We start from the raw sequence: 144,179 nt of genomic DNA, 5'->3' as shown, positions 1-144,179 counted from the left end.
ATTATACATTATGGAGCACTGTGTGGCCATTATACAGTATTGAGCATTATGTGGGGCCATTATACAGTATTGAGCACTGTGTGGCCATTATACAGTATGGAGCATCATGTGTCAGTGGCCATTATACTGTACGCAGCATCATGTGGGGTCATTATACAGTATGGAGCATCATGTGTGGCCATTATACAGTATGGAGCATTGTGTGGCCATTATACAGTATTGAGCATTATGTGGGGCCATTATACAGTATGGAGTGCTGTGTGGCCATTATACAGTATGGAGCACTGTGTGGCCGTTATACAGTATGGAGCATCATGTGTGGCCATTATACAGTATGGAGCACTGTGTGGCCATTATACAGTATTGAGCATTATGTGGGGCCATTATACAGTATGGAGCACTGTGTGGCCGTTATACAGTATTGAGCATTATGTGTGGCCATTATACAGTATGGAGCACTGTGTGGCAATTATATAGTATTGAGTATCATGTGGGGCCATTATACAGTATTTGGACCATGGCACCCTATCCTGAATATGTTATATGTCCCTCATCCTGACGCCATCTTGGTATATATCTCCTCCATTCTGGTATATGTCCCTTACTCTGGGCCCCATCCTGGTATTTATATCCCCTATCCTGGTATATATCCGACATCCCGGTTTATATGTTCCCCATTCTGCCGCTGTTTTTTAATGTATAGAAAAAATAATAATTATACTCATCAGGGGCATACATAGAAGTCATGTGGCCCCATAGAAGTATAATGTACGCCCCATAGTCCTCCATATAGTATAACGCACAGTTATAGTATAATGCACCCCCATAGTCCTCCGCATAGCATAATGCATACCATAGTCCTTCATATAGTATAATGCAGTCTATATTCCTGCATAAAGTATAATGCACAGCCCATAGTTCTTCAGAAAGTATTCTGCACAGGCCATAGTTATCTATAAAATGTATTTAACAGCCCATAGACATCCATAAAGTATAATGCACAGTCCCTAGCCATCCATAAAGTATAATGCACAGCCCATCGTAATCCATAAAGCATAATGCACAGCCCATAGTCATGCATGTAGTATAATGCACAACCAATAGACATCCATAAAGTATAATGCACAGCCAATAGTCATCCATAAAGTATAACGCAGAGCCCATAATCCTCCATAAAGTATAATGCACAGCCTATAGTCCTCCATAAAGTATAATGCACAGCCCATCGTCATCCATAAAGCATAATGCACAGCCCATAGTCATGCATTTAGTATAATGCACAACCAATAGTCATCCATAAAGTATAATGCACAGCCAATAGTTATCCATAAGTATAATGCACAGCACATACTCATCTACTAAGTATAATGCACAGCGCATAGTCCTACCTAAAGTATAATGCACAGCCCATAGTCCTTCATAAAGTATAATGCACAGCCCATAGTCCTCCATAAAGTATAATGCACAGCCCATAGTCCTCCATAAAGTATAATGCACAGCACATACTCATCTACAAAGTATAATGCACAGCCCATAGTCCTACATAAAGTATAATGCACAGCCCATAGTCATCTATAAAGTATAATGCACCTCCATAGTCATCCAAAAAGTAAAATGCACAGCCCATAGCCATACATGTAGTATAATGCACAGCCAGTAGTCATCCATAAGGTATAATACACAGCCCATAGTCATCCATGAAGTGTAACGCACAGCACATAGTCATTCTTAAAGTATAATGCACAACCCTTAGTCCTCCAAAAAGTATAATGCACAGCCCCTAGTCATCCACGTAGTAGTATGGCCATTGATTTAAATAAACAATTATACTCACCTTCCCTCCACTCTCTTCCACCACGTGCGTGGTGTCCTCTTCTGAAGCCAGCAGTGGACTTCAGCGTGTGAAGGGAGAGCATGACGTCACTGCCATGCATCCCCAGTTATGTGCACCCCGACGTCAGCTGGCCTCTGACTGGCAGTGTGTATTGCCACACATGGCTCTGTGCGGTGCAATACACTTTAGCTGGATGTATGTTCAAGGAAGCACATCCAGTTTGTCACTATTCCACCCCTCAGCGTGTCTTGGATGCAGTTACATAAGAAGTGTATCCAGCAAGCATAGAAAAAACTTGAAAAGGGCATCTGGCAAAACACGTAGTTTTAGGTGGGGGTGAGGGGTTAAATTTTTGCCTATACATGTAACATTATTGGATTCATTAAATATTGAGAAGTTCTTTGCAAAAACTATGTCTATCATCTGTTCCTTCTACACTTGATGGAAACACTTCTTTTTTTGCTTGGATACAGCTTTGCTTAGTCTGGACTGAACTACTTCCGTGCTGGAGCGTCTGAAACGACCGTCATAGTGGTGAGCTGAAATTATTTATAATTTTTCCTTTATTTAGTAGTCCAATCTGGTGCAGGGGCGTGCTGAAGCTGTCAGTACTTTAATTAACAGCTCATTGTTCAGTCTTTCAGTCTGGTACGGGACATGCTGAGCTGTTGGTGTTTTGATTGACAGCTCAGCAACAGAATCTGAGACTGTGAGGTGCTGGCTGTCTCCAAGTGTTCAGTGTCCCAGGTGATTGCCCAGCTACTTAGCTGGGCTGTTAGGGTACCGTCACACTATACGATTTACCTACGATCACGACCAGCGATATGACCTGGCCGTGATCGTAGGTAAATCGTAGTGTGGTCGCTGGGGAGCTGTCACACAGACAGCTCTCCAGCGACCAACGATGCCGAGGTCCCTGGGTAACCAGGGTAAACATCGGGTTACTAAGCGCAGGACCGCGCTTAGTAACCCGATGTTTACCCTGGTTACAAGCGTAAAACTAAAAAAAAAAAAACAGCACATACTTACATTCTGGTGTCCGTCAGGTCCCTTGCCGTCTCTGCTTCCCGCACTGTGACTGCCGGCCGTAAAGTGAAAGTGAAAGCACAGCCGCTGTGCTCTGCTTTCACTTTACGGCCGGCAGTCACAGTGCGGGAAGCAGACGGCAAGGGACCTGACGGACACCAGAATGTAAGTATGTGCTGTTTTTTTTTTTTTAGTTTTACGCTTGTAACCAGGGTAAACATCGGGTTACTAAGCGCGGTCCTGCGCTTAGTTACCCGATGTTTACCCTGGTTACAAGCGAACGCATCGCTGGATCGCATCGCTAGATCGCTAGATCGGTGTCACACACACCGATCTAGCGATGACAGCGGGAGATCCAGCGATGAAATAAAATGTTCTAAACGATCTGCTACGACGTACGATTCTCAGCAGGATCCCTGATCGCTGCTGCGTGTCAGACACAGCGATATCGTAACGATATCGCTGGAACGTCACGAATCGTACCGTCGTAGCGATCGAAATGGTATAGTGTGACGATACCCTTAGTCCCAGACCTTTGCCAGATGTAGCTTCAGCTAAGTTTTGTGCATATACCCTTAATGACGAATTGAGGCATCACAATTTTCCCATCTCTATGACAGGAACAGGAGGAAGCACTATTACCACTTACTGAATACTTTATACAACTCTCATTGATTAACACTACCAGGATGCCGAAGGAAGAGATCCAGTAAATAAAATATCAATACTTTATTAATAATTTTAAAAGAACAAAAAGAAGAAGCGGAAGCGAAACGTGCGTCAGGGTGAGGAGGGACGCCTGTGATTTCTCTGGGTCTGCATTCCACTCCATTGCTCTGGTAATATGCATTATTTTCATCCTTTAAAATGGTGTGCTATTATAGCCTTCATATAATAAATAATATATATATATACCGTGGAGGTATATCAGCATTTGCAATATGTCACTAGACTCAGGGGTGGATTATAATAGGGTCAATCTGGGCGGTAGCCCAGGGCCCAGTGGTGTGGGGCGGCCCTGGGTAACCGCTCAGATTGCCCACCGTGATTGACTGGCGTATGGGCCCGAAGGGCAGAGGGGGCCCGCATCGGGCCCCGTCTCATCTGCTCACCGGGCCCCCCCTACAGGCGCTGCGACAGTTAAACGCTATTGATGTGCTGGCGCGCGCCCGCATGTCAATAGTTAACAGCCGCCAGCCTATCGGAGGCTGGCAGCTGACATCAGCCACAGCGCGCACGTCGCCAGCGTCTGATGTCATTGTCAGTCATCGGCGAGTGCGCACTTCAGCTGCGAGGAGAGAGCTTCGCCACAGGAGCGCGGACAGGTGAGAATTTTTTTTTTATTGCGAACTGCAAGTATGCTGGACACTGGGGGCAGAGATGCTGGACACGCTGGGGGAAATTTGCTGGACACTCTGGGGGCAATATGCTGGACACACTGGGGCAATATGCTGGACACATTGGGGGCAGAGATGCTGGACATTGGGGGCAGAGATGCTGGACATTGGGGGCAGAGATGCTGGACACTGGGGGCAGAGATGCTGGACACTGGGGGCAGAGATGCTGGACACACTGGGGGAAGGACTGCAGACATGGGCAGAATGTAGATACGGGGCATGATTGGAGACACGGGGCAGAATGAAAGACATGGGGGCATGATTGGATCATGGGGCAGGATGGATACGATGGAGACAGATGGGGCAGGATGGGGAGATCATATGGGGCAGAATGGATACTCATGAGGGCAGGATGGGAGAACATATGGCTGGAGCCAGGAATGAGATACACGGGGCCAGGATGGGGGATATTATTATTACCATATGGGGCTAATTAAGGGATATTTTTACTGCAGTGAATTTATTTTATTTTTTGAGGACACTGTTTTAAATGGGGGGCGGTCCTGTTACTGTGTAGAGTGACACTATGTCGCCTCTTTTTTCTCCATGTGGCGTAATGTAGAAGTTGGCAAGAAATCCCACTTATTAAACCTGACAGGGCACGCCTGTGAAGTGAATACCATTTCCGGTGACTACCTCTTGAAGCTCATCAAGAGAATGCCAAGAGTGTGCAAAGCAGTCATCAAAGCAACAGGGGGCTACTTTGAAGAACCTAGAATATAAGAGATAATTTCAGTTATTTCACACTTTTTTGTTAAAGGGCTACTGTCACCCCCCTCCAGCCGTTATAAACTAAAAGAGCCACCTTGTGCAGCAGTAATGCTGCAGTCTAACAAGGTGGCTCTTTTAGTTTTTGTTTCTGTTATTCCCACAATAAATGTATTTATAATTCTGCTGAAATACCTGTCTTTGTCCATGGAGGCGGGACTGAAGCCTCCTCTTAGAAGCGCCCAACTGCCGTCAGTCATCTGTTGGGTTGATTTTCGCCGCCCCCTCAGCGCTATTATTGTGTGAAATCTGGCGCCTGCGCTCTGCTCTTCTGCCTTGCGCAGGCGCATAGAGCATTATCCGTCCGAGCGCTGGTGCCGGGTTCCTTTCTGCGCCTGTGCGGTCAGTGCGGCCAGCCTGTTACTGAATCCCCGCCCCGCACTGTGTTATGCAGTATGCACAGTGCGGGGCTGGGATTCCTGGGCATGCGCACTGCACTTGTCAGACGCTCCACAGGTCCCCCGCCTTCCAGCGTTGTTCTGTGCGGCTGTTCCAAACGCCGGCAAGGATACCTGTATATTCCGGCAACGCTGAAAGGCGGGGGACCTGGTGAGCGTCCGAGAAGCGCAATGCGCATGCCCAGGAATCCCAGCCCCGCACTGTGCATAATGCATAACACAGTGCGGGGCGGGGATTCAGTAACAGGGTGGCCGCACTGCCCGCACAGGCGCAGAACGGAACCCGGCACCAGCGCTAGTACGGCAAATGTTCTATGCGCCTGCGCAAGGCAGAAGAGCAGAGCGCAGGCACCGGAATTCACACAATAACAGCGCTGAGGAGGCGGCGAAAATCTACACAAGTGATGACTGAGGGCAGTTGGGCGCTTCTAAGAGGAGGCTTCAGTCCCGCCTCCATGAACAAAGACAGGTATTTCAGCAGAATTATAAATACATTTATTGTGGGAATAACAGAAACAAAAACTAAAAGAGCCACCTTGTTAGAATGCAGCATTACTGCTGCACAGAGGCGTAGCTAGAGCTTTTGCCGCCCGGGGCTGTTCCCGAGCTTGGCGCCCCCCCCCCCCCAGCCGGAATAAGACCTCAGATGTAGAACTTTAATTGTTTCGCCGGTGAATGCTACCATCACATGATCGGGACTGCAAAAAAAAAACAAGTTCTGCTTACCTGACCGCGCTCCTGCTCTCTCCACGCAGCTGAAACGTGCACTCGCCGGCGACTGACAATGATGTCAGACGCCGGCGACATGCACACTGGGACTGACGTCAGCTGCCAGCCTCAGATTGGCTGGCGGCTGTTAACTATTGACGTGCGGGTGCGGGCCCGCACGTCAATAGCGTTAAACAGCTGCAGCGCCGGCCGCGGCCCGGTGACCCACCCCCAAGGCTGGCTCCAGGTTTTTGAGGGCCCCGGGCAAAAGAGTCTCAGTGGGTCCCCCCTTTAACACATACCACGATTCATGATGCCCAGATACGGCAGAGAAATCTAGGCATAGTACAATGCCAGATTTCACTTCTAACATGAGTGACAGCTATTGCAAATTCTACAGTGTATATATACAGGATAGGAGGAGTGGTACTGTGCAGTGTATATATACAGGGGAGAGGTACTGTGCGGAGTACATATAGAGGGGAGTGGTACTGTGCAGTGTATATATACAGGGGAGTGATGGTACTGTGCAGTGTATATATACAGGATAGGAGGAGTGGTACTGTGCAGTGTATATATACAGGACAGGAGAAGTGGTACTGTGCAGTGTATATATACAGGACAGGAGAAGTGGTACTGTGCAGTGTATATATACAGGACAGGAGGGGTGGTACTGTGCAGTGTATATATACAGGACAGGAGGAGTGGTACTGTGCAGTGTATATATACAGGACAGGAGAAGTGGTACTGTGCAGTGTATATATACAGGACAGGAGGGGTGGTACTGTGCAGTGTATATATACAGGACAGGAGGAGTGGTGCTGTGCAGTGTATATATACAGGACAGGAGGAGTGGTACTGTGCAGTGTATATATACAGGGCAGTGGTACTGTGCAGTGTATATATACAGGGCAGTGGTACTGTGCAGTGTATATATACAGGATAGGAGAGGTACTGTGCAGTGTATATATACAGGATAGGAGGAGAGGTACTGTGCAATGTATATATACAGGGGAGTGATGGTACTGTACAGTGTATATATACAGGGCAGTGGTACTGTGCAGTGTATATATACAGGGCAGTGGTACTGTGCAGTGTATATATACAGGAGGAGTGGTACTGTGCAGTGTATATATACAGGGCAGTGGTACTGTGCAGTGTATATATACAGGGCAGTGGTACTGTGCAGTGTATACATAGAGGGCAGTGGTACTGTGCAGTGTATATATACAGGGCAGTGGTACTGTGCAGTTTATATATACAGGATAGGAGAGGTACTGTGCAGTGTATATATACAGGGCAGTGGTACAGTGCAGTGTATATATACAGGGCAGTGGTACTGTGCAGTGTATATATACAGGGCAGTGGTGCTGTGCAGTGTATATATACAGGGCAGTGGTACTGTGCAGTGTATATATACAGGGCAGTGGTACTGTGCAGTGTATATATACAGGATAGGAGGAGATTTACTGTGCAATGTATATATACAGGGCAGTGGTACTGTGCAGTGTATATATACAGGGCAGTGGTACTGTGCAGTGTATATATACAGGGCAGTGGTACTGTGCAGTGTATATATACAGGATAGGAGGAGATTTACTGTGCAATGTATATATACAGGGCAGTGGTACTGTGCAGTGTATATATACAGGGCAGTGGTACTGTGCAGTGTATATATACAGGGCAGTGGTACTGTAAAGTATACATATAGGGCAGTGGTACTGTGCAGTGTATATATTTCAGCAGCCGCCCAGGCCCCCAGCACCTGTCCTGTATATATATTACATATACTGTCATACAGGCTGTACAGATACAGTATATACATATACAGGACAGGTGCTGGGGGCCTGGGCGGCTGCTGAAGTATATAATATACAGTATATCAGCTGTGGCCGCCCCAGGTCACCCAGACTGTCAGAATACAAAGATACATCGCACTCACTCAGGGCGGCAAGGAGCTCCTCCAGAATCTGCCTGTCCTGATAAGTTCAGCAGCCGGCGAGGGGCGGGCGGGAGAGCAGAGCAGGAGAATGTGCTCTCTCCGCCCACAAACAATGTCACGCTGGCTGCGTTCTTAACCCCTATGTGCCTGCACTGCCTGGCTCTGCACTGACTGAAAAGATGCTTGTGCCAGCACGGCTAGATGTCCGCCCCCCGCATTGTGCCGCCCGGGGCGGCCCGCCCCCCCCTTCCTACGCCACTGCTGCTGCACAAGGTGGCTCTTTTAGTTTATAACGGCTGGAGGGGGTGACAGTGGCCCTTTAAGTATATAATTCCACATGTGTTAGGCTGGGTTCACATTATGTTTTGGAAGTCCATTAGACGGACTACGTTACACCGCAGCATATTGTGGTGCAGGGCCGCCATCAGGGCATTACAGCGGTGACTGGCGTATGGGGCCCGGTGAGCAGAGGGGGCCCGCATCGGGCCCCGTCTTATCTGCTCACCGGGCCCCTACCGGCAGCTGCAGGCTGAACTGGGCCCTTAGCGGCGGCCGGTGCTGCAGCTGTTTAACGCTATTGACGTGCGGGCCAGCCAATCTGAGGCGACATGCAGGTCGCCAGCGTCTGACGTCATTGTCAGTCGCCGGCGAGTGCACGCTTCAGCTGCGTGGAGAGAGCAGGAGCGCGGCAGGTAAGCAGAACTTGTTTTTTATTTTTTTTTATTGAGAGCGGCGATCCGGTGGGGGCCCAGGTCAGTAAAGCTGGACACAGGGAGGGCAGAAAGCTGGACACGGGGGGCAGAAAGCTGGACACGGGGACAGAAAGCTGGACAGGGGGGCAGAAAGCTGGATGGGAGGGCAGAAAGCTGGACAGGGGGGGCAGAAAGCTGGACACGGGGGTGCAGAAAGCTGGACACAGGGGGGCAGAAAGCTGGACACAGGGGGGGGCAGAAAGCTGGACACAGGGGGGGCAGAAAGCTGGACACAGGGGGGGGCAGAAAGCTGGACACAGGGGCAGAAAGCTGGACACAGGGGGGGGCAGAAAGCTGGGCACAGGGGCAGATTGCTGGACACAGGGGCAGATTGCTGGACACAGGGGCAGAAAGCTGGACACAGGAGGCAGAACGCTGGACACGGGCAGAAAGCTGCACACCGGGGCAGAAAGCTGGGCACAGGGGCAGAAAGCTGGACACAGGGGCAGATTGCTGGACACAGGGCAGATTGCTGGACACAGGGGCAGATTGCTGGACACAGGGGCAGAAAGCTGGACACGGGGGGCAGAAAGCTGGACACGGGGGGCAGAAAGCTGGACACGGGGGGCAGAAAGCTGGACACGGGGGGCAGAACGCTGGACACAGGGGCAGAACGCTGGACACAGGGGCAGAAAGCTGGACACAGGGGCAGAAAGCTGGGCACAGGGGCAGAAAGCTGGACAAGGGGGCAGATTGCTGGGCACAGGGGGGGGCAGAAAGCTGGGCACAGGGGGGGCAGAAATCTGGGCACAGGGGCAGAATGCTGGACACGGGCAGAGCGCTGGACATGGGCAGAAAGCTGCACACAGGGGCAGAAAGCTGGACATGGGCAGAAAGCTGGACTAGGGCAGAAAGCTGGACAAGGGCAGAAACCTGGGCACAGGGGCAGAAATCTGGGCACAGGGGCAGAAAGCTGGGCACAGGGGCAGATTGCTGGGCACAGGGGCAGATTGCTGGGCACAGGGGCAGATTGCTGGAAACAGGGGCAGATTGCTGGACATGGGCAGATTGCTGGACAAGGGCAGAAAGCTGAACACGGGCAGAAACCTGGGCACAGGGGCAGAAATCTAGGCACAGGGGCAGAAAGCTGGGCACAGGGGCAGATTGCTGGGCACAGGGGCAGATTGCTGGGCACAGGGGCAGATTGCTGGACACAGGGGCAGATTGCTGGACACAGGGGCAGAAAGCTGGACACGGGGGGCAGAAAGCTGGACACGGGGGGCAGAAAGCTGGACACGGGGGGCAGAAAGCTGGACACGGGGGGCAGAACGCTGGACACAGGGGCAGAACGCTGGACACAGGGGCAGAAAGCTGGACACAGGGGCAGAAAGCTGGGCACAGGGGCAGAAAGCTGGACAAGGGGGCAGATTGCTGGGCACAGGGGGGGGCAGAAAGCTGGGCACAGGGGGGGCAGAAAGCTGGGCACAGGGGCAGAATGCTGGACACGGGCAGAGCGCTGGACATGGGCAGAAAGCTGCACACAGGGGCAGAAAGCTGGACATGGGCAGAAAGCTGGACTAGGGCAGAAAGCTGGACAAGGGCAGAAACCTGGGCACAGGGGCAGAAATCTGGGCACAGGGGCAGAAAGCTGGGCACAGGGGCAGATTGCTGGGCACAGGGGCAGATTGCTGGGCACAGGGGCAGATTGCTGGAAACAGGGGCAGATTGCTGGACATGGGCAGATTGCTGGACAAGGGCAGAAAGCTGAACACGGGCAGAAACCTGGGCACAGGGGCAGAAATCTAGGCACAGGGGCAGAAAGCTGGGCACAGGGGCAGATTGCTGGGCACAGGGGCAGATTGCTGGGCACAGGGGCAGATTGCTGGATACAGGGGCAGATTTTTGGACACAGGGGCATGATTGGAGACACAGGGCAGGATGACAGACATGGCGGCATGACTGGAGACACTGGGGCATGACTGGAGACAGATGGGGCAGGATTGGAAACAGTTGGGGCAGAATTGAGACACAGGGGGCATGATTGGAGACGGGGCAGAATGGTGATACGGGCATGATTGTAGACACTGGAGGCAGGATTGGAGACAGATGGGGCAGGATCATGGGGCAGGATGGATACGATGGAGACAGATGGGGCAGGATGGGGAGATCATATGGGGCAGGATGGATACTCATTAGGGCAGGATGGGAGAACATATGGCTGACGCCAGGAATGAGACACACGGGGGCTAGGATGGCGAATATTATTACCATAGGGGCTAATTAAGGAATATTATTACTGCAGTGATGTATTTATTTTATTTTTTGAGTATACTGTTCTAAATGGGGGGGCGGTCCTATTACTGTGTAGAGTGATACTATGTCGCCTTCTTCATGTGGTGTAATGTAGAAGTTGGGAAAATTAAGTAATGTGTTCTGCAAGTGAAACTCGAGATAACGGTGTTATTTCCTGCAGAGACGAGTCCTGGCTGGATGAAGTGATGGCGGTCTGTGCTGGATGAAAGATGAAGGACTTCACCTAGAGACGTCACTGGTGAGTCAGTGTGTTACCTATACACTGACACTATACACTGTATACTATATACAGAGGTCCTGTGTATAATGTCACCCAGTGATCACTGGATTACCTATACACTATATACAGAACTCCTGTGTATAATGTCACTGGTGATCACTGTATTACCTGTACACAGACACTGCATGCTAAGTACAGATCTCCTGTGTATAATGGCACTGATGGTGATACTATTGTGTTTTTTTTATTATTGATCAGTATTGTAGTATTCAGTCACTATGTGGTGGTAATATGTGGTCTGGTCATGATGTTGTGGTATTTGTTCCTTGTATTTGAGATTATTCGATCACTGTGGTGGTAATATGTCATCTGTTCATGGTGTGGCAGTATTTGTGCCTTGTAGATAGTATTATAGGTCACTGGTGATATGTTGTCTGGTCATGGTGCTGTGGTATTTGTTCCTTGTATGTGGTATTATAGGTCATTTTAAAAATTGAAAAATAAATAAAAATATACCTAAATTGTATTGCATATTTTAACAAATATTTAATAGGTTACAGTAGAGTAGGGCCTGGCCAAAAGTTTCTACCTTGTCATTTTGGTGGCTTAAGAAATCTTTTGGCCAAAACAAAAGCTGCCGGCTATATGTGTGATCTGGTGATGGGAACTGTTAATGTGTGATAGGTGAGAAGTGGAGTTTTTCCAAGAAAGAGTGGTGGGACTGTGGACAGTTTGAGGGGTGGAGCATGGAGGCGGGGCTGGGGTGGAGCCTGGGCGGAGTCTCAAGGGGGCCCCGGAAATTTTGCCAGTATGGGGCCCTGAAATTTCTAGTGGCAGCCCTGTTGTGGTGTAACGCAGTCCGTTAACGCTGCCATTAAGCCCTATGTCGGATGCATCATTACAGCATGCCCACAATGGGCGTGCGATAGTGATGTGCCGTCGTTGAGTGACGGACCCTGGGACGCGGGCTGCAGAGTTTCCGGGTCTGTCACCGCTAGCGCAGATAGAGCATCTGCTAGCTCTATCTGCGCTAGCGCAATCACATTTCGGCACTTGCGGTAATGCAGCACGTTTAACGCATGTGTTGAACGGGCTGCTTTAACGCAATGTGAACCCAGCCTTAATTCATAGTTTTGATGCCTTCGGTGTGAATGTACAATTTTCATAGTCATGAAAATACAGAAAAATCTTTAAATGAGAAGGTGTGTCCAAACTTTTGGTCTGTACTGTATACAATTTTTTGTTCTTTTAAAATTATTAATAAAGTATGATAGTTTATTTTCTGGATCTCTTCCTTCGGCATCCTTGTAGTGTTAGTCCGAATTTACCGTATATACTAGTGTATAAGCCGAGATTTTCAGCACATTTTTTTGTGCTGAAAACCCCCCTCGGCTTATACACGAGTCATTGTCCAAAAAGCCGGCGGGGGAGGGGCAGGAGCCAGCTAACAGAAGACATCATACTCACCCTCCTGGCGCCATCGCTGCATCTCCGTTCCAGCGCCGGCGGGTCTTCCTGTGCTGAGCGGTCACGTGGTAACGCTCATTAAGGTAATGAATATGCACGCATCTCCACTCCCATAGGCGTGGAGCGCATATTCATTATCTTAATGAGCGGTACCACGTGACCGCTCAGCAGGAGAGCTGCTGCGCTGGTACAACGGAGATGCAGCGATGGCGCCTGGAGGGTGAGTAGGACGGGGGGCGTGTGCGCCATGCATACAACGATGGGATGGGCCTGAGACATGCGGGACCAGGGGAGCCATGCATACAACAGGGGGAGCCACACATAGCAGGACACAACGGGGGAGCCACACATAGCAGGACAGGATGAGGGAGTCACAAATACCAGGACCAAACGGGGGAGCCACATACCAGAACAGGATGGGGGGGAGCCACACATAGCAAGACCGCGACAGGGGGGAGCCACGCATGGCAGGACAGGGATGAGGGGACAATGCATACCAGGCTTATACTCGAGTCAATAAGCTTACCCCGTTTTCTGTGGCAAAATTAGGTGCCTCGGCTGATACTCGAGTATATACGGTATGTGATTCTCTGATATGAAGTGCCAGCCATGGTTTTATTATTGGACACATTTAGACTTAACTCTCATTGATTGCTGTGTATATAGCGATCAGGAAAGCATGTATGAAGAAAACAATTTCCAAGCTTCTCCCACGCACTAAATAGTAACATAGGACAGCACGCAGATCACATCTGTGCTATCTCGATTTTTTGTTACAGGCTCATTGATCTGCAACAAGGATCAAAGTAGGACGTGGCTCCGTCAATCAGTCCGAAAAAATAAGACACCTGAAAAGGCAGAACCATTGCAATAGGTCCGTATTTTATCTAGAAAAATAACAGATATCACAAGTACCAAAAAACTGATGTGTGAAATTCTCGCCCAAATCTGGTAAAACTTCTTTATACTGTCAATCAATTAAAATGTATGCAATAATAAACACCGTGAAGTAATAAGGGGGCACAATGATTGTAGCTGAACCCAGAAGAAAACAGCTATCACTAGGGGGAAAAAAGACGACTGGGGATAAAATGTGACAGTTGTGACCTCAAGGGCGAGGTGTTTACAGCTGCGACCTGGATTAAAATATGCAGGTTGTTTTTTTTTGGAGGGATCTGTCTGCTGTTTTTCTGATACCAATAAGGCTACTTTCACACTAGCGCCGGTACGGGGCAGTTTTACAACGCATCCGCTGCCCCATTGTAAGGTCCGGGGAGGAGGGGGACTCGACACACCAAAATACGTTACATGGAACTTTTTTGTGGCGACGGTCTGCCAAAACACAACGGATCCGTCACACGACGGATGCGACGTGTGGCGATACGTCACAATGCGTCGCTAATGAAAGTCTAAGGAGAAAAAAAGCATCCTGCGGGCAACTTTGTAGGATGCGTTTTTACTCCAAAATGACGCATTGCGACGTACGTCAAAAAACGCTTGTGTGAAAGTAGCCTAAGCCAAAAACAGGAGTGGATGATGCAGAAGTGGTGCATATGTTTCTATTATACTTTTCCACCGATTGTTCCACTTCTGGTTTTGACTTACTCAGATCAATCTTGGACATGTCTCCTAGATTTTGTACGGATAATAATAATCTTTATTTATATAGCGCAAACATATTCCGCAGCGCTTTACAGTTTAACAGCTTCAAACACAACAGTCATAAGTAACAATGTTAACAATACAATAATTAAAGAAACACAAGACAACCCTGCTCGTGAGAGCTTACAATCTACAATGAGGTGGGGAAATACAAGGTACAGGTGTGTATTTACAATGATGTATTTACAATGATGGTCCAGCCATCTTCATGGGGTGGGGGATAGATGGAAGTAGTGAATGGACTACACACAAACAAAATAACTGATTAGGGAACATGATAGGCCGCTCTGAACAAATGTGTTTTGAGGGAGCGCCTAAAACTATGCAAATTGTGGATGGTCCTAATTTCTTGGGGTAGAGCATTCCAGAGGATTGGTGCAGCACTGGAGAAGTCTTGTAGTCGGGAGTGGGAGGTACGGATTAGTGCAGAGGTTAGTCGAAAGTAATTTGCAGAGCGCAGAGGTTGGTTAGGCTGATAGACAGAAATGAGGGAGGAGATGTAAGGGGGTGCTGCACTGTGAAGAGCTTTGTGCGTGAGAACAAGTACTTTGAATTGTAACCTGTGATGAATGGGCAGCCAGTGTAATCACTGGCGAAGAGTGGACGCGTTTGAGTAACGATTAGCTAGATAGACAACCCTGGCTGCTGCATTAAGGATAGACTGGAGAGGGGAAAGTCGAGTGAGAGGGAGGCCAATTAATAGAGCGTTGCAGTAGTCCAGGCGGGAGTGGCTCAGGGTGACAGTGAGGGTTTTTGTTGTTTCTATAGTGAGAAAAGGGCGGATTCTAGAGATGTTTTTTAGGTATAAGCGGCATGAGCGGGCAAGAGATTGTATATGGGATGTGAAGGAGAGATCGGAGTCAAACATAACACCCAGACAGCGCGCCTGCTGCCGGGGTGTTATTATGGTGCCACCCACAGAGAGGGAAACGTCAGGTTTAGGGAGGTTAGTAGATGGTGGGAGCAGAAGAAGTTCAGTTTTGGAGAGGTTGAGTTTCAGATAGAGAGCGGACATGTCAGAGACTGCGGACAGACAGTCAGTGGTGTTCTGTAGTACAGCAAGAGTAAGGCCAAGGGATGACATATATAGTTGTGTGTCGTCGGCATAAAGATGGTACTGAAAGCCAAATCTGCTAATTGTTTGTCCAATTGGGGCCGTGTAGAGGCAGAAGAGAAGGGGGCCAAGGACTGAGCCCTGGGGTACCCCGACAGTGAGAGGAAGAGGAGATGAAGTGGAGCCAGAGAACAGAACACTGAAGGAGCGGTCAGAAAGATAGGAGGAGAACCAGGAAAGAGCAGTGTCCTTAATGCCAAGTGACTGGAGCCTAGAGAGTAAGAGAGGGTGGTCAACAGTGTCGAAAGCTGCAGAAAGGTCGAGAAGAATGAGCAGAGAGTGGTCACCGTTACATTTTGCTGTCAGAAGGTCATTGGTCACTTTGATGAGTGCAGTTTCTGTCGAGTGTAGAGGGCGGAAGCCGGACTGTGAAGGGTCTAGGAGGGAGTGAATGGAGAGGTAACGGGTAAGGCGGGAGTAGACTAGGTGCTCCAAGAGTTTAGAGATGAGACCGGTTTGGAGACCGGTATGTAGTTGTTTGTGCAGGATCGGTCGAGGGTGGGTTTCTTTAGTAACGGAGTAATGATAGTGTTTGAAGGAGGACGGGAAAATGCCTGAGGAGAATGAGAGATTAAAGATTGTAGTTAGGTGAATAGTGACGACTGGAGAGAGTGACTGGAGGAGATGAGAGGGAATGGGGTCGGTAGAGCATGTAGTCGGACGAGAAGAAGAGAGGAGCCTGGAGACTTCTTCTCCTGTGATGGGATCAAATGCGGAGAGTGAGCCAGGGGAGAAGCAGGGCTGTTTTACTCTGTGTTTGGAGGTTCTGAGGGTGAGGGGAGCTACTTGGTCTAGGGTGCTTCTAAGAGTGTCATTGTAGTGATGTACTGCCAGATCAGGACAGGAAAAAGAGGAGATTGGGGACAGTGATGAGTGTAAGGAGTCTGAAAGTGTATGAGGGTTAATGGCTTGTAGATTTCTGACTGAATGGTAGGTAGGAGGGTGCTGGGGTGAGCGAGGATTTGTGAGCATGAAGGAGAGAATGTTGTGGTCAGAGAGGGGAAGCGGTGAGTTATTTAGGTAGGAGATTGAACACAGCCAGACAAAGACCAGGTCAAGGGTGTTACTGTCCTTGTGTATCTCAGAAGTTGAGAGCTGAGAGGCCGAGCGAAGTGGTTAGTGATAGAAGCTGGAATGCAGATGTAGAAGTGGGGCTGTTTATGGGGATGTTGAAGTCTCCCAGGATAAGGGTTGGGAGTTCTGAGGACATGAAGTGTGGCAGCCAGGCAGAGAAATGGTCCAGGAAGTGGGTGGGTGAGCCTGGGGGCCGGTATATGACCGCTACTCTAAGGGAGAGGGGATGGAAGAGCCTGATGGTGTGGACCTCAAAAGAAGGGAATGAGAGTGATGCAGATGGTGGGATGAACTGGAAGGTGCATTGTGGGGAGAGGAGTATGCCGACTCCAAAACCAGGTCTGTTTGTGGGTCTCGGGGAATGGGAGAATTGTCAGCCTCCATGGGAAATGGAAGCAGGGGAGACAGTGTCAGAATCCTGGTTCCACGGATCATTTGGTCCGTGGTAATAAATCAGATATGTGAACTACCCCATAGACTATCATAAGTAAAAGACATATATAGCACTCACATGAAAAAAAATGAAGTCTGAATAAGGTGTAAGAATATGTTGAAAAAAAAAAGCCCAGTCAGCAGAGGCTGGAGCCCTGGCCTTGCAAAGTCGGCATAGGCCAGAATGATTAGGGTGTGGAGGGAGGTGGGGAAAGGGTTAGTAAGGGGGCATTTATAAAGTGGTTGGGGTAGGAGTTTATCACTTTTCCGCTACCTGGGTCACATAGCAAGTCACCCGTCACCTCCGTAATGGCATCCGTTGACCAACTCCTAGACTAAGTGGCGAGGCTCTTCAGGAGTGGTGGAGCAAGGGAGGCAGTGACAGTATCTGAGCAGCACCCTTGCAGCTCTCGACCCCTGATCCGACTGTCCCCTGATCAGGCTCAATGGGAATCGGCACCCGCGTAGGAGCCCCTCTAGTCCGAGCACCACTCTCCAAATGCTCTGCCAGGTGTTGGGCTGGGAGGAATCCAGGCACGCGGCCTAACTCTGTAGTGGTTTGCAGGCCTCCGCTCATGATGGAGAAGGGCCTGCTACTGTTGAGGCACCAGGAAGTACATCATCCACGGTAGGCAATAGTGGCGATGTGCCTGTAGGATGGTATGCTTCTGCCACCAATGATGAGTTGCTAGAGAACCAGGTCTTGGCAGTATCGGATGATGGGTTTGCTGTCAGAAGATCCCTCCCTCCTGGAATCTCAGCCTGTTAGTTCACCTTCTTCATCAGCGTAATTCCCCCTAAGCGCTCCATGTTTTCCAGGATCCCAGGGATTTGGCCCCCCTCCCTCATCCTCACCTGCTGAGGATCCGTCTGTCAGGAGTTCTGGCACTGATGAACACAACAGTCGTCTAGATGATGGATTTTCGGCCAGTGGGATTACAGCACCCGTGTGACGTGGTGAGTATTATTCTATGTCTTGTCCGTTCCTCCTATTCTTATGTCACAGGGTGTAGTCAGTAGTCAAAGTGCGTCACAGGGTGGATTTAGCAATCAAAGTGCATTGCAGGATATAGTCGGTAGACAAAATGTGGGCATGTCGGGCGCATTAGTGGGTATGGAGAGTTTAAGTGGGGGCGGTAATTTGGCGGGGGATTAGAGATATATTAGCTAATGTTAAGGAGCTTTTGGCAAGGCTAGAAGATGGTGGACGATTTCTGTCACAATTGTCCACATGGGTCACGTCGGGGGTGGGCACAGCCAGTGATGTTAATAACAGTCTGGGTGGGGCGTCACAGGTGGTGGCTCCAATGTCAATAGTGGTGCAGACAGAAAGTGATAAAAGCAATCAGATTCATTGGATGATAAGGCACGGGGGGATGGGGGTAAGTTGAAGGCCCTTTAGGTGCCCAGCTTAAAAAAGAGGTGAGGGAAAAGATTTGGAAAGACAAGTACGTCAAAATCTTTTTCCTTTTGCCTCTTGAGAAATTTAAATTGGAGAAAGAGAAAAAGATGATAGTAAAAAAGATGAAGAGAAGCGCAGATGGCGATTAGACATTCATTAATTGGATGCAAGCATTTGCATTTTGTAGTGTCATAAATGAGAAAGTCCCGAGAATTGCTGCCCCCTTTTTTGTTACTTTGATTACATAGGTAACGCGCATAGGGTTTATGGGGGTCAGGCATGGTTGAAGTATGACGAACAGTTTTGTCAGCGAAAGGCTATCAGGCCGGCCATTAGGTGGGATCAAAAATATCAACATAAAAGCAATGGCCCCATCTAGGTATGGGCATCCTTTTCAAAGTTGGGCCGGTTCAGCCGGCCAATCAGTCGGGCAACGGGTAGCCAATTTGGACAGTTGAGTGGGAAGAAGCTGAGTTTGTGTTGGCAATTTAATGAGGGCCAATGTCAATTTGGATCTAGCTACAAGTTTAAGTACCTCCTTCTGTAGCAGGTCTTCCCACGGGCCCAGTAAATCCCAAGGGAGTGACACCAGTGAAGTTAAACGCGCTGCTGCCCTATCTAAATAGGTTCCCTGACAGGGAGAAGGCTGAGTTATTGATGTCAGGTTTTGCTGTTGGGTTTTGGATTCTGTCGCCTTCATTTGCGATTCCTGGTAATTTACTGTAAATAATTTGTGCTTACCAGCATTCGTCAATGGTTTAACCTTCGTCCGGCTGAGTAGGTACAATTGTAACTATTCCGTTTTAAAATTGCAATAACTTTTTTTTTCGAAAAGCCGTAGAGGGCTGAAATTTCGTGTTAGGGTTGAGCGACTTTTACTTTTTTAGGGTCGAGTCGGGTTTCGCGAAACCCGACTATCTCTAAAGTCGAGTCGAGTGAAATCGGCCGATTATGGGGAAAAGTCGGGGATCGACCGAAACACAAAACCCAATGCAAAGTCAATGGGAATTTTTGTTTTATTTTATTTTTATTTTTTCTCTCTCTCTCTCTCTCCCCCCTCCGTCCCTGAACAGAAAAGCTGGTGTTACACATTGCAAATCGCTACAGCGCACAAGCGACAAGATGACGATAGGCGTCCGTGCCCCTAAGACCTATGTCATCACTCTGCCCACGCTCCTTCATTGGCTGAAAAAATGGCGCCAAGTGCGTCATACGAAACGCGACTTTGGAGCGAAAGTCGCGTACCGCATGGCCGACCCCACACAGGGATCGGGTCGGGTTTCATGAAACCCAACTTTGCCAAAAGACGGCGACTTTTGAAAATGAACAATCCGTTTCGCTCAACCCTATCCGTGACATCTCTGCAGTTTTGGTCCAGAATATAGTGGCCAAATTTCAATAAAATATATATGAAGGTACAATTGTACCTCTGCAGCCTGTTAACGTTGTAAAATTATGCAGCCTGACAAAGGTTAAGAAAAATTGATGAAGGAGGTCGCCCTTGACCGGATGCAGAGCCATTTGATATTTCACCAATGCCTAATTTGATAGTTTCCCCATTAGGGATTGTAACTAAAAAGGAGCATTAGTTTCTATCTAATTCAGCACCTTTCTTACCATCAGGGGTATGTCGGTTAATGACGGTATTGCCCCTGAGCTTTGTTTGGTAGTTTATATACCTTTTGATGAGGCGGCCCGTGGATGAGAAAATTTGGTAAAAGGGCGATGATGGCAAAAACAGACATAGAATCTGCCTTTAGTTGTTGCTAGTTCATCCTGACAGTGTTCAGTTACTTGGTTGTTATTAGAACGGTGCCTTCTTTGTTGACCGGTGTTTACCCATGAGTTGTTCACATATTGTTTTGTGCTTGAGGCGTTTAGTACTTTTTTGGAGTGGGTAGTCTGTAATGTGTTCGGTGGGGTGCCTATCATTCATTATTTTTTGTGATTTGGTCCCAAGGATCCCCGTTGTGTGGGTCCATGCTTTATACTATGTAATGGGTTGCTAAGCTTTTTGGAGCTCTTTAGCCCCAGGTAAAAATGAAGGGCCAGCTATGAGTATTTGTTTTTTTGAGCATAGTCATTTCAATGATTCTGAAAAATGGGAATTTCGACTCCCAGAAGAAAACATTTTGTCTCTTAGGTTGGAAGTGGCTAGACTGTGTGCCTAAAAAAAGCTTACTTTGAGAGAGATCCAATCTCTCTTGGGAAAGCTTAACTTACATGTAGAGTGATGAACAAGGGTGAGTTTTTTCTTATAGATTAGCTAGTTCAATGGTGGGGGTTAAGGCCCAACATGATTATGTTCAGTTAACAAGTGAGCACAAGGAGGATTTAGCGGTTGTGGAGTTTTTTTTTAATGTTACAATGGTCACTCATTGTTGGTGGATGAAGTGCTCAATAATTTTGACCTTGATTTGTTTACAGACGCAGCCAGCAGTTCTGACTTCGGGGATTATTTTCAAGGGCACTGGTGCGCTGGTGGGCAGCTGGAAGCATGGCGATTGTCCAGTCTAGTCAAAAGCATGGCTCTCCATGAGCGTTTTCAATACTGGTGGTGGTGAAATTGTATGGGGAGTATTTTCGGAATAAACATATTCACTTTGTGATAATATGGGCGTATTGTTCAATTAACAGTGTTATGGCATCTTCCCCTCCAGTGGTTTGGGTTCTTCGGCGACTTGTGTTAGATTGCTTATTGTTAAATGTTTGTGTTACAGTGTCACATGTGCCAGGTATTCAGAATTCGATTGTCGATTCCCCCATTCATTGTCAGTGGGATCGTTTCCATTAGCAAACTCCAGACGAGGAGGCGGAAGAGTTGGACTGCACCACTCAGTTATGGATCTTGGCTTTTGAGCAACCAAACCTTTGATTTTTTATTATTATTATTTTATTATTTATTAGGTTCTGTAGAAGGACGTAGATCTGGGGATTTATTATGATGGAATATAGGCTGAACTGGATGGACAAATGTCTTTTTTCGGCCTTACTATGTTACTATGTTATGTTACTATGTCCCTTTCTGCCAGCACATGGGCAGTGGGTTGGTCACTCCCACCAAAAAGAAAGGTGTCACACTTGCGCCCAGACTGGTTGGCGCGGGCGTGTGGCCCCATTGGACCACAGACCAGACTTCCCTGGAAGGGGCGTAACTAAGTAACTTCCTAGGTGTTCGCTGGAGCCTCTGATGGTGCGGTCAGCCTTGTGCGGCAGGAAGCTACCAGGTGCTACTCTAGGGTGGTGTCTGGCTGTGGCTGCTGAACCCACCGGGGAACGGAACATAGACAGGCAAGCGAGCACGGTTAGCACTCTGGCAGACAGGCGGGCACGGCTGGGACACAGGCAGGCAGACGGGTACAACAGAAACACTGGCAGGCAGGCACGGCTGGCTCTCTGGCAGGCAGGTACGGGTACTACAGAGACACTGGCAGGCGGGCACAGTTGGCTCTCTGGCAGGCAGGTACGGGTGGCTCTCTGGCAGGACAGGCGGACAAGGCTGGTACACTGGAAGAACCGGTAGAGACTGGTCTGCAGGCAGGTATGTAAAACAGGTAAGAACCTGTTCAGACTGGAGGACTAATGAATAGGTAGAGAAAGACCACAAGAGCAGATGCAAAGCGGAAGCACAAGAGCTAGAGCCAAGAACAGAAATGCAGGAGGCGGATCCAAGAGCAGGAGCCAAGCACATAAACGCAGGAGGCGGAGCCAAGTACAGAAACGCAGGAGGCGGAGCCAATAGCAGGAGGCGGAGCCAAGTGCAGAAACACAGGAGGCGGAGCCAAGAGCTGGAGCCAAGTGCAGAAACGCAGGAGGCGGAGCCAGGTGCAGAAATGCAGGAGGCGGAGCCAAGAGCGGGAGAAGTAAAACCACAAGGAGCAGAGCCAGGTAAAACCGCAAGGAGCGGAGCAAGGAAGAACCACAAGAAGCAGAGCCACAGAGCGAGAGCTCAGCGGAGCCGTAGAGCAGGGCCACAGAGTGCAAAGCTGAGAGCAGAGCAAAGTCAGAGTACAGAGCAAAGTGCAGAACAAAGCTACAGAGAGCAGAGCTGAGAGCAAAACCACAGAATGCAGAGCAAGGAGTAAAGAAAGGTTGCAGAGAGCGGAGCCGAAAGCAGAGCAAAGCAAGACACAGAGTACGCACAGCAGAGAAAGCAAACCAAGACAGGGATATAAGCAGGACTAGGCTAAGACAAAGTCAGGAACAGGACAAGGCACAGAGACATGGACACAAGCCAGGGTACGACGCCCCTCTGTGTGACGGACATAGGCCAGGGTACGAAGCCCCGCTGGGTGGCTACACAAGGACATAGACCAGGGTACTAAGCCCCACTGGGTCGCTACACAGGACACAGACCAGAGTACAACACCCCCCTGGGTGGCAGACATGAGAGTAAAAGAGACAGGGCCTGGCACCTCAGCAGCTAAGATCTGACTGAGGGAGTAAGGCTATTTTCACACTAGCGTCGGCGTACCGACGCATCCTGTGACATTGCAGCACAACGGGGGCAGCGGATGCATTATTACAACGCATCCGCTGCCCCATTGTGAGTTGCAGGGAGGAGGGGGTGGAGTTCCAGCCGCGCATGTGCAGTCGGAAATGGCGGACACGACGCACAAAAAAACGTTGCAAGCAACGTTTTTTTGTTCCGACGGTCCGCCACAACACGACGCAACCGTCGCACGACGGTTGCAACGTGTGGCAATGTGTCGCACATGCTAGTCTATGGGGAAAAACGACGCATTGCGACATGCGTCGTACGACGCAAGTGTAAAAGTAGCCTAAGTTGCACAGGCCCCCACCAATGGGTGGGGATGTCTTAAATACAGGAAGCCTCATGGCAATTGGCCGGGGACACCTTAGCAAGGTGCACACAGTCTTAATAAGACACAGGAGTTGCTGGCGCCGCCCGCCTATGCACACAGACAGAGCATGCACAGAGCAAGCGGCAGACATGAGGCACACATCATGGAGCTGGCAGCAGAGAGAAGTCACAACATGGCCCAGAGAAGTGAGCTTGAGTGTAATGCAGGTGGGGGATGTGAGGCCATGCAGTGATGCCAGCAGAGTTGTTACAGGAGGACTTAATGCAAAAGACATGGTGGATACAGTTAGAGCGTTGGAATTTTGGATTCAAAAGTCAAAAACGGATCAGACTGGAAGAGGGAAGGGGGTGTGTTTAGGATTCGTTCATGAATCAGTTGTGTGCCCTTTACGTTCCTTCATGTGTTTTAGGAGACTGTAATAAATTGGACAACCTTTTGTTATGTCATGACGACGGTGCTTTTTTGTCAGGGTATCATTTTATGGAAATATTTAGCAAGTATTTAAGTGGATTTGGTTTGGACCCTTGCAGTTTTGCCCCTCATTGCTTCCGTATCGGTGCTGCTACTGAAGCTGCAATTTGAAACCTGAAATTGTTCAGCGGATAGGCAGACGGGAATCTAAAAGCTTTTTAATGTATGTTAGACCTCATGCCTTGGTTGAGGTTTAATCGATATTTCAAAATCAGTTTAAGAATGTTACAGCTCCTAATGCCATTGGTTTTGTACAGGTTCCCCCCCTTCTGACATGGATTATGGGCCATTACTAGCTGTATTGGGACGCTGCCGGGGCGGACGTGAGAAGAGACGGAGTGGGCTTGGTAGAAACGGCGGTAATCAGGTGGTTTGGTTTCAAAGGGATGTGGTGTAACAGGGTTTTGAAAGAAGTTCATCGGTTTGTTCATTTAGATCGGCGCCCAGATGTTTTGGTTTTTCATGTGGGGGGGTATAGATTTGGGGGTTTCACCCATGCAGGGATTTGGCCAGAGATGTGAATGATGATTTTTTACGTCTGTGAACGTGTTTTCCTGGAGAGTCGACAATAACAGCGTCAATGTCTCCAAATTGCACAGCAGATGGGTGCAAGAGTTGCCTGCTATTTACATGCACTAGTCTGGCCCATAAATCATACCAGACCTGTTCATACTGCAATTTTTTTCCCATGGACCTGAGGGAGGTTGGTGTGAAAAATGTCATGTGAACTAGCACAAAGGCTGTCTGTTCTCCACATGGACAGGACAAGGACCAAAAATAAGTAAATCTAAATGTACCCTAACAAAACCACAGCTGGTCAAGCCATGTGTGGTTTGTTCACGCTGCATACGTCTGCTTTGTCTACAGGTATCCCTTAGGCAACGTTCACACTAGCGTTTCCCGACGCTGCTTCGGGAAACGCTGCGGCAACGCATGCGTCATGCTCCCCTATATTTAACATGGGGGGCGCATGGACATGCGTTGTGCTGCGTTGTGCGACGCATGCGTTTTTTTTGCCGCAAGCGTTGGGCGCAGAAAATGCAACAAGTTGCATTTTTCCTGCGTCCAAATTTCGGCAAAAAAGGATGCATGCGTCGCAAAACGCAGCGTTTTTGCGTGCGTTTTGGTGCGTTTTTATTTGCGTTGTGCGTTGCCGACGCAGCGGCGCACAACGCAAATCTGAACGTAGCCTAAGATATTGTCACACAATGTATGTTTTACCTCAATTTTGCCTGCTTTCAAAAATATGAGCAGAGATACTAAGATTTTACCGTGATTTTGGAAAGCTGCAGCAAAAATCGCAGCACAATTGCTATTGTGTGGGCACATACACTTAGGTGAATGTACACACCATGAACTGGTGCACATTTTTGGTACAAATTTTTGCATGGAAGAATTGCAGCAATTTACAACCCCAAAAAAGTCAGTAGCATTTTAAAAAAAATAAAAAAAACTCGTAAGTTGCAGTGGAAAAAAATGCACCCAGGATGTTGTGGACTTTCTAATCAACAGATTTCCAATTGTGTCACGGATTTTCACAGTGGAGTTCACCCTCAGCAAGATGTATGGGGAAATACACACTACAATCTGCTTATCATGTATGAGGATCTGCTATGAAATCGATGGTGGAAAAATTCTGAGTACATGGACTCCAAAATCCATCATAAACATTTTTGTATTCGACTACGTAAAAACATGGAAGCAGATTTACTGAGACAGGAGGTTATAGTTGTTAATAATGTTGGGGACATACCCAGCCGAACCCTGCATCTCCTGGAAAAATCCCCGGCCCAACCCTGCCCCTCCTGGAAACATCCCCAGCCCAAGACTGCTTCTCCTGGGGCCATCCCTGGCTTAACCCTTCCCTTCCTTGGGACCTCCCGGCCCAACCCTGCTCCTCCTGGAGAGGTGCTGACCCAACCCTGCCCCTCCTGGGGAAGTCCACGGCCCAAGAATGCCATTCCTGGGGACGTCCCTGACATAACCCTGCCCCTCCTGGGGATGTCCCAACCCAGCCCTTCCTTGGGATGTCATGGCCCAACCTTGCCCTTCCTGGGGACATCATCGCCACTCCTAGGAATGTCCCTAGCCCAAGACTACCCCTTCTGGGGACATACCCAGCCCAGCTCAGCCCCTTTAGGGAACGTGCTCAGACTGCCCCAGCTCAGAACACCCACATTTATGTAAACCTTGTGTCTTTCAGTCCAGAGGTCCTGGGTTCTCTGGAACAAGCAACATGTATGTTTCATACACCAGTCTAATAAGAGAGCTAATTGCTTCACGTTAGAAAAATTAAAGCTAGACAATTAATATGCGCATGAATCTGTAACAACCCTGCCGGCATCACTGCACGGCCTTCCATCCCCCACCTGCCTTACACATTTACTTACTGTCTGCTCCGGGCCATGCTGTGTGCTTCCTTGCTGTGTGCATAGGGGAGCAGTGCCGGCAAATCTTGATTCTTATTGAGACTGTGTGCACCTTCCTAAGGTGTCCCCTGCCAATTGCCATGAGGCCTCATGTACTTCAGGTGTCCCCACCCATTGGAAGAGGCCTGTACAACTTACTTCCTCAGTCAGTGTCTCGCTGCTGAGGTGCCAGGTCCCATCTCTATTACTCCTGTGTCTGCCACCCAGTGGGGTGTCGTGCCCTGGCCTGTACCTGTGTTCTATTACTCCTGTGTCTGACACCCACTGGGGCATTCTACCCTGGCCTGTACCTGTCTTTGGTTACTCCTGTGTCTGTCACCCAGTGGGGCATCGTACCCTGGCCTGTACATGTCTTCAGTTCCTTTGTCTGCAGCCCAGTGGGGCATCGTAACCTGGCCTTTACCTGTGTTCTATTACTCCTGTGTCTGCCACCCAGTGGGGCATCGTACCCTGGCCTGTACCTGTCTTTGGTTACTCCTGTGTTGGCCACCCAGTGGGGCATTGTACCCTGACCTGTACCTGTCTTCAGTTACTCCTTTGTCTGCAGCCCAGTGGGGCATTGTACCTGTGTTGTATTACTCCTGTATCTGCCACCCAGTGGGGCATTCTACCCTGGCCTGTACCTGTCTTTGGTTACTCCTGTGTCTGCCACCCAGTGGTGCATCGTACCCTGGCCTGTACATGTCTTTGGTTACTCCTGTGTCTGCCACCCAGTGGGGCATCGTACCCTGGCCTGTACCTGTCTTCAGTTACTCCTTTGTCTGCAGCCCAGTTGGGCATCGTAACCTGGTCTGTACCTGTGTTCTATTACTCCTGTGTCTGCCACCCAGTGGGGCATCGTACCCTGGCCTGTACCTGTCTTCGGTTACTCCTGTGTTGGCACCCAGTGGGGCATCGTACCCTGGCCTGTACCTATCTTCGGTTACTCCTGTGTCTGCCACCCAGTGGGGCGTCGTACCCTGGCCTGTACCTGTGTTCTCTGTTACTCCTGTGTCTGCCACCCAGTGAGGCATCGTACCCTGGCCAGTATCCTTGTTTCTGAGCCTTGGCCCGTTCCTGACCGTTTTTGCCTAGACCTATTTCTGTGTCCGTTCGTATCCCTGTCTTGGCTTCCTTTCTCTGCTGTTCGTACCTCTGTGTTCTCTTTCTCTGCTCTCCACAACCTGTGGCTCTGCGCCTCTTTGCTCTGTTTGCCACAACCTGTGGCTCTATGATTTTACTCTGCTCTTTTCTCTGTACCCTCTACCTTTGCTCTGCTCTTGGCTCTGCACTCTGTGGCTTTGCTCTGCTCTTGGCTCTGCACTCTGTGGCTTTTCTCTGCTCTTGGCTCTGCACTCTCTGTCTTTGCTCTGCTCTTGGCTCTGCACTCTCTGGCTTTTCTCTGCTCTTGGCTCTGCACTCTCTGGCTTTTCTCTGCTCTTGGCTCTGCACTCTGTGGCTCTGCGGCTCAGCTCTGCTCTCACTCTGCGGTTCCGCTCCTTGCGGTTCTACCTTGTTTCGCTCCTTGCGGTTCTACTTTGCTTTGCTCCTTGCGGTTCTACCTTGCTTCGCCCCTTGCGGTTCTACTTTTCTTCGCTCCTTGCGGTTCTACCTTGCTTCGCTCCTTGCGGTTCTACCTTGCTTCGCTCCTTGCGGTTCTACCTTGCTTCGCTCCTTGTGGTTCTACCTTGCTTCGCTCCTTGCGGTTCTACCTTGCTTCGCTTCAAGCAGTTCTACCTTGCTCCGCTCCTTGCAGTTCTGCCTGCTCCGCTCCTTACGTCTCTGCTCTTGGCACCGCCTCCTACGTTACTGCTCTTAGCCCCGTCTCCTGTGGTTCTGCTTTGCATCCGCTCTTGCTCTACCTCCGTTCTGCAACTGTCTGAACAGATCCTTGCCTGTTCTCTAATACCCTCCTGTCTGAACAGGTTCCTACCTGTTTCCACATACCTGCCCGTATACCGGTTCCTACCGGCCCTGCCAGTGTCCCAGCCGTGCCCACCTGTCCTGCCAGAGTGTCAGCTGTGCCTGTCTGCCTGCCAGTGTCCCAGCCATGCTCGCCTGTCTGCCAGAGTGCCAGCCGTGCCCGCCTGCCATGTCTCTGCCGTACCCATCCGCCTGCCAGTGTCACAGCTGTGCCTGCCTGCCTTCCATCCCCCGGTAGGATCAGCAGCCAAAGCCAGACATCACCCTGGAGTGGTACCTGGTGGCTTCCTGCCGCACAAGCCTGACCTTACCATCAGAGGCTCCAGCGAGCACCTAGGAAGCTACTTAGTCACACCCCTTCCAGGGTAGTCTGGTTTGGGGCACGCCCCCGCGCCAACCAGTCTGAGCACGAGCGTAACAGAACCATGTCCAGCCACTGGTGAGAGATCTCGAAGAGGTTACTGGCAGGAGCAGGCTGGGGGTGGGCAATAAGGAGAGAGGCAGGGCTGAGCACTGCCCACCTCGCTGCACTTGCAACTCATTTGCATCAAATTTAAATGCTGGTTTTCTCCAAGGTCACATTCCTATGAGGAGTATTTAATGAGTTTTGGATGTTCCAGATTTTCTGTAGCTTTTCTGAACCTATTACATAAATTTGGCTCCTTTTGTTTTTTTCAGTTTTTTGTCTATTTTTGGTGTGTCACGTTTTAAATAAAGCTGCTTTGCTTTTATACTTCCTGGTATTTGGCTTTGACACAACTTTATTTATACAGTCATGTGTGCTTAACATGAGTTTTCTTTACCTGCGGATTTTCTGCATCTAATGCAAGTCTATGGGAAAAATCAGCATATAAAACTCAGTGTACCCACAAGAGAAATCGACATGCTGCCGATTTGAAATCTCCGGGTCCGGATGGCATACACCCACGAGTACTAAGAGAACTAAGTAATGTAATAGATAAACCATTATTTCTTATTTTTAGGGACTCTATAGCGACAGGGTCTGTTCCGCAGGATTGGCGCATAGCAAATGTGGTGCCAATATTCAAAAAGGGCTCTAAAAGTGAACCTGGAAATTATAGGCCAGTAAGTCTAACCTCTATTGTTGGTAAAATATTTGAAGGGTTTCTGAGGGATGTTATTCTGGATTATCTCAATGAGAATAACTGTTTAACTCCATATCAGCATGGGTTTATGAGAAATCGCTCCTGTCAAACCAATCTAATCAGTTTTTATGAAGAGGTAAGCTATAGGCTGGACCACGGTGAGTCATTGGACGTGGTATATCTCGATTTTTCCAAAGCGTTTGATACCGTGCCGCACAAGAGGTTGGTACACAAAATGAGAATGCTTGGTCTGGGGGAAAATGTGTGTAAATGGGTTAGTAACTGGCTTAGTGATAGAAAGCAGAGGGTGGTTATAAATGGTATAGTCTCTAACTGGGTCGCTGTGACCAGTGGGGTACCGCAGGGGTCAGTATTGGGACCTGTTCTCTTCAACATATTTATTAATGATCTGGTAGAAGGTTTACACAGTAAAATATCGATATTTGCAGATGATACAAAACTATGTAAAGCAGTTAATACAAGAGAAGATAGTATTCTGCTACAGATGGATCTGGATAAGTTGGAAACTTGGGCTGAAAGGTGGCAGATGAGGTTTAACAATGATAAATGTAAGGTTATACACATGGGAAGAAGGAATCAATATCACCATTACACACTGAATGGGAAACCACTGGGTAAATCTGACAGGGAGAAGGACTTGGGGATCCTAGTTAATGATAAACCTACCTGGAGCAGCCAGTGCCAGGCAACAGCTGCCAAGGCAAACAGGATCATGGGGTGCATTAAGAGAGGTCTGGATACACATGATGAGAGCATTATACTGCCTCTGTACAAATCCCTAGTTAGACCGCACATGGAGTACTGTGTCCAGTTTTGGGCACCGGTGCTCAGGAAGGATATAATGGAACTAGAGAGAGTACAAAGGAGGGCAACAAAATTAATAAAGGGGATGGGAGAACTACAATACCCAGATAGATTAGCGAAATTAGGATTATTTAGTCTAGAAAAAAGACGACTGAGGGGCGATCTAATAACCATGTATAAGTATATAAGGGGACAATACAAATATCTCGCTGAGGATCTGTTTATACCAAGGAAGGTGACGGGCACAAGGGGGCATTCTTTGCGTCTGGAGGAGAGAAGGTTTTTCCACCAACATAGAAGAGGATTCTTTACTGTTAGGGCAGTGAGAATCTGGAATTGCTTGCCTGAGGAGGTGGTGATGGTGAACTCAGTCGAGGGGTTCAAGAGAGGCCTGGATGTCTTCCTGGAGCAGAACAATATTGTATCATACAATTAGGTTCTGTAGAAGGACGTAGATCTGGGGATTTATTATGATGGAATATAGGCTGAACTAAATGGACAAATGTCTTTTTTCGGCCTTACTAACTATGTTACTATGTTACTATGTTACCACAGGTCAGTTTACATGGAGTAAATAGAAGCACAGTGGGCATGAGATTTCTACAGTATACATCCCATCCACTTTGCTGGAACTCCTTCGGCCTCGCTTAATGGTCTTCTGCAGCCACTCACAAAGATGGCCACACACTGGACCTCCTCTTCATCCGCCTCTGCGACCTATCTAACCTAACTCACCTCTACCTCTTTCTGACCACAACCTACTCTCACTCGCTTCCTTCCTCTCCAGATCCACAATCCCCACCCCACAAACTTGCACACCCCTGCAGAAATCTCAAACACCTCAATCTACACTCACTCTCTGAATCCCTTCTCCCTCTTACAGACATAAGTTCCCTACACAATTTGGATGCTGATGCTGCTTTATATAACGCGACAAATGCTGCAGCTCTGGAATCGGTCACCCCTCTCACACATACCAAAGCTCGCAAAATCAGCAGACAACCCTGGCACACCAGCCTGACCAAAGATCTCAGGTGGGCTTCCCTGTTATGATACGGTGGTCTAGGAGCAACATAGAACGAGCTCTGAAGGAAGTGGTAACTGTACTGACTGCAGTCCCTAAACTCAACACAACACTAGAAATAGCCGTGGAATGCTCCTAACTCTCCCTAGGCATCTCGTCACAGCCTAAGAGCTAACTACCCCTAAAGAAAGAAGCAGGAAAACTATCTTGCCTCAGAGAAAATCCCCAAAGGATAGATTAGCCCCCCACAAATAATGACTGTGAGTGGAGAGGGAAAAGACATACACAGAATGAAACCAGGATGAGCACAGGAGGCCAGTCTAGCTAAATAGATAGGACAGGATGGAATACTGTGCGGTCAGTATAAAACACTACAAAAATCCACGCAGAGTTTACAAAAAATCTCCACAACTGACTAAAGGTGTGGAGGGCAAATCTGCCTCCCAGAGCTTCCAGCAAGACAGAATAATTCACACTGATAAGCTGGACAAACATAGAAAGCACAGAATGGATAAGTCCACAATCTATGGACAGAAAAGAGCAAGCAAAAGCTTAGCTGAACTGGTCAGGATAACAGGGAACTCCAAAGAGATGTGAATCCAACCAGGAACCATTTACAAGTGGCACTGGCTGAAGAAAGAGCCAGACCTAAATAGCCGAGCAGAAGAGACGATAAGTGGAGGCAGCTGATGACAGGTAACTCCAAGGAGCAGCCATACCACTAGAAACCACAAGAGGGAGCCCAAGAGCAGAACTCACAAAAGTGCCACTTACAACCACCGGAGGGAGCCCAAGAGCGGAATTCACAACACTTCCCGGGTTGCTGAGTGGAGATGGAAAAGATCACATTCGAACGAGGACTTCATCGCATTCAAACAGTCCCTCATTACTTTCAGGGCCACACTCGCCACAGCAAAACAAGCCTACTTCTCATCTCTCATATTCTCCCTGTCTCACAGCCCTAAACGGCTATTTAACACCTTCAATTCTCTCCTCCGTCCCCCATACCTCCTCCCTCTCCACTTATCTCAGTTGAAGACTTTGCCTCTTTCTTCAAACAGAAGATTGATAACATCAGAGAAAGCTTTGGACTAAAACCCCCAGAGTACCTCCTCCTAACTATTCAGTCCTCCTCCTCCCAAACTAGCTTCTCCACCATTACAGAAGACCAACTTTCCGCCCTACTCTCAAGATCACATCTCACCACCTGTGCACTTGACCCGATCTCATCCCACTTCATCCCAAATCTCACCACAGTCTTCATCCCAACCCTAACCCATATCTTCAGCCTATCACTAACAACTGGTGTTTTCCCCTCATGCTTAAAACATGCCTCAATCACACCCATCCTTAAAAAGCACTCGCTTGACCCATCCTCCGTATCTAGCTATTGCCTTATATCACTTCTCCCCTATGCCTCAAAACTACTGGAACAACACGTCCATTTCGAAAAGTCATCCCATCTCTCTTCTTGCTCCCTCTTCGACTGCTTACAATCTGGCTTCTGACTGCGTCACTCCACTGAAACTGCCCTAACAAAAGTCACCAATGACCTACTGACTGCCAAAGTCAGGCGACACTACTCTGCCCTCCTCTTCCTGGACCTGTCCTCTGCTTTTGACACAGTAGACCACTCCCTATTACTACCGACCTCTCATGTCTTGGCATCACAGACTCGGCCCTATCTTGGATTGCGTCATACCTAACAGACCAGACATTCAGTGTCTCCCACTCACACACCATCTCCTCACCTCGCCTCCTATCTGTTGGAGTTCCGCAAGGTTCAGTCCTAGGGCCCCTGCTCTTCTCCATTTACACCTTCAGCCTGGGACAGATCATAGAATCTCACAGCTTTCAGTATCACCTCTATGCTGATGACACATAGATCTACATCTCTGGACTAGATATCACTTCCCGATTAACCAGAATCCCACAATGTCTGTCTGCTATTTCATCCTTCTTCTCCGCTAGATTTCTAAAACCTAACATGGACAACACAGAATTCATCATCTTTCCCCCATCTCACTAGAATCCCCCAATAAACCTATCCATTAAAGTAAACGGCTGCTCACTCTCCCCAGTCCCACAAGCTCGCTGCCTTGGGGTAGTCCTTGACTCTGATCTCTCCTTCAAACCACATATCCAAGCCCTTTCCACTTCCTGCCGACTTCAACTCAAAAATATTTCCAGGATCCGTAAATTCCTAAACCAAGAATCTGCAAAAACTCTAGTCCATGCCCTCATCATTTCCCGCCTTGACTACTGCAACCTCCTGCTCTGTGGCCTCCCCTCTAACACTCTCGCACCTCTCCAATCTTTCCTAAACTCTGCTGCCAAACTAATCCACTTGCCCCCCACTATTTCCCAGCCTCTCCTCTCTGTCAAGCCCTTCACTGGCTCCCTATTACCCAGAGACTCCAGTTCAAAACCCTAACCATGACGTACAAAGCCATCTTGACATTGTGGGTTGGATGCTGTAGACATACGCAGCATCCAACCTGCAGCGTCTACTGACCATGGGAACATACCCTTACAGTCCGATTTGCAGGATTTTGTTGCCAATGTTGGGTCTGTTGGCACATATGGCGCTATCCTGATGCCAGTTCCTGCCTCGGCCGATACATATGGTGGTAATGAGCAGTGGGCACACTGGATGAGTCAGGGGTGCGATAATGGCAGCCACAGCCCCCACTGATGAGCCTGATACCATAGCAGGGGGCATCCCATGTTATGAGCAGGGCCTCAGATGGCACACTTTGGCCAGTATACACAGGCATGTCACATCTGTAGATCATGTTTATGGCTGAACACCCTTATAAGACCCCAATCTGATCATAAACAAGTGCCCGAAGCTCAGGTCGCCATCATCGTCCACAGACAACATCACCTCCAACATAAACATTCGCCATCACGTAATCCCGCCTACAACATGGCCGCCGCCCCCCGCAGCAGTCGTCACTGTGGTCCAGCAGCTGCCGTCTCTCAGCGTCATTAGTTGCCGGGTCTCACGCTAATTCTGCCTGCGTCAGCCAATCACAGCGTTCCACGTCACCAGCCAGGAGATGCCCGCACAGAGTGCGCAGTAAGAATCAGGAGCTGACTCCGCCCCCGGCGTGTGAAGGGGCGGGGCACAACGTCTGCTATATAAACGGAGACAGTGGGCGGCGCCTGGCAGTCCAGGGGGTGTTTCTCAGGTGGAAAGGTGCGAACCAGCAGGGAGTTGCAGAAAAGCCGGCACCATGAGCTCAGGCACCCCGTACATCGGCAGCAAAATCAGCCTGATCTCCAAGGCTCAGATCCGCTATGAGGGCATCCTGTACACCATCGACACCGAGAACTCCACTGTGGCTCTAGCCAAAGGTATTCGCAGGGAAAGCCCGGGCCTGGTGGTCGTGAGCAGTGCGGGGGCAGCGCATCACAGCCCTGTGACTCCCCGAGAACGGCTGACGTAATGCGGGGCAGAAACTGTGCTCGCCAGGGGGCGGTGAGGAGCGGGGACCACCCCTGGGGGGCGAGGGCAGTGGGCGGGGCCATGGCGGGGTCACTTCTGGAGCTGGTGCACGTGGCTGAGGGTGGTGGTTGCGCTGTGGGGGTTGGAGGAGGAAAGATGGGGAGCAGTGCTGGTAGTGGGGGTCTCTTGTAGTGCACAGTCTGGTCACCCCCATAACTGATGTAGAACTAGCCACCAGTCACCTTGCTGGGGTTTTGCATGTGAAGCAATTGGGGAAGGTCCAGTTAAAGGGATTCTCCCCTATCCACAGGCTTAATGATACCTTATTGTTGGGGGTCTGACTACTGGGACCCCAACAATCAGCAGAATGGGGATCTCTCATCCCTGTTAGAATAGTGACAGTGCACTTGCTCCATCCGTCACTTCATACAAATTTCCCATTCTGCCAATCAGCGCTGTTCCCAGTGCTCGGACCCCCACCGACCAGTGAGTTATCACCTGTCCTGCTGAAGGTGGTGGTTTATTCACTTGACAGACCCTTTAATGACTAGCTTATATCCCATAGTATGCCTTTTTTTTGGAGGGGAGCAAATCTCCAGGGACCCCGTTATTTGTCCATATGGGGACATGCCGTACACTGCTGCTGACCCTTGTGACTGTACTGTGTTATCAACCTACTGGAGGGAGATTTTTCTAGCTTTTTCCATGGGGACGACCCCTGTTTCCGGTCATGTAGATATATTGGGGGTTTGTCACATAAGCGGGTCTCGTGCACTTTATTAGGGCATAGACATGGAGACCCTGGTTTGTGATGCTAGAACAGTAATACAATTGTTTTCTGGGGGTCCAAGGCACTGCGCCCACAAGTAGCTTCTCTTCAATGGCTCTCAAATTAAAGGCGGTCTGTTAACTGTAGGTTTGACTGAATTTAAAGGGTTACTCCATTAAGGGTTGGTGGTCTCGTGTTTTCATGTGACCATGGGGGTCACAGTAGTAATTGGCTCTCCAGTGTCTGTGCTAGCTGTACAATGGCAGAAACTGCTCCTAGGGCGTAGCAGCTGTCTGCAGGTTGGTGGTGAGGGCGCTTAAGCACTAGGCACCGCCTTCTGGACACTTGCAGGAGCAGCAACCTCAGGATGGAAACCTTTGATCTCTGATGGTGCGGAAACATTATAATCAGCTCTCCGATGTAGTGCTGTGTAATTCTGCAGGGTGAACACTGCTGGCAGATGTCCTGTAAAGGGATCCTGACAGCAGACACTATGTATTGGGCATTTGCCAGGTGTTTGACTCCAGGAACTGAGCCATTCAGGGTTCTCTGCCTGATGCCAATGATTGACTGGTCTCTCCCTACATTTGCATGCTGGGAGACCTGTCACCCAAGGGGAGCTGGTGGGAAGAAGCTGCGGACAGTTTAGTTTGCTGTGTTTGAGTCAAACATACTTGTCTGAGATCATACAGCCAGTCTATTTCATGCTGCCCGTGGATCGGACATGTCAGGTTCCCTTTAAATGTGTATCTGAAGCAATGGATTATAGAACGTGATTGACTCCTTACAGGGTGACTCCAGTGGATGGTCCCCTTGGATTAAAGCTGGCCTGCAGAAGTTGCTGTACTTTATTCCCAATGTCAGAGGTTATGTGCAGGTCATTTAAGTGGGTAACGATCAGATCTGGTGCAGGAGGATGGGGGTCCTGAGAATTGAATCCACCTGACCTTGGCTCATATGGATGAGGATTTTTTTGTCTATTTAAAGGGGTAGTACCATAAATTGCATGTTCTCTTGTCTTCATAGGTTAGATAACTCACTGATGGTATATTCCCAAGAATGCAAAAAGACAAAGCTCACCCAGGCTCCGGGGGTCCTGAAGCACGGAAATCAAGGGACCACTTATAGTAGTGTGAATAAAGAAAAGGGGTTCCAGCTTCTTCAAATTGCAAAAGATTTACTAGAACAGTTAAAAGATTCCATAGGATGAGGATGTGACTTTTCTTACACACATCCTGTGTTCTTTATCAGATAAAGCTGGGACCCCTTTTCTTTTTTTTTCCCCCCCAAGAACAAGGCTATGAAATAATGGTCCACCAATGCTCTCTTCATTGTCAATGAGGCTGAAATATCACAATAGAGCTCTAAATACATGGAGCAGTGATGTGTGGTTAGGACCACCAATATGGTGCCCCCAGACCCCTGTTCTTGGGATTCATGGGACCCTCAGCAACAAGCAACTTCTCAACCATTGTGCATATATGGTTTAGTTCCTTAAATGGAGCACACTGTATGATTCTTGGCTCTTTTAAGGTGGACAGTGATGTCCAGTTGGGGTCTCACCCCTCCATACATGAGAACATTGGGTTTTATTCCTGGCTATATAGTTGGCTTCTCTTGTATATGCAAATAATTTTGCATTTTCCAATCCTTGACAAAACGCCTTGAGCAACCTCAAGGTGCAATCAGTGAGCTGGATTTTATTTTATCATCTTGAATATAACTTTCTTTTTCCCGATGATTATAGTGCGATCCTTTGGGACAGAAGACCGTCCAACAGACCGCCCTACGCCTCCCCGAGAAGAGGTGTATGAGTATATAATATTCCGGGGTAGTGACATCAAAGACATTACGGTGTGTGAGCCCCCCAAAGCCCAGCATGCCTTACCCCAGGATCCAGCCATTGTCCAGGTATGACACCATAGGATCACTTCATCTGGATGATGCTTAATTCTGGAGAGATCAATATAGGACTGACATGCTGCTCCAAGTGTGAGCCTTCCCCGTTCTGGTGGCCACAGCCGTGCTGAGATTTGGATGAAATTGGCCATATGGTTTTGCGGTAATATCGTAGTGAAAACGTGAATCTGTCGCCAGTAATATTTGCTCAGTTCTGTGGTTTAAAATACTGCATTACTAGCAAAACTTGATAGCAGGCATTGTAATGGTTAATTTCTCTTTTCGCTGCTGGATAGTGTTATAAAACGTGCAGCGGGTGCGAGAAGCTCTTTAAAATGTCGAGGCCAGATTTAGTCCTTGTTTACGCAATTCTGCCCAGGATCCTGGCGGTGGCCAATTATCAGAGCAATTAAATGGATGAAAGCTGCTAACAAAGCAGACAGTCATTGTCTGCTCCAAATTACACCTGCAGCAGATTTGGGGTGAGGACTCTGGATGGCTGTCAGGGTGGGGGGTGAAGGATCTGGATGGCTGTCAGGGTGGGGGGGTGAAGGATCTGGATGGCTGTCAGGGTGGGGGGGTGAAGGATCTGGATGGCTGTCAGGGTGGGGGGGGGGTGAGGGATCTGGATGGCTGTCAGGGTGGGAGGGTGAGGGATCTGGATGGCTGTCAGGGTGGGGGGTGAGGGATCTGGATGGCTGTCAGGGTGGGGGGGGTGAAGGATCTGGATGGCTGTAAGGGTGGGGGGGTGAGGGATCTGGATGGCTGTCAGGGTGGGAGGGTGAGGGATCTGGATGGCTGTCAGGGTGGGAGGGTGAAGGATCTGGATGGCTGTCAGGGTGGGGGGGTGAGGGATCTGGATGGCTGTCAGGGTGGGAGGGTGAGGGATCTGGATGGCTGTCAGGGTGGGGGGTGAGGGATCTGGATGGCTGTCAGGGTGGGGGGGGTGAAGGATCTGGATGGCTGTCAGGGTGGGGGGTGAAGGATCTGGATGGCTGTCAGGGTGGGGGGGGTGAGGGATCTGGATGGCTGTCAGGGTGGGAGGGTGAGGGATCTGGATGGCTGTCAGGGTGGGGGGTGAGGGATCTGGATGGCTGTCAGGGTGGGGGGGGTGAAGGATCTGGATGGCTGTCAGGGTGGGAGGTGAAGGATCTGGATGGCTGTCAGGGTGGGGGGGTGAAGGATCTGGATGGCTGTCAGGGTGGGGGGTTGAGGGATCTGGATGGCTGTCAGGGTGGGGGTGAAGGATCTGGATGGCTGTCGGGGTGGGGGCGAGGGATCTGGATGGCTGTCGGGGTGGGGGGTGAGGGATCTGGATGGCTGTCGGGGTGGGGGGTGAGGGATCTGGATGGCTGTCGGGGTGGGGGGTGAGGGATCTGGATGGCTGTCAGGGTGGGGGGGGGTGAAGGATCTGGATGGCTGTCAGGGTGGGGGGTGAAGGATCTGGATGGCTGTCAGGGTGGGGGGGGTGAGGGATCTGGATGGCTGTCAGGGTGGGAGGGTGAGGGATCTGGATGGCTGTCAGGGTGGGGGGTGAGGGATCTGGATGGCTGTCGGGGAGGGGGGGGGGTTGGCATGGGGTTTGAGGGCTCCGGATGGCTGTCGGAGGGGTGAGGGATCTGGATGGCTGTCGGGAGGGGGGTTGAGGGCTCAGGATGGCTGTCAGGGGTGAAGCTTTTCCCCCATTTCAGTTGTGATGAGTGGAAACCTGTATAACAGGTGGAGAAATCTGGCGCCCGTGTAATACAAGGGAGTGTGATGCCAAGTGGCAGCACAAAGTCAGATTTAATATTTGTATGCTCAACAACTTAATTTAGTTTATAATGTTCAAGACCTCTGCGTGCTGATAATGGACCAATATGTTCTTTACATCCAGAGACTGATATCTATAGTCCTGCTAACTGTTGGCTACAACTGGGTCCATTGGTGCAGTGCCATCTGGGACACTTAGTAACATAGTAACATAGTTAGTAAGGCCGAAAAAAGACATTTGTCCATCCAGTTCAGCCTATATTCCATCATAATAAATACCCAGATCTACGTCCTTCTACAGAACCTAATAATTGTATGATACAATATTGTTCTGCTCCAGGAAGACATCCAGGCCTCTCTTGAACCCCTCGACTGAGTTCGCCATCACCACCTCCTCAGGCAAGCAATTCCAGATTCTCACTGCCCTAACAGTAAAGAATCCTCTTCTATGTTGGTGGAAAAACCTTCTCTCCTCCAGACGCAAAGAATGCCCCCTTGTGCCCGTCACCTTCCTTGGTATAAACAGATCCTCAGCGAGATATTTGTATTGTCCCCTTATATACTTATACATGGTTATTAGATCGCCCCTCATTCGTCTTTTTTCTAGACTAAATAATCCTAATTTCGCTAACCTAATTTCGCTAAACTTGTGGCAGATTATCTGGATATGTCATGAGTGTTCGGTAGATAAGTCCCAGCAGTGGTGCCTGTATCTCAGTAATTGGATCTTTCAGGAGTTGGTGTGGTGCCTAGACGCAGAAGAGCAGAACTAGCTGGTATGCAAGTGTCAGTTGTCGGCATGTGGAGCCGTTTGTACTGTCTGGTTATGCATCAAACTGTGGTTTTGGGTACTGTACCATTCTATGATATTCATAAAATAAAGAGTTACTCCCGCTACAACAGGGTGACTACATACAGGTTTGATATACCAGCACTTTTTTTCTGGTTGTCCAACCACGAACGATAAAAAGCGGAGATGTAGCATCTAGGCAAGGCACTGTAGTCCTGTGCCATGGCAGACACCGACAGAAAAGGACCGCTGTGCAAGAACAGTAGAAGTGGGGCCCTTACAGTCCAGTAGTTCTATCAATGACAGAAGCGGTTTTGGAGGTTGAAGTGGGCCCCTCATGCCCCAGTATGTCCACCCATGTCAGTCTCCATAATATCCATGCATTATGCAATCGTACAATAGTCGGCGTGTGGATATTTCTGTGCATTGTTTTCCTTTTGTTTTGAATTCATGTCTTGCTGTGATCTTGTCTGCAGTCATCCCTGGGTTCTGCCTCCACCAGTTCGTACCAGCCTTCTGTGCCTTACAGCCCGTTTCGAGGCATGCCGTCATATGGCCAGCTGGCTGCCTCCTCTCTTCTTAACCAGCAGTATGCAGCCTCCCTGGGTCTAGGTACGTAATGTGCAATTACCATTCCATTGTCTACCATGTACGTGAAGAGGCTGCTGGTTGGACGACCAGAAGTCCCAGCGTAGTCTCTGCTGATCTGCTAGGTCGCTGTAAGAAGGAGCATTAGACTAAAACTGACCATATACACATGGGCTATCTATGGTCAGATTGCGATCTAATCAGTCTCCCCCTCATTTAAAGGATCACTGTCATACATTTCTTGTCACCCCTGCAAAAAGGGTGTAGAAATTCCAACTGCCCAATCCATCTCTTCCCTGCATCTGAGGCCCCATATACCTCAGATTGTTGGCCAGGTCATCTAGTATCTGCTGGGCTGGCAAACTTTCATCTAATGAGCATGAGAGCCTTAAGGGTGGGATCACAGATACTGTATTGGCGGTAGACTATTTCTACAGCCACACCTCTAACTAAACCATTCAGATCCCAGGAAGATTTGAGGTTTGCTGCAGATTACCCACAGATTCCCTGCAAAATCTACGTCCAGAACAAAACACTCCTGAGCTGCTGGCATTTCAGGGCATCACTCTTCTGTGTACACCCCCTTTCCCTTTGCCACTGAATGCCCAGCTTATAGTATTCTTCATATTAACCTTCTAGTAAATGTTCTGGATTATTTTTTTTTTCTTTCCCGCTGGACTTGGGGAGTCTGCAGCTAATCTCCATCAGATTCTGGGATTTAAAAATCTGCCTGAACTCGTGAGCATAAAGTGAGACAAAATAAAATAAAAACTGCAGCAACTGTGATACTTGTGAACGTACCTCTCTGAAATGTCATGTAGCATGTTCTAAAATAGTTTAGTAAAAGCGAAGCATGATTGGTATATATGGAATAATGAATTGCATGTACAGCAAATTGCTGTAATATTGGGGTAAGGGGTCTGCAGGGGTCCCAGTAAGCTAACCTGTAGTTGTATGGTTGGGGTTGCATGTGGCATCGGGGAGTGACGTATGCTCGCAGTAATGGTGACCTGTTAATGACTTGTTGCACTGTCCATGCAGAGAAGCTGGTAAGCCCTTCGGCGTCAGCCGCAGCATCCAGCTCCTCCTCTTCCCCATCACCACAGCCTGTGGCATCGGATCCAGACTTGCTGGCAGAGGCTCCGCACCTCTCTAAGGGTAACATTGCTGGCATGGGTTTTCTTCGCATGCTTTTGTCCTTAGTTGTGTTCATGGGTAGAATAGTCATTGTTCTCTTGTCCCGCGTCTACTAACATTGTGCTTGTGGTGTTGTCCAGTGTCAGACCAGTGTGCTTATACCAGATCAGTGTGCGGAGCTACTGCAGCGGCCGCACAGGAGAATGTGGTGACTATCAAGGAGGCATTCCAGAAAAGAATGGCCAGTAAGACACTAGCCCATGAGTATGCGGAGTGTTGGCTAGAGCAGGTCTTGTATCACAAAGGGTTTTCTCTTTTGTATAGCATCCACCTGTGATCAGCTTATGCTGTAACTGTAGGACACTCTGGTAAGTGTTCAGAATCCCCACAGTGCCCCCACAGGTTATATTGGACATTACAACGTGGCCATTTATATAAATAACTGGTCTGTGAAACAGTAGGGGTCTCCCAGGGAGAGACTGTTGCCCCCCAACCCCATTAACCCAGGATTCACCAATAGGTTAAGTGAAGTTTCTAAACTATCCATCCTTTCTAAGTCAAGTATTGAAGTACAAATCTCAGGTGCAGCAATAAAGTCCCAGAAGCTTCTGATGACCGGACATGCTACTTCTCTACACTAACCCTGTAAGGTGTTGGCATGGCATAAGAATGTAATGGGCCATTTCCCAGATTTGGATTCTGGTATTGGCCCATAAAGATGCTGAAAGGAAGCCTGAGCAATTTGGCTTTCTTTCAAAGATCTGATTGTGGATCTCACAGAAATCAATGGGTGAGACGGTGGAGACCACTCCAGTACTGGCTACACTCCTGCTGGCACAAGTCTGCAATTTCCATTAATGTAGACCCTCCGATATGCAGACTACAGCCTCATCCTAGTTTCCAATTTTTCTCCTGTGGACATCTCTGGTGGTACATGTTGGATGGGTGCATGGATTCACTAGCTCTCATGTATCAGCCTTTGTTCCTGGAGGGATCACATAATCATCTTCTGATCCCAGTCAGTAGGCTGTTGTCATAGACCTTCATATCCTTTCCTCCTCTCTCCTGCTGCTATCTCTAACACTGAGCAGAGGGCAGAGCAGTCAGTTCAATGAGACTTTGCAGCTAACTAGGTGAATGACTCTGAAAGTAATGACTTTTTACTGAAAACCAGGGAACTGCTTTATAGCTTTTAGAAAGTAAATGGACAAGAATAACTGTACATAAACCATAGAAAGGAGATGAATGTTTTGTACATGATGTACTAGTAACCAGTGCACAATATAACATGCACTATAAAGGATTTAATTAAGAGGGATGGGTCGCTGAATTGTCAGCAAAGCACAAGGGAAAAAAATCAATATCCCAATAATTGAACGATCATGGAGTATATGGGAACAGTGGACAAAACAAATACATATCGTAAAAGGGTCACATGACCAAGGAATCACTTCTCAGAATATCGAAAATTAATACATCACACTGTGACTATCATACAGGATCTACTAGGTAACTATTAAAAATCAAAACATCGTGTGGCCTAGGAGATTACACATCACCTACTCTAAAGTATAGATACAGGCTGTACTATAAAGCATTAATCAAATAGGATCATAATGTATGTAGTGTTAATATATGCCCATTGTTATTGCATCATCCCATGTGGCCTAAGGAGTCCCAAGATCCCTGCTGAATACAAATACGCAGATAATAATGCACATAAGTAAAGATGTAGTGTAAATACCTGACTAGACCGGTAGAGCAGTGCAAACCCTAAATGGACACGCGTCCACCCCGACGCGCGTTTCAGTGGAGCCTTTGTCAGGGGGGCCTCTATGGGTTCAGTCTATAGTAGTCAGTCCAGTACACTGGCTCACCTGTAAAACAAGGTTATACCCAATTCTAGCATTTGGAACATGGGTATCTACACTAAAAAAAGCTATGGATGAATTCAGAGTAACTGGGCAGCTGCCCCTTTAATTCACCTTAGTTGGGTTCAACTATACTACAGCACCCATCAGGACAGTTCTTGTATTTCTGGAGGGTATGAAGCTCTGCTTCACTGTTAAAGCTCCCAATCCTCTGATAAATGTGCCATATTATATGGCAGCTTTCTAACTCTGCAGACGGCTCCCCCTAGTGGTCACCACAGAGGTGGCCAGAATTCTCATTTGATAGCACTGTATAAGAGATTTGAGGCTCTTAATGAAGGTGGGATATTAATAAATTTAAACCCTTAAGTTGTAAGTGCAACATTTTGGATTAAATTAAAATGAAGTGTAACAATGGGTTTATTTTAAGATGAACATTCCCTGCTGCAAAGTTGGTGTTTCACTTGATTTTGCTGTTTAGTTTCATGCATGTAGCAGTCTGTTGTCCATTGTAGTTTGTGGTGTTTGCATGTGTTTGTAGCTGTCGTGTTATAATGAAGGCACACTGTGTATGCCATCTTACAAGATACAATCCCTTACGGAAACCTGTTATTCCACTGGATATTCTTGCTGTAACAAGTTATCCTGGGACCCTCACCAGTTTGGGTCTTGACCCTCATTGTAATGAAGCAATGGTTAATCGCTCGCTCCTCTGCTCCATTGAGTCCACAGGGCTAAGTACAGCTCTTGGCCGTCTGTCAGAGCCATAGACTTATTGATGCTTCAGTACAACTGCCCCTCTAGACTGAACACATGGCGGGGGAGAACGACAGTACTCCTTATTTTGCCGATTGATGGAGATACTAGTGGTTGTATCCCCACCTATATAGCAGTTATTGCTATCCTGTGGATGGATAATTTGCTTGAACCAGTTTACACCTTTAACTGACTGGGATTATTAGGTACTACCCAGCTTATTTGTTCAGGATTGGAAAAATGTGGCTGCTTTCTTCTGTAAACAGCGCCACTCTGGTCCACAGGTTGTGTGGTATTGCAGCTGTCATTTCAATGGAATTTGAGCTGCAGTAGAATCCATGACCTGTGGACAGATGTGATTTCTGTAGGAAAGCAGTCATGTCTTTCTAAGGCTAGAAAACCCCTTTAACTACTAAACTGGGGTCTGACAAGACAGTTCAGCTTTGGTGGCTTCATACCTGCTTGGCTTTTATTGCTGGCAGTTCTACTTTTTTGGTGCCTTCATTATCATACCTTTGTGTGAAGGCCTCCCTGTAGACAATGAGCATTACTGGGGGCTCCCATGCCAGTTCTACCGGGATGCGCCAACTAATATGCTCCACTCTTCTGCCTGCAGCTGGTTTCCCATCCATCCCAGTAAAGAAAAGTCCGATGGTGGAACAAGCTGTCCAGACTGGCCCAATGGAGAATATGACTCAGAAGAAGCTGCAGCCAGCAAAGGGACCACCTGTGAGCCAGCGGGGGAACAGACAGGGCCAGACAGTGGGGCAGCCTGCACCTGTAAATGGTAAATGGTGTTTGTTTTGGTATAGGCTTTCACTGGCATCCATGGGCTAGTCCTGAATGCATTTAGCGTTAATGATCACTTCCATGGTTGGTGCGTTATAAAGTTCCTGCAATGATTATGGGGTAGCATTCTCAGTTACCATTGCCCAACAGGGAGTGTACCAGTGTCCATACTAGGCAGCACCACCTGCACTATATAACCTGGTATGTCATTTATGTAGAACCCCTTTTGATTTTTTTCAGTACCACCTCAGACTGCACCGACACAGAATATGATCAATGATGAGAATAGACGACCCCAAAGACGGAGGTCAGGTAAAATAATGGGCGTGGTGGTCACATTATTGTGGGTGATCATTGGGTGCAGTGAAAGCAATCACCCGGCTAATATCCCCAATGGAAGGTGAGGAGAGCCACATATAGGGCAAACATGGTCTATGGCGCCCAATCAACCAGGGGACAACCATATAGTACATGGCAAGACCGAGTTTGTCATAATGGGGCACACTTGATGGCTCTGGAGCATAGATCTTATTGGGGGACCCTTTCAATGGCCTGAAGCCCTTTGGAAAATTTCCGCTCGGCTATTTTTCAGTCTTGTAGGGTTATCCAGTTCAGTGTGTGAAATATTATTTTTTTTTTTCATTAACTTCTTGCTTTCATTAAATGGAAATGCTTATTAGTATGATTGTAAAGCAAAATTTCTCCATTCACTGACCGCAAGTGGATCATAAAAACCAAGTGTTGCCGAAAGTTTGTGCCCAAAACTGGGCAAGAATGAAGCACATAGGTTTGGTAGTCACTTACGTGCCCCCACTGATGCCAGGAGTGTAAACCTTTCCACGTCTGACTTGTGGTAACCATTGCTCTCCCTCCAAATGTCATCGTCAGTACAAGCTCAGCATTAATTATGGTCACCATGTGATTCTTCAGGTAACAGACGGGCCAGGAATCGCTCTCGGGGGCAGAACCGGCAAACTACCGTCAAAGAGAACGCCATTAAATTTGACGGGGACTTTGATTTTGAAAGTGCAAATGCTCAGTTTAATCGGGAAGAACTGGATAAAGAATTCAAAGATAAACTGAACTTCAAAGGTAGGTTTGTCAGTAAGATCTGATTGATGAACTAACCATTGATCTTGCTCCAAAGGAGTGACTTCTAGGTGAGTGGGGTCTGAGTTCTGGTCCATGGAGAAGCATGCACGCTTTGCTCCATTCAGCAAGTCCGATGCCCCCTCATGGCAGTTGGTGGTCTCCATGGTTGGACGCTCCATCCCTTCCCTTAATTTAGATATTCTCACATTTCCTGTAAATCTGTGAATACTTACTGGAATACCCAATATTGTCAGCACATCACCAGTTGTGGCCGGAGAGCTCCAGTGTCTGAAGTACGTTGGCTTGTGAATGAGAATGTTGCTTATTCAGCTGGCCAGTGGCATGTCTACACGTGGTGGTGAGCAGGAATGGGCACTCGTTTGACCACTTGTCTGGCAGGTTATGGGCCTGTATAAAACCTGTTTTACATGCCATGCTGGATTAAACTTTTCCCTTGCAGATGACAAGACTGATAAGGAGGGTGACGAGAAAGGAGACTCTGGAGTGGAAACCCAGAATAGTGATGGGAATCCAGAGGAAGATCCCCTGGGACCCAATATATACTATGACCGTACCAAGTCTTTCTTCGATAATATTTCTTCAGAGATGAAATCCAGGTGGACAGTTACCCATGTTTCTGTAAAATCTGTTGTAATTTTTTTTTTTTTAAATGAGTTCTCAGCTTGATGTACTAGTAGTAAATGCTGCAAAATTTCAGTTGAGGCTGCAGTATGAAAGGCAGCTTTGCAGTGTATTGCAGGATAAGTAATGCTTCTACACAAGTTCTCCACCATCAGTGAGTGCAGCACTGGAGTATAAAGTTGTACTAAATGTGAGTTGTACCCTGTATTATTCTCTGGATCTGCACTCACTATTGTGCTGGTGGAGTCACTGTGTACATACATTACATTACTTATCCTGTACTGATCCTGAGTTACATCCTGTATTATGCTCCAGAGCTGCACTCAATATTCTGATGGAGTCAATGTACTTACAATACTTATCCCATACTATTCCTGAGTTATATCCTGTATTAAACTTCCAGAGCTGCACTCACTATTCTACTGGTGGACAAGGTATACATACTTTATCTTGTACTGGTCCTGACTTACATCCTGGTATAAGTAATGTATGTACACAGTGACTGCACAAGCAGAATAGTGAGTGCAGCTCTGGAGTATAATGCAGGATGTAACTCAGGATCAGCACAGGATAAGTAATGTATGTAGACAATGACTGCACCAGCAGAATGAGTGCAGCTCTGGGGTATAATACTGGATGTAACTCAGGATCAGTACAGGATAAGTAATGTATGTATATAGTGAGTGCAGCTTTGGAGCATAATACTGGATGTAACTCAGGATCAGTACAGGAAAAGTAATGGAATGTATGTACACAGTGACTGCACCAGCAGAATAGTGAGTGCAGCTCTGGGGTATAATACAGGATATAACTCAGGATCAGTACAGGATAAGTAATGTAATATATGTACACAGTGACTGCACCAGCAGAATAGTGAGTGCAGCTCTGGAGTATAATACAGGATGTAACTCGGGATCAGTACAGGATAAGTAATGTAATGTATTTCTTTATCGCCTCTCATTGGGGGACACAGGAACCATGGGTGTATGCTGCTGCCACTAGGAGGCTGACACTATGCAAATAAAAAAGTTAGCTCCTCCTCTGCAGTGTACACCCCACCGACTGGCATTATACTCTTCAGTTTAGCTTAGTGTCAGTAGGAGGTGGGCACGGGTCTTTCATTAGACCCTTATCTACCTCAATGTGCGTCGTTCCTTTTCATGTTTTTCCGGAGGGATACATGGTGAGCAGTCACACCTGTAGTTCCACAATACGGACTGAGTATGGCGTGTACTGCCACCCCGTATCCTCATAGATCCCACAGCAGGACCAAGACCCTAGCACACAAGCGTGCTTAGAAGTTCGGTCCTGGCTCCGTCCCCCACCCACTCGCCCACCAGAGCCTGTCGGTTGAGGAGACGAGGACGCCCATCAGCTCCCTGGACGTCTCACCCCCTTTTTAAGGTTAGTACCGGCGTGGGATGTTAGGTGAGTATTTCTCCCTTCCCATCCCAGTTCTTTGATAGGGGGGGGGGGTTGCTTGTTAGGGGTTCCCAGACGGTGACCCTCTCATACCGGTCATCGCCTGTATCTTTCATCGGCGCGGCCGGTGGTTTATTGGTGTCATCACATTTCTTCCAGGTGCGGGGCCCCCCTTTTAGGCCGCCGCGCTCTTTCCCCCCAGCACCTTCTTCCAGGGAGGAGCTAACTTTCACCTCTGTCTGCCGTTAGCTCTTTCCGCGGCGCACTACCGGCGCTGCGGTTTTTACCCTGGCACATTCTCAGCGCGGCAGCCCTGCTGGCTGTCGCGCTGCTTCTCGCTGCGGCGCATTGCTCTGGCGCCGCAGGAGGTGTTTATCTGCAGCGCCCTTATGTGGCGCAGCCTGGCAGGCTGCGGTGCCGGCGCCGCCAGCCTCTCGTTGCGGTGCGTTGATCCGGCTATACCGGCGCCGCGGCTCGTTTGCCGGCCGCCGGTTCCTAATTTAGGCCCTGGCTTCGGCCGGGGCCTACTTCCGGTTTTTCGGATCCCCACTTCCGCTTCTGCGGGTGGGCTTTTTTTCCCGCCCGACTTGCTATGTCCTGCCCACCGGCGTCTGTGTCTGGCTCCGCCCCTTCCTCGTGAGGACACTCTTCTGGTGTTCGCTCCTCTTCACACCACAGCAGCAGCAGCCTGTGCAGCGCGCCACGCTCCTTCGCCCGCACCTTCTTTGGCCTCAGCATAGCGACATACAGCACCTCAGGGGAGTTCTCCACAGAGGACCAGTGGGACATCTTCCAGGACCAGTCCGTGAGTAGCTGCACTGCAGACTGACACCCCCCTCTGCCCTCTGTCCCCTAACCCACTGGCATCTTCAGGGTTCTCTAAAAATGTCTACCTCTAAAGGGGGCCGCTCTCGCCCCCCTACTTCTTCATCTACTGCCTTAGTCACGTACTTTGCATGTTCGTCCTGTAACAGCAAACTTCCCTCAGGTCAGTCCTCCCCGCTGTCAGTCCTGCAGCAACCAGATTGTTCCCACCGGCCAGGATCCCCCGGCTGTTCCGCCCGAGAGTGATCCCCCCCCCCCCCCCCCATCCCAGTCTGGGCCGCCTCTGTCACAATCTGTGGCCGATTTAACGCGGGTGTCTCAAACCCTGGTGTCCGCGCTGGATCGGTTACCCCTGCAGCCCCCTGCCGTGGCCAGCGGGTCGCAGGAACCGCCGCCCGAGCCCTCCTCGATATGCCACAAAAGGTCCAGACAGGAACGTCGGTCTGAGTCCTCTTCTCTCTCCATCTCGCCACACGGCCCTCCCCTGCGGTCGGCGTCCCCTCGACCCTCCTCCCCTGAGTCAGGCGAGGCATTCTCTGATGCGTCCTCGGAGGATATTTCGGAGCTGGATTCTAACCAAATCGCCACCATGAGGGAGATGGTCCAGAATCTCATTGGGGCAGTAAACCAATCCTGTGGCATAAAAGATCCCTCTACGGAACCCGCAGATCAGGCGGTTTCGTTTAGACGGGCCAAAACACCTTCCAAGTTTTTTGCTCCTCATCCTGAATTCGAGGAAATCATGTCCAGAGAGAGAGAACCCCACTAGACGTTTTCAGAGGGGAAAACGCCTGGGTGTGTTATATCCCTTTTCTCCAGAACTTACCGCCAACTGGACGGTCTCTCCCTCGGTGGATCCACCTGTGTCCAGGCTGTCCACCAACACGGTGCTTCCTCTGTCCGGCGGAGCATCTCTGAAGGACTCTAACGATAGGGCTATAGAATCCTTTGCGAAGTCAGCCTTTGAAGCAGCTGCAGCGGCTATATGCCCAGCTTTTGCTTCCACTTGGGTTTCTAAATCCATCTCCAAATGGGCCAAAGAGCTCTGTCGAGGTATCCTGGACGGGGCGCCTCCCGTGCAACTAGCAGAGCTTGCCAATCAGATTTCCCACGCCGGTGAATACCTGGTCTCTGCCTCCCTGCATGTCGTGTCTTGTGCGGCCCAGGCTTCCAGCAATGCCGTTGCCATCCGCCGCACCGTTTGGCTCAAGGTCTGGCAGCCGGACTTATCTTCTAAAAAGTCCCTCACTAGTCTGCCCTTCCAGGGCTCTTGTCTCTTTGGTTTCCAGCTGGATCAAATCATTAAGGACGCCACCGGGGGTACAAGTTCTCTTCTCCCCCAGGCTAAGCCTTGTCGCCCTCCTCCTAGACGGCAGTTTCGCTCTTTTCGGCCCTTTCGTCGCTTCGCTGCGTCAAACTCCTTTTCCCAGCAGCAACAGAGGCCACAGGCACGTCAGGAGAAGAAGGCGGTGTCCTTTAGGCCCACTCCGTCCTGGCGTCCTCGCTATTCCCAGGGTAGATCCTCCAGGCCCAGGACTGGAAGATCCACCTCGGCATGACTCTCGGCAAGACCCCAGCCCACCTCCCAGGTTGGGCGGCCGTCTTCTCCTTTTCAGGGACGTCTGGATTTCCGCAGTAGAGGACGCATGGGTCAGGGAAGTTGTATCCTCGGGATACAAGATGGAGTTCGCCTCCCGACCCAGGGATCGTTTCTTTCAATCCCGGCCTCCAAGAGATCCCGCTCTAGTTCCGGGCTTCTTCGCAGCCATTGCTTCTCTGCTCAAATCCGGGGTAATCGTTCCCGTTCCAGAGAGAACGGTTCACGGCTTTCTACTCAAACCTTTTTGTGGTACCGAAAAAAGCCGGCAAGGTTTGCCCCATCCTGGACCTCAAATTGCTGAACAGGAGAGTTCGCCTGAGACACTTCAGGATGGAATCCCTTCGTTCAGTAATTGCTTCCATGGAGGCTCAGGAATTTCTATGCTCAATAGATATCCAGGACGCCTACCTACATGTCCCAATATTTCCCGGACATCACCGTTTCCTGCGCTTCGCAGTGCAACGGGAACACTTTCAATTCGTCGCCCTGCCGTTCGGTCTCGCAACCGCTCCAAGGGTGTTCACGAAGATCATGGCAGCGCTGATGGCCATCTTGAGTCAGAGGCCTGGTCCTATTTCCATACCTCGACGACATCCTCATCAAGGCACCGTCCTTTTCTCAGGCTCACGAAAGCCTGTTCATTGTTCTCGACACCTTAGCCCGTTTCGGGTGGCTGGTCAACCGGAAGAAGTCCTGCCTTATTCCTTCTCAGCGCATCATCTTTCTGGGTATGCTATTCGACACTCGTCAGACCAGAGTCTTCCTTCCCAAGGACAAGAGATCCACTCTGTCGGGACATACGCTTGCTCCAGGGTCCTCGGCCTCCCTCCCTCCGATCGGCCATGAAGGTTCTGGGGAGGATGGTTGCTACCTTGGAAGCGATTCCCTTCGCCCAATTCCATTCACAACCCCTTCAGCAAGCCATTCTGTCTCAGTGGGACAGGTCTGTCTTCTCCTTGAATCGGCCGATCAGACTCTCTTCTTGGGTCAAGCGGTCTCTCAACTGGTGGCTGACGTCACCTCTCATCTCCCAGGGCAGGTCCTTCCTTTCAGTTCACTGGCAGGTGGTCACAACGGACGCCAGCCTGCTCGGCTGGGGTGCGGTTTTCCGTCACCTGACGGTTCAGGGCCGTTGGTCGTCGCAGGAATCAACTCTGCCAATCAATGTCCTCGAAATTCGGGCCATCTTTCTGTCCCTCCGCCACTGGGAAAGGATTCTCAGGGGCCTGTCAGTCCGGATCCAGACGGACAATGCCACGGCTGTGGCATATGTTAACCATCAGGGGGGGACCCGGAGCTCCTTGGCCCTTGCCGAGGTATCCAAGATTCTCCTTTGGGCAGAGGCCACGGTTCCGGTGATATCCCTGGTGCATATCCCCGGCGTGGACAACTGGGCCGCCGACTTCCTCAGCCGCGAAGGCCTCGCGGCAGGGGAATGGTCCTTGCATCCGGAGGTCTTCCATCAGATTTGTCTTTGATGGGGGACTCCGGACGTGGATCTCACGGCGTCCCGAATGAACAGGAAGGTTCCGCAGTTCGTCTCCAGGTCTCGCGATCCTCTCGCAGTGGGCGTCGACGCTCTGGCCATTCCTTGGTCACAGTTCGGGCTGCCCTACCTGTTCCCACCCCTTCCTTTACTTCCCAAACTGTTGAAGAAGATCAAAGCGGAAGGGGTGCCAGTCATCTTGATCGCCCCGGATTGGCCCAGGAGAGCTTGGTTCGCGGAGCTCGTCAACCTTCTCGCGGACGCTCCCTGGCGCCTTCCAGACAGGCCCGATCTGCTGTCTCAGGGTCTAATCTGCCACCCAAATTCTCGGTCGCTCAGTTTAACGGCGTGGCTGTTGAGACCGCGGTTCTAAGAGCGTCCGGCCTTTCGGACCGGGTAATTCAAACCATGATTCAGGCTCGGAAGCCTTAGTCTTCCAGGATCTACTACCGTACCTGGAAGGCTTACTTCCGTTGGTGCGAGTCCAACCGCATTCCATCCATGTCCTTTTCTCTGCCTTCTCTCTTGGCCTTCCTTCAGGCAGGACTGGATTTGGGCCTAGCTCTCAGCTCCCTGAAGGGCCAGGTATCTGCGCTTTCCATCCTCTTTCAGAAGACCTTAGCTTCTCGGCCTCAGGTTAAGACCTTCCTTCAAGGAGTAGCCCACGCTGTCCCGCCGTACAGGGCCCCTGTGGACGCATGGGACTTAAACCTGGTACTGGACGTTATGAGGGTTTCTCCCTTCGAGCCTTAGGGAGATTCCTCTATCAGTTCTATCTTGGAAGGTGACCTTTCTTGTGGCCATCACGTCTATTCGCCGCGTTTCCGAGTTGGCGGCCTTGTCTTGCCGTCCTCCGTTTTTGGTCATTCACCAGGACAAGGTGGTTTTCCGGCCCCCACCTTCCTTTCTTCCTAAGGTGGTTTCCACCTTCCACCTCAACGAGGACATCGTTCTACCTTCCTTTTGTCCAGCTCAGACTCATCCTCTGGAGCGATCGTTGAACAAGCTAGACCTCATCAGGGCAGTGAGGATCTATCTGGATAGAACATCCTCTTTCCGGATGACGGATTCTTTTTTCGTCATTCCTGATGGCACGCGCAGAGGCCAGCCGGCTTCCAAAGCGACTATTGCTCGATGGATCAGAATGGCAATTTTGGAGGCTTACCGGGTCAAGAACAGTGCCCCCTCCTGGGATTAAGGCTCACTCTACCCGGGCAGTCGGCGCCTCCTGGGCGGTGCACCACAGGGCTTCCGCCCTACAGCTTTGCAACTTGGTCTTCCATCCACACGTTCGCCAAATTTTATAAGGTCCATACCTACGCATCGGCGGACGCCAGCCTAGGCAGAAGGATCTTGCAGGCGGCAGTGGTAAGTCCTCTGACCTGATGGAAGTCTGTCTTCCTGCCCTAGGGACTGCTTTGGGATGTCCCATGGTTCCTGTGTCCCCCAATGAGAGGCGATAAAGAAAACAGGATTTTTGGTTGCTTACCGTAAAATCTGTTTCTTGGAGCCTCCATTGGGGGACACAGCTCCCTCCCAATGTTTCTGTTATATGTTCTACGACTGTTCTCACGTTTACAGTTCTCAAGTTTGTGTTTATGGTTTTCAACCTTGTTCATTATCTCCTACTGCTTTCTCACTAACTGAAGAGTATAATGCCAGTCGGTGGGGTGTACACTGCAGAGGAGGAGCTAACTTTTTTTATTTGCATAGTGTCAGCCTCCTAGTGGCAGCAGCATACACCCATGGTTCCTGTGTCCCCCAATGGAGGCTCCAAGAAACAGATTTTACAGTGACCGCACCAGCAGAATAGTGAGTGCAGCTCTGGAGTATAATACAGGATGAAACTCAGTCAACATCAGATTCTCTGCATCAGTGTTATAAACCCCAGGGTGTCCTGAATGCCCCTGGTACAGCTCCTCATGGTGGTTTTGCTTGTAGCTGCTTTGTTCCACCACCTTAAGCAGATTACTCAGCAGATAATGTATGAAATACTGTGATAACCTGAAGACCTAAATTAACAAGTCTCTTGTCTACAGACGCACCACGTGGGCAGAGGAGAAAAAGCTGAACACTGAAACCTTTGGGGTTTCTGGCAGATTCCGCCGAGGCCGCAGCTTTCGCGGTGGGTTCCGAGGAGGCAGGGGCGGTGCCGTTCCACGAAGAAACCAGACAACGCAGAGGGCTGGCACTGGGAGGGTGTGAAGACTTGTGCCAGTAACATGGACATAAAAGGGGTTTGTGTTTCTAAATGGACTAGTCTTCCATACCTTTTTGCCCCCTTCCCACACCCCTCAAAACGCTTTGTAGCAGCTCTTTAACTGCACTGGGCAGGATAAGCCCCTGCATTGCTTTCACCTATATAACACTGGTTTGTAAAGGCTACAGATTGGACTTGGCACGGACATGTATAGGAGACCATGGCAGTGCTTCATCATGTAGGGGAAGGCTTTGTGGTACGTTGGGAGGTGAGCAGTTATATTTTGGACCTCAGAAGGAAGGAGATTTATTTTTCTTGTACTTTTTAATGTATAATTTGAATGCTAGTTTCCTTTTTTTTTTTTGTTTTTTTTAGGAGGGGGTTTTAATGGCTTTGTGTTGTGCTCAGATGAGTGATCTGCTCACCGTCCCCCCTTAAATTTATGTTAAGATATCACCTGAGTATTCATCTGTGTACCAAGTGGGTGCATCGGTAGGTGGTGGGTACAGCTTCACCCCTTCACTGATTATTTTAATTATTTTTCTTTCATTCTAGCAGTTTGTTTTGTTGTCACCAGTGCTATCCTTGTAAGGCCGGGGTAACACTTGAGTGCAGCGTGAGTCTCGCACCTCCATACCCGGCACTGGCACTTGGGACCACAGTGTGCAGCTGCATGTATGTCTATGCAGCCGCACGCTCCGGTCCTGAGTGCCGGTGGCAGTGGCTGGTATTGAGGTGCGAGACTCACGCGAGTTTCTCACACTGCACTCACAAGTGTGACCCCGGCCTAACAGTGGCCCAGACTGCTAGCCAACTGCCACAAGTGTCACATAACAAGGAATAGTTGCCCTGATGCCCTCAAGCTCACGAAAAAAAATTCTTGCCGCACATAGAGATTTGGTGCAAGGTTGCAGCCACAACTCTTCAGCTAAGTTCTGCCAGAGCGCAGCACAACTCCGAAGCTATCCTCTAGCATACATGCCACAAGATAAGTCTGCATGAGATGGATCTACTTTTTTTTTTTCTTTTACATTGATGCACTTAACCCAGTATTGTAAAATTTTCTGCAAACGACCATTTTTAAGTTATAAGATTTAATTTAAGAAAGTGTCTTTATTTTTGTAGAATCCTGGTGCTGATAACCAGTAGCCCATGGGGGATGTGATTTAAATTGTAAGCTACCAATAAATATACAACCATTTGACTCGTGCCATATATTTATTCCACCCCCTTCCCTCCTGCACTTGGCACAAAACGACTGCTCAAACAAGCTCAGATTCTCTGTGCACCTTTCCACCTGCTTGTTTTGCATCTTTCTACATCCCCCTTGACCCATAATAATAAAAAAAACCTCTGGGTTTACAAGCGTCAGAAAAGGGATGGGAAAACAAGTGGGTGGGAAGGTGCTGAACTGCTCAGCCATGCCAAGGGTTCTGTGTGCATGCTTGGTTTGAACAGTCATTTGGTGTTGACACTTGGACCTGCTTAGACTGGACTGTAGGCTGTGCACACGTTTAAGCTTTTTTAGCGTTTTTTTGGCAGAAAACCAAAAAAGCTAAAAATCTTGCTTAAGCATCCCATAACTTTTAATGCATTCCGCATTTTTTTGTGCACATGCTGCATTTTTTTTCCAGAATGCAGTTCCGCATGTTCATTCTTTGTGTGGAATCGTGGGGATTCTGCACATAAAAATGCATTGATCTGCTTACTTCCGCATGTGGCTATGTCCATCATGTGGGAAGTAAGCGGATCATGTGCGGTTGGTACCCAGGGTGGAGGAGAGGGGACTCTCCTCCAGGCCCTGGCAACCATATACCTGTAAAAAAAAAAAATTGTGATATTCTCACCTTCTGGCATCTCCCGCAGCCTTCCCACTCCTCACGATGCTCCCGTTCCCAGTAATGCCTTGCGGCAATAACCTGTGATGTAGTGGTCTCACGTGATGCTACATCATCTGGGGTCATTGCCGCAAGGCATCACTGGGAACAGAAGCATCGTGAGAAGCGGGAAGGCTGCAGGGGCTGCCGGAAGGTGAGAATATCACGATTTTTTTTTAACATTCTATCTTTTTACTATTGATGCTGCATAGCCTAGCCAAATCAGTTCTGATGCTTCGCACTGACAGCCTGTCTGCGAATTGAGATATTGATTTGGCTTTTGTCCTAAGTCATATTGCAAGACTCGTTAAAGGGTTGATTGTGACTTGTAGGATCGCTACTTCCAACAGGTGGCGCTATTGAGTTTAAGTCCTCTTTATCTCAGAAGAGGCAATTTGTATACTATATTTCCCAGAGGAGCATTGCACGGTGAACACTGATGCTCATTTAGCCGCTCAAGCAGAGGAGAACAAGATATCATCTTGTGATCTCTTGGAATAGCAGAGATGGGTCGGTGGTTGCAATAAGTGACAACCTCATGAAGTTGGTAGCAGTCTTCTGACTTCATTTAGACTGATTATTGCACCCCTTCTCTAGGTTAGGGATCAAAGTACTGATTAGGGAACTTAAGGCAAACATCTGAACAGGGTAAACTTGGTCCTGAGTGCCATTCTTTTTAATGCAGTTGTAGCAGGATAGAACAGTTGCACTACATGTACCCCAATGCCTCTTGGCCATCAGCAATATTGCAGGGAGGGTATTGCCATACTAGAATATGCCAACGCATGGTACCATAACTTGCGTTTTTGGATCCAGAATTTTCACCTACATCTACTTCATTGTCAGGTCTGGCATTCAGATGTCACACTGGGTGATCATCCAACATATAGGATTGTCTGACTTTGTTCAAATAAAATAGGCAAAAGTCAGTTTTGTGACTGGTGTAGAGAAAAACAATCCCTTCCCACCAAGGTAAGTGCAGGAAATTCTGGAAAATTAATACCATCATATCGAGACTGATCAGCAGACAAGACAGAACTGTGGATTAAAGAATGTGTAAAACAAACGCTTCCTGTGTATTCATTAGGCTCTGTCTGCCATGTGCTTTCTGGTTAGTATCAGAACTGTCCATTACCATTGGGTAGCACACATCTGAGATGGATCCATAAACAGAACAGCTGCCTTCTGGTCTATGGGATCAATAAATCAATCATGTGCGGATGAAGTTTCTGCTGTTCAGACATTTAAGACTTTAATTCATATCTCTTGCACCAAATTTTGCAAAATGGTGCATAAGGTTAATGAATGTGGCACAAAATAAATGTCTGTGTTGAGACTTTAGTAACTTCAGCTCCGAAAGTGTCATCCTGATCTAAAGATGCCCCACATGGAAAACTCCTCCAGGCTGGGACTAGAGTGAGGTGTGAAAACATGCAATGTTTGGTGTGTCATGAATCTAACACATCTGGAAAAGCAAAATAAAAAAATGTAAAATAAGGTGCAAATCTCTAAAAAAAATAAATAAAAAAGCAGATTACTCCTGAAAACTAAAGCAATGATGAATCTGGGCCCTTGTCTATCTACTAAGTTTATGGATACTTTTTTTATTTTTTTAAATATTTGGTGTTGATCTGACAGTTTTATTAGGGTGCTGTCATACAAAGCTCTTATATATCTGTACCTACAATATCTGATGGAACAAACACTGTAAGGAGGGGTAGTTCCCCATATACACCTGACTAAGCTTGTAATTCTGCATTAATGTTTGTACACCATTTTTGCATACATATTACTTTGTAAAAATATTTTTCTACATAAATGCATATTTTTGGAGTTGTAGATCCTATTGCACTGCCTGTAAAATGTGCTATCTGGGAATTAGTCAGTAAACTTTTTTAAATTTCTGAGCTCTATGACCAAAACATTTAAGCTCCACTTTCCTACAATTATGAATAAGGTGAGAGTAGCGCAGAAGCTGCCATTATTGGGTACAAATCTGGCCCAATGTACCTAACACTAGAATCACAAGTCACTGTAGTGTTACTGATGAATTGAACTTTGATTTTCTATAGAAGGTTCTCCTCTCGTCCTATGTGAGCCCATTCAGAACAATGAGTGTGCTATAGCTCAATCCTGTGTTTATGCACGTGTGCTGGAAATGAGCAATTGTGGAGTGTAACAATATAGGAGATTGACAGGTGCAGCTTCAGGCTATGGCATCCTCCCTTCCAAAAAAAAATTCCTCTGCAAGATGTAGCAGTGAGAACGAAGACTATGTGCAGACAATCAGTAAATGCTGCAGCTTGTATGTTGCCCTCTAGAGTGGTGCTTTAATAAAGACATCACATAGATAAGTCATGTGTTTAGGTGTGGCTAGAGGGGAATCTTCTGCCCCCTGAAATAATTTATTCTTGTGCTATATCTCCATAGAACGTATTCATTCAGGACCTTCCTCAGCAAAGGTCCTAGAGTGGTAGGCTTCATTCAGACTTCTGTTTATCGCACATGCAAGAAAAACGGACCAATTAGAATATCTACTATATAATTGTCTAAGGGTCACTTCCGTCTGTCTCTCATGGATATTCATTGGTCGCGGCCTTTGTCATGGAAATCCAAGTCAATCCAAATCCAAAATAGCCACGACCAATCAGCGACCGGCACAGTCCAGCGGAAAAATGGCCGCTCCTTCCTCCCCCCAGTCAGTGCCCGCTCCATACTCCCCTCCAGTCAGCCCTCACACAGGGTTAATGGCAGCGTTAATGGACCGCGGTGTAACGCACTCCATTAACGCAGCTATTAACCCTGTGTGACCAACTTTTTACTATTGATAATGCGTATGCAAGTTTCTCCAAATTCTCTTTTCTAGCAGCTTATGAAAATTCGACCACACTCTGATCTGACCCTTTGTTTCAAAATCATTAGTCGCCACAATTTTCCGTGGACTGCTCGACCACAATAAACCATGGACATGTGAATAGCCCCCCCCCCAGTTTATCACAGGAAGGAGTGCTATGCATGAAAACCACGAATAGCACTTAATCTTAATTTAAAAACTGCTCCACAGTTTTACCAGTTTCTTCGCAAAACTGTGACTCAATATGAAAACGATGTGGTCGGTGCGATATTTGGCCGCTGTGTGTGATTTTGCCCCAAGTGGTCCACAAATAACGATACACTGAGTAGTGAATCATAATGTCATGTTATTCTTGAATGATCTCCGATAATGCAATATACTAAGTAATAATTATAAATTACATCCAAATGATTACTCGGAAACAAGGCTGCAGGAGACTGCTGATCCTGCAATCTGCAGCAAGCCAAATACCAGACTCCGAGCTCGTAGAGAAATTTAATAAAGAAAAACATTTATTGTCGGACTGATTTACACAGTATTGTCCAGAAGAATAAGTTATGTCTTCTTTTGTTTCTTCTTCTCGTTCTCTTCCTTTTCCTTTTCAATCTCGGCGACGTACCTCTCAATCTCCTCGGGACTCAGGATCTGTCAGGAAAACAAACAGAATACTCAATATTTAGTCTCAATACCCATACCTTTACCCATGAGCCAGGATTTAGAAGCCAGAAACAAAAAAAAAGTTGTGTCGCGGTGCCGCGAAACGGATGTTTTTCAACACCCATGTCATGGCTTGGTCCTTGAAACCTTGTACTCGGTATGAGGCAGTTTCAGCTTTTCGGGAAATGTCCATTAACACCACACATTCTACATTTTATATTTCTTAGTTTAGCCTATTTGTTTCAGCCATGGATGGGTCTTTAATGTATCAAGACAGAACTGGCATTTTTTTTCCCTTATGTTTTATGTAGAAAATAACGGAATGCATTTTTTTTTCTTTTCATTGGACTACACACATTTATGCCACATAATAATCCTGGTTTTTCCTTTGTCACTAAATAAGTGAACTCTGCCGCGCATATAGTACTGTGCAGCAGGCAGGTGTGGGGAACAACATGCTAAAGTTTTAGGGTATGGTCACACACTGTGTTTTTGCTACAAAAATGCATTTTACTGTGAATGCAATTCTGAAACATGTGCATGTTTATTTTTTTTTTCCTTGCAGATTTGAAGCAGTTGCACAGCTGCAGCAAGTCAATTCTTTCAGCATTTTTCACCCATTCTAATGAATGGAGGAAAAAAATGCCACACAACAAAACACACAATCAAGCAATTTTTTCTTGCATTGTTTTTACTACCAAGACATAGGTTTTGGATGCAGAAATGTCTGCAGTATGGACATACCATAATGGTGTGAAAAGAGAATGACTTGCAGGAGCTATGTCCACAAGATCTGTGGTTAGTTCTCCAAGATGTTTGGAACAACCTCACTGCCAAGTTCCATCAAAGGCTATATTGTATACAAGTGTATCTAGAAGAATTGATGCTGCTTTAAGGGTATGTGCACACAACGCGGAAAACGCTGCGCGTCCGCAGCAGTTTCTAATGAATTTACATTACAATGTAAACCTATGGAAAACAAAAAACGCTGTGCACATGCTGCGGAAAAAAAAACGCACAGAAACGCAGCAGTTTACATTCTGCAGCATGTCACTTATTTCTGCGGATTCCGCAGCGGTTTTACACCTGCTGCAATAGAAAACCGCAGGTGTAAAACCGCAGTGAAATCCACGATAAATCTTCAGCAAAAACGCAGCGTTTTTGCCCTGCAGATTTATCAAATCCGCTGCGGAAAAATCCACAGTGGACCATTATACGTGTGCACATAGCCTAAAAGTAAAGAGGGCGATCACACCAAATATAAGGAGATTTAGATTTCTATTTTGTTCATTCACTTTGCATTTTATTAATAGATAAAATACACTATTAGCACTTCTATTTGTGAATTTTCCCCACACCTGCCTAAACTTGCACCGTACAGTACATTATCACTATAAGGCCTCAGATGGTCATTTTTCTTTTCATATACATGAAAAGAACGACGTATCAGTATTTTGCATCACATTTTCTTCAGCAGTGGTCAGTTTCAGTTTTATCATCTGTCATTTTCTCATTCTTTATAAATTGCAAAGCTTCTCCTACCCATTAAAATGTCAAACGGACAGCACATGGTGCTGTACTGTACTGTACATTATTTTCACAGACCCATAGATGTGTATTCATGGCTCGGATCAAAAACAGACAAGTCTAAAAAATTTTGGAGACAACGGACACAGCATTTTGATGATTGCATGTAGCGTTGTGCCAAAGAAACAAACAGGGCCCATCCAATCTTCAATGGCAAGAAAGTGTGCGACAATCTGCCCAGTGTATTTATCTTGCTGCAGCAACGGAGGATATAGCCAGAATATACAATATGCAATATTAGGGAATCTTGATAACAGGATTTACCCTTAGGAGGTATTGAGTGCATTTTAATCAACTTCCTTTTAACCCCTAAGGGTGGTTTGCACGTTAATGACCGGGCCAATTTTTACAATTCTGACCACTGTCCCTTTATGAGGTTATAACTCTGGAACGCTTCAACGGATCCCGGTGATTCTGACAATGTTTTCTCATGACATATTGTACTTCATGACAATGGTAAAAATTCTTTGATAGTACCTGCGTTTATTTGTGAAAAAAAAACGGAAATTTGGCGAAAATTATGAAAATTTCGCAATTTTCCAACTTTGAATTTTTATGCAATTAAATCACAGAGATATGTCACACAAAATACTTAATAAGTAACATTTCCCACATGTCTACTTTACATCAGCACAATTTTGGAACCAAATTTTTTTTTTTGTTAGGGAGTTATAAGGGTGAAAAGTTGACCAGCAATTTCTCATTTCTACAACACCATTTTTTTTTTTTAGGGACCACATCTCATTTGAAGTCATTTTGAGGGGTCTATATGATAGAAAATACCCAAGTGTGACACCATTCTAAAAACTGCACCCCTCAAGGTGCTCAAAACCACATTCAAGAAGTTTATTAACCCTTCTGGTGCTTCACAGGAATTTTTTGAATGTTTAAATAAAAATGAACATTTAACTTTTTTTCACAAAAAATTTAATTCAGCTCCAATTTGTTTTATTTTACCAAGGGTAACAGGAGAAAATGGACCCCAAACATTGTTGTACAATTTGTCCTGAGTACGCCACTGTTTGGGCGCATGGCACAGCTCGGAAGCGAAGGAGCGCCATTTGACTTTTCAATGCAAAATTGACTGGAATTGAGATGGGACGCCATGTTTCGTTTGGAGAGCCCCTGATGTGCCTAAACATTGAAACCCCCCACAAGTGACACCATTTTGGAAAGTAGACCCCCTAAGGAACTTATCTAGAGGTGTGGTGAGCACTTTGACCCACCCAGTGCTTCACAGAAGTTTATAATGCAGAACCGTAAAAATAAAAAAAATCATATTTTTTCACAAAAACTAGGAGTTAGTCATACCGGTAATGGTATTTCCAGGAGTCCATCATGACAGCACCACAGGAGGTTGCTCTTCATATCCTTGATAGGGACAGGAACACAGAAGAGGTTAAATAGCCCCTCCCAACCTCCACCCCTCAGTGATTTTACAAAGTACCACATCAGGATGGATACAACACAATTTTATTGAACTTCCTCTCTACATGTTCGTATCACATATTAGACAAGAGTTCAAGGGGGGGCAAATAATGGGTGCTGTCATGATGGACTCCTGGAAATACCATTACCGGTATGACTAACTCCTAGTTTCCAGGTCGTCCACATGACAGCACCACAGGAGAAATACCAAATAACTCCTATTAGGGCGGGATTACAGCTTGGAGGACTTTTCTCCCAAAGCTAGTCTGCTGCTTTGAGAGAACGTCCAGCTTGTAGTGCTTGCAAAAGGTATTTGAGCTAGACCAAGTTGCCGCCCGGCAAATTTGATCCATGGATGCACCCGCACTCTCTGCCCATGAAGCAGATACTGCTCTCAGTGAGTGGGCTTTTAGGTGATCTGGAGGAGATTCACCGGCTGAAATATACGCAGCGCAAATGGTAGATTTGATCCATCTAGCCAGAGTCGCTTTTGAGGCTTTTTTGCCTCTATTTTTCCCAGACATCTGGATAAAGAGATTTGAGTCAATTCTCCAGCTGTCTGTAAGTTTTAGATACTGCAATACTGTTCTCTTAACATCCAGGGAATGAAGAGAACGTTCTTTTTCGTTATTGTAGTTCTGGCAGAACGTAGGCAAAACTATTTCCTGGTTTCTGTGAAAGTCCGTCACAACTTTTGGAAGAAATGAAGGATCCAACTTTAAAACGATGCAATCTTCCTGTATCTTTAAGTATGGATCTGTTATGGACAGGGCTTGAATTTCGCCTATTCGCCTTGCTGTCGTTATTGCGACGAGGAAAACAGTCTTGAATGTCACAGATTTTAAGTCTGCCTGATCAAGTGGCTCGTACGGAGCATTCCGTAGCTCATTTAGCACCAAAGTGAGGTTCCATGAGGGTACTGAGCTTCGTATTGTTGGTCTAAGACGTTGTGTAGCTTTGATGAATCTCATTATCCAGGGATGATTTGCTAGTGGATAGTCATAAAAGGCAGTTAAAGCTGAGATTTGTACCTTTAGCGTACTAGGTCTCAAGCCCATATCAAAACCTGTTTGGAGAAAATTTAGTATTTGAGGAATATCTGGTTGTTGGAGAATGGATATTGGAGTATTGGTCTGTGCACAAAATTTCTTCCAAATCTTCTGGTATATAGCCGAGGTCACCGGCTTTCTACTTTTTTTCATAGTTGAGATAACTGACTCAGACAGTCCTTTTGATCTCAAGATCTCCCTTTCAAGATCCATGCTGAGAGTTGTAGCATCTTTAGATTTTGATGGACCAATGGTCCCTGTATTAGAAGATCCCGTCTCAGTGGTAGTAACACTGGGTCCTCCACCGCCATCCACTTCAGCAGAGGAAACCAGCTCCTCTTGGGCCAATATGGCACTATTAGGATCACTACCGCTAGACTTTCCTGGATTTTCCTCAGAACTCTGGGAATTAGGGCTAGTGGCGGGAACGCGTATGCGAGTTCCATGTCCCAATGTTGAGCCAATGCATCTATGCCAGTTGGATTGTCTCTTGGATTTAGCGAAAATAATTCTTTCGTTTTTGTATTGCTCCTTGAGGCGAATAAATCTATTTGTGGGGTGCCCCACTGTTGGATTAACTGAGTAAAGATTTCTTCGTTTAGAGACCATTCTGACGGCTGTACCTTCTCTCTGCTGAGAAAGTCCGCTATTTGGTTCTGTGAACCTTTTAGGTGTACTGCCGTGATGGACTTTACGGTATTTTCCGCCCAGGAGAATATTTCTTCTGCTAGTGCCTGAAGTGGACGGTGCCTTGGTCCTCCTTGATGTAGGAGAAAAGCTACCGTGGTCGAGTTGTCTGAGAAGACTCGGATGTGGTGTCCCTGAAGCTCGTGTTGGCACCTTTTTAGTGCTTCCCAGACCGCTCTGAGTTCCCTGTAGTTGGAGGAACTGTCGCGTATCAATGGTGGCCATGTCCCCTGAAGGTATCGACCTTCTATGTGGGCTCCCCAGCCCCTTGAGCTTGCATCGGTGGTTATATTTATGCATGGAGATATTTTCCATGGTTTTCCTCTTTTGAGGTTTTTTATGTTGATCCACCATGAGAGGGACTGCTTTACCCTGCTGGGTAACCACATCCTGTTGTCTAGTGAATCTTTTCTTCCGTTCCATACCGAAAGAACTTCCTTTTGAAGCGTTCTGGAGTGAAACTGGCTCCACTGTACACTGGGAATGCATGAGGTCATGAGACCTAGAATCCTCATTGCTTTCCTGATGGAGATGTATTTCCGTTTTTTTATTGATTGAAGTTCTTTTTTTATTGACCGTTGTTTTTGGTCTGGCAGGAAGGAGTATTCTAGTTCGGAATTTAGTAGTACCCCTAGAAATATCTTCTGCGTCTCTGGTTCGAGACTCGATTTTTTTGTATTTATTACCCACCCCAGACGTTTCAGGAGTGACGTGGTAATTCCTAAGGATTCTTCCATCTGTTGGGATGAATCTGCGATCAGCAACAGATCGTCCAGATATGGTGCGATGAGAACTTCCTTCTCTCTTAAGTAGGCCATGACCTCCGTCATGAGCTTCGTAAATATCCTTGGGGCAGAGGAGAGACCAAATGGTAGGCACTGAAACTGGAAATGAAGTATTTTCTTGTGGTTTCTTATTGCGAACCTGAGGAATTTTTGATCTGAGGGATGGATGGGAACATGATAGTAAGCATGTTTGAGATCTAGCGTGCATATTACAGAGTTCTTTTTTATTAGCGGTGTAATTGATTTGAGAGATTCCATCTTGAAGCGTTTGTACGCCACCCATTTGTTTAATGGTTTTAAGTTTATTATTGTTCGGTAATCTCCGTTTGGTTTTCTTATGGAGAACAGACTGGAGTAATGCCCCTGAAAATGTTGATGATGGGGTACCGGTATTATGACGTTTAATTCTAAGAGTTCCTGTATGTCTGTTATCAGCCTTTGATGTACTGCTGATGACTCTGTCTGTGTTACGCAGAATCTCTTGGGGGGTAGATGAGTAAACTCTATCCTGTAACCTTGTGCCACTGTCTGTAGAATCCACTGATTCTGAGTTATGTTCTGCCATCCTTCTTGGAAGTATTGTAGTCTCCCTCCTATATTGTTGGCGTCATTGTTTGCTGGGTCCTGTTGATTGGTCTCGAAAGGAACCTCTTCCTCTGCCTCCTTTAGGGTAGCTCCACCTACCGGACTTCCCCTTGCCTCTGTAGTCCTGTCTTGGGTGGGAGCGAGTTTTTCGGAAGAATTGCGGTTTCTTTGGCTTCTCCTCAGGGAAACCTTTCTTCTTATCAGATGCTTTTTCAAGTAGCTCGTCAAGGACTGGACCAAAGACGTGAGAACCTGAGAATGGAATCGAACACAGCTTGTTCTTGGATTGGGTATCTCCCGTCCACGATCTCAGCCATAAGGCCCTTCTTGCTGCGTTTGACAGTGCATTATTCCGGGCAGCAAAGCGTACAAAATCCGCTGAAGCATCTGCCATGAAATCAGTCGCCATCTTTAAAACTGAAAAGGATTTAAGGATTTCTTCCCTTGGAGTTCTATTTTTAATATGACTCTCCAGCTCGTCCACCCAAAGACTCATGGACCTTGCTACAGAGGTAGCCGCTATATTCGTCTTCATAATGGCGGCTGACGATTCCCAGGCTTTCTTAAGAAGATCTTCTGACCTCTTATCCATTGGGTCTTTTAACCCTGACGAGTCCTCAAAGGGAATAGCCGTTTTCCTTGTGACTTTGGCCACAGGAATGTCGATCTTTGGAACCGACTCCCAGACTTTAGTCTCTTCTGGGTCAAAGGGAAGACGGTATTTGAAGTCTCTCGGGACTACTAATTTTTTCCCCACATCTTCCCACTCTTCCATTATCATTGCAGTTATGTGATTGTTGACCGGGAAAACTCTATTCCTGCGAGTTCTCAGGCCCCCAAACATCTCGTCTTGAACTGATAAAGGCTCAGACGAGTCTTCTATTTTCATAGTGCTTCTTACTGCTTTTAGCAGTATATCCGTATTTTCGGATGAGAACAAGTATTTCTTCCGTTCTTCCGGAAGCACAGTTAATGAATTGTCCTCTTCGTCCGAGCCCGGATCGGAATAACCTGAGACCTCTCCTTCCTCGGAACTCACATCCATATCCCATCTAGGCCTTTTAGGCCGCGGAGATTGGGGTGGCACCATAGTAGACACTGTAGCTTGGACTTCGTCTCTAATCATAGATTTAATATTATCTAACAGCGAAGCCTGCTCGTCTTTGAGAAGTTTAGCGATGCATTTTTCGCATAATTTCTTGTTATAGCCCTCTGGGAGTTTGGTGGTGCACAGTGGGCATCTAATAGTCCTTTTTTTAGTAGTTGACCTCTCGGGAATGTCCTTATCCTGAAATGTAAAGGAGATCCCTGTAGGTACAGAACTAACTTTTTGGAATGCATCCCGTACCACATACTACTCACATGGTCCGTGTGCAGCTCTAAGGATTGGACGTCTGGGCGAGTAGCACCTTCCATGTTACTGGGTCAAGTGTGCTGTCAGATGTCAGTCATTAAGTAGCAATCTTACCCGGCTTCAAGACATCTGATTCGTCCTCCTTCCGAGCTCAGCTGCTGGCCTCCACGGTAATTTCAGGTTCCCAGCTGTACTGCGCATGCGTCATCTGGAACACATGCAGACCAGCCTGGGACCTGGAAACCGGCGCATAATCTCAGCCATTGCGCTCTGATCTCCCAATGCAGCTCCCAGGCGCCCCGGAAACAACCGGCGCCGCCGACCCCCGGAATCCGGCCACGCCCCCCGGAAGTTGTCACCCCCGGCTGGAGCGCCGGACCGGAAGTTAGGGGAGCGATGCCAGCACCGGCCGCACGTGGAGCCTGAGGGAGCGCCGGACACCGCCGCCGCAGCCGCTGCCTCAGCGCCCCCTTTGATGAGGGGATGAGGCAGCGCATGGGAGCAGACAGCTCGACCTAGTCGCAGAGGGACCTCCAGCGGTATCGTGCGACTTCAGGAGTCGCCAGACTCTCACGGCCAGAGCCCCCTCCAGGAGGATGGACCGCACTCCGGAGCTCCTGCTCCAAGACCTGACCTCGGATCAGGTAAAGAGAAAACCTAATCTTCTGGAGAACTCTCTCCTGCGTCTGTCCCTGATAGGGACAGGAAAAACACTGAGGGGTGGAGGTTGGGAGGGGCTATTTAACCTCTTCTGTGTTCCTGTCCCTATCAAGGATATGAAGAGCAACCTCCTGTGGTGCTGTCATGTGGACGACCTGGAAATTATCTTTTCGCCCCCAATTTTTTATTTTCACAAGGGTAAGAGAAGAAATTGGACCCCAAAAGTTGTTGTACAATTTGTCCTGAGTACGCTGATACCCCATATGTGGGGGTAAACCACTGTTTGGGCGGATGGGAGAGCTCGGAAAGGAAGGAGCGCCGTTTGACTTTTCAATGCAGGAATTGAGATGGGACGCCATGTTGCGTTTGGAGAGCCACTGATGTGCCTAAACATTGAAACCCCCCACAAGTGACCCCATATTGGAAACTAGACCCCCTAAGGAACTCATCTAGATGTGTTGTGAGAACTTTGAACCCCCAAGAGTTTCACTACAGTTTGTAACGCAGAGCCGTGAAAATTAAAAAAAAAATCTTTCCCCCCAAAATTATTTTTTAGCCCCCAGTTTTGTATTTTCCCAAGGGTAACAGGAGAAATTGGACCCCAACAGTTGTTGTCCTATTTGTCCTGAGTACGCTGATACCCCATATGTTGGGGTAAACCCCTGATTGGGTGCACGGGAGAGCTTGGAAGGGAAGAAGCACTGTTTTACTTTTTCAACGCAGAATTGGCTGGAATTGAGATCGGACGCCATGTCGCGTTTGGAGAGCCCCTGATGTGCCTAAACAGTGGAAACCCCCCAATTATAACTGAAACCCTAATCCAAACACACCCCTAACCCTAATCCCAACAGTAACCCTAACCACACCTCTAACCCTGACACACCCCTAACCCTAATCCCAACCCTATTCCCAACTGTAAATGTAATCTAAACCCTAACCGTAACTTTAGCCCCAACCCAAACTGTAGACCTAACCCTAGCCCTAACCCTAACCGTAGCCCTAACCATAATGGGAAAATGGAAATAAATACATTTTTTTAATTTTTCCCTAACTAAGGGGGTGATGAAGGGGGGTTTGATTTACTTTTATAGCGGGTTTTTTAGCGGATTTTTATGATTGGCAGCCGTCACACACAAAGACGCTTTTTATTGCAAAAAAATATTTTTTGCCTTACCACATTTTGAGAGCTATAATTTTTCCATATTTTGGTCCACAGAGTCATGTGAGGTCTTGTTTATTGCGGGACGAGTTGACGTTTTTATTGGTAACATTTTCGGGCACGTGACATTTTTTGATCGCTTTTTATTCCGATTTTTGTGAGGCAGAATGACCAAAAACCAGCTATTCATGAATTTCTTTTGGGGGAGGCGTTTATACCGTTCTACGTTTGGTAAAATTGATAAAGCAGTTTTATTCTTCGGGTCAGTACGATTACAGCGACACCTCATTTATATCATTTTTTTATGTTTTGGCGCTTTTATACGATAAAAACTATTTTATAGAAAAAATAATTATTTTTGCATCGCTTTATTCTCAGGACTATAACTTTTTAATTTTTTTGCTGATGATGCTGTATGGCGGCTCGTTTTTTGCGGGACAAGATGACGTTTTCAGCGGTACCATGGTTATTTATATATGTCCTTTTGATCGGCGGTATGATAATAAAGCGTTTTTTGCCTCGTTTTTTTTATTTTACGGTGTTTACTGAAGGGGTTAACTAGTGGGCCAGTTTTAGGCTATATTCACACTTAGCGGTTTTTACCGCGGAACCGCCGCGATTTTGATGCTGCGGGTCCGCAGCAGTTTCCATAGCGTTTACAGTAACATGTAAACCCTATGGAAACCGCAAACCGCTGTGCACATGCTGCGGGAAAAACCGCGCGGGAACGCAGCGGTTTACAACCCGCAGCATATCACTTTGTGCAGAATCGCTGCGATTCTGCACCCATAGGAATACATTGAACCGCTTACTTCCCGCATGGGGCTGTGCCCACGTTGCGGGAAGTAAGCGGATAATGTGCGGGTGGTACCTGGGGTGGAGGAGAGGAGACTCTCCTCCAGGCCCTGGGAACCATATTTGGGGTTAAAAAATAAAAAATCTGATTATACTCACCCTCTGATGTCCGGAGCTCCTGGGCGCTGCACGCGGCCGTCCGGTCAGAGTTGCTGTGCGACCAGGACCTGCGGTGACGTCGCGGTCACATGACCGTGACGTCACGAAGGGTCCTTCTCCCACAGCATCTTTGGAACCGGACCGCCGGGTGCAGCGCCCAGGAGATCCGGACATCAGAGGGTGAGTATAACCAATTTTTATTATTTTTAACATTACTATTGATGCTGCATATTGCTGCATATGCAGCATCAATAGTATAGGCGGAAACCCGCAGCGGAAAACGCGGAACAAACCGCGATAAATCAGCAGGGAGAACCGCAGTTGTTTTGCCCTGCAGATTTATCAAATCCGCTGCGGGAGAACCTGCAGGGACCCGACGCAAGGTGTGAACATAGCCTTATAGGTCGGGCCGTTACGGACGCGGCGATACTAAATATATGTACTTTTATTGTTTTTTTTTATTTATTTAGATAAAGAAATGTATTTATGGGAATATTTTTTTTTTCATTATTTAGGAATATTTTTTTTTTTTTTTTTTTTTTTTTTTTTTACACATTTGGAAATTTTTTTTTTTACTTTTTTACTTTGTCCCGGGGGGGACATCACAGATCGGTGATCTGACAGTGTGCACAGCACTCTGTCAGATCACTGATCTGACTTACAGTGCTGCAGGCTTCACAGTGCCTGCTCTGAGCAGGCTCTGTGAAGCCACCTCCCTCCCTGCAGGACCCGGATCCGCGGCCATCTTGGATCCGGGTCTGGAGCAGGCAGGGAGGGAGGTAAGACCCTCGCAGCAACGCGATCACATCGCGTTGCTGCGGGGGTCTCAGGGAAGCCCGCAGGGAGCCCCCTCCCTGCGCGATGCTTCCCTGCACCGCCGGCACATCGCGATCATCTTTGATCGCGGTGTGCCAGGGGTTAATGTGCCAGGGGCGGTCCGTGACCACTCCTGGCACATAGTGCTGGATGTCAGCTGCGATAGGCAGCTGACACCCGGCCGCGATCGGCCGCGCTCCCCCCGTGAGCGCCGCCGATCGCGCTGGACGTACTATCCCGTCCGTGGTCATAGGGGCCCACCCCACCTCGACGGGATAGTACGTCCGATGTCAGAAAGGGGTTAAAGAGCTCTGTATTATCCCTAAATGCCACATTTGTATGTTTAACCCCTATCTGACAGACATAATCCGTCCATGTGACCTGGGCCTATTTGACCAGAGAAGGATTATTACGTCTGTGCGATCGCCACCGCGTGTCAGTTGATTCTCACAACTGACACTCAGTACAGAGTGCTAGGAGCGGTCACACACCGCTCCTGGCACTTTAACTTCTTAAATGCTGCAATCGAACCAGATTGCTGCATTCCAGGAGCCGGCAGAGGGCCGACAGCCCCTCTGCATTTGGATCGTGGACCTTACGGCGTGACGCGAAATCCCGATCGTTGTTATGACGACATCTGGGTCACCAGAGCTAGGAAAATTGCTGGTCATACGCAGTGAATGATGAGCAAGTTTGTCAGTGCAGAGCTGACAGTTTCAATAGTATAGCATGGGGATGCTGGTGAAACCCCATGCTGTAGAAGCAATCAGCCTGCAAGAAATGATTTAAAAGACAAGGCAAAAAACAATGCTTAACCCCTTAAGCCCCGAGGGTGGTTTGCACGTTAATGACCGGGCCAATTTTTACAATTCTGACCACTGTCCCTTTATGAGGTTATAACTCTGGAACGCTTCAACGGATCTTGGCGATTCTGACATTGTTTTCTCGTGACATATTGTACTTCATTTTAGTAGTAACATTTATTCGATATAACTTGCGTTTATTTGTGAAAAAAACGGAAATTTGGCGAAAATTTCGAAAATTTCGCAATTTTCCAACTTTAAATTTTTATGCCCTTAAATCACAGAGATATGTCACGCAAAATACTTAATAAGTAACATTTCCCACATGTCTCCTTTACATCAGCACAATTTTGGAACCAAAATTTTTTTTTGTTAGGGAGTTATAAGGGTTAAAAGTTGACCAGCAATTTCTCATTTTTACAACACCATTTTTTTTTAGGGACCACATCTCATTTGGTGTCATTTTGAGGGGTCTATATGATAGAAAATACCCAAGTGTGACACCATTCTAAAAACTGCACCCCTCAAGGTGCTCAAAACCACATTCAAGAAGTTTATTAACCCTTCAGGGGTTTCACAGGAATTTTTGGAATGTTTAAATAAAAATGAATATTTAACTTTTTTTCACACAAAATTTATTTCAGCTCCAATTTGTTTTATTTTACCAAGGGTAACAGGATAAAATGGATGCCAAACATTGTTGTACAATCTGTACTGAGTACGCTGATACCCCATATGTGGGGGTAAACCACTGTTTGGGCGCATGGCAGAGCTCGGAAGGGAAGGAGCGCCATTTGACTTTTAAATGCAAAATTGACAGGAATTGAGATGGGACACCATGTTGCGTTTGGAGAGCCACTGATGTGCCTAAACATTGAAACCCCCCACAAGTGACACCATTTTGGAAAGTAGACACCCTAAGGAACTTATCTAGATGTGTGGTGACCACTTTGACCCACCAATTGCTTCACAGAAGTTTATAATGCAGAGCCGTAAAAATAAAAAATCATATTTTTTCACAAAAATGATCTTTTCGCCCCCAATTTTTTATTTTCCCAAGAGTAAGAGAAGAAATTGAACCTCAAAAATTGTTGGCCAATTTGTCCTGAGTACGCTGATACCCCGTATATGGGTGTAAACCATTGTTTGGGCGTATGGCAGAGCTCGGAAGGGAAGGAGCGCCATTTTACTTTTCAATGCAAAATTGACTGGAATTGAGATGGGATGCCATGTTGCGTTTGGAGAGCCCCTGATGTGCCTAAACATTGAAATCCCCACAAGTGACACCATTTTGGAAAGTAGACCCCTTAAGGAACTTATCTAGAGGTGTGGTGAGCACTTTGACCCAACAAGTGCTTCACAGAAGTTTATAATGCAGAGCCGTAAAAATAAAAAATCATATTTTTTCACAAAAATAATCTTTTCGCCACCAATTTTTTATTTTCCCAAGGGTAAGAGAAGAAATTAGACCACAAAAGTTGTTGTGCAATTTGTCCTGAGTGCGACGATACCCCATATGTGGGGGTAAACCACTGTTTGGGCGCATGGCAGAGCTCGGAAGGAAAGGAGTGCCATTTGACTTTTCAATGCAAAATTGACTGGAATTGAGATGGGACGCCATGTTGCGTTTGGAGAGCCCCTGATGTGCCTAAACATTGGAACCCCTCACAAGTGACACCATTTTGAAAAGTAGACCCCTTAAGGAACTTATCTAGATGTGTGGTGAGCACTTTGACCCAACAAGTGCTTCACAGAAGTTTATAATGCAGAGCCGTAAAAATAAAAAATCTTATTTTTTCACAAAAATGATCTTTTCGCCCCCAATTTTTTATTTTCCCAAGGGTAAGAGAAGAAATTAGACCACAAAAGTTGTTGTGCAATTTGTCCTGAGTGCGACGATACCCCATATGTGGGGGTAAACCACTTTTTGGGTGCATAGCAGAGCTCGGAAGGGAAGGAGCGCCATTTGACTTTTCAATGCAAAATTGACTGGAATTAAGATGGGACGCCATGTTGGTTTGGAGAGCCCCTGATGTGCCTAAACATTAACAACCCCCACAAGTGACACCATTTTGGAAACTAGACCCTCTAAGGAACTTATCTAGATGTGTTTTGAGAGCTTTGAACCCCCAAGTGTTTCACTACAGTTTATAACGCAGAGCCGTTAAAATAAATTTATTTTTTTTTCGCAAAAATTTTTTAGCCCCCAGTTTTGTATTTTCACAAGGGTAACATAATAAATTGGACCCCAAAAGTTGTTGTCCAATTTGTCCTGAGTACGCTGATACCCCATATGTGGGGGGGAACCACTGTTTGGGCGCATGGCAGAGCTCGGAAGGGAAGGAGCGCCATTTGGAATGCAGACTTAGATGGATTGGTCTGCAGGAGTCACGTTGCATTTGCAGAGCCCCTGATGTACCCAAACAGTACAAACCCCCCACAAGTGACCCCATATTAGAAACTAGACCTCCCATGGAACTTATCTAGATGTGTTGTGAGAACTTTGAACCCCTAAGTGTTTCACTACAGTTTATAACGCAGACCCGTGAAAATAAAAATTCTTTTTTTTTTTCACAAAAATGATTTTTTAGCCCCCAGCTTTGTATTTTTACAAGGGTAACAGAATAAATTGGACCCCAAAAGTTGTTGTTCAATTTGTCCTGAGTACGCTGATACCCCATATGTGGGGGGGAACCACTGTTTGGGCTCATGGCAGAGCTCGGAAGGGAAGGAGCGCCATTTGGAATGCAGACTTAGATGGATTGGTCTGCAGGCGTCACGTTGCATTTGCAGAGCCCCTGATGTACCCAAACAGTAGAAACCACCCACAAGTGACCCCATATTGGAAACTAGACCTCCCATGGAACTTATCTAGATGTGTTGTGAAAACTTTGAACCCCCAAGTGTTTCACTACAGTTTACAACGCAGAGCCGTGAAAATAAAAATCCTTTTTTTTCCCACAAAAATGATTTTTAGCCCCCCAAATTTTTATTTTCCCAAGGATAACAAGAGAACTTGGACCCAAAAAGTTGTTGTCCAATTTGTCTCGAGTACGCTGATACCCCATATGTTGGGGTAAACCCCTGTTTGGGCGCACGGGAGAGCTCGGAAGTGAAGGAGCACTGTTTTACTTTTTCAATGCAGAATTGGCTGGAATTGAGATCGGACGCCATGTCGCGTTTGGAGAGCCCCTGATGTGTCTAAACAGTGGAAACCCCCCAATTATAAATGAAACCCTAATCCAAACGCACCCCTAACCCTAATCCCAACTGTAACCCTAACCACACACCTAACCCAGACACACCCCTAATTCTAATCCCAACCCTAATCCCAACCGTAAATGTAATCCAAACCCTAACCCTAGCCCCAACCCTAACCCTAACCGGAAAATGGAAATAAATACATTTTTTTTAATTTTATTATTTTTCCCTAAGGCTAGGTTCACATTGCGTTAGGGAAATCCGTTTAGCACTAGCGGATTGCGCTAACACAATGTCTTTTTAGGTGTCGTGTTTAGTGGTCGCGTTAACGTCCCCGCTCTGGAAGATCGGGGATCGGACCTCGGGCGCGCCGCGGACGCTGCAAGCAGCGTCTGAGGCGCGCCACAAAAGAATGGCACCTTGCTAGCGCGAGCCGAAAATGGCACGCCCTAGCGATGCGCTACACCTGAAAATCACATTGCTGTCAATGGGTGTGCTAACGGACCCGTTGCACGGCGTTAATTGTGACATTTTCGCCGTGCAACGCTGTCCGTTAGCGTTAACCCATTAACGCAATGTGAACCTAGCCTAACTAAGGGGGTGATGAAGGGGGGTTTGATTTACTTTTATAGCGAGTTTTTTAGCGGATTTTTATGATTGGCAGCCGTCACACACTAAAAGACGCTTTTTATAGCAAAAAAGTTTTTGCGTCTCCACATTTTGAGACCTATAATTTTTCCATATTTTGGTCCACAGAGTCATGTGAGGTCTTGTTTTTTGCGGGACGAGTTGACGTTTTTATCGGTTACATTTTCGGACACGTGACAGTTTTTTATCGCTTTTTATTCCGATTTTTTTGTGAGGCAGAATGACCAAAAACCAGCTATTCATGAATTTCTTTTGGGGGAGGCGTTTATACCGTTCCGCGTTTGGTAAAATTGATGAAGCAGTTTTATTCTTCGGGTCAGTACGATTACAGCGACACCTCATTTATATCATTTTTTTTATGTTTTGGCGCTTTTATACGATAAAAGCTATTTTATAGAAAAAATAATTATTTTGGCATCGCTTTATTCAGAGGACTATAACTTTTTTATTTTTTTGGTTATGATGCTATATGGCGGCTCGTTTTTTGCGGGACAAGATGACGTTTTCAGAGGTAACATGGTTATTTATATCCGTCTTTTTGATCGCGTGTTATTCCACTCTTTGTTCAGCGTTATGATAATAAAGCGTTGTTTTTTGGCTCGTTTTTTTTTTTTTTTTCTTACGGTGTTCACTGAAGGGGTTAACTAGTGGGCCAGTTTTATAGGTCGGGTCGTTACGGACGCGGCGATACTAAATATGTGTACTTTTATTGTTTTTTTGTTTTTTTTTTATGTAAAGAAATGTATTTATGGGAATAATATTTTTTTTTTTCTGCTTTATTTAGGAATTTTTTTTTTATTTTTTTTTTTTACAAGTGTGGAAATTTTTTTTTTTACTTTTTCACTTTGTCCCAGGGGGGGACATCACAGATCACCGATCTGACAGTGTGCACAGCACTCTATCAGATCGGTGATCTGACATACAGCCGGGCAGGATTAGAGCTGCAGCTGCAGCCTGATCCTGACCCGGAAGTGCTCCCTGCAGGACCCGGATGCAGCCCGGCGGCCATTTTGGATCCGGGGACTGCAGGGAGAAGACGCTCGGTACACGGTGAGCACATCACCGTGTACCGATCGTCTCAGGGAAGCCCGCAGGGAGCCCCCTCCCTGCGCGATGCTTCCCTGCACCGCCGGCACACCGCGATCATCTTTGATCGCGGTGTGCCGGGGGTTAATGTGCCGGGAGCGGTCCGTGACCGCTCCTGGCACATAGTGCCGGATGTCAGCTGCGATAGGCAGCTGACACCCGGCCGCGATCGGCCGCGCTCCCCCCGTGAGCGCGGCCGATCGCATATGACGTACTATCCCGTCCATGGGAATTAAGTCCCAGGTCACCTGGACGGGATAGTACGTCATATGGGATTAAGGGGTTAATCATCATACCGCCAAACAAAAAATGGAATAACATGCGATCAAAAAGACGGATATAAATAAACATGGTACCACTGAAAACGTCATCTAATCCCACAAAAAAAAGCCCTCATACGGCTCCATCAGCTGAAAAATAAAAAGGTATAGCTCTCAGAATAAAAGGGATGCAAAAATAATTATTTTGTCTATAATAGTTTTTGTGTAAAAGCCCCAAAACATAGAAAAACAATACCGTATATACTCGAGTATAAGCCGAGATTTTCAGCCCAAATTTTTGGGCTGAAAGTGCCCCTCTCGGCTTATACTCGAGTCAAGGTGGGTGGCAGGGTCGGCGGGTGAAGGGGAGAGGGCGCTGATGCATACTTACCTAGTCCCAGCGATCCTGGCGCTCCCTCTGCCGTCCCACGGTCTTCTGTGCTGCAGCTTCTTCCCCTCTTCAGCGGTCACGTGGGACCGCTCATTAGAGAAATGAATAAGCGGCTCCACCTCCCATAGGGGTGGAGCCGCCTATTAATTTCTCTAATCAGCGGTAACGGTGACCGCTGATATAGGAAGAAGCTGCGGCACCGAAGACAGCTGTGCGGGGGAAGGAGCCAGACGCCGGGAGCAGGTAAGTATGTAATATTCACCTGTCCGCGTTCCAGCCGCCGCTCCATCTTCCTGGCGTCTCTGCGCTCTGACTGTGCAGGTCAGAGGGCGTGATGACGCATATAGTGTGCGCGGCGCCCTCTGCCTGATCAGTCAGTGCGCAGAGACGCCGGGACCGGACACTGGGGAGCTGCAATCAAGAGAGGTGAGTATGGAATTTTTTTTTTTATTTTTTTTACTGCAGCAGCACCAGCGGCAATGGCACAGATTTCTATGGGGAACTATAAACGGTGCAGAGCACTATATGAGGCACAGCTATAGGGAACTATGAACGGTGCAGAGCACTATATGAGGCACAGCTATAGGGAACTATGAACGGTGCAGAGCACTATATGGCACAGCTATAGGGAACTATGTACGGTGCAGAGCACTATATGAGGCACAGCTATAGGGAACTATGAACGGTGCAGAGCACTATATGAGGCACAGCTATAGGGAACTATGAACGGTGCAGAGCACTATATGGGGCACAGCTATAGGGAACTATGAACGGTGCAGAGCACTATATGAGGCACAGCTATAGGGAACTATGAACGGTGCAGAGCACTATATGAGGCACAGCTATAGGGCAATAATGAACGGTGCAGAGCACTATATGAGGCACAGCTATAGGGCAATAATGAACGGTGCAGAGCACTATATGAGGCACAGCTATAGGGCAATAATGAACGGTGCAGAGCACTATATGAGGCACAGCTATAGGGAACTATGAACGGTGAAGAGCACTATATGAGGCACAGCTATAGGGAACTATGAACGGTGCAGAGCACTATATGAGGCACAGCTATAGGGAACTATGAACGGTGCAGAGCACTATATGAAGCAGAGCTATAGGGAACTATGAACGGTGCAGAGCACGATATGGCAGCTATAGGGAACTATGAACGGTGCAGAGCACTATATGGGGCACAGCTATGGGGAACTATGAATGGTGCAGAGCACTATATGGGGCACAGCTATGGGGCAATAATGAACGGTGCAGAGCACTATATGGCACAGCTATGGGGAAATAATGATCTATTTTTATTTTTGACTGCTGCATTTCCACCCTAGGCTTATACTCGAGTCAATAAGTTTTCCCAGTTTTTTGTGGCAAAATTAGGGGGGTTGGCTTATACTCGGGTCGGCTTATACTCGAGTATATGCGGTAAGTGGGGTATAGCTGTAACTGTACTGACCCGAAGAATAGAACTGCCTTATCAATTTTAGTCCAAAAACAGAAAAAAAGGTGGCACTCACCATCCAGTAAAACATTCCTTTATTTAGTCCATAACATAGGTACAGCGGGAGAGGAGCAGATACCGTCTGTGGAAGACGGCCGTTTCGCGCTCATAGCTCTTCAACCGGTCCTACTGAAGCGCAGCTAGCGCGAAACGGCCGTCGCCCACAGACGGTATCTGCTCCTCTCCCGCTGTACCCATGTTATGGACTAAATAAAGGAATGTTTTACCGGATGGGGAGTGCCAGCTTTTTCTGTTTTTGGACTATAATTGATTCATTTTTTCGTGTGCACCTGTATTCCCTCAGCTGTCTGGTGTCCAGCCTACACCCAGGTAGATTTCATTCTCAGCAGAGATAACCACAGAAGCAAGGGTTGGCAACACACCCCGTTTTTTAATGGTTTGCCTTATCAATTTTACTAAACACGGAAAGGCATAAACCCATTTCACTAGGGTTTCTGATGTTTTGGCACCAATGTGACATGGCACCCTCAAACCATTCCATCAAAATCTGAACTCCAATATGTCGCCTCTTCCCTTCTCTGCCTCAAAAGTAGTATTCCCCCCACATATGGAGTATCTGTGTACTCGGGAGAAATTGTACAAACTGTATGGTGCAATTTCTACTGTTACCCTCATAAAAATGCAAAATTTGGGCCCAAAACAACATTTTTGTTTGGAAAACGTCATTTTTTTTCACAGCTCAATGTTATAAACTTCTGTGAAGCACCTGGGGGTTCAAGGTGCGCACCACGCATCTAAGTACATTCCTTGAGGGGTCTACTTTCCAAAATGGGGTTACTTGTGGGGGGGTTCCACTGTTTAGGCACATCAGGGTCTCTCCAAATGGGACATGACGTCTGCTAATAATTCCAGGAAATTTTACATTCAAAAAGTCAAACGACGCTCCTTGCCTTCTGAGCCCTGCCATGCACCCAAACAGTAGTTTTCTCACATGGGGTATTGATGTGCTCAGTAGAAATTGAACTACAAATTGTATGGTGCAATTTATCCTGTTACTCTTAATGAAAATGCTAAATTTGGGGCCAACATATTTTTGTGAGGAAAATCAGATTTTTATTTATTTATTTTTTTTATGGCTACGTTATAAACTTCTTTGAAGCACTCGAGAGTTCAATGAGCTCAACACACACCTAGATCAGTTACTTGAGAGTTCTAGTTTCCAAAATGGAGTTATTTGTAGGGGATATTGATTGTTTAGGCACATCAGGGGCTCTCCAAACGTGACATGGCATCTGATAATTGTTAATTGTTCCAGTAAATTTTGCATTCAAAAAGTCAAATGGCGCTCCTTCCCTTCTGAGCTCTGCTGTGCGCCCAAACAGTGGTTTTCTCCCTCATACGGGGTTTCTGCATGCTCAGGAGAAATTACACAACACATTTTGGGGTACATTTTTTCCTGTTACCTTTGTCAAAATAAAAAAAAATTGGATCTGAAGTCAATTTTTTGTGAGAAAAAGTTAAATGTTAATTTTTTTATTTTTCAAAAAACGCCTGTAAAGCACTTAAAGGGTTACTGAACTTCTTGAATGTGGTCATCACCTTGAGGGGTGCAGTTTTTAGAATGATGTTACTTTTGGGTATTTTCTATCATATAGACCCCTCAAAATGACTTCAAATGTGGTGTGGTCCGTAAAAAATGTTTTTGTAAATTTTGCTGGAAGAATGGGGAGGAAAATAAATAAAAAAAAAAAAAAAAAAAAAAAAAAATCGCTGGTCAAATTTTAACCCTTATAACTTCCTAACAAAAAAAAGTTTTGGTTCCAAACTTGTGCTGATGTAAAGTAGACGTGTAGAAAATGTTATTTATTAACTATTTTGTGTGACATATCTCTGTGATTTAAGGGCATGAAAATTCAAAGTTGGAAATTTTCACCAAATTTGCGTTTTTTTTCCACGCAAATAAAACAAGTCATACCAAATAAACTTTTACCACTATCATGAAGTACAATATGTCACGAAAAAACAGTCTCAGAATCACCGGGATCCATTGAAGTGTCCCTGAGTTATTACCTCAAAGGGACAGTGGTCAGAATTGTAAAAATTGGCCCGGTCATTAACGTGCAAACCACCCTCAGGGGTAAAAGGACAACGGTACTGATACATTACACTACAATGTACCATGGACCTAAAGTGACTTTCTTGATTTATTCTATTACCTAATTATATCTCCTCCATCAGATAAAATCGTGGTTAAATGAGGACTCATGCCATAATACAAGCGCTGGCATCCATACCAGTCTATGGCATCATTCTCTGCCACTGGCGGCCTGAGTTCCTATGGTGGCATATTCCAACCCATGCCATGTTATGGAAACATTAGTCCTAGAGTCTCCATAAATGCTCTATATACGGCCGGCCTCTGCGTGCATCTTCACACTTACCTTTAGTGGTTGATCTCGTCTCATGACGGCCAATTCTATATTTTTACCTCCGGATTGAACAACCTGGAGAGCAATAGACAAGCAGGATTATTATTTGATAAGGGGGCGATTGGTGACAGTTTGCTAATAGAAGTGTCAATGTGATGGTGGTTTTTTTTTCCAGACTGGCAGGCTGAAGATCTGTAATACAAAGGCCTGGTGCTCACCTCCAGCAGAGCTTTAATAACCAGTTTAATGGTCAGGTCGTCTGTCTCAATGGCTTCATCAGTGTAGTGCTTCTCCAGGAACTCGCGGACAGACTTGGCCCCTCTCCCGATGGCGTTGGCCTGTCAGATGATGGAGCAGAAGATAATGAAGTCTTTCCCATTCACCTTCATAGTCCTCCTCCCCAGAGAATGGCTGATGCACTTACTTTCCAAGCGTGGTAAGTCCCTGAAGGATCGGTCTGGTAGAGACGAGGAGTCCCATCAAAGTCGAATCCCACAATCAGTGCAGATATTCCAAAAGGCCGGCGGCCATTGCTCTGAGTGTAACGCTGGAGAAAATATACGTATTACACCCTGTATATGGGTCTCCCAACAGTAGGCCTGGCTTATATAAGACAGATCAGCATTACTATGACAAGTCCCCATCCCTTACCTGTTTCAGGCTGGCAATGTATCGTGTGATGTACTCGACCGTCACCGGATCTTCTACTGTCAGTCTATGACTCTGACACTCCACGCGAGCACGATTTATTACAATCCGAGCGTCAGCTGTGAGCCCTGCGAGAGACAAGAGGGGTGTCATCTAGCTGAATTTCAAGGGATCTGGATTTTGAACAGATTCATTTAATAAATTGTAATTTTGTACAACCACCTGGGCACCAAGACAGCACCACCCCTGTCTACAGGTTCGGTCTGGTAACACACGATTCTGATGCCTCTGAAATAAAGCGCAATTTCTGGTCATGCAGCAATTTTGCCACAGCCCAGAGAGGGACCAAGTATCGATATGGAGTGCTAGCCTTTGGGACCATATTACAACTGCAAATTGTTCACCGCCTACGGTTCTACAGGAGCAGATAGAGATCCCTGAAGTAGACATTTTTGGTTTGATGTGACCCCGGTAACACAATTTACCCGCAAATGCCATGAAGACGTTTTCATCCAGCGCACAGATCTTCCGCACCGTCCTCTCATCCTGAAGTTTGGCTACAGATTTCTTCTCCACCCCCAGAACCACAATTTCCTTCCCTCGTACTCCAACCTATTGCCAAAAGAACAGAAAGTCACATTAAACTCAGGAGAGCCAACGGCATATTTTTTCCCAGTTTTCCGATCACTAAAAATTGTTTTAAAATCATCCTTGCAATTTAAACTGAGTGCCAACTACTGTAGCCCCCCCATTGCCCAATGCTGGCCGCTCCAGTGGCCTTCACCAAAACAGGAAGCGATGATGTTCAGCTGTTAGGACACCTAACCGCTGCAGCCAATCATAGGCCTCAGGAGTCAGATGGCTGAAAAGTGGGACATCATCCAGCACTGGGGCTACAACCGATGAGTACACATCATTCTATTAACATAAATCCTTAGGAAAAAAATTGAATCATTATATAATTAAGCCTTCTGGAACTCAGCAAGATACTTTTTTGTTTCAAATAATATTTTTGGCGACTTTACCAAAGTTACCGTGTTTGCCCCCTGTTCTATCTAAACATGACCCCTAGAGCGCTGCAGAATATGTTGGCGCTATATAAATAAAATTATTATTATTATCTCTACAAATCTAATTGGTGTGTCCCTCCCCAAACAATACAACCAATGAGTGCCCTTTCATTTCACAAACCGAGCTATAATAAAGTGCAGGCCCCCTACAAACCTAGCCATAGTAAGTGCAGGCCCCCTACAAACCTAGCCATAATAAAGTGCAGGCCCCCTACAAACCTAGCCATAATAAAGTGCAGGCCCCCTACAAACCTAGCCATAATAAAGTGCAGGCCCCCTACAAACCTAGCCATAATAAAGTGCAGGCCCCCTACAAACCTAGCCATAATAAAGTGCAGGCCCCCTACAAACCTAGCCATAATAAAGTGCAGCCCCACCTACAAACCTAGCCATAATAGAGTGCAGGCCCCCTACAAACCTAGCCATAATAAAGTGCAGGCCCCCTACAAACCTAGCCATAATAAAGTGCAGGCCCCCTACAAACCTAGCCATAATAAAGTGCAGGCCCCCTACAAACCTAGCCATAATAAAGTGCAGGCCCCCACAAACCTAGCCATAATAAAGTGCAGGCCCCCTACAAACCTAGCCATAATAAAGTGCAGGCCCCCTACAAACCTAGCCATAATAAAGTGCAGGCCCCCTACAAACCTAGCCATAATAAAGTGCAGGCCCCCTACAAACCTAGCCATAATAAAGTGCAGGCCCCCACAAACCTAGCCATAATAAAGTGCAGCCCCCCTACAAACCTAGCCATAATAAAGTGCAGGCCCCCACAAACATAGCCATAATAAAGTGCAGGCCCCCTACAAACCTAGCCATAATAAAGTGCAGGCCCCCTACAAACCTAGCCATAATAAAGTGCAGGCCCCCTACAAACCTAGCCATAATAAAGTGCAGGCCCCCTACAAACCTAGCCATAATAAAGTGCAGGCCCCCTACAAACCTAGCCATAATAAAGTGCAGCCCCCCTACAAACCTAGCCATAATAAAGTGCAGCCCCCCTACAAACTTAGCCATAATAAAGTGCAGGCCCCCTACAAACCTAGCCATAATAAAGTGCAGGCCCCCTACAAACCTAGCCATAATAAAGTGCAGCCCACTACAAACCTAGCCATAATAAAGTGCAGCCCACTACAAACCTAGCCATAATAAAGTGCAGGCCTCCTACAAACCTAGCCATAATAAAGTGCAGGCCCCCTACAAACCTAGCCATAATAAAGTGCAGGCCCCCTACAAACCTAGCCATAATAAAGTGCAGGCCCCCTACAAACCTAGCCATAATAAAGTGCAGGCCCCCTACAAACCTAGCCATAATAAAGTGCAGGCCCCCTACAAACCTAGCCATAATAAAGTGCAGCCCACTACAAACCTAGCCATAATAAAGTGCAGCCCACTACAAACCTAGCCATAATAAAGTGCAGGCCCCCTACAAACCTAGCCATAATAAAGTGCAGCCCACTACAAACCTAGCCATAATAAAGTGCAGGCCCCCTACAAACCTAGCCATAATAAAGTGCAGCCCACTACAAACCTAGCCATAATAAAGTGCAGCCCACTACAAACCTAGCCATAATAAAGTGCAGCCCACTACAAACCTAGCCATAATAAAGTGCAGGCCTACCTCACACAAAAAAAACAAACAAAAAAAAGCAATCTTACCAGTCTGATACCTCCCACATTCATGAAGGCCATCCATAGTTTCCCAATGGATGCCCCTTTCTCCCGGGTGCCCCCCACCCATAAATGAAACCACTGGGTGCCCCCCCAGACCACCCCCACCTATGAATGAGACCACTGGGTGCCCCCTGGGCCCTTTTTTCACGGCAGTAACATATCTCAGAATGAGCTCCCCACATTTTTAATACAAACCCCAAAGGGGGGTCTCTGTGTTCCTTGTTCTGCCCCCTAGCCCACTCTGTCTACAATAAGGTCCTCAAAATTGCCCCCTGTTCCTGTAGTGCTGCACAGCCCTTATATAGCCCACCACAATACATATGTCTGCCTGCTAGAGGTGACCAGCGATCCTCACCGCGGTGGATCCTTTCTTCACGGCCTCCTGGGCATATTCCACCTGGAAGAGGTGCCCGTCCGGGGAGAAGACGGTGATGGCGCGGTCGTAGCTCATGTTCACAACGGGGTCTGACCGCTCACAAACTGAAACCTCCAGAAAACAGCGCACTCATCCACCTCCTATTCCACAAGCGGACTTGCGCTCCCCATCTAACGTAAGAACGGCGTCCCTCCGCTGCTGTACGCTACGTAAACGGCGTAACTAAACTCCACCCCCGGGAACCTACGCTACCCGGTGCTTTAGACAGGAAACACGGCTTGTGGAATGTACCACTTTTTCGAAGGGGGAGTCTTAAATGAATTTTCCCCATACTTAGTTCCTGTATAGACTAATATTACATATAATATTTTATTAGTCTTACTACGTATAAAGCTATAGAAAAGAGCAAGACATGACTATAAATAGTTTATAAAATGAAACTCGGGTCATTCTATTGGTGATAGTTCCCCCCTGTCTGCTGCATAGAATAAGGATCCTCTGGCTAGTAATAGGGTGCAGATATTAAGAATATCTGTAATAAATTATACTGCTGTCAGCAAGGATCAGGCAGACACAGGGGCGCAGGGGGGATCATGTCTGTGGCCTTTGCTTCTGCCAGACCCAGAGGGAAAGGAGAGGTCACCCAGCAAACTATCCAGAAGGTAAATGATCTGCAAGGGTGTCTGATGGCACCAGGTTTATTCTAAGGGGGGAGGAGGGAGGGAAATTCCTCATGTGTCATGCTAGTGTGAGGATGCATGGGTGCTAGCTGCCAAAATATGGCTGACAGGTGCAATCAGCATCTATAAACTCAGTCATACAGACTGCAGGGGATGTGGAGGTTTGCAGGTGGTGCTAATCTGCTGTCCTCAAGATGTCATTTGCCTCCATGATGCATCCCTGAGTGCCTCCATCCTTATCAGTGGATTAGGGAGGAGGGGTGTGAAGGAGAGCCCATAAATCACCATTGTCTGTCACCTCCTCACAGTTCACATCTGATGCATAGTGGAGATGAGAAAGTGGCTGCATCACTTCTGCACAAATGGCCTCAATCTAGATCACATTTGGGGATTTTGTTATTTTTTACCTGTATATTGTATTTATTTACTGCTGTAAAAAAACATCATTAATTATGATTACTTCTATAGCGCCATTAATTCCACAGTGCCTTTCCTATGTGATTTTTGGGCTGACCGGTAATGTGCAACATGTGCTTCTCCTGCTCAGAACTACACTTCAAGCATGCAAGGATAGCTGGGACCAGGGCCGGACTGGGACTAAATTCAGCCCTGGCATTTGAAGTTACACAGGCCCACTTGTCGCATGGTGACTGTATAATATCTTTGTACACTTGTAGGTTACAAGAAGTGAGGGGAGTGTAACACGACTATATAACATATAATCACAGCTGTATCCAGCATTACAGCTCAGCCCCCATAGAATGTAATGCAGCACAGCCCCCATAGAATATAATGCAGCGCAGCCCCCATAGAATGTAATGCAGCGCAGCCCCCATAGAATGTAATGCAGCGCAGCCCCCATAGAATGTAATGCAGCACAGCCCCCATAGAATGTAATGCAGCACAGCCCCCATAGAATGTAATGCAGCACAGCCCCCATAGAATGTAATGCAGCACAGCCCCCATAGAATGTAATGCAGCACAGCCCCCATAGAATGTAATGCAGCCAGTTCCCGTAGGATGTAATGCAGCACAGCCCCCATAGAATGTAATGCAGCACAGCCCCCATAGAATGTAATGCAGCACAGCCCCCATAGAATGTAATGCAGCACAGCCCCCATAGAATGTAATGCAGCCAGTTCCCATAGGATGTAATGCAGCACAGCCCCCATAGAATGTAATGCAGCACAGCCCCCATAGAATGTAATGCAGCACAGCCCCCATAGAATGTAATGCAGCACAGCCCCCATAGAATGTAATGCAGCCAGTTCCCATAGGATGTAATGCAGCACAGCCCCCATAGAATGTAATGCAGCACAGCCCCCATAGAATGTAATGCAGCACAGCCCCCATAGAATGTAATGCAGCACAGCCCCCATAGAATGTAATGCAGCACAGCCCCCATAGAATGTAATGCAGCACAGCCCCCATAGAATGTAATGCAACCAGTTCCCATAGGATGTAATGCAGCACAGCCACCATAAAATATAATGCAGCCCAGCTTCATAGAATGTAATGCAGCCCCCCAATAGCCCCACAATCCAGTTATCACTCATTGATATATAATAATAATTTAAAAAAAACACTCTACTCACCCTTCCTCTTGCCCTGCGTTGCTCCTGGCTCCGGTCTCAGCAGCTGCAGTCTGCCCGCCCGGTCACACAGCAGGTGCGCGATGATATGACGTCATCGCGCACCCGCAGTGTCAGCGGCAGGCAGAGCGGGGAATGATGGGAGAGGGAGCGACAGCAGACGCTCTCTCCTCCATCATTGCATTCAACTGTACCGGCGTCTATGATGCTGGTATAGTTGAATGTGAGGCCGGGAGTGTGCCGACAGCGGGGGGAGTGTGCCGACAGCGGCACACTCAAGCGGCCCACTACTGCCACCGGCCCTTCTGGTATTTGCCAGAACTGCCCGATGGCCAGTCCGGCCTTGGCTGGGACATGTAGTTCCAGGGCAGCTGGTATAGAATAACACATTGATAAGTGAGATCACCTGTAGAAAAGCTGCCGCTGATCCTGGGCCAGCAGGGAGGGATTACTCTTCCTTTAAGACCGTACTTTCGGTCCGAGTGCTATACGTAAAAAAAATTGGGGAGCACTCGGACCGATTAACATTTAGTTTTTTTTTTCACTGACTGAATCTGCATGTGAAAAATTAAAAATCACAGCCCACATTATTTTCATCCTAAAATCGGATGAGACTCACCCAGTCAAGACTTCAAAGAAAAAAGACAGCGCCACAATGAATGGTGAAAAAATAAAAACTTATATTTATTCTGCCTTCTGTAGCGACGTTTCGGTCAACAGACCTTTATCAAGCAAGTCAAGTCTCTGGGTGCAATAAAAAAAAATGGATCAGTGTAGCGTCCGATTTTCATGGAAATTTCACAATTCTGTAACATAGGAATCCATAAATGGTCCTGTAAATGATAATAGCTGCAAGCTGTGAGATTATATATATATATATATATATATATATATATATATATATATCTATCACTCGTGTGAACCTGCCCTTGATTGTTTGCTCCGTTATTATTGATTGGCTGGCTATTGCAGAATACGTATCATTATTATTATTTGTTTATATAGCACCATTAATTCCATGGTGCTGTACATGAGAAAAGGGGTTTACGTACAGGGTTAGGCTAGGTTCACATTGCGTTATGTGAACCCGTTTAACGGACTACGTTACACCGCGGCATCGGGCATCTGCACTAGCGGGATCGGCAAACGCAGTCCCTTTTGGGACATTGCATTAGCGCAGTCCGTAGCGCTATGCGCTAAGCGGACTGCCCTAACGCAATGTGAACCTAGCCTAATAGATAACGTTTACAGTACAAGTTTACAGTGACAGACTGGTGCAGAGGGGAGAGGACCCTGTCCTTGCAGACTTACATGGTGAGGCGGCAGCTCTGGCGGTTGGTGAGGCGGTGGCTCTGGTGGTGGTGAGGCGGCAGAATGGTTATTGTTGGCTGTAGGCTTTCCTGAAGAGATGGGTTTTCAGGTTCCGTCTGAAGGATCCGAGGGTGGTGGATAATCGGACATGTTGAGGCGTGGAGTGGGGGATATTCGGGAGAAATCTTGGAGGCGGTTGTGTGAGGAACGAATAAGTGTGGAGGAGAGTACGAGGTCTTGGGAGGATCAAAGATTACGTGAGGGAAGATAGTGGGAGATTAATTCAGAGACATAGGGAGGGGAACGGTTGTGGATGGCTTTGTATCATGTAGTAGTAAGGGTGGGGGTGCCAATAAGAATAATGCCGATTTTGTGATGGCTATCTCCATCCCAAAATAATAACTGCAAGCTTGACAATCCTCAGGAGAAAGACCTCCCCAAATTATTTCCACACACTATATTGGTTAATTGCTAAAAAAAAAAAGAAAAGCAATCCCTTAAAAAGAATCACAGGTATTATGTGGATATTGTTACTTTGTTTTTAGTTATGTGGGTAAAGGACGGCGCTCTCTGAGTTGGTCAAATACTGGTTGACAGTATTTTGAGACTTTACATCCCTACATAGACACTGATTTGGCTCTATATGGGCACATTCTGGAACGATCAAGGCTCCCTTCAGTCTCCCCAGAAATGATATGAGTATTGACGGGTAAATTCATGTCACCCAGAGAAATGGTCATCATAAATACAACAATAATGGTTAAATAGGTTATTGCCTGAAAATTACCTCTTATTTAATTCAGATTTTTCAGTGATTTTTTTCCACGTCGGTATCTATAGTTAAAATAAATCAGAAATCCAGGTTCCCATGGTCCATGTCACTGCCATACAGTATAACCGTAAATGCCTGAGCTCGGGCAATTGCCCAAGAGTGCAGAAAACAGAATGAAAAGATCCATAAGAATAATCTTTATTTTTATATAGCGCTAACATATTCCGCAGCGCTTTACAGTTTGCACACATTATCATCGCTGTCCCCGATGGGGCTCACAATCTAAATTCACTATCAGAATGTCTTTGGAATGTGGGAGGAAACCGGAGAACCCGGAGGAAACCCACACAAACACGGAGAGAACATACAAACTCTTTGCAGATGTTGTCCTTGGTGGGATTTGAACCCAGGACTCCAGCGCTGCAAGGCTGCTGTGCTAACCACTGCGCCACCGTGCTGCCCATATCCAGTCTTGAAGAGAACTTGCCGTCAGGTTTTCCATTCTAAACTGCTGCCACCAGGATGAAGAGTTTTTTTTTTTTTTTCTATGTTGTGTTACCTCACCAGCCTGGCATGTCTTATTACAGTAATTTTAGGGTTGTCCTGCAGATTAACACTTAGTGGTCCAAAGAACAGCCCAGGCTACCCTTGGCGCCTCCTGAGATCCTTACTGTCCAGCCCCTTTACCTGTGATTGATCTGCACGATGTGTCCTATGTCGTCCATACTGAGCTGTCGCTTCCAGTGACCACTGATGGGACAATTTATATCACTGTTCTGAACAGGGATGTGCCCAATTTTTACTTAATGGCAGTAGTGACACGCATACTAACACCAAAACGTTCCCTGCTTTATACTTGAGGGAAATAAAGCCCAGCTCGCCGTATCCGCATTCTGAAGGTGTGCGGAGCCCAGGAACGCCGCCTCAAGGCGTAAGACAATGTCTATGAGAAAAATCCAGCTCCGCAAACCGTGAGTGTTTTATTGAAGAAAGCTTTCAAGGGTCGTGGAGCTGGATTTTGTTTATTTGCTACTCTACACATACTATGTCTACATATAGGCAGAATTCTGTACGTTGCCATACTGTAGCAACACGAGTGCCACACATGTGTACATTATTATTCTGTACCCACTCAGAGGACCATATGTGTGTACCTTGTCTTACTGTGCCCGTGATGAGTGTTATACGTGTGTACACTATTATTCTGCACCCACATGGAGTACCATACGTGTGTGTACCTTGTCATACTGTGCCAGTGATGAGTTTTATATGTGTTTACATTGTCATACTTTGCCCACACTGTGTACAGTACATGTACAATGTAATATTGTGCCCACACTGGCGGCTATACATGTGTATATTGTCATGTTGCCATGCTGAGTATTAGACATGTGTATATTGTCATACAGTGCCCACACTCTGTGCCATACATGTGTACATTATTATTCTGCACCCACACGGCGTACCATATGTTTGTACCTTGCCATACAATGAGTACTATACCTGTGTACATTGTCATGCTGTGCCTACACTGATGGCCATACATGTTCACTTTTATTACATGTATTACTTTTTTACGTTATACATGTGTACATTGTCATACAGTATCCATACTGTGTGCCATACATGTGTGCATTGTCACGTTGTGCCCACATTGTGTGCTGTACATTGTCACACTGTGTGCCATACACATGTACAGTACATTGTCATACAGCACACACTGTATGCCGTACTCAGACCACACAAAAGTCAAAAGCTCAGTACCTAAGTAAGTGATGTCTTTTACTCCAGAGTACCTCTAGATCACACTTGTGTATGTTAATATGGTGGTAAGAGAAATAGATTGGGGCTTTTGGTGCTGCCCTCCTCTTTGGCTCCTCATACATTATACAAATGTATTGTGCACGGAACAGCCCAGATGTCGGGGTTAACCTTCTTTGATACGTATTAGATTGTCTGCAGACCCCAGTGACATTTGGGTAATGTATATGACCAGTTAATGTGCCTGGTGGCCTTCAGTTGAAACCCTGTGTAATAGTCCCTGGGGACTGACTGCCCAACTACCCCCATGTGAAATACTGTGGTTGTGAGGCAGTGTACCCTAGCAACCAGGCTGTCAGTCACAAATCATCTGTTCACCCTAAGCTGTACTGACAGCAGAGTGTGGTGAAATCAGTCACCCGCTCACCCGCCTCAGCTAGCGTGACCAAATACAGTGGAATTAGGCCGTGAATGTCTTTAAGAGGACCTGTCATCAGATCAAAAGGGGGCACTTTTTGCCCCTATTTTGTGCCTGCCGCTCCCCGTGTGTGTGTGTGTGTGTGTGTGTGTGTGTGTGTGTATGTATATATATATATATATATATATATATATATATATATATATATATATATATATATATATATATATAATATGTGTATGTATGTATACACACGGTTATGCAGTACAGACCAAAAGTTTGGACACACCTTCTCATTTAAAGATTTTTCCATATTTTCATGACTATGAAAATTGTAAATTCACACTGAAGGCATCAAAACTATGAATTAACACATGTGAAATTATATACTTAACAAAAAAGTGTGAAACAACTGAAAATATGTCTTATATTCTAAGTTCTTCAAAGTAGACACCTTTTGCTTTGATGACTGCTTTGCACATTCTTGGCATTCTCTTGATGAGCTTCAAGAGGTAGTCACCGGGAATAGTTTTCACTTCACAGGTGTGCCCTGTCAGGTTTAATAAGTGGGATTTCTTGCCTTATAAATGGGGTTGGGACCATCAGTTGTGTTGAGCAGAAGTCTGGTGGATACACAGCTGATAGTCCTTCTGAATAGACTGTTATAATTTGTATTATGGCAAGAAAAAAGCAGCTAAGTAAAGAAAAATGAGTGGCCATCATTACTTTAAGAAATGAAGGTCAGTCAGTCCAAAAAATTGGGAAAACATTGAAAGTGTCCCCAAGTGCAGTTGCAAAAACCATCGAGCGCTATAAAGAACCTGGCTCACATGAGGACCGCCCCAGGAAAGGAAGACCAAGAGTCACCTCTGCTTCTGAGAATAAGTTTATCCGAGTCACCAGCCTCAGAAATCGCAGGTTAACAGCAGCTCAGATTAGAGACCAGGTCAATGGCACACAGAGTTCTAGCAGCAGACACATCTCTACAACAACTGTTAGCAGGAGACTTTGTGCAGCAGGCCTTCATGGTAAAATAGCTGCTAGGAAACCACTGCTAAGGACAGGCAACAAGCAGAAGAGACTTGTTTGGGCTAAAGAACACAAGGAATGGACATTAGACCAGTGGAAATCTGTGCTTTGGTCTGACGAGTCCAAATTTGAGATCTTTCGTTCCAGCCACCGTGTCTTTGTGTGACGCAGAAAAGGTGAACGGATGGACTCTACATGCCTGGTTCCCACCGTGAAGCTTGGAGGAGGAGGAGGGGTGATGGTGTGGGGGTGCTTTGCTGGTGACACTGTTGGGGATTTATTCAAAATTGAAGGCATACTGAACCAGCATGGCTACCACAGCATCTTGCAGCGGCATGCTATTCCATCTGGTTTGTGTTTAGTTGGACCATCATTTATTTTTCAACAGGATAATGACCCCAAACACACCTCCAGGCTGTGTAAGGGCTATTTGACCAAGAAGGAGAGTGATGGGGTGCTACGCCAGATGATCTGTCCTCCACAGTCACCAGACCTGAACCCCATCGAGATGGTTTGGGGTGAGCTGGACTGCAGAGTGAAGGCAAAAGGGCCAACAAGTGCTAAGCATCTCTGGGAACTCCTTCAAGATTATTGGAAGACCATTTCCGGTGACCTCCTCTTGAAGCTCATCAAGAGAATGCAAAGAGTGTGCAAAGCAGTCATCAAAGCAAAAGGTGGCTACTTTGAAGAACCTAGAATATAAGACATAGTTTCAGCTGTTTCACACTTTTTTGTTAAGTATATAATTCCACATGTGATAATTCATAGTTTTGATGCCTTCAGTGTGAATTAACCAATTTTCATAGTCATGAAAATACAGAAAAATCTTTAAATGAGAAGGGGTGTCCAAACTTTTGGTCTGTACTATATATATATATATATATATATATAAATTTTTTTTTTTTTTTAATTTAGTGCCCATTTTTATCTGTTTTACCACAGGGGTGTGGCTCACAGGATTCTATGGGGCATGCCGTTAGGCAGCTCTTTGGACCCATATGGCAAATTTTAGACACAAAAAATCCCTGAGTACTCAGGGGGGCAGCAGGAATAAAATACAGTAAGTGCAAAAGCTGGTCATTTTTGACCAGGTGACAGAGAGACCCGATCACTGGCGGACAGAAAAGGGACCCTGTGCAAGAACAGTATATGGGCCCTTTGCAATCCAACAACTCATCATGTGGCTATGGGCCCACTTACCTCTTGGGCCCCTGTGTGGCTTCACAGGTTTCCCCAAGGCTATAGCCGCACCTGGACCAGATTGCTTACTGCAATAAAAGAGGATGGGAATTGCAGAACAATTACAAACCACGATTTTGTGACTTTTTCTTAGATGCTGGATGAGAACCACCACCTGATCCAGTGTATAATGGACTATCAGAGCAAGGGGAAGACAGCAGAGTGCACACAGTGAGTACGGACGGCTCTTGGAAAGGAACGGTGACCTAGATCAGTAATAAAACGGATGAAAAGTTTTTTTCAAGTTTGGATTTTCTGTAGTTCCTGACGTCTTTTGGAAATCTAGCAGAGAAGACAGATGGTACAGGGGTTTTGTGATATTATTTGTGGGGCGTTATGGCGTTGTCACTGAAACTTAAGAGAAGATTTTCATTTTAATATTTTCATAAATCGATAGTACACGTGAGAATTTAGCAATTTTGTAATCTATATTATCAGAGAAGCGCATAAGTAACATTTTTCATTAATGAAGATAGGAGATGACAGCTGGTGGTCTTAAAATTCTGTGGAGGGAGAGGAGCTAGAGGTGACACAGACATCGTTCTGCAAGTTCTCCTGAAAGAGTTACAGTTCTCCATGGAACTTTATAAACACCAACTATCATCTCCTATCTCAGTATTAGAAAAGTCTGTATTCGCTGAGGACAGAATTTTGAAAATGAAAGGTCGGTCCAAAATGAGAAATAAATTGATTTCTCAGATAAGATATATTAGAGTTTCTTCAGCTCGCCTTCAGCTTCCAGCACTGACTGAGCGCCGGCCGTAAAGCACAGCGGTGACGTCACCGCTGTGCTCTGCTTTACGGCCGGCCGGCGCTCACAGTCAGTTCGGGAAGCTGAAGGCGAGGGACGTGACCAGACACCGGAATGTAAGCATGTAGTGTTTGTTTTTGTACATTTACAATGGTAACTAGAGTAAACATCGGGTTACTAAGCGCGGCCCTGCGCTTAGTAACCCGATGTTTACCCTGGTTACCAGAGAAGACATCGCTGAATCGGCGTCACACACGCCGATTCAGCGATGTCAGCGGGTGATCCAGCGACGAAATAAAGTCCTGGACTTTCCCCAGCAACCAACGATCTCCCAGCAGGGGCCTGATCGTTGGTCACTGTCATGCATAATGATTTCGTTAACGATATCGTTGCTACGTCACAAAAAGCAACGATATCGTTAACGATATCGTTGTGTGACGGTACCTTAATTATTTACCGTACTCTACTCCTCCTTGGTCAGGCCTCATCTGGAATACTGTCTCCAGTTCTGGGCACCACATTTTAACCCCTTCATGACCTTGGGATTTTTCGTTTTCCCGTGTTCGTTTTTCACTCCCCTCCTTCCCAGAGCCATAACTTTTTTATTTTTCCGTCAATTTGGCCATGTGAGGGCTTATTTTTTGCGGGACAAGTTGTACTTTTGAACAACATCATATTGGTTTTAGCATGTCGTGTACTAGAAAACGGGAAAAAAATTCCAAGTACGGTGAAATTGCAAAAAAAGTGCAATCCCACACTTGTTTTTTGTTTGGCTTTTTTGCTAGGTTCATTAAATGCTAAAACTGACCTGACGTTATGATTCTCCAGGTCAGTACGATTTCATAGACACCTAACATGACTATGTTATTTTTTACCTAAGTGGTGAAAAAAAATTCCAAACTTTGCTAAAAATAAAAAATTAAAAAAAATTGCGCCATTTTCCGATACTCGTAGTGTCTCCATTTTTCATGATCTGGGGTCGGTTGGGGGCTTATTTTTTGCGTGCCGAGATGACGTTTTTAATTATAGCATTTTGGTGCAGATACGTTCTTTTGATCGCCCGTTATTGCATTTTAATGCAATGTCGCAGCGACCCAGAAAACGTAATTCTGGCGTTTCAATTTTTTTCTCGCTACGCCGTTTAGCAATCAGGTTAATGCTTTTTTTTAATTGATAGGGCGATTCTGAACGCGGCGATACCAAATATGTGTAGATTTGATTTTTTATTTTTATTGATTTATTTTGATTGGGGCGAAAGGGGGGTGATTTAAACTTTTATATATTTTTTTTTTTTTTCGCATTTTTTTTTTAAACTTTTTTTTTTTACTTATGCCATGCTTCAATAGCCTCCATGGGAGGCTAGAAGCAGGCAAAACACGATCGGCTCTGCTACATAGCAGCGATCTGCTGTTCGCTGCTATGTAGCAGAAAATCAGGGGATCAGTAACCATAGAGGTCTCAAGGACCCCTATGGTTACAATACTGAAGCATCGCCGACCTCCGATCATGTGACGGGGGTCGGCGATGCCGTCATTTCCGGCCGCCCGGCCGGATGCGGTAGTTAAATGCCGCTGTCTGCGTTTGACAGCGGCATTTAACTAGTTAATAGGTGCGGGCAGATCGCGATTCTGCCCGCGCCTATTACGGGCACATGTCAGCTGTTCAAAATAGCTGACATGTCCCGGCTTTGATGCGGGCTCACCGCCGGAGCCCGCATCAAAGCGGGGCTTCTGACCTCGGACGTACTATCCCGTCCGAGGACAGAAAGGGGTTAAATAAGACATTGAAAAACTGGAGCAAGTTCAGAGAAGAGCTACCAGGATGGTGTGCGGACTGTAAAGTATATCCTATGAGGAACGGTTAAAGGATCTGGGAATGTTTAGCTTGCAAAAAAGAAGGCTAAGAGGAGACGTAATAGCTGTCCACAAATATGTGAAGAGATGTCACAGTGTAGAGGGATCATCATTAATCACATTTACACATGGAAACACGAGAGCAATCTAATGAAACTGAAAGGGAGAAGATACAGATTAGATATTTCAAAAAACTTTTTGACAGTGGGGATGATCAATGAGTGGAACAGGCTGTCACGAGGGTTGGTGAGTTCTCCATCAATGGAAGTCTTCAACTGAGGCTGGACAGACATCTGTCTGACATGGTTTAGTGAGCCCTGCATTGAGCAGGGGTCGGAGATGACCCTGGAGGTCCCTTCCAATTCTAACATTCTATCATTATTTTGAGGTTCCCCTTTTATTGGGAGCATTTTATTAATATTGGGTCCAGTCTTAATATTAAGTTAACAGAAGTAAGATGCACGCAGAATACTAGAATGTATACACCCCTGAATAATGCATCTCCGGCTGTATGTGCATCAGAAAGGCAAATCGGCACCAGTTCTGGAGTGGTGTAAATGTGTGTGATAATTTAAGCAGATTTCTTAGTTTATAGTAAGTTGTTCCTACAGCAAAAACTATAAATATTCTATATTTATATATAATATATCTGTATTATATCTATCTATATTAGATGGTGGCCCGATTCTAACGCATCAGGTATTCCAGAATATGTATGTAGTTTATTTATGAAGTTTTCAGAATAATGCAATTTATACACAGGATTCAGCCGGCTGGCTGCGACCAAGTAGCGAAGCGTGGTTCAAATCCTGCGCCAATTCGCGGGCGGACTGCGACTGTTGCTGATTGGTGCCGGCCGTGTCCAATCAGTGAAGCCAGGGCCGGCTCCAGGTTTTTGAGGGCCCGGGGCGAAAGAGTCTCAGTGGACCCCCCTCTTTAACACGTACCACGATTCATGATGCACAGATACAGCACAGAAATATAGCACAGCCAAGTAGCATATAACACAGCCCACGTAGTATATAGCACAGCCACGTAGTGTATATAGCACAGCCCACATAGTATACAGCACAGCCACGTAGTATATAGCACAGCCCACATTGTATATAGCACAGAGATGTAGTATATAACACAGCCCACGCAGTATCTAACACAGCCCACGTAGTATATAGCAATGTGGGCACCATATCCCTGTTAAAAAAAAAAAAATTAAAATACAAAATAGTTATATACTCACCTTCCGTCGGCCCCTGGATCCAGCCCAGGCATTTACCGATGCTCCTTGCGATGCTCCGGTCCCAAGAGTGCATTGCGGTCTCGCGAGACTGCAATGCATGGGCCGGACCGTCGCGAGGAGCCGGAAAGGCGTCAGAAGGTGAATATATAATTTTTAAATTTTTTTAAATAATTTTTAACATATCTTTTTACTATTGATGCTGCAAAGGCAGCATCAATAGTAAAAAGTTGGTCACACAGGGTTAATAGCAGCGTTAACGGACTGCGTTACACCATGGCGTAACGCAGTCCGTTAACGCTGCCGTTGCCCCTGTGTGAGCGCTGACTGGAGGGGAGTATGGAGCGGGCACTGACGGCAGGGGAGTAGGGAGCGGCCATTTCGCGGCCGCACTGTGCCTGTCGCTGATTGGTCGTGGCCGTTTGACCGCGACCAATCAGCGACTTGGGATTTCTGTGACAGACAGAATGACGGAAGTGAAATTACGGTATATATAGATATATAATTTCCATTGGTAAAATATTTTCTGCAGTGTTTCATGTTGGATTACTTCCTTTTTAGTGTTATGTATAGTGCTGCATGTAACCTCGTTGGCTATTTCTTGTAGATATCAGCAGATCCTGCACCGAAATCTTGTGTATCTGGCAACTATAGCCGACTCCAACCAGAATATGCAATCTCTGCTCCCTGCGGTGAGTACGGATATCTTTGTTATTATTTATTTATTATGCTTTCCTTATATAGCGCCATTAATTCCCCAGCGCTTTACAGACATCATCATTACTGTTCCCATTGAGGCTCACAATCTAGATTCCCTATCAGTATGTCTTTGGAGTGTGGGAGAAAATGGAGACCCTGGAGGAAACCCACGCAAATGCGGGGAGAACATACAAACTCCTAGCAGATGTTGTACTTGGTGGGATTTGACCTCAGCGCTGCAAAGCTGCTGTGCTAACACCACTGAGCCACCGTACAGTGCTAACCACTGAGCCACCATGCTGCACTTGTTATTGGAGTGTTGGGCATCACCCTTCCCTTTTGTGATTAAAGTATTGCCCCCCCAGAGGCCAGTTTATTGATGGGATATGCCATAAGTGTTCAGTATCTCGAGTCCCGTTCTCTTAATAAATTTTAGTATTTTAGAACTATTCTTGTCTAACCCTTGAATTTTGCTTTTTGCATTTCACTGTCGCAATTGGGCTGCGGTATGATGTGCAGGTGTCTGATCCTAAGAAGTCTTTTCTAGCACTGTGCAAATTTAAAATTCAATTGTTTCATGAAAAGTTTTGCCACTTGCTAATATACCGTACTTTGATCTCAACTCATCAGTGAGTCATAAAACGCCAAGAAGTGATACAAAATTTTGGGACATTTGTCATTTTCATGCCAGTTCAACTAAAGCGGAGCTGGCTTCGCAAAACCCGCCTATCAATCAAATTCATTCTAATTTGCTCCATAAAAGTGGCATACATTACACCATCTCCTGGATGAAGTAACATTTATGATGAGGCCAAATTCCAGTTATAAGATGTGCCAAATTAATTAAGAGGCCAAGACTTCATAATGAATTTGGCGCATCTTTCTCCACTGCACCTTTAATTAAGACTAACGGACAGAACAGCCACTTTTACTTAGAAGTCAGTGTTTGAATTGATATATAAATCAGGCTCATGGTCTATGGTAGATATGAAACCTCTGTCACTCCAGCTCTATTCCCTAGCCAGCGCCGCCACCTCCTGCTGCTTGACTGATGGCTCTTTTGCAAGAAGTCACACAGCTTAGAGGCTGTCATACAAGCAGGAGGTGGTGGCACTGGGCAGGAAATAGACCTGGAGTGGCAGAGGCTTTAGATCTACCATAGCTCTTTAGCCTCATTTGCATATCAATTCAAACACTGATTTCTCAGTAAACTGAGGAATGGACAGGCCATGTAAAGGCACCATTGGATTTGTCTTTGAAATCCTGCTGACGAATTCCCTTTAAAATTGGTGTTTTGGTGAATTTTTTTTTTTTTCTTTAGAGTATTTCTGGTCAAATTGAGGGCGAGGCTTGAAAGTGTCCTGCAAATGTTAGTAGCTAAGTTGTAGGTCCTAGGGTTTAGTTAGGAAGTATCATATATCAACCTGATCCAAACAATTTTTGTTTTGTGTCCTCTCTTTTCTGCCTGTAGCATTTTCCTATGAAATGACTTCAGTTGTTTTTTTGCAGCCGCCAACCCAGAGCATGAGTCTAGGCCCAGGAGGGATGAGCCAAAGCGGCCCCAGCCAGAGCCTTCATTCCCAAGGCAATCTGAGTGACGCCCTGGGTGCCAGCCTGCCACCCTCCTCCCTCATACAGAGTCAGATCAGTAACGGTGAGACCTGTCTCTGATGCATTACAATCGTGTGTTTGTCTGACATGGCTGGCCATGGTCCTGAGGACATTCCTGTACCTTATATTGAATAATGACTGCCATAATGTATTTTCATATACAAAGGATGTGTGTTTTATTATATATAATAGTCTGCTCCCTGGGTCAAAACATTTCCAAAACGGCAGAAATTGAGTCCTATACTTGGGATGCGGTGGTTATTACCTACCAAAATAGTACCAACAACCAGTAAACTGCCAGCAGAGTAATGGTCATGGAGTGAAGGCTACAGGAGAACTACTGTAAATCACGTCACTGAGGAAGGTCCTGCTGGGGTGATAGGAAGGTGTCGGATCATACAAAACATGTACATCTAGACCGGTCAGTGACCATATAGCCAAAATCACCTACAATGGGCACGATAGTAATGGAAGAGGTGGCCTGGGCGGATGAATTGCATTTTCTTTTGCACCCTCTGGATGGCCAGTGGGTCCTCCTCACTTATCTGGGAACAGGCCAGTGAGCAATGTGATTCTCGGAGCGATCGTCTACTCCCCAACATTGGCTCCTGGCATTTGTGTGGATGTTACTTTGGCATAACGCCTACATTGGCGTTTTTTCCCCAATGGCTGGGCTTCTATGCTGGATTGGGCTGAGGAACATGACAAAGAGATCAGGGTGATGACTTGGCTCTAAATTCCCTGGATCTCCATCCAGTCGAGCATTTTGTGCTGGGAAACAAGTCCGATCCATGAAGGCCGCACCTCACAACTTCCAGGAATGATCTGTGCCAGATGCCACAGGACACCTGTGGGGTCACTCTAGACTTCAGTCCTAAAGGGGTCCAGCTATTTTATCAACACAAAGGGAACCTGATCCTACACAACATTAGGTTTCAATATTTTGGCTAAGTGCTGTAAATTTGTATTATATTATGTATGTGTTTCCTTTATATCCTTTAGGCTATGTGCACACGTTGCGGATTTAGTGCTTATCTGAGGCGTTTTTTCCGCGCAGATCCGCACAGTGGTTTACAGTACAATGTAAATCAATAGGGAAAAAAAAATGTTGTGCTAATGGTGCGGAAAATTCCACATGGAAAACCCTGCAGATCAAAAGAAGTAGCATGTCACTTCTTTTGCGCGGATCTGCAGTGTTTCTGCACCCTTCCATTATAGAAATCCGCAGGGGTAAAAAAACAACAAAAGAGAAAAAACCGAACTGCAAGGATCAATACAAATGAAAAAGACCACAAAAAGATGTATAAAGTAGTTCAAAAAAATATATTTATTGGTAACACATAGGGACAAAAAAAGAAAAAAGAAAATGGCAAAGTGGCACTAACCACACGAAATGTGTATAGGCCCACACAGACACCGCATACATTGTATGAAACTATATAATACTCAAATGTACATGCAAAAATGGCATATATCAACTGTTATATATAAATTACCCATAGTATGTACTAAATCGGCAGAAGCATGTACAAAAAAGAAAAGGTACATCAGGAAACCAAACAACCGCAATGATCAGTACACATAGTCTGAATAGAATCTATTATTGAATGTAAAACCGAAACCATCGCTTAATGTAAGACATAGTCATACCGTGACCTGCAGCTGCACAGAAAATCAGTCACAGAATATGACTATGGATGACATGGTTTACCTGAATAGAGCGGTGAGTGTGAGCCAAACGCGCCCCGACGCGCGTTTCGGATCTGAAATCCTTCGTCAGGGGGAGTGGCGTCCATTAGATGACAGGGGTTTAAAAAGGAGGATGCGGCCAATGGGAGCCGACTGCTCGTGAAGCGACGCATGCGCAGCCAGGAGGTAACCGGCGCCATGAGCCCCAGCGTCACGCTCACCATGATGACGGAGCACACCATGTGATCCGCCACCATGACAACGTAAAGATGCCGGAACCCATCAGCAGCCAGGGAACACAGGCGGAGCATGCGTACTGAGCAGAGCGGCACACATAAAAACAAATAGATCAATGAGAGTCCAAGAACTACTTTATACATCTTTTTGTGGTCTTTTTCATTTGTATTGATCCTTGCAGTTTGTTTTTTTCTCTTTTGTTGTATTCCTTATTTACCGAATGGTCAGCCATTTTTTGTGTTTTTATTTTTTTCCTTTATCAAGCTTTGCTATATATTGTGGTTTATATTTATTCTACTACATTGCTTGTGAAGTGTGCTCTTTCTTATTTCTTTTAGGGGTAAAAAAAACGCATGATATCCGCAACAAAAAAACGCACAAAATCCACATAAAAAAACACATCAAATCTGCACCTGCAGTTTCTGCCAGGGGATGCAGATTTTGTGCAGAAAATTCTGCACCCCAATCCGCAACGTGTTCGCATAGCCTAAGTGTTTTCTATGTAGTGACTTTTTTTAAACTTCTACTATTCTTCTTCTCTCTTTTGGAATAGGCCCCAACCATGTAGCCATGCAGCAGTCTGGTCAAACCACCATGCCTACCACTAGTATGAGCATGGCAGTCAGCTCCCATGGCACAGCCCCTGGCTATAGTCATACGGTGGCCAACTCCCAGAATATGTCAATGCAGAGTCAAAGCGGCATTGGCAACTATGTGTCACGGGCCAATATAAACATGCCCACCAACCCAGGTGAGTGGAATAATGGCTTCATATTCTAGGTTGTATATCCAAGACAGTGTCCCATCTGGACAACCCATGTGTATATACCCCTACAGGAGGTATGGATGGTATACTGGGGGTCCCCTACTCAGTAAATCATCAGGGTCACTGGACTACGTGTACTTAATATAACTGACCCATATCTCCACCTACCAAATTACCGATTTGTCCTCTCCAATTAAGATGGATAGCTAGATGGACTATCACTCCTGTGTATGGGAGAGATGGCCCATATGGCTGCCAGCTGAACAGCCGGCCAATCCAGCGTTTGGCTGAAAGCCACCTAGTGTGTATGGCGGCCATTCGTCGGATAAACGCTATTGATCATATGCGTTCCTATCTGTTCTTGATTTACTATTGTGTATTCCAGTTTCCATGATGCATCAGCAAGCTGCCAGCTCTCATTACACCACGGCACAGGGAGGGGGTCAGCATTACCAAGGACAAGCTTCAATCTCCATTATGAGCCAGAGTAACCAAGGAAGCAGTATGATGGGGCAAAGACCCCTGGGACCATACAGATCATCTCAACAAGGTGAGCTGAAATAAGTCACGTGGTACATTGCCCACGTCATTCCAAATATCACCACTAGGGGGCATAGGCAAATCATTGTTTTTAATCTAGGCCAGAGGTCCCCAACGTTTCTGACCTTGAGAGCCACATTCAGCTCTGACAGAGGGTTGTGAGCCACATCCAGCCTTGAGAGAGGGTCGCGAGCCACATTTCAGCTCCCGCCCCCCTCACAGTAGTGGCAACTAAAGCCCCCATTACAGGCATAATAGTAACCAAAGAATTTCCACAAAAATCAACCACCCCAAAGCAGTATACAAAGATCCAGTCCAGGGGTTCCTACAATACTCCCCATTCAGTATTCTCCTATAAAGTACTCCCAAGACACTGTCACATCCGGCTTCAAACACCTCCTCTGACAGGTGGTGTCATCTTGTCTCCAGCGTACCATACTTAAATCTTCTCAAAACCCCTAAGACCAGGATATGTGCATCCAGATCTGCTCTACTGTTCAGGGCTGCTCATAAAGTTCACCATTTTCAGATGTGCTCTTCATACCTGTTTGCTAAAACTGGAGCTAATGCACCAAGCTGCCAGACAGCCACGAGCTACAATTCATGGGACCGCGAGCCACATGTGGCTCCCGAGCTACAGGTTGGGGACCCCTGATCTAGGCTATAATGTAACTAAACCCTTTTTTTTTTTTTTTTTTTAATCATTTTGTCCAGTTTCGAAAGTTATGCAGTGTTGCAATAAATTAGGGGATTTCTCTTTAATTCCTGTTAATCAGTGTTAAAGTCCCAGACAACCCCTTTTTAAGGAGAATATTTTATTTTCCTAGCCAGTGATTTCCGTTTCAGATGTGGTTTTTGTGTCATCATGTAGGTCCTGCTCAGCAGTATCTGGGTCAGGAGGAGTACTACAGCGAGCAGTACGCACACAGTCAGAGCTCCTCGGAGTCTATGAGCCAGCAGTATTACACAGACGGTATGTGCCAGAGCTGTCCACAGTCACACCAGGCAGCGCATGGTGGTTACATATGGGGAGGTCCATGATTTTGCATTTCAGTTCCATTTATCGTACAGCTGTCAGGCGCTATTACTTTATGGTGTAAAGAGTTTATTCTAATGTAGCCAGCAGTGCTAACAAGCAGTATTTTCATGCTGGCGTGGTGTAAATGGATCTGATTGGTTGATTAACACTTAAAGGGGTTGTACATTATTACGACGAATCATCTTCCATAGATGGGGCTGTTCACCCTTTCACTGCTGTTCTCTAATCTAGGACACAGCGACTACTCATACCAACAGTCCTCGTACGGTGACCAGAGCTACGACAGGACGTTCGATGACTCGTCGCAGCACTACTATGAAGGAGGTCAGGAAAAAACATCTATGCATTTAATGGCAAAGTGATGTTAGAAAATGGCCTTTTGCTTAACTCAAGTTGTTTGTTGTTTTTTTTTAAATCTTTTAAAAAGAAAAAAAAATTCACATCCCAGTCTAGATTATAAATAAAAAGTAGAAAACATTAAATTTTCAGACTGGTCACTAGGAGAAATTTTAGAATTTTCCTGTTTTAGTAAATGCACATGTACATTAGCCACAGTGAATAAACTCTGACCCTATTTATTGCATTGTAGCATCTAATGGGCATGTGCAAAAGGTTCTTGTGAAGGGAGGGAGCAGGAGGGGAGCTGTGACTTCACCTATTGTGGATCTTATGTTATAAGCTGTGTATAGAGGTGTTGTCAGTTATTGCAATCCTGCCTTTGAAGAACCTGCCGAAAGAAGAGAAAGTAGGAGTCTAAAAAAGCCCCAGTCACCAGTGTGAAAATGTGCAAGATTATTAATTCTATATTATTATTATTATTATTATTATTATATTTTATATATATATTTTTTCTTTACATATCGATCTGATATGATATGAAAGAAAACATTGTGAAACACTTTTTACATGAATACACGTTACACAAAAATCTGATTTAAACAATAGGTCATTTTGAGGACACATTCCCATTTAAGGCTAAGTTCCCACAATGAGTTTTTGATGCCGTGTATTTTTGCAGCGTCTTACAGTTCCAGCAAAGTGGATGGGATTTATAGAATTCTCATGCTCACTGTGCTTTTTTTATTCTGTGTAAACTGCCAACTACCAGGAAGTATTAAATAAACTGCCTTATTTAACCCCTTTCCTACATTGGGTGTAATAATACACCTACGTCGGACACCCTCCCTTTGATGTGAGCTCCAGCGCTGAGTCCACTTTTTTTTTTTTTTTTTGAACAGCTGACATGTGCCTCTAAGAGCTGCAGGTGGAATCGCGATCTACCGGCGCCTGTTAACTAGTTAAATGCTGCTGTCAATCTCTGATTGACAAGCCCGCCAGAAATTCCGCCCATCGGTGACCCCGTCACATGATCGCGGGTCACCGATGGGTTGGCATGACGACCAGAGGTCTCCAGCAGACCTCTATGGTTGTTACTGACGGATTGCTGGTGGTCGGCGCTCATAGCAAGTGAGCAATTCTGCTACATACCGTCGATCTGATCATCGCCTATATGTGGCAGAACCGATCGGATTATGGCAGCTTCTAGTCTCTCATGGAGACTATTGAAGCATGCCCCCCCCCAAAAAAAAAAAAAAAGTTCAAATCGCCCCATTCAAAATAAAGCAATAAAAAAAAATCAAGTATACACATATTTGGTATTGCCGCATTCATAATCGCTCGATCTATCAATATGAAAAAAAGAATTAACCCGATCGCTAAACGGCGTAATGAGATTTAAAGTAAAAACGCCAGAAATATGTTTTTTGATCTCCGCAACATTGCATTAAAATGCAATAACGGGTGATCAAAAGATCGTATCTTGAAAACGTCTGCTCGGCACGCAAAAAATAAGCACTCGCCCAATCGGAAAATGACGCAATTTTTTTTTCTTTAAACAAAATTTGGATTTTTGTTTTCACCACTTAAATAAAAAAGAACCTAGACATGTTTGGTGTCTGTGAACTTGTAACGACCTGGAGAATCATAATGGCAGGTCAGTTTTAGTATTTAGTGAACATGGTAAAAAAAAAACAAAACTGTGGAATTGCACTTTTTTTTGCAATTTCACCACACTTGGAATTTTTTTTCCTGTTTTCTAGTACACGATATGTTAAAACCAATGGTGTCATTCAAAAGTACAACTCGTCCCGCAAGAACAAGCCCTCACATGGCCATATTGATGGAAAAATAAAAAAGTCATGGCTCTGGGAAGGAGGGGAAGCAAAAAATGAGAATGCAAAACCAAAAATACCTCTGGTCGTTAAGGGGTTAAAGGATGACGCACCAAATAACGCAACTTCAAATATGTGATAAAAACGCATGTAAAAAAAAAGCACAAAAAAAAATGCAATGAAAAACTACAAGCAATTTAATTTAACTAGGTGCAGAAATTCTGCAGCATAAAAAACTCCCCAACAGCTCATAGTGGGACCGTAGTCTAAGGCCACTAAATGCAGCACCGTTGTGATTAACAACCACCCATTAGTTTATTTATTATTCGTTAGCAGGAAACACCCAGTACACCCAGCAGCAGAGCGGATATCCGCAGGGAACAGGCCAGCAACAGGCATACTCCCAGCAACAGCAGTACTCCAATCAGCAGAACTATCCCGGACAGCAACAGCAGGGATATGGTAAGCGGGGCAATGATAATGGCGATTTATTTATTCTGGAACCAGTTTATTACCAAACTACAACTCTCAACACCCCAAAATGGTGAGAATAACCCTTGTTCCTCATTTCAGTCCCAGCACAGGGCTCGTCCTCACAGTATTCAACTTTCCAGCAAGGCCAGAGCCAACCGTACGCCAGCTACAGGGCACAACAGACCGCGTCATCAGCTCAGCAACAGAGGCCCTATGGCTACGAGCAGGTAGAATACACACGCTGATCAACCATTCCACACATTTCCTACTTGCTGAATCTCCATTTTGTATGCCAGCTAACATTTTTTCCCTCCATATTTGAAGATTTTTTTAAGGGACTTAAATGGAAAAAAAAGCGTTTTCTAGATGTCTGTCAGAGTGATGATAGTTCAAGTTGTCCTAATCCCCTACATCAGTGTTTCTCAATCCCTGACAGAAAAAAAAAATTACCTCAGGGCACAACTACCCAATATAATTACGGTAACTAAAAAGCCAAATACATGAAACCTAAAAATGACTGTTCGCATCAACATTTTACTTGAAAATTGGGGGGAAAAAGTGATGTTTCTCTTCAGAATGACATTTGAACTCTCTCCACACCTGGTATAGTACATGACCAGCATCTAACAGAGCTGAGCACCGATTGCATCGTTTACCGATGTTCTCACACACCAATTTACGAGACCAATATGGCCCAGCACCAGTAAACGGCCCCTCTCTAACAAGTCACCAAAACATAATAATAATAAATAATAATCTTTATTTTTATATAGTGCTAACATATTCCACAGTTTTTGCACACATTATCATCGCTGTCCCCGATGGGGCTCACAATCTAAATTCCCTATCAGTATGTCTTTGGAATGTGGGAGGAAACCAGAGCACCCGGAGGAAACCCTCGCAAGCACGGGGAGGACATACAAACATAACTTTTATTAATAAATTAATACCACCCCGGGACACCAAGAAAGTATAATAGACAAATAATGATTATATACAACTCAAACATGCAACACAGGTCCCGCAAACATGTTTCGCCGGTAGAACGGCATCATCAGGGGATGGGACATAAGTGTAAATTGTCCATTATGCATTGATGGTACCCCCGGAGTTGCATCCTCATGAGTGGCTTCTACTCAATGAAATAAAACATTCTGGAATTAGGGCAAATATGATTCAATTTTAATCTTTTTGCATCATTATTAATTAATTAAAAGTTATGTTTTAATGACCTGTTAGAGAGTGGTCATTTATTGGGGTATTAGATTGTACCCTCCCAGGCCACCTTATTTCTAATAGTGTCTGTATCACTTGCATACCAAATTCCATCTTCCTGTGACACAATCACAAGGCACCAAAGGCTTATCTCCTGGCGAAGGCCTCGTCATTGCCGTCTTGTGATCAGTCTGGGTCCCGGCATTGGGGTCCCTAGTGATACATTTATTTATTTTTTATCAACTTGTGGATTGGTGATAAGTGGTTTTCCATGGGATAACTTCTAAATTGCTTTTTCTAGGTCTTTATCGGTTTCCCAGATGTTACTACTTTAAATGATGTATTCTTCTCTAAGTTTCTCATAATTTGTGGTCCTGTAGTCCTTAGGGGAAGTCTCTTGAATTCCTCAAATGGGTTGTCAAGCACTTTTTATATTGATGGCCTGTACTTTGAATAGGTCACCTACATCAAATCAGTGGAGGTACGACACCCCTTTTCCCTCATATCAGCTGTTCGTGGTGTCTCCAGTGGCCAGAAGTGCTCTTTGGTGGAGCAGAACACCACAGCTCTGTCGGGTGCTGCAGACCACCCCTGTTCATTCCCACAGGGGAAGATGTGCAGTACCCGTCCGCGGCCACTATGTAGTTGATGGCGCTGTGCAGTGTCACAACAGATCACATCCCGTAGCCGCTTATTGGTGGGGCTATCTGGTGACGTACCCACACCGATCTTAAGTATAGGCCATCACTATAAAAATACCGGAAAGCCTTTTTAACGGAAAGAATTGGGAAAATGTGTTGTAAAGTCACCAAATGATCCCATGGAAGAAAAAAATTTTAAACTTTGTATTAGCACGAGCCCCACTTATTACAGCCAATTCCTGCTCCGTCTTCAAGTCCGGCCTTACCCAACCCTTGCTTGGCCAGGTTTCTTTCAAACCCCAAGATACTAACCCTTGTGCCTGCATTTCTTTCCCAACAGGGTCAATATGGAAACTACCAGCAATAAGTAAATGTGACAATTGTCCCCCTGCTCTGTGGTTGGGAGAACTTTGTATAATACCTGACTCGGCTCCTTGCCACCATTACTGATTGCAAGATGGAAGATCAGCGATGGAGCTACCAAGGCTTTCTCCAAGAAGAGGATAAGACAACAAGCAAGAACCCAAGTTGTGCATCTGTGATGTCACCCAGCATGCTTTAAGAAGACGTGAAGGGAATGTGTCACCAGAAAAGGACCTACTTTTACATCAGGTTTTGTGTAGACTGTACACATCACGATCTTTTATTTAAAAAAACAAAACTAGTGATTTTTCCCACTGGCCAGTTGGATATTTTAGGCTCATTCTTTCTGTCCTTTTCAGTAGGCTCATTATCATCAGAGGCAGAATTACAATGACACATAACACCGCTATACCCAGATGATACACATGATCCACCAATCACAATAGGCGATGTCGCAGCTGACCCTACTCCCCCTCCCTTCATAATAAACTTTGCACACGCTCATTAGATGGTTTAATACAGTAGATAGGATCAGAGTCTGTTCATTGCTGCTAATGTACATGTGAATTCCCTGAAACAACAAGAAGTTAGTCTTAAAAAGCCTCAGTGACTGGTATTAAAACTACAGGATTTCTATTTTTGTTATTTTTAATACAGATTGGGATATGAAAAAAATATTGCCAAAAATGTAAAAACAAAGACCTGATTTTAACAAAAGGTCAAGTTCTAATGACACATTCCCTTTAAAAATGTATAGGTGGTCATCCGGCCCCATGTATCTTAGCATCCTAGATGAATATTCTGTTTCCTCAGACCTAAACCTTGATGGCTTGTCAATAATAATAATAATAATAATAATAACTTGTCATAATCAGCGAGGGTCTGATCATCGTGATCACAATGAAGAGATGCCAGCACAGCGGCCCATTATTACTTGCGGCTGTATTCAAGGGCAGGTGACTAAGCTGCAGTACCAGGCACAGTCATACAGAGGTGCTACAACTGCTTCACTTGATTCAGTGTTGCATGTCTTCATTATGCTGAATGGTGGGAATCCTGAGGATCACCAGGAGCCATCAAGCTTTGGGTCTGACAAAACCCAATAATGGTCTAGGATGCGGAGATATGTTGCTTGTACCTGGGTCCTCACACTTGGCTACCCATGGGATGTGGAGGAGCAAGGTCTAATCACCGAATATATATTTCCATGTGTATATATAGCACAAAATCTTCACTCCTGTCCTATAGCGAGTCAACAATTCAAGGGGTTGTCCTCTTTTTAGAAAACTTACCTGCACATAGTAATATAGTTGTAAAAAATACAAACTAAGCGTTATTTGCTCTCCCCAGGAGCAGAGCCGCACTCTCGTTTTTTTGGGGCTGCAGTGGTGATGTCACATCTGCATCCAATCATTGAGCTCAACGGCTAGTGCCACTTACATGAGTGGAGCTGCTAAGCTCATTGATTGACTGCAGCGATGTCGGTGACATCACTGCTGCAGCCAAACAGAGATCAGTGGCACAGAGCCAGCTGTAAACCTGGGGACGGTAAGTGATCAGTTTATTGACTGCAGCGGTGATGTTACATCTACAGCTCTGCAACCTATCATTGAGCTCGGTGGTAGGGCTGTCTACCAGTGATTGGCTGCAGCGCTGTTAACGTGACATCACAGTTACAGCCGAGCAACAAAGACCAAGGAAGCAGCATACAGCCATCTTTAGATCTGGGTAGGGTAATTGATCAGTTTATTTTTTCAGAAAAAAACCCTTTAATGCTCTCTCTGGCACCGGACAGCAAGTGGTGCCAACACATAACGTGGCACGGTGCCCCCTGCAGGATCTGGACACATTTACTAAAAATGATAAACATTTACCAAGTTGATGGTGCTCCATTGCTAGGCTCTGACACTGGACTGAAGATGAGGGGGGTCATCTATTCACAAGGGTTCTCTTCCTGGGTGATTAGATGGGAGAATGCTTTGTGTGCTTATTGGCAGAAGAGTAGGGGATCACTCCATGTCTCCTCGCTGATCTTGAAATAATGGCTGTATTTATATGAGTGACGACTCCTGGCGTACGATTGTGTATATTTTGACGGAGCACTTTTGGAGAAGCAGGAACCTTTTTCTCTTAAATGTATATTATTTAGTGTTGCTTTAAGAATTGTACAGTCCGTATGTTGTATGTTTTGCCTTCTAAATGGTTGTAGAAGATGAGCAGGACAGGCCGGCAAAGGAGAGGCAGCAATATATGTATATTAGACTTTATTTTATTAATTGGTTGATTTTTTTTTTTTTTTTTTTTTTTTTTTTTTAATTATTATTATTTAATACATTGAATGTGCTTCTTATACTGATCACTCATCAGTAATGGGATATTGAAATAATGGGTGGGTGAACGAACCGCACTCCATCAACCCAATTTTTTTTGTTGCATATACTGCTGATTCTGAATGAGAGCCCGTATTACACTCCACTATTCTGGTGGTGGAGTCACTGTGTATGTACATTACTTATGCTGCATTATACTCCAGAGCTGCACTCACTATTTTGGTGGTGGAGTCACTGTGTACATACATTACATTACTTATCCTGTACTGCTCCTGAGTTACATCCTGTATTATACCCCAGAGCTGCACTCACTATTCTGCTGGTAGAGTCACTGTGTACATACATTACATTACTTATCCTGTACTGATCCTGAGTTACATCCTGTGTTATACTCCAGAGCTGCACTCACTATTCTGCTGGTGGAGTCACTGTGTACATACATTACATTACTTATCCTGTGCTGATCCTGAGTTACATCCTGTGTTATACTCCAGAGCTGCACTCACTATTCTGCTGGTGGAGTCACTGTGTACATACATTACATTACTTATCTTGTACTGATCCTGAGTTACATCCTGTATTATACCCCAGAGCTGCACTCACTATTCCGCTGGCTACGTTGTGATAATCTTGCAAGCATACTCCTCTTGTTCAATGTCTGCAAAAGAGCTTGATCTGGACAGTCTGGGAAGTGTAGTTTTAACATAAAGCTGTTATCTTTTGTGGGGAAAAAAATAGCTGTTCCTCCTGAAATATCGGAGGTCTGCTAATTTGTCATGAGGGTGTCTGACGATAAGCTTGTTGACTGAGTGTAGCTCTGTCTGGAGTATAATACAGGATATAAATCCAGATCAGAAAAAGGTATTTTAAAGTAATTTAATGTATTTGCACATTGACTTCTGAAGCACAATATTGAGTGCAGCTCTGGAGCATAATATAAATGTAACAATAAATCCGTACAGGATAAGTATTTACAGTGACTTCAAAGGCAGAACTCTGAGTGCAGCTCTGGAGCATAAAACAAGATGTAACTCTGAATCAGTATAAAAGAATTAATGTGATGTATGTATATGGTGACTTCAAGCCTTATAACCCAAGAAAGAGAATGGAGTTCAAGTCCAGAAATTTTAAAAGGGGTATAAATTTATTACAACAATACAAATTTTGTACATACAGTAAATAGTACAACAATAAGGGTACTGATAACCATTAGAATTTCAGCAAGAGAAACAGGTGGAAAAAAGATCGGTGGGTATACCAGATATCACCACATATATCATAAAATAAAGTGCAGAGTGCTTTATTATAAAAGAGGAAAAGATAACCAGGAAAGAGGGATAGCGTGTGCAACTCAAACATAATTGCTCATTAGCATAGGGAACAGTGCCCTGACCATATCATGACCCTCCATATCAAAGAAATCTTACCCATAAAGTGGTGTCCTCTGGCTCCCCACTGTGCAGCCCCAACGCGCGTTTCGCGTTGGCTTCGTCAGGGGGCAGTGCTGCAGTGTGTCCCAAGCATGCTTTTAAATAGATCCCACCATACGTCCTAATCAATCACCGGCCATTGTGTTTGAGTTGCACACACTATCCCTTTCCTGGTTATCTTTTCCTCTTTTATAATAAAGCACTCTGCACTTTATTTTATGATATATGTGGTGATATCTGGTATACCCACCGATCTTTTCTCCACCTGTTTCTCTTGCTGAAATTCTAATGGTTATCAGTACACCTATTGTAGTACTATTTACTGTATGTACAAAATTTGTATTGTTGTAATAAATTTATACCCCTTTTAAAATTTATGGACTTGAAGTCCATTCTCTCTCTTGGGTTATAAGTAGTGATGAGCGAATATACTCGTTACTCGAGATTTCTCGTGCACGCTCGGGGGTCCTCCGAGTATTTTTTAGAGCTCAGAGATTTAGTTTTCATTGCCGCAGCTGAATGATTTACATCGGTTAGCCAGCATAAGTACACGTGGGGGTTGCCTGGTTGCTAGGGAATCCCCACATGTACTTATGTTGGCTAACAGATGTAAATCATTCAGCTGCGGGGAAGAAAACTAAATCTCCGAGCACTAAAAAATACTCTGAGGTCACCCGAGCGTGCTCGAGAAATCTCGAGTAACGAGTATATTCGCTCATCACTACTTATAAGGCTTGCATGCTGGAGTGTCCGTCCTTCTATGGTTCTGTTTCTGCTCCCCCAAGTGGTGTTGAGCACGCATGACAGACTAACATATATGTTTCCCGCTTTGGTCTGTATATATCTGAATATATGGTGACTTCACCAGCAGAATAAGGAGTGCTGCTCCTGAGTTAAATACAGGATGTAACTCTAAAGCAGTACAGGTCATGTCGTGTGTGCAGAGTGACTCCACTTTTTATATGCATTGTATCTATAACATGTCAAATGCTAAAAGGGTTAACCCATGAAAAACATTTATCGTCTGTGCATTGGTGCTCAACCTATGGTACCCCCCACTGATTACAAAAATGGGGTCTCATGTGCTGAAGGTGAATAGAACATTAGTGTGCGCGTCCGCCCACTTATCCATTCACGGTCTGTGGTGGCCATGTGTGCACACTATCGCTTTCATAGACCCACAGAAATTATAGTAGTAATGGTCACATAGGGACACAGACCCCCTGTTCTCATGATTTGCCGCCATACATTTAGTGGACAGGCGATAAATGTTGTTGGTGGGATAACCCTTTTGAAGACTCTCTTAAAGGCTTATTCCATGCTTACGTAGTGTGTGTCTAATAACGTCTGAATTATGGACATCACTGACCGGAGATCATGGGTTTTAGGCCCTTTTTAAAGCCCTTGGGTCCCTGCATTCAGTAGGAGTCTAAGGACACTGAGTCCTATTATTATCATTGCTTGAGTAGTCTTATTGACATGTCAGAAGGGATCAATATAGGTGGAATATCCCTTTAAATCTAATGCTATTTTATGAATACTTATATGTACCCAACTTAAAGCTGCCTGTTATATGGGCTGGACTGGACAAACCGTGGGGTTATCCAAGGTTGTATACACTCATAAACCATGACCATCGCATTACAGCATGGCTTCCAAATCTCTAAATATGGCCGGCGGTGTCACTATTGGTGGTGCCTCAAAGGAAAAGGTAAATTGTTCAAGCCAGATGCCAATAAAATAAATAGGGCTGAGCTGCAATACCACACACAACCTGTGGACTGTGGTGGCGCCGTTTTTGAGAAGTAACAGCTATGTTTTATTTTTGTAAAAATTGGATGACAACCACTATAGAGTTTACATGTTCTCCTGTACAGCATATCTGGCTAATTATGGCAGCAGGGGGTGCTGAGTATTAGAGTAGCCAACAAAATGGCTTCCTTCACTGGTAAAGGGGCGCTGACCACGTGTCTCTTTTCCCCATGCATCGATCCATTGTTGTCTGCATTCGTTATCACTTTTTACATTTGTAGTATAGCACTGGCTCTGGGGAAGGAGGACAGATTGTAATGTCATTCTTTTCTGTACTGCTGTAGGGTTTAAAGAATTGTCCTAAAGTTTGCTTTTTATGAAGGATATAAAAAAAATATTTCAAAGAAATGCCGCTGTGGGTCCTGTGTTCTTCTTATTATAAGCAAGATGTGGAGTCCGCTGAGGCTGGAAGGTGAGGGATCTCCTGCGGGAGCTCCATTGTTCCCACTTTTTATTTCTATCGGAGCCAGATTCACATGCTCATTGTGGTGCACGGAAAACTCAATGCACAGAGCCATGCGTTAGTGTATGATATATATATATATATATATATATCATACACTATGTTCCAAATTATTATGCAGATGACATTTTTCTCGGATTTTCCTAAATGGTCAGTGCAAATGACAGTCTAATAAAAGTCATCACCCGTTAGAGTATACATCGAATTTTATTGAAGAATCCTCCCAATGACAACAGTATAATCTCCAAAATTAATAAAAACTCAAAACGCACTGTTCCAAATTATTAGGCACAGTAGAATTTCTAAACATTTGATATGTTTTAAAGAACTGAAAATGCTCATTTGTGGAATATGCAGCATTAGGAGGCCACATTCACTAAACAAAAAAGCTATTTAACTCCAAAACATCCTAACAGGCCAAGTTACATGTTAAAGGGAACCTGTCACCTGAATTTGGCGGGACTGGTTTTGGGTCATATGGGCGGAGTTTTCGGGTGTTTGATTCACCCTTTCCTTACCCACTGGCTGCATGCTGGCTGCAATATTGGATTGAAGTTCATTCTCTGTCCTCCATAGTACACGCCTGCACAAGGCAAGATTGCCTTCCACAGGCGTGTACTATGGAGGACAGAGAATGAACTTCAATCCAATATTGCAGCCAGCATGCAGCCAGTGGGTAAGGAAAGGGTGAATCAAACACCCGAAAACTCCGCCCATATGACCCAAAACCAGTCCCGCCAAATTCAGGTGACAGAGTCCCTTTAACATAGGACCCCTTCTTTGATATCACCTTCACAATTCTTGCATTCTTGAGTTTTTGGAGAGTTTCTCCAAAAATAGAATAGCCTCCCAGAGCTGTTGTTTTGGTGTGAACTGCCTCCCACCCTCATAGATCTTTTGCTTGATGATACTCCAAAGGTTCTCCATAGGGTTGAGGTCAGGGGAAGATGGTGGCCACACCACGAGTTTATCTCCTTTTATGCCCCTAGCAGCCAATGACTCAGAGGTATTCTTTGCAGTATGAGATGGTGCGTTGTCATGCATGAAGATGATTTTGCTCCTGAAGGCACGTTTCTGCTTTTAGACCATGGAAGAATATTGTCAGAAACGCTATTTACTTTACAGAGGTAATATTCACATCTTCAGGAACCTTAAAGGGCCCCACCAGCTGTTTCCCCATGATTCCGGCCCAAAACATGATTTCTCCACCTCCTTGCTGACGTCGCAGCCTTGTTGCGACATGGTGGCCATCCACCAACCATCCACTACTCCATCCATCTGGACCATCCAGGGTTGCTCGACACTCATCAGTAAACAAGACTGTTTGAAAATTAGTCTTCATGTATGTCTGGGCCCACTGCAACTGTTTCTGCTCATGAACACTGTTTAGGGGTGGCCGAATAGTAGGTTTATGCACCACAGCAAGCCTTTGAAGGATCATACACCTTGACGTTCGAGGGACTCCAGAGGCACCAGCAGCTTCAAATAACTGTTTGCTGCTTTGTAATGGAATTTTAGAAGCTGCTCTCTTATTCCAATGAATTTGTCTGGCAGAAACCTTCCTCATTATGCCTTTATCTGCATGAACTCTGTCTGTGCTCTATTTCAGTCACAAATCTCTTCACAGTATGATGATCACAAAGTTTTTGTGAAGTATCTAATTTTTTCATACCTTGTCCAAGGCATTGCACTATTTATCGCTTTTCAGCAGCAGAGAGATCCTTTTTATTTCTCATATTGCTTGAAACCTTTGGCCTGCTTAGTAATGTGGAACATCATTTTTAGGCCATGTTCACACGATCCTTTTTTTCATGCGGAATTGCCGCGATTTTCCCGCTGCGGGTCCGCAGCTGTTTTCCATGCTGTGCCCACAATGCGGAAAATAAAAAAAAAAACCGCGCTGAATAGCTGCGGGAAAAAAGAAGTACCATGTCACTTCTTTTTTCGGAGCCGCAGCGGTTCTGCACCCATTCACCTCCATTGTGAGGTCAAACCCGCAGTAAAACCCGCAGATGAAAAAAATATCTGCGGGTTTTACTGCGGTTTGTGGTGCCGAACCGCTGCAGCAGGAAGTGCGGGGAAGCGGGTGGAAGTGCGTGGGCGGAGTGTGGCTGCCCCCCCCGTGCTCCGATCCCGCCCCCCCGTGCTCCAATCCCACCGCCCCGTGCTCCGATGCCTCCCCCCAGTGCTCCGATGCCCCCCCCCGTGCCCTAATCTCCCCCCCCTTATACTTACCCGGTGTCCGTCCGGCCGTCTTCTCCCTGGGCGCCGCCATCTTGCAAAATGGCGGGCGCATGCGCAGTGCGCCCGCCGAATCGGCCGGCCGGCAGATTCGTTCCAAAGTGCATTTTGATCACTGAGATAGGTTATATCTCAGTGATCAAAATAAAAAAAAATAGTAAATAACACCCCCCCCCCCCCTTTGTCACCCCCATAGGTAGGGACAATTTTTTTCCACTAAGGGTAGGGGTAGGGTTAGGGGTACGGTTAGGGGTAGGGTTAGGGTATTTTCAGCCATTTTAAAAACTGCATAAAAAAAAGGATCAAAAAAAGGATAAAAAAAGGATCAAAAAACGCATCAAAAAAGGACCAAAAAAAGGACCTGCGTTTTCTGCCAAGAGCTGCAGTTTTTTAAAAAAGTCCTGAAAAAAAAAGGATGGAAATCAGGAACGTGTGAACATACCCTTAAGCAGTTTTCCTTTAATTAGAATCACCTGGAAAACTAATTATCACATGTGTTTAAGATTGATTTCAGTTATCTATTAAGCCCTGAGACACAATACCATCCACAAGTTTATTTGAAAAACAAAACCATTAAATCTTTGACACTTAAATCCAATTTGCATAATAATTTGGAAAACAGTGTATATTATTACACTGTAACTGCATATCTCTATGTAGACCCCTCATAAAGCTGATCCACGTGGTATGGAGTGTAGTAGTTGAATGGTATCACTTGTGGGGGGTTTCCCACAAACAATGGTAGCTTTAATAAATCTTGGAATAATCCACAATTGGATGTGTTTAAATAAAATGTTCCTGTGCTGAGATAATCTGAGATAAATGTGTACTTTGTAATGGCCGTGTCTGACCATACAGGGACATTGTCTGATCATACCACTGGGCACAAACTTCTTATAGGGAACCTGTTGCCTTCAGAAATGCTATTTGCCTGCAGATTTAGTGGCAAATTGCAGATCATAGCATTTAACTCATGCAGGCTTAGTAGAGCAGGGGCTACGGGGAGAAAATGAGCCTTCATTTTCCCTGCAGCCACTCGCTTCCACTCATCTGGGTGTGCTGGGGGCAGTTGGGGTATGTGCACACGTTGCGGATCTGGCTGTGCATCCAGCTCTGCGGATCCGCAGCAGTCTTCCATGCGGTGTACAGTACCATGTAAACCTAGGGAAACCAAATCCTTTTGCTACACTCATCAGGAGAGCTTTAAACTATAACAATGTGGGAAGGGAAGCAAAAGGCCAGAAAAAAGCCATACACATGACAAACACTATTGAGAACTCTGCTATTAGAAGTGGAAGGGAAGAACAAAGACAAAAAAATCTAAATAATAAAAATATTGGAGAAAGAGAAACCAATCACAAACTAAAATGGTTCTATACGAATGCACAAAGCATGGGCAGCAAACAAGGAGAATTGAAACTACTAACTCGGGAAAAGAAATATGATGTCATTGGAATCACTGAAACTTGGTGGGACGATACACATGATTGGAATACAAGACTAGAATGATACAACTTATTTGCAAGAAACAGACTTGACAAACGAGGAGGAGGTGTCGCATTGTATGTTAGAAAAGCGTATATCTGCACAGAGATTGAAGCTTCAGAGACTGAGAGTTCTGTGGAAACTGGGTAAGAAAGAATACAAGGAGGGAACAACAAAAAGGACACCATTGTAGGCATTTACTACAGGCCGCCTGTGCAAGCAGAGGATATGGATGAACTCTTTATGCATCAAATGGCCAAGTTCTCCAAAAAATATGACATAGTTGTCATGGGAGATTTCAACTATCCAGACATTTGTTGTGAATCTCTCTCAGGCAAAACTAATAGGTCAAACAAATTCTTATCCTCTTGTGAAGGAACAAATTATGAAAGATTCTCCATTTTGTGCTTTGACTCCATTTTGTTTTTGGTTAAAGATAAATTCTGTTATTTACTTAGGTAGAAGATTACAGCTGCTATGAAATAACTGTCCTGTTTCTCACGAAGATAATATTTTGTTATTCAGCTAGTCTATGGTTCATAATTGGTATAAAGACCTTGAGTATTCTAACTCAAGTGAGCCAGATAAGAGACTCGTGGGGGTATCGCTATACAAGACTGAGGCAATAAACGGGGCCCAGAGATCTGCTCGATCCCCCACACAGAGGCACGAGTCTCCGTCTGGTCATTTTCAGTTGCCGGCAACGCCCTTTAGATTAATTTGGAAATCACTGAGTCAACCGTGAAGGATCACTTTAGATCCTCCCTCAACAGCTTGGCGCCCGAAAACGTGGGGCCCCAACCAGGAACGCCTCTGCCCCCCGGAGGACAACCAGACAAAGGATCCTCGGAGCGGACGCAGGCACTGGAAAATTGGGACTGATCATCCCCCACAACAACCACGGTAAGTTGGCAGTTATACTGTCCAGACTGACCGTTTGGTGTGGTTTTCCTGTGTTTGTTGCTGCAAAGAGGATCTGAGGTTTGTCCCCGAAGGTGGGTGATTCTTGGGTGGAATCATATAGAGGTGTAGTTCCGTTGGGAGCCCAGTGCTCGAACCGTACCTCATAAGGGACGGACACCCCGGATTGACCAGTGATGTAATTCTCTTTATAGTCAAAATATCCTGAATTCCTGATCACTGTTAGAATCAGGCGCGGTGAGGTGATCGAAGATGGGTAGGATGCGTAACTCAGGAATATATAGATATATATGTGTATTTCTAGAGGTATCCGGAGGGTCAGTTTGAAACGCCCTCCTCCTTTCGCTGAGTACCGCGTTTTTGGGTTGTCCCAGAGGGGGACAAGTAAACCTAGTGGAATAGACTATATACGGCCGCTCTGGTACTATGCACGACAAAGTAAGGATATTTCGCTCTAAAGGAGAATCATGTTTCCATGGAAGTAAGCGAAGACTTTGAATTTGTGTGTTGAATCTGATACTGTTAGCCCAAAGATGAGGAAAATATTCTCAATCATTGGTTTTTCTAAGGTGTTCTGGCATATGAATTGTGCGATGAAGGTTTTATAGAAATTAATTAAGTCTGAGAACTGCTGCATTCTGTTTCTGTGTATATATTTCCAAAATATCCGATGGGAGGGGTCAAATAGCTGCGCTATTGGTTTCTTTTGTGTTGAGGAATGCTGTGATGTTCTTATCTGTGTTCTTGGTATGGAGGGGGCACAATGCTGCGTCCTCTCTGAATTTTCTATCCTTGTGTAATACGTACTGGAAGATCTGTGCTTTATTTAAAGCAATAGTACAATATTGTATTGAATTAGAAAGAAATATCGTAAGTTCAAGTTGGAATTTGAAAGTGAAAGAATTGTGCCTATTTTAGAGGAAACTTGTAAGTAATTGAAAGATTGGTAAAAGATTCATCTGTTTCAAGTTGAATGGTTGATATATAGCTAATTAAGGATTAACAGAGAAAGTGAATTCGGATCTGTTTTTGTTACGTTGTTAAAAAAAAAAAAAAAAAAAAAGGAAAGTTGTGTATTACTATGACAGAAAAACTGGATGTTTGTGGTGCAGGAAGGAACTGAGAAAGTGACTGAGATTAATGTTTTGGGAAAGCAAACAATAATAATCTGAAACAGGGGGGTCCCCTGTTAGGTAATATGGTCCCTAAACAGGAAATTAAGCCTTTTCTCCCGACTGTAAGCCCTATGCCCCTCAACCCCAAAGCTCCAATATATCCTGGGTTGCCAAAACTATGATCCTGCCGGGTGGATTTGTGATGTGTGCAGAGTTACTAATTCTCAGTGGAGAGACGTCTGTTACAATTGTGAAGCAAGAAGACCCGGAGTTGTAGCCCCCACCTTTCCCTTGCTAAACGCTGACGAAACTTATTACCAGCCACCGCCAGCACCAGACTATAGACAAATAGCAGCAAATCGAGAGATTTATTCCACTCCCCGGAGAGATCTGTTACACTTACTCCAGGTGAAGGCTGCAGAGGGGTATTTTCCAATTATTGAGGGTGGCATAATGTATAATGTGAATGGGGAACCTATGAGAGTGATGTTGATTACTGTAATGCTTTAAGGGTTTGGGCACAAGATAGACTAGCGGACCAAGCTACCCCCCTCACAGATGTCACACAGGACAAGGGGGAGACTGCCGAGAAGTTCTATGGGCGTCTTATGGTTGTACTTAAAGATTTGGGGTTTTCACTGTATAATAAAGCCCATTCACACCTTTTTGTAGTAGCTTTGATGTCCGGCCTTAAATCTGAATTGAAAGAGGCAATAATGTCAGTCAGATCCGATATTGAGACTTCCACTCCGGATGATGCATTAAAAGTAGTAAAAAAAAAAAAGAGGTTTTCAGAACTTAACCCGCTCTGCATCGACAGGGAAGGCGAAGGTTAAACCAGTAGCCACAGAGATTCCTGCTCCAATCTCAGCCCCCCCCCCCACACACACACACACACAGTTACAAGGACGCAGCTGGTTCCTTATCAGTGGCCCGGACTTCAGCTCCAGCCCTCCTGCCTTACACAAATCCAGTCCCATATTCCAATATCTCTTTTTAACCCTATGTCTGGGAATCTCCCTCGCTATGTTAATTCTCAGATCAAGAGCTTGTTTTAATTAGAGTAGATGGCAGACCCAATAAATATACTCTCACAAAACCCATCCCTGTGGGACCTTTCCCTGAAGTCACTGCTCAGTTCGTAATCTCTCCCTCATGTCCGGTAAATTTACTGGGGACAGATTTTATTATCACAGTTCCGCTCCAGAATATAATTCCAAGATGATGGTCAAATGGTATTTACGTTATATAACCCCTATGCAGATGAACATAATGAGATGTATATCTTACATGCCCTTCCCACGGTTATGATGGCCCTGATAGGCCCAGATCCACCCCCAATAATGCCTGTAAAACCAGTAAAAGTGTTTCTCAAACCTAGTGCCCCCTTTTCCCAAAGTCCATCAGTACCCTTTGAAACATGATCAGGAGCGGGGCCTCAAGGGGCAAATACAAACGTTACTCGATAATGGTGCCCTGGTACCCTGTGTTTCCCCATGTAACACGCCCTTGTTGCCCGTTAAGAAAAAGACCCCACCCGGCCAACCCCCTGCCGGTAAACAGACCTACGGGCAGTTAATGCAGCTACTGTTCTAGAAACTCCGGTGGTGCCTAATCCATATACTCTTGTCCCAGATATCTCAGGATGCTGCTTGGTTCACAGTCATCGACCTCGCCAATGCCTTCTTCAGCATTGCATTACACCCAGATTGCCAGTTTCTGTTTGTATTCACTTATCAGGGACGACAATTGATGTGGACAGTTATGTCACAAGGGGCCCAAAACAGTCCCAATCAGTTTGCAAAAAAATATGGGCGAGTGTCTTTACCCTGTCAGTTAGAATATCCTTATGTCATGCTGCTTCAGCATGTGGGTAATCTTTTGTTGTTTGCACAGACAGAGCAGGAAGCCATTGTTGCCACTGTTAGCTTTCACAAGTATCTGGCAGATCTGAACTGTCGGGTTTCGACCTCGAAACTTCGGATCTGCCTTGGTCAAGTGATCATTTTGGGTCACTGTCTCCTTCAGGGTGCCAGACACCTCACAGAAGAAAGAAAAATAGCAGTCAGCTACAAAAGATGAGACTGAACTCCAGCGTTTTCTTGGACTATGTACTTATTGTTGTCAGTGGATACCGGACGCATCCCGCATGATGCAATTTCTCTACAAGGCCCTGAAAGACGGTTCAAGATATGCTGATGATTTTGGCAGATTCCACACCGGATACGCTGTTACTACAGAAGACACTGTAGTGCACGGAGCTGCACTCACTCCCTCCCACCCTGTCAGGACAAGAAGCAGAATTTCAGGCTCTGTCTGCTGCATGTGTTCTGGCCAAAGACAGGCGGGCTAGTATATACACGGACTCACAGTATGCATTTGGTATTGCTCATGATTTCGGAGCCCTATGAGCCAATCGAAGATTTGTTACTACCACCGGGACTCAGTAAAGAATGCTGAAGCTGTTAAAACCCTCATGGACTCAATCAAATTACCTACTCAGGTGGCCATTATCAAAGTTAAGGCACACGGTCCTAGGAACAGTCCACAGACTGTCGGTAACGCCTGTGCGGATAAGCAAGCAAAAGCTGCTGCTCTCCTACCCGTTGAACAGCCCATACCAGCTATGGTGACCACACGCTCTCAGCGTAAACAGTTACAAGAAACACTGACTCTACAGGAACCTGATGATCTATGCCAGACTGAGGTTTTCTGCCGGACCCCGCGAGACCGCTTAATGACGATGCAGAGAATGTCTCCAAAGGAAGAAGTGAAGCAGTGGAAAGCTGATGGAGCATGTATGGACAATGGTCTCTGGAAAAAGGACCAACTTGTGTGTCTCCCTAAGCAGATGTACCCTGCTATTGCCACGTGGGCGCATGGGCCCACACACCGAGGAAAGAACAGGCCCTTGCCCTGGTACAAAAATTCTACTGGGCTCCATGTATTTCTACAGTCCTGACAGCACTCAACCGTGCATGTAATATCTGTCAGACCTGCAATTCCGGTCAACTTCAACGTGTAACCCCGAAGCACCTTGCTAAGCCCGATTATCTTTGCCAAAGGCTCCAGGTGGACCATATCACGTTGCCTAAGTCTGGAAGGTATGAATATTGTCTGGTGGTTGTCGGCATGTTCTCCAGTTGGCCAGAAGCATTCCCTGTTACCAACATGACTGCAAAGACCACAGCGAAGAAACTGGTGATGGAAGTCGAATACAGATATGGTGTTCCAGAAGTTGTTGAAAGTGACCAAGACCCGGCCTTTTCTTCTCATGTGTTTCAGGAGGTTCTGACAATGCTTGGGTCCACGGTAGCCCTCCATACTCCGTACCATCCACAATCTAGTGGGAAAGTTAAGAGGCTGAATGGTACACTGAAGGGACAATTGACCAAATTGATGCAGGAGACTACGGCTCCATGGCCAGGGCTCTTATATATTCGTACTACCCCTATTGCAAAATATGGCCTGTCCCCATAGGAGATATTGTTTGGTGCTAGGTTCTCAGTTGCAAATTTCCAGTCTCAGTAGTTGTCAGAAGAAACTGTCCGTGCTGTTCAATATGTTATTCAGCTTAGTAAAAATGTTGCTAACACCCATGTTTTAGTTTCTTCTTCCCTTCCAGATTCAGCAGAAACCGACCTGTCACAATTTGAAGTCTGGTGGTTTTATGGTCGTAAAAAAGCTATGTCAGAAAACATGGACTAGAACCCTTGTATGACGGTCCCTACCAAGTTCTCCTCATTACTCCTATGTCAGTAAAGCTGAAAGGAAGGCCGACGTGGATCCACGTATCGCACTGCAAGCTGGTCAAACAGACTAGTGGCAAATAAGGGGACATGATGTTTTAATTTTTCGTATTTCCATATAATAATATTGATAACTGAATGGGACAGCCTAAATTCTCCAATATCTTTGAATAATAAATTTGTATAATATCATGAAAGATTAATAATACAGATGGGTATAGCCAATAAAATTGTCAGTTCTATTTCCATTTACCTTATGACTACACAAATGTGGGATAAATTGCTTAGGGCCACAGATTATCCAGATGATCAAATTTGGGATATATTGGATATACTTAACACTACTGTTGCTGTCCAAAACTAACTTATCATAGTCACTAATCAATATACTGTAGTACTGGATTACTTAACAGGAGCACAGGGTGGTATGTGTCAGATTATTGGACCCGCATGCTGTCATTATATAGAACCCAATAGTACAATAAAGTTAAAGTTAGAGGACATTCAAAGACTTAGAGATCAATCAATGACCGTAATAGGGACAGTTAGTGGGCAGACACCTTCTCCTTTCTTAATCCAGCCAATTGGTTTGAGGGACTTGCGGCTGGATAGCTGGAATCTTGCAAAGTTTGTTACACATCGCTGCCTTTATCTTTGTCATGTATGTAATACTAAAACTTGTTCTTTGGTATATTTCTGTATATATTAGGAAATTCTGCACTAAGACAACTAATGATGAAACCAAAAGCGTTGCCACCCCTGCTCTTCTCTACACCGATTTCACAAAGTTACCTGATGAAGATGTTGAAGCCAAGTGCATGGCTATCTTCAAAAGATCCCCACCACCGTTATCAATAATTGTTATTCGTAAATTCTAGTATACAGGGGGGACGGGTACGCCGCAACAGCCATGGCTGGTAACATGGCACCAGTCATGTGAAGACCAGTACCCCTCGAGCTTATAGCTTGGGATAGTACCTCTGATGCTGGACATTAATTAACAAAATTTATCTAGGGGGGAATGTGAAGGAACAAATTATGAAAGATTCTCCATTTTGTGCTTTGACTCCATTTTGTTTTTGGTTAAAGATAAATTCTGTTATTTACTTAGGTAGAAGATTACAGCTGCTATGAAATAACTGTCCTGTTTCTCACAAAGATAATATTTTGTTATTCAGCTAGTCTATGGTTCATAATTGGTATAAAGACCTTGAGTATTCTAACTCAAGTGAGCCAGATAAGACTCGTGGGGGTATCGCTATACAAGACTGAGGCATCTGTTAATATGTTTTTCTATGCCAAAAAGACATGACCATATCTGTAGTTCCCATTTTTCCTGTATCCTCATGGGTTAAGTTTTTCCTGTATTCTTATAGGTTAAGAACTGTGAACGTGTTCTTATGCTGATTGGTTGAAGTATAATTTCTATGACTATGAAAAGTCAGACAATAAACGGGGCCCAGAGATCTGCTCGATCCCCCACACAGAGGCACGAGTCTCCGTCTGGTCATGTTCAGTTGCCGGCAACGCCCTTTAGATTAATTTGGAAATCACTGAGTCAACCGTGAAGGATCACTTTAGATCCTCCCTCAACACTCTCTTGCTGACAATTTTATCTTCCAAAAGGTAGGAGAGAAAACAAGAGGATCTGCTACCTTGGATCCAATCCTTATAAACAGTAAATGGTTGAGGAGGTAAGAGTTACTGGGACCCTAGGAGGTAGCGACCATGCTATTTTGGATAAATAGAGGAGGAAGACCTATGAAGACTCAGACGTCAAGGTTAGATTTCAGAAAGGCAGATTTTAAGGGACTCAGAAAGAGAATCGGAAGGATCCAATGGCTGGATATCCTTAAGCACAAAAATGTCCAGGAAGGATGGGAAATCTTGAAAAATGAGATTATCAAAGCACAATCGTTATCAATTCCAAAAAGAGGGAAGAATAGGAAGCATTTAAGGAAACCAGGATGGATGAACACAGAACTTAAACACATGCTAAAAAGGAAAAAAGAAATGTCTATCAAATGGAAAGAGGGAGGTATATCTAAAGAAGAATATAATGCTGTCTGCAGAACCTACAGGGCACAAATCAGATTAGCTAAATCTGACAATGAATTAAGGCTTGCAAGAGACGTCAAAAGCAATAAAAAAGGATTTTGGGGACATGTCAAAAGTAAAAGAAAAGTCAGAGATGCTATAGGATTTTTACAGGATGAAAATTATGAAATGGTAAGAAAGGATGTTGAGAAGGCCGAACTTTTAAATTCCAATTTTGCATCTGTTTTCTCTCAGAAAGAAAATGTAGCATCAACTGATTTTCACTGTCCTCTTAAGGGAATAGAAGAATCCAAGATACTGTATCTATAAACAGAGAGATAGTGAGGAAACACTTAGCTAACATTAATGAATTCAAGTCACCGGGTCCAGATGAATTACACCCCAGAGTCCTGACGGAGATAGCAGAAGAAATTTTTGAACCGCTCTCCATAATCTTTGAAAATTCTTGGAGAACAGGAGAAGTCCCAGAAGACTGGAGAAGAGCAAATGTTGTTCCTATTTTCAAAAAGGGGAGGAAGGTGGACCCAGGGAACTATAGGTTGGTGAGTCTGATGTCTATACCAGGAAAGGTCTTTGAACAAATTATTAAACAACAGGTATGTAAGTACCTGGATAAGAATGAAGTGATTAACCAGAGTCAGCATGGCTTTGTAACTAATAAGTCATGTCAGACTAACTTAATTTCCTTCTATGACAGAATCACTGACTGGGTGGATCAGGGAAATGCTGTAGATATAGTATATCTTGACTTCAGCAAAGCATTTGACAAAGTATCTCACACAATACTTATTGAAAAAATGACTAAGTATGGAATGAACAAGGCAACTGTTAGGTGGATTCATAACTGGCTTAGTGATCGGACCCAAAGAGTGGTCGTAAATGGCTGCACATCCAGTTGGAAGAATGTCTCAAGTGGGGTACCACAGGGCTCTGTCCTGGGCCCTGTACTGTTCAACATCTTTATCAATGATTTAGATGAAAGAATTGAGGGTAAACTGATTAAATTTGCTGATGACACAAAGCTAGGAGGGATAGCTAATACTAGAGAAGAGAAAGAGAGAGGATTCAAAAAGATATAAATAAACTGGAGCAGTGGGCAGCAACTAACACAATGATTTTTAACAGGGAAAAATGCAAAGCACTACATCTGGGCAATAAAAATGAAAAAAAGCATATACAGAATGGGAGGAATAGGGCTAAGCAACAGCACATGTGAAAAATACTTGGGTATACTAATAGATCATAAACTGAACATGAGTCAACAGGGTGATGCAGCAGCAAAAAGGCAAATACAATTCTGGGATGTATTAACAGAAGCATACAGTCTAGATCACATGAATTCATTATTGCCCTTTACTCCTCTTTGGTCAGACCTCACCTGAAATACTGTGTCCAGTTTTGGGCACCAAATTTTAAAAGACATCAACAAAGTGTAGCAAGTTCAGAGGAGAGCGACCAGAATGGTGACTGGTCTGCAAACCATGTCCTATGAGGAACGTTTACAGGATTTGGGAATGTTTGGCTTGCAAAAAAGAAGACTGAGGTGACTTAACAGCTGTCTACAAATATCTCAAGGGCTGTCACATTGTAGAAGGATCATGTTTATTCTCATTTGCACAAGGAAAGACTAGAAGCCATGGGATGAAACTGAATGGGAGCTGACACAGATTAGATATTAGAAAAAACTTTTTGACAGTTAGGGTTATCAATGAGTGGAACAGGCTGCCACGAGAGGTGATGAGTTCTCCTTCAATGGAAGTCTTCAAACAGAGGCTGGACAGACATATGTCTGGATTGATTTAGTGAATCCTGCTTTGAGCAGGGGGTTGAACCAGATGACCCAGGAGGTCCCTTACAACTCTAACATTCTGATTCTATGTGCCCATGCTGCGGAAAATTCAGTGCAGATACTCAGCGGTTTATTTTCCACAGCATGTCAATTCTTTGTGCGGAATCCTGTTCCTCAATAGAAATCCGCAGGTGTAAAAACGCAGGCGAAATCCGCACAAAATCCGCAGGTATAACGCAGGTCATTTTACCTGCGGATTCTGCAGAATCCACGCGGAAAAATTCGCAATGGAATCCACAACGTGTGCACATACCCTTACAGTCACCACTCACTGCACAGTGAGTGCACTCCCCAGCACATTGATTGACAGCTCACTCTGCAGTGTGTTTTTGCCGAGCGGGCTGTTAAAGCGTCTGAGGAGTGATTAAGGTGAGCTAATTGCATAGTGAGCATTGACTGTAACTGCTCCCTGTACCGCCCTGATAACTGGAAGCAAACCGCTAAAGCAGGGAAGATACAACTTAATTTTCTGCCTGTAGCTGCTGCTCCAGTAAGCCTGCCAAGCAGTAGCGTAGCTACCGGGGGGGGGCAGAGGGGGCCATCGCCCCGGGCCCCGCGCTCTGAGGGGGCCCACCCGGAGCTACGCTACTGTAACTGTAACTGCATCTGCGCGTGCAGTGTGCCGATGCAGTTACATTCTGCGACAGGGCAGGGAGAATCGATCTCCCTGCTCTGCCGCTATGGGGCCCCTGGGCAGGCTGGGGGGGGCTCGGTGCCAGCAGTGGGCCCCCTGCCTGTCATCGCACGATGAGCTGTATCGGCATCTAGCCAATACAGCTCACCGCATTGATGAGGGAAGGAGCGCTGCGCTCCTTCTCCCATCATCCCCCACACTGACAGCGGGCGCGATGATGTCACTTTCCGGCGCCCGCTGTCAGTAGATGAGCGGGAGCAGGGAGCGCCGCTGGAACAAGGAGGAAGAGAGGTGAGTATTTGTTTATTTATAGGATCTGCCTATAGGGGGAGTGCTGCCTTATTTACAGGATCTGCCTATTGGGGGGGAGTGCTGCCTTATTTACAGGATCTGCCTATTGGGGGGGGGGGGGGAGTGCTGCCTTATTTACAGGATCTGCCTATTGGGGGGGCGCTGCCTTATATACAGGATCTGCCTATTGGGGGGGCGCTGCCTTATATACATGATCTGCCTATTTGGGGGGGAAGGGAGTGCTGCCTTATTTATAGGATCTGCCTATTTGGGGGGGGAGTGCTGCCTTATTTATAGGATCTGCCTATTGGGGGGGTGCTGCCTTATTTACAGGATCTGCCTATTGGGGGGCGCTGCCTTATATACATGATCTGCCTATTTGGGAGGGAGTGCTGCCTTATTTACAGGATCTGCCTATTGGGGGGGCACTGCCTTATATACATGATCTGCCTATTGGGGGGGAGTGCTGCCTTATTTATAGGATCTGCCTATTTGGGGGGGGGGAGTGCTGCCTTATTTACATGATCTGCCTATTGGGGGGGGGTGCTGCCTTATTCTACAGGATCTGCCTATTGGGGGGTGCTGCCTTATATACATGATCTGCCTATTGGGGGGGTGCTGCCTTAAATACAGGATATGCCTATTGGGGGGGGGGGTGCAGCCTTACATACAGGATCTGCCTATTGGGGGGTGCTGCCTTAAATACAGGATCTGGCTATGGGGGTGCTGCCTTAAATACAGGATCTGGCTATGGGGGTGCTGCCTTATATACAGTACATGATCTGCCTATGGGGGGAGTGCTGCCTTATATGCATGATCTGCCTATTTGGGGGGGGAGTGCTGCCTTATATGCATGATCTGCCTATTGGGGGGTGCTGCCTTATTTGCAGGATCTGCCTATTGGGGGGCGGTGCCTTATATACAGTATCTGCCTCTGGGGGATGCTGCCTTATATGCAGGATCTGCCTATGGGGGTGCTGCTTAAAGGGAACCTGTCATCTGAATTTGGCGGGACTGGTTTTGGGTCATATGGGCGGAGTTTTTGGGTGTTTGATTCACCCTTTCCTTACCCGCTGGCTGCATGCTGGCTGCAATATTGGATTGAAGGTCATTCTCTGTCCTCCGTAGTACACGCCTGCGCAAGGCAAGATTGCCTTGTGCAGGCATGTACTATGGAGGACAGAGAATCAACTTCAATCCAATATTGCAGCCAGCATGCAGCCAGCGGGTAAGGAAAGGGTGAATCAAACACCCAAAAACTCCGCCCATATGACCCAAAACCAGTCCCGCCAAATTCAGGTGACAGAGTCCCTTTAATACTACAGGGTCTGCCTATGGGGGTACTGTCTTATACTACAAGGGCTGCCTATGGGGTGCTGCCTTATACTACAGGGTCTGCCTATGGGGTACTGTCTTATACTACAGGGTCTGCCTATGGGGTGCTGCCTTGTACTATATTGAGGACTATCTGACACATTATACTATATGGAGGTTATCTATGGGGCCATCACACAGTGAAGGGGCATCATACAGTGTGGGGATTACAGTGAGAGGGCCATCATATAGTGTTGGAGCCATCAAACAGTTTGGAGGCCAATAAGGGGTCAGTATACTGTGTGGGTGGTACTATACAGTTAGGGGGCATTATACTGTGTATAGGGGAGCTGTACAGGGGGGACACTGAGGACATTATTATTAAATGTAAAGTGGGCACTTATTGTTATAGGGGAACTCAGGTTACTGTGACTATCAAAGGGGCACACAGGGCAATATTACTTTCTAGGGGGCAAAATGTGGGCACTAATTTCTAGGGCACTTGCACCCGGCATTACTTTAGAGGGTACAGAGAACCACACAGCAGGTGCAGTAATAGGGACACATACGGCAGCAGCGGCTCAGTATTGGGGTATCAGGTGCAGTAATAGGGACATATGGCAGCAGTGGCTCAGTATTGGGGTATCAGGTGCAGTAATAGGGACACATACGGCAGCAGCGGCTCAGTATTGGGGTATCAGGTGCAGTAATAGGGACATATGGCAGCAGCGGCTCAGTATTGGGGTATCAGGGGCAGTAATAGGGACACATATGGCAGCAGTGGCTCAGTATTGGGGTATCAGGTGCAGTAATAGGGACACATACGGCAGCAGCGGCTCAGTATTGGGGTATCAGGTGCAGTAATAGGGACACATACGGCAGCAGCGGCTCAGTATTGGGGTATCAGGGGCAGTAATAGGGACACATACGGCAGCAGCGGCTCAGTATTGGGGTATCAGGTGCAGTAATAGGGACACATACGGCAGCAGCGGCTCCGTATCGGGGTATCAGGGGCAGTAATAGGGACACATACGGCAGCAGCGGCTCCGTATCGGGGTATCAGGGGCAGTAATAGGGACACATACGGCAGCAGCGGCTCAGTATCGGGGTATCAGGTGCAGTAATAGGGACACATACGGCAGCAGCGGCTCAGTATTGGGGTATCAGGGGCAGTAATAGGGACACATACGGCAGCAGCGGCTCAGTATTGGGGTATCAGGTGCAGTAATAGGGACACATACGGCAGCAGCGGCTCAGTATTGGGGTATCAGGGGCAGTAATTGGGACACATACGGCAGCAGCGGCTCAGTATTGGGGTATCAGGTGCAGTAATAGGGACACATACGGCAGCAGCGGCTCAGTATTGGGGTATCAGGGGCAGTAATAGGGACACATACGGCAGCAGCGGCTCAGTATTGGGGTATCGGGCAGTAATAGGGACACATACGGCAGCAGCGGCTCAGTATTGGGGTATCAGGTGCAGTAGTAGGGACACATACGGCAGCAGTGGCTCAGTATTGGGGTATCAGGGGCAGTAATAGGGACACATACGGCAGCAGCGGCTCAGTATTGGGGTATCAGGTGCAGTAATAGGGACACATATGGCAGCAGCGGCTCAGTATTGGGGTATCAGCAGGATGAGGGGTTTGTGCAGGTTGGGAATAGATGGTGATGGGACTGGAATATTAGAAGTGAAACGTGTCTTTGTTGTATTCTCTGCAGATGAGTCCTGGCTGGAAGAAGTTGTCAGGTCGGTCTGGGCCAGATGGAAAAGACATGAAAAGTGAACGATTCCATCATAAAGGACTTCAGCGGTAAGACGTTATCTGTAACTGTGCTGTGATCTCTTACATGTTCTGTAGGACTGGTATCTACTACTGACCATATGGCGGTAATATCCATGTTGGTCTTTATATAGAGATCATCTTCAATAATAGCGCGGTCATCTGCTGAAGTTCTCCTCCACTATTAGGACGCGTCACCCAGTTATAATCAAAGTTACCTGGTTAGGGGCCCACTCAGAAGCTTCACCCCCCCCCTGAACCAAAACCCTAGCTACGCCTCTGCTGCCAAGCATGAGTTAAATGCTATTTACCTGCAGATTACCACTATATATTTCTGGAATATGGTTAATAGTAGTGGTAGGGACCAAGATTGGGTGACCCAAGTCTGCAGGTGAGCTCCACTTTAAAATCTCCATCAGCACCAATACGACACCGATACAGTTGGATCCTGTCGTAAAGTAAGGAGCTATCGGCTCCGTGCCCCAATACCCTTCATTCTGTAGGTCTACGTCAGTGTACCGGAGCAGATCGCACACTAACATAGTCACTGCCTGCTCTGTATGCACGGGAGAAGAAGCGAGGTTCTTTACTTGGATTGAGTATAGAAGCATTCTTTTGCGAAGGGGACCATTGTTAGTTCTGAAATATAACTATTTTCTAAAGAAGTAACATAGGAGGCATTACTTGTTTTAAGGGGGCACTGGGGTTCGAGGATACAATACCTGCCTTGCCCCAGGTGTTGAGAGCCAATATGATGCCACTGGTATGATCAACATTGGGGGTGCAGAACCATTTTGGATTTTAGAGCCACATTACCATATCATACCGACCCCAAGGGCCATAATGTTACCACAGTATTGGCTTCTGGGGCATTTATTGCATATTGAAAGTATGTGTTATAGATATCTTGTAGGTCCTGGTTCCTGGTTGGGCACCAAGCATGTACATAATAGCATCCAGATTTTGAAAGTATCACATCTTGTAAACGCTTTTTGTAGCCAGCCAAAAGGCTTCCAATTCTTGTTTGAGGGATTTTCATCCATTTTTCCTTGGAAAATTATTCCATTTATGTGAAATTCCTGGGTCATCTTGCATGCATTGCTATTTTGAGGTTTAGCTGTAGATTTTCAATGATGTTCAGATCAGGGTACAATGAGGGCCGTTGTAAAACCTTCAGCTTGTGCTTTTTGAGGTTGTCTTTTTTGAGGATTTTGATGACCATTATCCATTTGTAGAAGCCGTCCTCTTTTCAACTTCAGCTTTTTTACAGATGATGTTCTGTTTGCATGAAGAATTTGTTGAAATTTTATTGAATCCATTCTTCCCCTCTACGTGATATGTGCCATTGACTGCAACACAACCCCAAAGCATGATTTATCCACCTCCATGCTTAATGGTTGGCAAGATATTCATTTTTTTCTCCATACATACCTTTGATCATTGTGGCCAAAGAGTTCTATTTTAACCTTATCGGTCCACAGGACTGTTTCCAAAATGTATCAGGCTTGTTTAGATGTTCTTTTGCATATTTCTGACTCTGAATTTTATGATGAGGACAAAGGAGAGATTTATTCTGATTGACGGCCATATTTATCAGGGGTTGCTGAACAGTAGAATAATGTACCACAATTCCAGAGTCTGCTAAATATTTCTGAAGGTCTTTTGCAGTCAAGCGGGGTTTTGATTTGCCTCTATTAATCCAACAAGCAGCTTTCACTGAAATTTTGCTTGGTCATCCAGACCTTATCTTGACCTCAACTGTTCTTGTTAACTGCCATTTCTTAATTACATTTCGAACTGAGGAAAGGGCAAATTTAAAACACTATTCTATCTTCTTATAGCCTTCTCCGGCTTTGTAGGCCCCCACCATTTTCAGAGTGCTAGGCAGCTGCTTAGAAGAACCCATGGCTGCTGTTTTTTTGGTACAAGGTTAGAGGAGGCTGGGTTTTTATAAAGCTGGGAAATTTGCATCACTTAGCCTTTCCTAACGATAATAGTGAACAAGCTATAACACTAACAGGCTTATTAAGGTCTGAAACCTTGGTCAAAGCTATCTGAGTACACAAGAGTCCAAGTGTGTGCAGACTTTTTCATCAGCCCATTTTCCTTTTTGTAATTTTTAAAATGTAAAAAATTACTATATATTTAAGGGTTTTTTTTGTTGTTGCAGTAAATACAAAGGTAATGTGTCAGCTTTTAACTTTAGGCCTTTTAGAGATCATTTAATCTTCAACTTGCTTAACGGTTCACAATAACCGTAATTTTGACCAGGGGTGCCCAAGTCTGTCTGTCTATCTAAGTAAAGAAAAATGTAAAGCGGCACAAGCCAATTTCTATTTGTTGAAGTGTCAGGCCTCCAGGCAATTACAAAACCTCAATATAAAGTGAAAAAATAAGGTCGCACACTAGTACTCTTCCGTAATTTAAGGGTGATTTAATAGCAATTGGTATTAAATGGGCTATTAATGTTCTGTCCTCACTAGATAAGGCAGGCTCACGTAGCTATACAGTCAGCTATACCGCTATACCAGGGTCCAATAAGGAGACTGTGGTTGAGTCTGTGCTTTATTAAACGTAGTGGTATATTGATGCGGTGAAACTGTGAACAATGATATACAGTGGGGCAAAAAAGTATTTAGTCAGTCAGCAATAGTGCAAGTTCCACCACTTAAAAAGATGAGAGGCGTCTGTAATTTACATCATAGGTAGACCTCAACTATGGGAGACAAACTGAGAAAAAAAAATCCAGAAAATCACATTGTCTGTTTTTTTAACATTTTATTTGCATATTATGGTGGAAAATAAGTATTTGGTCAGAAACAAAATTTCATCTCAATACTTTGTAATATATCCTTTGTTGGCAATGACAGAGGTCAAACGTTTTCTGTAAGTCTTCACAAGGTTGCCACACACTGTTGTTGGTATGTTGGCCCATTCCTCCATGCAGATCTCCTCTAGAGCAGTGATGTTTTTGGCTTTTCGCTTGGCAACACGGACTTTCAACTCCCTCCAAAGGTTTTCTATAGGGTTGAGATCTGGAGACTGGCTAGGCCACTCCAGGACCTTGAAATGCTTCTTACGAAGCCACTCCTTCGTTGCCCTGGCGGTGTGCTTTGGATCATTGTCATGTTGAAAGACCCAGCCACGTTTCATCTTCAATGCCCTTGCTGATGGAAGGAGGTTTGCACTCAAAATCTCACGATACATGGCCCCATTCATTCTTTCATGTACCCGGATCAGTCGTCCAGGCCCCTTTGCAGAGAAACAGCCCCAAAGCATGATGTTTCCACCACCATGCTTTACAGTAGGTATGGTGTTTGATGGATGCAACTCAATATTCTTTTTCCTCCAAACACGACAAGTTGTGTTTCTACCAAACAGTTCCAGTTTGGTTTCATCAGACCATAGGACATTCTCCCAAAACTCCTCTGGATCATCCAAATGCTCTCTAGCAAACTTCAGACGGGCCCGGACATGTACTGGCTTAAGCAGTGGGACACGTCTGGCACTGCAGGATCTGAGTCCATGGTGGCGTAGTGTGTTACTTATGGTAGGCCTTGTTACATTGGTCCCAGCTCTCTGCAGTTCATTCACTAGGTCCCCCCGCGTGGTTCTGGGATTTTTGCTCACCGTTCTTGTGATCATTCTGACCCCACGGGGTGGGATTTTGTGTGGAGCCCCAGATCGAGGAAGATTATCAGTGGTCTTGTATGTCTTCCATTTTCTAATTATTGCTCCCACTGTTGATTTATTCACTCCAAGCTGGTTGGCTATTGCAGATTCAGTCTTCCCAGCCTGGTGCAGGGCTACAATTTTGTTTCTGTTGTCCTTTGACAGCTCTTTGGTCTTCACCATAGTGGAGTTTGGAGTCAGACTGTTTGAGGGTGTGCACAGGTGTCTTTTTATACTGATAACAAGTTTAAACAGGTGCCATTACTACAGGTAATGAGTGGAGGAAAGAGGAGACTCTTAAAGAAGAAGTTACAGGTCTGTGAGAGCCAGAAATCTTGATTGTTTGTTTCTGACCAAATACTTATTTTCCACCATAATATGCAAATAAAATGTTAAAAAAATAGACAATGTGATTTTCTGGATTTTTTTTCTCAGTTTGTCTCCCATAGTTGAGGTCTACCTATGATGTAAATTACAGACGCCTCTCATCTTTTTAAGTAGTGGAACTTGCACTATTGCTGACTGACTAAATACTTTTTTGCCCCACTGTAAATAGAATCAGTGCATGGTATAGAACAGATACATACTACACATGATGTACATTATGCATAATATTTAGAAAGCTAGTAACTAAACTAGGAGTACAACTGGTTAAACTAGGCTACTATAGAGCAGAAATATCTACAGAAAGCATAAAGACATACCGGCAATGCAATCGCAAGGGGGATGAAGTACAAGCGTCTTTCCTTGAAAGCAGACTGAAGGAAGTGAAAGGGAAATGGAGGGAAATAGAGGGTGAGCTACCATAATGCATTGCAAAGGGGAAGGAGAATGAGAAATGGAAAATGGAACTGCCAAGATAACTCTGACCACTAGAGGGAGCCAAAGCATCACAAACAAATAAAGGTATGAATGTATCCATACTGAGAAACCTGCAATTATGCAAACAGATAATCGGGGTAACAATATTTGATGGCGGAGACAGCACAATTAAATCGCCGTAAAATTACAGAAAACTGCTGGGGTGCGGCCTCATTTTTTCACTTTATCAATCGTTTACCTGTTTTTATCTATTACCTAATTTATTTAGCAGTCTATTCCATGTATATCTGCTTATATCTATTTATCTTGTAAATGCTAACATTTCTCACTCTGTTGAGGTGCTTAAAGGGGTTGTCACGATACAACTGTCGGGTGACCTTGGGCTCCTTCCATGTCCCTAACACTAGGGGACACTCTTGCTTGCCCTATTCCCTGGGATACTTCAGAAGGTGAAGTGTTATGAAAGGTAATTCAGTACCACAATGGACATAGAGGTCAGCGCACATACAGTGACCTGGCAATAACCCAAAAAACAAGAACGAGCTCTGAGACGTGGGAACTCTGTTGACCGCAATCCCTAATCCTCTCAAACCACACTAAAGGCAGCCGTGGATTGCGCCTAACGCTCCCTATGCAACTCGGCACGGCCTGAGAAACTAGCTAGCCTGAAGATAGAAAATAAGCCTACCTTGCCTCAGAGAAATATCCCCAAAGGAAAAGGCAGCCCCCACATATAATGACTGTGAGTTAAGATGAAAAGACAAACGTAGAGATGAAATAGATTTAGCAAAGCGAGGCCCAACTTTCTGAACAGAGCGAGGATAGGAAAGGTAACTTTGCGGTCAACACAAAACCCTACAAAAACCACGCAAAGGGGGCAAAAAGACCCTCCGTACCGAACTAACGGCACGAAGGTACACCCTCTGCGTCCCAGAGCTTCCAGCAAGTAGGAAAAAACAAATAGACAAGCTGGACAGAAAAAAACAGCAAACAAATAGCAAAGAATAACTTAGATATGCAGAGCAGCAGGCCACAGGAACGATCCAGGAGGAGACAGGTCCAATACTAGAACATTGACTGGAGGCCAGGATCAAAGCACTAGGTGGAGTTAAATAGAGCAGCACCTAACGACTTCACCACATCACCTGAGGAAGGAAACTCAGAAGCCGCAGTACCACTTTCCTCCACCAACGGAAGCTCACAGAGAGAATCAGCTGAAGTACCACTAGTGACCACAAGAGGGAGCTCTGCCACAGAATTCACAACAGTACCCCCCCCTTGAGGAGGGGTCACCGAACCCTCACCAGAGCTCCCAGGACGACCAGGATGAGCCATATGAAAGGCACGAACAAGATCGGGAGCATGGACATCAGAGGCAAAGACCCAGGAATTATCTTCCTGAGTATAACCCTTCCAACCAGATACTGGAGTTTCCGTCTAGAAACACGAGAATCCAAAATCTTCTCCACAATATACTCCAACTCCCCCTCCACCAAAACCGGGGCAGGAGGATCAACAGATGGAACCACGGGTGCCACGTATCTCCGCAACAATGACCTATGGAATACGTTATGTATGGAAAAAGAATCTGGAAGGGTCAGACGAAAAGACACAGGATTAAGAACCTCAGAAATCCTATACGGACCAATAAAACGAGGTTTAAACTTAGGAGAGGAAACCTTCATAGGAATATGACGAGAAGATAACCAAACCAAGTCCCCAACCCGAAGTCGGGGACCCACACAGCGTCTGCGATTAGCGAAACGTTGAGCCTTCTCCTGGGACAAGGTCAAATTGTCCACTACATGAGTCCAAATCTGCTGCAACCTGTCCACCACAGTATCCACACCAGGACAGTCCAAAGACTCAACCTGCCCTGAAGAGAAACGAGGATGGAAACCAGAGTTGCAGAAAAACGGTGAAACCAAGGTAGCCGAGCTGGCCCGATTATTAAGGGCGAACTCAGCCAAAGGCAAAAAGGACACCCAGTCATCCTGATCAGCAGAAACAAAGCATCTCAGATATGTTTCCAAGGTCTGATTGGTTCGTTCGGTCTGGCCATTAGTCTGAGGATGGAAAGCCGAGGAAAAAGACAAGTCAATGCCCATCCTACCACAAAAGGCTCGCCAAAACCTCGAAACAAACTGGGAACCTCTGTCAGAAACGATATTCTCTGGAATGCCATGTAAATGAACCACATGCTGGAAAAACAATGGCACCAAATCAGAGGAGGAAGGCAATTTAGACAAGGGTACCAAATGGACCATCTTAGAGAAGCGATCACAGACCACCCAAATGACTGACATCTTTTGAGAGACGGGAAGATCTGAAATAAAATCCATAGAGATATGTGTCCAAGGTCTCTTCGGGACCGGCAAGGGCAAAAGCAACCCACTGGCACGAGAACAGCAGGGCTTAGCCCGAGCACAAATCCCACAGGACTGCACAAAAGTACGCAAATCCCGCGACAGAGATGGCCAGTAGAGTTGAGCGACCTTGACCTTTTTAGAGTCGAGCCGGGTTTCGCGAAACCCGACTATCTCAAAAGTCGGGTCGAGTGAAATCGGCCGATTATGACGTAAAGTCGGGATCGACCGAAACACGAAACCCAATGCAAGTCAATGGGGCAGCATAGTCGTCAGTGAGTGGGGGCCAGGAAAACACCTAGAGTGCCCATTTTAATGTCAAAACCATCCATTCTTCTTAATGAAGCTTGTCAAGCGTAATTTACCTTATAATAATTGGAAGGCATTTGAAATTGGGGGTCATTTGGCTAAAGTTGTGGTGGGTAGGGCTGGTTCAAGTAATTAGTGGGCCCAGGAAATCTGGACCACGTCACGGCAGTGGAGCAGGGAGAGGTAAGTATTTCAACTTTGCAAGTGCTGTGAACCTGAGCAAGCAGGGGGGGCCCACTCGTTGGCATTGGCACTGGCACAGGGCCCCTCAAAGTACAGCGGTGTGTTTGCACGGCGGGGGCGCCTCCCACCGGCAGCAACACTTTTGCGTACTATGAGAGGCCCTGTGCCAGTGACGTCGCCAACTAGTATTCCTCCCCCCACCTGATGAAGGAACCTGCACTTTCATCTGCACCTTCCTCTTTGTCCCTGTGTAAGGTGGTATGGTATGCGGGAAGAGCAACCTGACTTTCAGCAGGGTCACAATGTTGTTGTGTAGCGTGCACGGGGAATGTTGCGTTATGGGTCAATGTACCAGCAGACTCATCTATCACTGGCTGGGCAATGGGCAGGATGAGGAGGAAACACAGATATAGGCCCAAAGAATAAAGTTGGCTAAATGCAGTTCAAAATTGGTAACACAGGAATAACCAGGGGGCATTGCAGTGGAGGACAACTGGAATGAGAGGCTGACACAGAGAGTAGGCCCAAATCAGTAAGTAGTCGAAATGCAGTTCAAAATTGGCAACCGTAGTAAACAGGCGGCACAGCTTTGTTCAGTGGAGGAGAACAGCAAGGAGTGGCAGACACCGATAGTAGGCCCCAACCCAACTAGTAGGCAAAATGCAGTCTAACATTAACAACTACTTAACGAGCGCCTGAAAACGGAATTTCAGGACAGGAAACCAGGAGAACAGCAAGGAGTGGCAGACACCGATAGTAGGCCCCAAACCAACTAGTACGCCAAATGCAGTTGTTCCGTTTAACCACAATTTAATGAGAGCCTGAAGATAGAAGTTCAGGAAAGGCAACCTGTAGAACACCTTGGAGTGGAACACACCATCTCTCTACACCCCATACCCAATTTGTAGGCCTAATGCAGTGTAGTTTCCAAGAACTACTAAACGAGAGCCGGAAGATCGAAGCTCAGGAAAGGCAACCTGGAGAACACCTTGGAGTGGAACACACCATCTCTCTACACCCCATACCCAATTTGTAGGCCTAATGCAGTGTAGTTTCCAACAACTACTAAACGAGAGCATGAAGATCGAAGCATTGGCGAGGAAACCTGGGGAACACCTTGGAGTGGAACACACCATCTCTCTACACCCCATACCCAATTTGTAGGCCTAATGCAGCGTAGTTTCCAACAACTACTAAACGAGAGCCGGAAGATCGAAGCTCAGGAAAGGCAACCTGGGGAACACCTTGGAGTGTAACAAACCCTCTCTCTACACCACGGAAGGGCTGATTCTTAGGAAGGAAGCCTGTCGGAAAGAAGCAGGGCGCGTCCGAGGGTGATTATATTCTTATTAGGTATATACTCACCCTCGGACGCGCCCTGCTTCTTTATTTGTAATGAATGTTTATTTGCAATGTGGTTTTGACTTACTCTATTTTTTTGGTAAATAATGATTTTATTATTTTCATTGTTTTGCATCTTCTTGGCAATAATATAAAGAAGACGCGACAGGACAACACTCGGTGGATGCCATATCTGTGTTTAAAATTGAAAAAACCTTTCAGTTAACTACTTGCAGGAGAAAGTTATTGTAGCTGGTGGCCATTTTTAGTACTGTACCAGATTTTTGTTGTATGTGTTTGTTTTTAATGTTAAAATGTCTGCATTTGATATCTCTCCAGTATTTTCTTTTTTATAAGCAAAATACTTATTTTTATATTTTCTGATGTTGGTTCCAGGGGTACACGGGCAGCAGTGGTGTGGTCAGTGGAGGCCTAGTGGAAGGAGTGACCACAGACAGGCATCGAAGGCCTAAAATAATAACACATGGCTGTAGGCAATTTTAAATTGGTTCCAGGGGTACACGGGCAGCAGTGCCCTGGTCAGTGTAGTAGTAGTTGAAAGAATGGACCGCAGACAGGCATCGAAGGCCTAAAATAAAAAAATTGGGCTGGCTGTAGGCAATTTTAAATTGGTTCCAGGGGTACACGGGCAGCAGTGGTGTGGTCAGTGGAGGCCTAGTGGAAGGAGTGACCGCAGACAGGCATCGAAGGCCTAAAATAATAACACATGGCTGTAGGCAATTTTAAATTGGTTCCAGGGGTACACGGGCAGCAGTGGTGTGGTCAGTGGAGGCCTAGTGGAAGGAGTGACCGCAGACAGGCATCGAAGGCCTAAAATAATAACACATGGCTGTAGGCAATTTTAAATTGGTTCCAGGGGTACACGGGCAGCAATGGTGTGGTCAGTGGAGGCCTAGTGGAAGGAGTGACCACAGACAGGCATCGAAGGCCTAAAATAATAACACATGGCTGTAGGCAATTTTAAATTGGTTCCAGGGGTACACGGGCAGCAGTGGTGTGGTCAGTGGAGGCCTAGTGGAAGGAGTGACCACAGACAGGCATCGAAGGCCTAAAATAATAACACATGGCTGTAGGCAATTTTAAATTGGTTCCAGGGGTACACGGGCAGCAGTGGTGTGGTCAGTGGAGGCCTAGTGGAAGGAGTGACCGCAGACAGGCATCGAAGGCCTAAAATAATAACACATGGCTGTAGGCAATTTTAAATTGGTTCCAGGGGTACACGGGCAGCAGTGGTGTGGTCAGTGGAGGCCTAGTGGAAGGAGTGACCACAGACAGGCATCGAAGGCCTAAAATAATAACACATGGCTGTAGGCAATTTTAAATTGGTTCCAGGGGTACACGGGCAGCAGTGCCCTGGTCAGTGTAGTAGTAGTTGAAAGAATGGACCACAGACAGGCATCGAAGGCCTAAAATAAAAAAATTGGGCTGGCTGTAGGCAATTTTAAATTGGTTCCAGGGGTACACGGGCAGCAGTGGTGTGGTCAGTGGAGGCCTAGTGGAAGGAGTGACCGCAGACAGGCATCGAAGGCCTAAAATAATAACACATGGCTGTAGGCAATTTTAAATTGGTTCCAGGGGTACACGGGCAGCAGTGGTGTGGTCAGTGGAGGCCTAGTGGAAGGAGTGACCGCAGACAGGCATCGAAGGCCTAAAATAATAACACATGGCTGTAGGCAATTTTAAATTGGTTACAGGGGTACACGGGCAGCAGTGGTGTGGTCAGTGGAGGCCTAGTGGAAGGAGTGACCACAGACAGGCATCGAAGGCCTAACATAACAAAAATGTCAATACAATGGTATTGTCAGTGGCAGGCATTGAAGGATGTCAGCGCATAGACTAAACATTGGTGGAGCTGTGAGATAATTTTGCAAGTGGTAGAGCACTGTTTGAGCTGGGGTGGGGGGAAACTGTCTTGTGGCCGGCGGTACAGGCCCAGGGCCCCTCATATTACAACGGTGTGTCTGACGTTGGGTGCGCACCACCACCGCCAGAGACACTTTATTGTACTAGGAGGGACCCAGTGGCAGTGCCGTCGACCAAAAGTGGGCTCACCCACCTCTTCAGACAAACTGCACTCTCACGGGTGCTGTCGCCAAGTGTCGATACCACGGCCCCGTGTGGGGAGTTTGGCCATTTAGTGAGGTGTAAACATGTCGTATGCTGGACAATCAGGTGCAGAAAATTACGAGATTGGAAAAGGCATTCAGAATAGTCCACAGGCAAGACCTTTTCATAGGAAAGCTAGGTGTCAGCCGGGCAAGGTGGGGCAAAAGATTTCGAAATCCAGTTGTGGTTCATTTTAATGAAGGTTAGATCATCTACATTTTGGGTAGCCAGACGAGTCCTTTTTTCTGTTAGTATTGAACCTGCAGCACTGAATACTCTTTCTGATAGGACACTAGCTGCCGGGCAAGCAAGCTCCTGCAATGCATATTCTGCCAATTCTGGCCAGGTGTCTAATTTTGATGCCCAGTAATCAAATGGGAATGACGGTTGAGGGAGAACATCGATAAGGGATGAAAAATAGTTTGTAACCATACTGGACAAATGTTGTCTCCTGTCACTTTGAATTGATGCTGCAGTACCTGTCCTGTCTGCGGTCATAGCAAAATCACTCCACAACCTGGTCAGAAAACCCCTCTGGCCAACGCCATTTCTGATTTCTGCCCCTCTAACTCCTCTGGTCTGCTGGCCCCTGCAGCTCGTGTGAGAACGATCACGGGCGCTGTGTGCAGGGAATGCCAGAAGCAAACGGTCAACAAGAGTTGATTGTTTGGTTGCTAATATTAGTTCCAAGTTCTCATGTGGCATTATATTTTGCAATTTGCCTTTATAGCGAGGATCAAGGAGGCAGGCCAACCAGTAATCGTCATCATTCATCATTTTAGTTATGCGTGTGTCCCTTTTGAGGATACGTAAGGCATAATCCGCCATGTGGGCCAAAGTTCCAGTTCTCAAATCTGCGGTTGTGCTTGGTTGAGGGGCAGTTTCAGGCAAATCCACGTCACTTGTGTCCCTCAAAAAACCAGAACCCGGCCTTGCCGCGCCACCAATTTCCAGTGGCCCCGGAAAAGCTTCCTCATTAAAAATATAATCATCCCCATCATCCTCCTCGTCCTCCTCCTCCTCTTCGCCCGCTACCTCGTCCTGTACACTGCCCTGGCCAGACAATGGCTGACTGTCATCAAGGCTTTCCTCTTCCTCAGCTGCAGACGCCTGATCCTTTATGTGCGTCAAACTTTGCATCAGCAGACGCATTAGGGGGATGCTCATGCTTATTATGGCGTTGTCTGCACTAAC

The 144,179-nt window shown here is 46.0% G+C and overlaps 3 protein-coding genes across 7 annotated transcripts; 2 read left to right on the top strand and 1 right to left on the bottom strand.

Moving 5' to 3' along the window:
- Positions 1-34,208: 34,208 nt before the first annotated feature.
- Positions 34,209-55,305, top strand: LSM14B (LSM family member 14B). Of its 4 annotated transcripts, XM_069751197.1 has the most exons (9): positions 34,209-34,392; positions 37,000-37,163; positions 40,170-40,305; positions 41,323-41,439; positions 44,662-44,832; positions 45,075-45,146; positions 45,765-45,926; positions 46,387-46,543; positions 53,941-55,305. In XM_069751197.1, the coding sequence occupies exons 1-9, from the start codon at positions 34,272-34,274 to the stop codon at positions 54,104-54,106; spliced, it is 1,266 nt and encodes a 421-aa protein (XP_069607298.1). In that variant the 5' UTR covers positions 34,209-34,271; the 3' UTR covers positions 54,107-55,305. The 4 variants fall into 4 exon arrangements, with proteins under 4 accessions (XP_069607298.1, XP_069607301.1, XP_069607299.1 ...); XM_069751200.1 differs by lacking the exon at positions 41,323-41,439; XM_069751198.1 differs by lacking the exon at positions 45,075-45,146.
- Positions 55,306-59,322: 4,017 nt separating this feature from the next.
- Positions 59,323-84,759, bottom strand: PSMA7 (proteasome 20S subunit alpha 7). Its single transcript, XM_069751202.1, has 7 exons — positions 84,584-84,759; positions 81,970-82,096; positions 81,488-81,612; positions 81,261-81,383; positions 81,055-81,174; positions 80,849-80,911; positions 59,323-59,477 (listed from the first exon to the last, which is right to left on the bottom strand). Exons 1-7 carry the CDS (start codon positions 84,677-84,679, stop codon positions 59,388-59,390), a joined length of 744 nt encoding a protein of 247 aa, XP_069607303.1. The 5' UTR covers positions 84,680-84,759; the 3' UTR covers positions 59,323-59,387.
- A 400-nt stretch (positions 84,760-85,159) lies between these two features.
- Positions 85,160-109,371, top strand: SS18L1 (SS18L1 subunit of BAF chromatin remodeling complex). 2 transcript variants are annotated; one of them, XM_069751196.1, is made up of 11 exons: positions 85,160-85,266; positions 93,501-93,577; positions 97,852-97,936; positions 99,453-99,597; positions 102,034-102,231; positions 102,632-102,796; positions 103,658-103,759; positions 104,057-104,149; positions 106,333-106,458; positions 106,570-106,697; positions 108,667-109,371. In XM_069751196.1, the coding sequence occupies exons 1-11, from the start codon at positions 85,198-85,200 to the stop codon at positions 108,691-108,693; spliced, it is 1,215 nt and encodes a 404-aa protein (XP_069607297.1). In that variant the 5' UTR covers positions 85,160-85,197; the 3' UTR covers positions 108,694-109,371. The 2 variants fall into 2 exon arrangements, with proteins under 2 accessions (XP_069607297.1, XP_069607296.1); XM_069751195.1 differs by having other exon boundaries at positions 85,178-85,266; positions 106,330-106,458; positions 108,667-108,836.
- Positions 109,372-144,179: the final 34,808 nt, after the last annotated feature.

This window comes from Ranitomeya imitator, chromosome 2 (genome assembly GCF_032444005.1).
Source record: "Ranitomeya imitator isolate aRanImi1 chromosome 2, aRanImi1.pri, whole genome shotgun sequence".
In the NCBI taxonomy this organism is placed as follows: domain Eukaryota; kingdom Metazoa; phylum Chordata; class Amphibia; order Anura; family Dendrobatidae; genus Ranitomeya; species Ranitomeya imitator.
The sequence above is the reverse complement of the archived record's forward strand: the minus strand, read 5'-3'. Positions and strand labels throughout refer to the sequence as shown.

Bases quoted from the DNA above. Each gene is read 5' to 3' on its own strand.
- LSM14B (XM_069751197.1), top strand. From the start codon at position 34,272: ATGAGCTCAGGCACCCCGTACATCGGCAGCAAAATCAGCCTGATCTCC. The intron at 40,306-41,322 runs GTACGTAATGTG...CTGTCCATGCAG, and splicing joins TGCAGCCTCCCTGGGTCTAG to AGAAGCTGGTAAGCCCTTCG. The intron at 45,147-45,764 runs GTAAAATAATGG...GTGATTCTTCAG, and splicing joins ACCCCAAAGACGGAGGTCAG to GTAACAGACGGGCCAGGAAT.
- PSMA7 (XM_069751202.1), bottom strand. From the start codon at position 84,679: ATGAGCTACGACCGCGCCATCACCGTCTTCTCCCCGGACGGGCACCTC. The intron at 81,613-81,969 runs GTAAATTGTGTT...TGTCTCTCGCAG, and splicing joins CGTCTTCATGGCATTTGCGG to GGCTCACAGCTGACGCTCGG. The intron at 80,912-81,054 runs GTGAGCACCAGG...ATTGCTCTCCAG, and splicing joins TTATTAAAGCTCTGCTGGAG to GTTGTTCAATCCGGAGGTAA.
- SS18L1 (XM_069751195.1), top strand. From the start codon at position 85,198: ATGTCTGTGGCCTTTGCTTCTGCCAGACCCAGAGGGAAAGGAGAGGTC. The intron at 85,267-93,500 runs GTAAATGATCTG...ACTTTTTCTTAG, and splicing joins CCCAGCAAACTATCCAGAAG to ATGCTGGATGAGAACCACCA. The intron at 106,698-108,666 runs GTAGAATACACA...CTTTCCCAACAG, and splicing joins GGCCCTATGGCTACGAGCAG to GGTCAATATGGAAACTACCA.